Here is a 144,179-nt window from a genome sequence, read left to right as displayed (position 1 = left end):
AGTTGTAAACAATCGCTAAAAACCTTATCCTAGAAGAAATTTTCCAGTAATAAGATCATAAATGTTAAAATTACGACTCGATTCCGAAATCAGCAAATTCGCTATGTATGCATGTCAGTTTTAACAATATGGCTACAAGAAACTTTACCTTAAATGAACCAGCACGGGGAATCACAGACAAGAAGTGATCGACAACGATCAGTTCCGCCTAAATGGCCAGCACAGACTGGCGTTTAGTTCGTGATGGAAAAGGGTCTAATACAGGGAAAAGGAAGACTAGAGGATAATTATCTCCTCTTATCCGCTAAATAGCCATTGCAAAGTTAGGAATTTCTTTCTAATTTATTCACCAACAACGGCGTAACTGCAGTGCAATGAGCTCTAATAAATGGTTTATAACGGTATAAAGCGGAAGAGAACGACTTTAAAATCGTTCCGAAATACATTAAAGTTTACTTATTCTCCTGACATCGAAGCAATTTGTTACAAACGACCGAACCGTGTTTTCAGAGCTTTGGCTTGGCGCGCGAGCCTTACTTGAAATGGCAGGCGTCAGTTATCCCTGCACACAAAATAATTTATAAGAAATGTATCAAAACATTGTAGAGAACGATTTGCGGGAAATGATGTGATCGATAACAGAATAGATTAAATATGTTCGTAATTGCGAATAAGGGCAACCATCAGTTGTAGAACGGAATGACGACAGTGAAAATCTGTGCCGGATCGAGACTAGAACCCGGATTTCCTGCTTTTCACGAGCGGTCGCCTTGCCATTTTTGTCATTTTTTTTTTGTGCTAGCCACTATTTTACGCGTATCGCGAGCAGTCGCCTTACTATTTTTTTCGCCTTACCATTTCTTTGACTAGCGTTGAAAAAAAATTAAATCAAAAAAGAAAGTGGACAAGAAGGGCGCGTGAATGGCTCGCCAAACACGCATGCAGTCAACACGGGGTGTTGTCGTAGAATGTCGTTAGCCGGTTTCGAGGCGGATATGAGATACTGTGGGCGATACAAATGTCCAATAGGTACCGGTGAACACAGCTTGTCTGCTATCAGGATGCCATGAAAATTGTCTGTTGGTCAAAGCCGAAGTCTCCGCATTGAGCGAAGGTACTGTGCTTCACCTGAGTGAGTCAAACATCATCTTTGTGGAAGGGTAAAGTAAGAGTAGCAAAACAGATCTTAAAAATTGCACCAGCATTCACCATATGTGCGAACACTGCCTGTATCCTGGAAGCTGTCGTGTCTGTTATCGGTAATATCTGGGCGTAATGGTTAAATTGAGAAGCCATGTACACCTTGGCGTACTGAGCTCGCTGTAGAATGTCTAACGATCAAAACTGGTTGAGGTGAGGTTGCGTCCGGAATCGTTGTAAGACCTTGCGCACTGGGACCTGTGTCAGGACTACATCCAGTTCTGGAGGCATGCCTCGTCCCACCTCCATGTGCGTGATTTCCATAAGTTGATCACACTGCCTGCCACCACCCCACACTGCCAGGAAAGCGCCGTACGTACTTCATCACCAGTTCGTGCTAAGAACATCACATCATAGGCGTATGCGCCATATCGAAAGGTCACGGAGCGCTGAGTAAGTCCTTCCAAGCGTCGCCGCAGTTCATGAAGAATGGGTTCGAGGGCCATGGCGGATAACATGGCGGAAATAGGACATTTCTGTCTGATGGACCTGTTGACACAAGCAGGGACGGACCGATAGCCGTTTACTGCGACCTGGATCAACCAAAGCACAATAGATGTCGTCACGCGCGGGACACCAATGTGTTCCATAACTGCACGCAGGAGGCCATGTTCGGCCCGATCGAAAGCATGGTCAAAATCCAGCGAAACAACAGTGCCGTAGAGACGGCATGTTTGCATCAGCACCACCACGTCTCTACAGGTGCTCAAAGTCGTAAACACATTAGTATTGCCTCCGAGGGAGGTCTGATCTATATGAAAGATCGCCATTACCGTAGATTTGAGCCTCTCACGGAGGATGCGTGTCAAAAGTTGGTAGTCGATGTTTACAATGTCGATGGGCGAAAATCAAGCAGGTGGCAGCCTCCGCCGGGTTTGGGCATTGGAACCAAGAGGCCCTCAGTGGATTCACATGGTACTTGAAAATCGGGGTTCAGGAGTTCTCTGTACATCCTGACCTACGTTTGGCCCATGAGGTCAAAAAGTCTTTTGTAAAATTGAAGAGGGAGTCCGTCAGGGCCCCGCGTTTTGTTGGAAGCACTGCGCAACTTAGCCTCCGACAGAAGCATCATCTTGTGGATTCCGAGAGGCGAGTGGATCGGGTAGGACTTCCCTAACTCCTACATCCATGTTGTACACTCGCTCGGAGAGAAGTGTATGTGACTTTGAGAACGCTTGGATGATATCCATTTGCCTTTCGGCTCTCGTCCATCCTCTATCTCGACCTCTGTAATGAGCCGCCTCTTGCGTCTTCTCCTGTCTTGAATGATATGGTGGTGGAAAGATCGTTCTCCACTATCATCACCAGCTGTCCTCTACAGCACCCGCACATCCGCGAGACGTATTGAGGTGATACGTGGCAGTTGTGCCTTTAGGTGGTGTTCTGCCGATTGTCGTTCTGGAGACAGCGGTTGTACAGCCAATTCACGGAGGGCAGTTTGGTAGAATTCATTGTTCGCAGTATATCAGCGCTCTCTAGCTGGCTAATGTTCGTTACAAGGCGGGATTGACACACCATAAGCACCATTAACGTGTGGAACTCTATGGGGGTTGTTGGCATCTGCTCCACGTGGACTCAACCGGGCGTCTGAAATTTACCTCATCAAAAACAGTCGCTTCGCCGGACGCTTTGGTGATGGGAGGCGAGAGTACTCACATAAGCTAGGTGCCCTGTGAGTGCTGCTGATCACATCTCAGCGTCGTCAACTGCCAACTCAGGCTGCGTGTGACGCAAACTTGATCCGAACGGCTCGCGGAATGGCTAGTAAAGTCGATCGTCGTGTTGTATGACCAATGTGTTCAACAAAGTCAGTTCCTTTGCAAGCACCTGAAATGGCGGTCAGGTGGTATAGTGGTCGGTTGGCCTGGACATACAACTGAAATCTCCACATAATACCGAGTGGTCGCCATTGCCCTGTAAGAACAGTGCTATGTCTTCGGCATAAAAGGTGCGACGTTCTCTTTTTGTGTCTGTTCCGCGATGGACGTGCAGGTTCGCCAGACGAATTGTACAAATCGTGAGTGCGACCCCACGAGCCGACGGTAAATAGAATACATCAGTTGCCACAATCTCTTCCCTGAGCAGGATAGCTGTCTCTCCTCCACCCACATCTGAAGGCAAGGCATAGGCCTCATGTCCATAGGTATAGAGACAGAGTTCTTGTTGGATTTTTTGAACGAAAATAACATTCTCATCCGCAGCTCTCTTGCAGTAGACGGGTTTTGAGAGCGGAAGTAATGCCGTTGACATTGGTCATGGCGAATGGTATGCCTGTTCCATCAAGTCGCGGAGGCTGCCCTTGGTTTTACAGGTGAGCAGATGCCGGCCTACGCGTCTGTAGCCGCCAACGTACACTCGGCCAACGTCGTCAGTGTATCGCCAGGGACCTGAAACGCATCCTACATCTCCATCTCTTGCTCTCAGTCTCACTGGGCTACGACAACAATTGATCCCGAGAGGCAGACGTAGTGGTGGGTGCATCCCCAGGGGCGCGGTTTCAGTGATCTCCCGTATCCCCAAAGTGCTCGGTCCCACCGGTAGCGGGGGAAGACATCGAACCACTTGGTATGTTAGGACTGGCAGTGTTGGATCGGTGTATCAGTTGACTCACCGTTTCTTATGTCGCGTCGACGATTTCTGTTTGCGCCGTCTCGCCTCTGCGTGCGGCGCAGGGCAGAGATGGACGCGGCATACTGTTCTTCAACTTGCATCGCAAATTCGTCTTGTCGTTGTAGCATTGCATGCGTTCCTCCTGGGCTCGACGTCAGGGCAACAGAGGCATGGGCGCTAGAAGACGCAGGGGGCTCCTCAGGAACTGTGGCAGGGGCCTCCAAGGCTTGCACCAACATCGTCATACAGAGCTGGCGTATCCCGTCTCGCCGCCGCAACATACACTACTGGCCATTAAAATTGCTACACCACGAAGATGACGTGCTACACATGTGAAATTTAACCGACAGGAAGAAGATGCTGTGATGTGCAAACACGAGGTTTGTCTGGAAAATACGTAGAAAAGTTTAATAATGTCTTTATATTACAAGTTGCAGTCACCGCCAGGTGGGACTACTGCTGTAATCAATCCCATCAACGCTCAGTTCGAGTCAGAGCACTCTGCGTGAAGGTGGGAGTGTGTGGCAGCTTGTTGACAGTTACCCCTTTTCACCTGCCGTCGGCATGGAGCTCTCTCTGATTGAGGAACAGCACGTCAACATCAAGTTTCTTGCAAAGCTAGGCAAGAATGGCCGTGAGATTTTTGAGAGTTTGGAACAGGTTTACGGAGACAATTCTCTGAAGGAACCAACCGTGAACAAGTGGTTAAAAAGGTTCCGGAATGGCCGAGAAGTGAACGATGACCCTCGCCCAGGACGCTCGTCGACATCGAGTTCCGATGCAAATGTTGAACGAATTCGGGCTTGTGTTCTTAAAGACCGTAGACTGACAGTCACAATGATTGCTGACGAGCTGTCAATCCCCAAAACAATCGTTCACGAAATCCTGACACAAAAACTTGAAATGAAGAAATTGTGTGCGAAAATCGTACCGAAGCTCTTGACGCCAGAACAGAAAGCAAAGAGGGTTGAGTGCTGTGAGGACTGGTTGGAAGCAGAGGAAAGAGGGGACTTTCTCAACTGAGTCATCACTGGAGACGAATCCTGGATTTAAGAATTCGACGTGGAGCTCAAATCTCAGCGCAAGGAATGGAAACTAGCAGGAGAACCGAGAACAAAGAAATCGCGAAAATCAAGGTCCAATGTGAAGACAATGTTGATTGTTTTCTTTGATTCTAGGGGCATTGTTCCCAAGGAATTTGTCGCTCCCGGCCAGAGAGTGAACGGAAATTTTTACGTTGAAGTTCTGACACGTCTCAGAGCTCGTGTGGCCCGAGTTCGACCGGAGTTGGCAAAAGGGGGCAGGTGAATCCTTCATCATGCGCCCGCTCACACGTCGCTCGTTGTGCGCGAGTTTTTGGTCCGAAGTTCAATCACCGTGACAGACCACTTTCCTTATTCACCCGATTTAGCCCCGTGTGACTTCTTCATGTTCCCGAAATGCAAAATGGTGCTTCGGGGCCGGCACTTGGGAGATGTGCAAGCCATCAAGGCGGAAACGACACGGCAACTAAACAACATCACAACTGAAGACTTTCAACAGTGTTATCAACGGTGCAAACGGCGTTGGCAGAAGTGTATCGCATCTCGGGGCGAGTACTTTGAAGGAGACCATATTGTAATACCTGAATAATTGTAAAATAAAGTTATTATTCAACTTTTATACGTATTTTCCGGACAAACCTCGTAATTAGCTTTTCTGAGCATTCACACAAGGTTGGCGCCGGTGGTGACACCTACAACGTGCTGACATGAGGAAAGTTTCCAACCGATTTCTCATACACAAACAGCAGTTGACCGGCGTTGCCTGGTGAAACGTTGTTGTGATGCCTCGTGTAAGGAGGAGAATTGCGTACCATTACGTTTCCGACTTTGATGAAGGTCGGATTGTAGCCTATCGGTATTGCGGTTTATCGTATCGCGACATTGCAGCTCGCGTTGGTCGAGATCCAATTACTGTTAGCAGAATATGGAATCGGTGGGTTCAGGAAGATAATACGGATCACCGTGCTGGATCCCAACGGCCTCGTATCACTAGCAGTCGAGATGACAGGCATCTTATCCGCGTGGCTGTAAAGGATCGTGCAGCCACGTCTCGATCCCTGAGTCAACAGCTGGGGACGTTTGCAAGACAACAACCATCTGTACGAACAGTTCGACGACGTTTGCAGCAGCATCGACTGTCAGCTCGGAGACCATGGCTGCGGTTACCCTTGACGCTCCATCACAGACAGGAGCGCCTGCTATGGCGTACTCAACGACGAACCTGGGTGCACGAAAGACAAAACCTCATTTTTTCGGATGAATCCAGGTTCTGTTTACAGCATCATGATGGTCGCATCGGTGTTTGGCGACATTGCGATGAACGCACATTGGAAGCGTGTATCCGTCATCGCCATACTGGTGTATCACCCGGCGTGATGGTATGGGGTGCCATTGGTTACACGTCTCGGTCACCTCTTGTTCGCATTGATGGCACTCTGAACAGTGGACGTTACATTTCAGATGTGTTACGACCCGTGGCTCTACCCTTCATTCTATCCCTAGGAAACCCTACATTTCAGCAGGTTAATGCATGACCGCATGTTGCAGGTCCTGTACGGGCCATTCTGGATACGGAAAATGTTCGACTGCTGCCCTGGCCAGCACATTCTCCAGATCTCTCATCAATTGAAAACGTCTGGTCAATGGTGGCCGAGTAACTGGCTCGTCACAATACGGCAGTCACTACTCTTGATGAGCTGTGGTATCGTGTTGAGGCTGCATCGGCAGCTGTAACTGTACCCGCCATCCAAGCTCTGTTTGACTCAATGCCGAGGTGTATCAAGGCCGTTATTTCGGCCAGAGGTGGTTGTTCTGGGTACTGATTCCTCAGGATCTATGCACCCAAATTGCGTGAAAATGTAATCACATCTCAGTTCTAGTATAATGTATTACTCCAATGAATACCCGTTTATCATCTGCATTTCTTCTTGGTGTAGCATTTTAATGGCCAGTAGTGTACGTAATCAGTATAAATGTCGCTATCAACAGTCGAATATGATCGCCTGAGGGCGTCTGCACGAGATGGTGTTTCAGGCATTCTGTACGTACGTAGCCTAGCTGTTCACATTCGGACCAGGTCCTCGGTTAACCATCGAAAATAACTATCACCCGGCAACCAGTTATCGTGAGATTCGAAAGTATCTGGTGGTGCGGTTCAATATGGACGTGTCGCACCCCGTTGAGGACGGGTTAAGTTTCGAAGGTATTCCATTTTTCAGCCGTATAGCGGAGGATTGTGCCATAGGGTGAGTAAATCCACTTTAACTTCAAATGGTAGCTCAACACCCGCACATTCTGTGTTCCCAGTCCAGTACGTTCGAGTGTTACCACATCCAAGTTTCAGTCAGAGTGGCAGAATCAGCTAAGCGTGAACGACCCACGGCCAAGCCCAACCATGCATCTAGAACGTGTAGTCGTACACCCATTATATATATTTCCGTACAGGTGAGACATTTTACTTGAATGTCGCTTGCTCAGTGTCGTCGAATAAATACGATATTGCAGTTCCAGTGTTATTCCCAATTACGATACAAAGTTCTTTATACGTACATGTCCAAAGAAACTTTACATTGTAATTTAGAATAACACAGGCACTACAATACCGTAGATAACATAAGAGTACATCAAAGTGTACCAGTAGGAGTAAAATGAAACCAGTGTGTTGGTTCACCTTTGGAATTTAGCACAGTAGCGATTCTACGTGTATGGATTCGACAAATTTTTGGTGGGTTTCCGAAGTTTATGTGGCACTAAACGTCTATGAACAGGACAGGCAATTCCGTACGGTGGTCAGTGTGCAGCAAGCTGAGCCTAATAGCGTTCCTAATGAGTAGGATCAAGAGGAGCGTGTGGTCGAGACATCAACGTGAACTCACCATCATGCTCATCAGACCACTATAGGGTGATTCTCACCTTATGATACAGACGGCTATCCTGCTGGAAGATGCCTCCGCTGACGGGGAAGACATCAGACATGAATGGATGTAGCTGGCGCGTAGTAATGTCCACGTAGTCCTCATTCCCAGGCGGAGGCCGGATCCAATTGACCCCTTTCCTTTTACGCGAGTGGACTGCCCCCCCCTGCGCTCCGTTTCATCGATAGAGTGAATTCCCCTCTTTTCCGCTTACATACTTTCCCTACAGCATCAAGTGTTCGCAACGCCACCACCCAACTTTCATTATCGCTGTGGTCATTGGTCACAATGTTTTGAAGCGTCAGTGTGTTTCAAAACGCGGTACAACACTGAAGGCAAGCAGAAGCACTCTTTACGCTCATGTTGAGACAATAAGTGCAGCACGTTTGCTTTGTTACTGAAGACGCCTGCCCAGTGCTCCACAGCTCATCCAGACAAATTGGCCTGAATGGAACTCGCAGTGTCACTCCCACTGATAAACTGAATTACACTTCTACGATTTCTCCAGTGCTTCATTAAAAGAAAAGCTGGGGTAAAATTAGTTTGACGTAGTTGCATTCTTGCAACCGTGTTTCCCGAGTACCGAGTAAACTGATTATAATCTTCAGCGCTTGGAAAACTTTGCACCAATAACTACGTAAGCTTCATACCGTCACACTGAAAGCGGGCAGATAAAACAATCTGCACTTCACGTTACTTTCAAGAACTCGCCTTAGCTCTGAGAAGAGTTTCCACAGTAGCATCGAAGATATAATCGTTTACAAGTTTTAACAACGAATATTGATTTGTGGCGCCTGACATTGTCAGAAAGGAGATAATGGTCGTAAAGTAATTTATTATATAAAATTTTTTAATGTAAAAAGCTTTTAATGCCTGGACCGCAAATGTAACTATACAATTAAAGCACGATAACTAGTTTCGGTTGCTTTCTATATGCTTTATCAGATCGTTCAAATTGTAAACAAGCATTGTAAAACATCGCCATTTGCTACAATCATGCAACGATATGGTTTCGTATAAAGGGCCAACAAGACTAGGACAGTAAGCAGTTAAAAGTTTCATCGAGAGCGAACCAGGTTGTAAACCATGTCGCAAGATGCAGGTAATGAAGAAGGAAAATGAACAGTTGCGTTAGTAAAAATTGCATCAAATGTCCATTATTTGCAATTCCACAGCAGTTATTATAGTGATAAAAGTATATGCAAGAATAAAAATTGTCAGCTGTCCGTAACCTGGCTTACAAAGGAGTGATTGATCATGGGGCATAAAATATCCTGATTAAATGTGCACAGGTTGAAGAGTAAAACTAAAATCCTACATCCCCAAGTAGCCTCGCAAGACACCTCAACACTTACTCAAATTGTCACTAATTCGATTGGCCATTTTCCTTCTTCGTAACCTGGCTCGCTGTCTATCTAGCTTTTAACTACATACTGTCCTACTCTTCTTGGCTCATAGCAATAAATCATGATAGAGCATGACTGCAGCTAATGATGATGAATTCGTTACATATTCAACTCGTTTTCACTGTTTGGAAGCTCTGAAAGTGGATGCAGAAAGCAACCGAAACTAGTTATAGTGCTCTAATTGTATAATTATATTCACATTTCAGGCATTAAAAGGTTTTTTACGTCATAAAATTTTTATTCAATAGAATATTTATTTGTTGAAACCTACCTTATTAGCAACTTCATTGCTTTATTGCAAAATATTAGCGTGTGAAAGACATCGTTGTTCCGAAAGCAATCGAAGTGAAGGAACTTGCAAAATCAAAATAACTTAAGCATTGAAACCTTGAGTAATTTTATTAAACTTCAGCTGACCAGCGACTAGAAAATCAACGAAGTCCTAGACATATTAAGCGACCCGTGGCACGACAAAAAAGTAAATTCTAGCACAGAATGGGGTTTGTCAGGAAAGAGGAGGAGTTAGCCTGTCTCCAACTCTGGTTTAACTTTCATTCCTTATTTTCACGTAGGAGATTCCGGCATGCACTTCCAGCTGTTGGGATAGTGTTACTAATGAAGCAGCTCAGACTGAATTAGCAAGTGACCTTGCGAACAGAGATGGAGTTTTCGCTTAAATTCTGCTTGGAAACGTGATCTCTTCTTGGTGAAACAATAGAGGGACAGAGTTAATCCTACCTCACCCGTCAATAGTTGATATTAACCATCATAAACTTCCAAGGCCAGTCATCTTTGGTAGTGTGGTAGCGCTAGTGTTTGCAATATACTTTTGTGTGTGTGTGTGTGTGTGTGTGTGTGTGTGTGTGTGCGTGTGTGTGTTGTCTTTCGGCATGAACTGGGATTGAATGTACATCTAAGAACAGCAACAAATACAGATGATGTTGATGAAGAGTTGCAAAATAAAGGAACTTCTGCAGAAAATGCACCAAAAGAAGCAAGAGGCAAATCAATGAACACACAAAACAAGACAAAATTAAGAATGTTGAATGATAAATAACAGGAAGAGAGAATTGTGAAGAACACGCAAAAAAAAGTTATTTTAGACACCTTACTCGGTAGGTCCATGAATACTCTTGGGACAAATTCGTCTTCCTCATGAGAAACAATACAAACAATATACACAGAAAGCAAACTTGACCATACAAGACAGTAAAACACTTTAAACTATCAGAAAAACCGACAACCAAACTGAATTAAAGAAGGTCAATATATTAGCCCTACGATAAGTTATAGTACACATTAGATGATGACTGGAATAATATGTGTTCTGATGAGGTATCAGACTTTGCAGTTATTGAAAATATAAAAATGGACGAGCTACAAAACGAGAAAACAAGTAGGAAAAAATTTAAAGCTACAAGCAGAGATGGAACCAGCAGAATTGTTCGAGTACGCTGGCACTCAGATTCTTACTTTAGTATGGGCAGGAGTACAAATCCAAGTTCATGGAAAACCGCAGAAGTTGTCTTTTCGTTCGAACAGAGCAATTTAAGGGAACGCGAAAATTACAGCGGCATTAGTTTGTTTAATGATAAGTATAATATCTTCATAAATATCTTGGACTATACAAAATAGTTCGAGCTGAGATATTGCTCTAAAAAGAAGAAAGTGAACTTAGAAAAGGATGTTCGTGTAACGACTACGTTTTTGCAAAGGAATAACTTGCATAAAAATGAAGAGAATTTAAACTTGACATTTCATCTGATTTTCTAGGTTTTAAGGAAAATTTCGATCGAATTGATCAAAATAAAAATATTTTCATTAATGAGTGACAGCGGCTACCCAAAACATCTCATTCGGACAAGCAAAAACTAATAATGTAAAACAAAAATGATGAGGACAGATGAGGTAAAAATCAATAAATAAGGGAGAGGTGTTCCATTTCAGCACCTATTTTCAACATTTGCATCGAGAATTTATGTAAATCTGAGTACATCATCAGCACACAAATACATGTTAAATGATAATATAAGAAAATAGGGAAGAGATCCAGAAAGCAGTAAATCAGTTCTGCCGAATACGAAAGGAAGACTATTTCATTACTTTAAATAAAAGGTAAATACTCAGTACGTTCCTAAATAATACTGATGCACAGTGAAGAAACACGTTTGTCGCAGTTTCAGACGTCTGTGTTCTGAGACCAGTTACGATTACGCAAAAACTTCATGCAATTTGTTAAACAATAAACAGAACATGTTGCTAAAAAAATTACAGAAATAAATTTTATAAAACTATTGCGATACAATTAATGCTGTATAAAAATGTGAATTACATGACCAACGAGAAAGATAACATCAAAATACAAGCAGCAGAGATGAAATTACTGAGTAAACTCTGTGACTTCTGAAGAAAAGACATACTGAGTTCATTCTGAGTTGAATTCAGGTTCTATTGATGAGAAAATAACTGACTACAGAGAAATGTGGATAAATGTTTAAAGAGCTTAGAGCTTTGACCTAAAATTCGGAGAGGGACAGCCATAAATCGATCAAGTAAACGGTGTGCGTAAAATTTGTGGAGTCAGAGCAATTAGACGGTAAAACCCTGCATGAAAGATGATGACGTTGAAGACGATTTCTAGAGAAATGTTACATGTTCAACCCTATTGAATGCAGCAGTCCATGAACTGTGACAGCTTTAACTAAACATTGTATAATATACGGACGCATTCGATAAATATTCACAGGGAGGAAGACCACATTCATCTAACGAATTAGATTTAACAAATTGCAATTAACATAACGCGCAAACGTCAATTAGTACCACCAAGAAAATTAACAACTTTTTTCTGTTAAGTTGAGGTATGCTTAAATCTGTTAAACGAGTGGCTGAAGCTTTGAACTTCTGATTGAAGCGCTGCTGCAGGCTTCTGCGATGAGCGATACCTAGCGGCGAGAAGGTGAACTCGACTACAGGTTCTGACAGTTCCAAGAGCCGTTCAGAGATGGCAGGCGTCGCTATCGGCCACTTTACTTACTGAGGTAGCAACACCAAGTTACGTTGACGTTGACGCGTTATAAAAAAAATTCGAAAGACTTTTAAGGTACTTCTGTGACTCCATATGTATGCTGAAGTCTTATTTAACATTTACACGTAAACAAGGAAAGTGTGATATCTGAGTGTCAGGAAAGTGCAGAGAGTGTGCAGACAGTCTTCAGATTTCGTCTGCAAGTCTTATACATAAGAAACCTTTGTGGCATATAAGTAATACATTTATAATTCCTTGAAAAATTAAGAATGCTACAAGGAGAGCTACAGTTTTCCAATATTGATGGAATCATAAACCTGAAAGTACGTTGTAAGTAAGTACAGTTCCATTTCTGAAATATATAGCATGAGCCTGCTGTAAAAGACAAAAATATTGCTTCTTCGAAAATACGGGAAATACACTCACAATCAATTCTTCACTATAGACAGAATACACGTGGAGTCTTGTATGTGTGAACATTTCTGCTGCTATCGATAGCGGTTTTGGTCCATGTAAGTCAATGTGAACGAGATAGAGAAGAGGAATAGCGACAGTAAAGGATCTATCTTTTCACGCATAAAAATACAAGATCCAACGGTGACTACCCCATCGGCTGTTGAAGGTTGCTTGGAATGCTTGTTCTCACGAAGAAAAAGACTGCTCACTAAGCAACTGGTCGACATAGTTGGGCCAGGAATACGAGTGGGATCGACATGGGATGGAAACAAGCCAGAGGTTACAAATACACTTCAAGTTTGATCTATGTCACAAAAGCTTCAACATTTTTCAGTCGGTTCAGGATACTGAAAAGAGTATTTTTGCAACTGCAGTTTGCAGTCTGGACAGTAACAATCTGAAATGGTTTGAAACGTAGGCTAACGATGCAAACAAAAAAATTAAGTGCAAGAAATTAAGACACGAAATTAAAACGCTCTAAATTAATAGGCGAGTGTCATAGACGTAGTCATGATATGATTTCAGGAGGGGTTTCAACTAAAAATGGGCATCGTAAGAAAGTGGACTTGTAATAAAACTAATAAAACACAAAAGGCACTCATATGTATATATCCATGCCTGTCCAAAGAGTGGTTTAGCTTCAGGCAATAATGAGTTAGTAAGCGGGGGAAGCAGCACAATGCCGATCGCGAAGAGAGGAGAAGGACGTGGAAAAGAATTTCCATCTTGCTCAATGCGGACAACACGCGCACGTTTCCACTTTGTTGACCCATCTGTCGTCTGCTACGGTAAAAGTGAAGAAGTCAAGGTAGTATTTCAGATATGTTCGACAGCTAAGGATATTAGAAACGGAGCTTTTCTCGGATTTTTTTATATTTGGATGGGAAGGAAGTAGTGTGGACTTTGCAAGGAACAGCCCTAGCATTCGCCTAGAGTGAACTGGGAAAACCTACACTAAATCTAAATCTTGGTGGGTAGGTCTGGGGTTAAACTAGGAAGTTCGGAATGCTAGGACACTGAGCACTGCGCCATTCCACAGTGCTATGGTAGAAATGACAGATGTAAATTGCAAGGTTTGGCGAAAGCGCAGAATAGGGACGTTTATGTTCAATTGTGGTACTTACTAACCCTTGGATGCATAACAGTGGTCTTTCGAACCTAGCAACCTCCCGTTTTATCAATAAAATATCTTAAAGCCGTTTATTTTAATTTAAAATCTGGGCAATCACTGGAAATGCAATTGTATTTCTTTAGATAAAACGTTAATTGGTGCAAATTAAATGAACTATTTCTATATGAAATTTTAATGGAGCACTTGTAATGCATGGCAGGTTCCTTCAGACCCCTAGTGAACAAGCCGTCTTTGAAATAGCTTATTTATCTTCGGTTTTAATTGCACGTTATCTTGGCAAGATTAATGACGACTAGACAAGTTGACACTCGTTGGAAAGCCAGAAGAGCTGCAGAAGCTACAAGTGAAGATTATTTTGCAAGGTAAGTGTATTTCTTCACACCAAAATTGTTTCAGGTGTGCATTACTTTAGTTTCATGAACTGAATAATTACACAAGACACCTTTATCCTTTACTTACAGCATAGATTCCATTATATCTCTTAGGCGCAAAAGAAAACAAGTGACCAGAATTTTAATTAACAGCTTCTAAATGGCTTGAAGATGAAGCTCCCTTTGATCAGGGAGATAACAGTGATTAGTCACTGATGGTGCCCAAGATAATGAATCCGCATCTTCCAGCACTTAGAGTGAACACTGACTACGGAAGTGTTCATCCTTTATTGGTCGTGTTGGAATCCAATGGATTAACACACCGCCACCATGCAGCAGATTTAGACTACACAATATCATGAAAACCACCTGAATCAGTAATCGCTAGTATTAGTCACTGTAACTCCTGGGACTATTTTGTATTAGAGGAGGTCATACACTGCACAAATTTAGAAGGTGGACACATTGTGCCGTGCGTTCATACAGCGCGGTCGCCGCATGTGAGACGCGGCCACCGCCTTCTCGAGCACATTGTGCCAACGCTCCAGTGGCATCAGCGTGGAATACTTCAAAGTGCTCACAGTAATGGCGCCACAAGAGATGCATCAGTCGTACTGCTAGAGTCCAAGGAGCCAATCAGGATCCAGCCCCACGTGAGTAACTCGCGGCGGCCCGGATGGGGAGTCGTCTGGTGGGCCTCCAGAAGTACGGACCAGGTCTCGTCTCAGACGCGACGCTGTTACTGGGATAGTGTTTACGGGAGATCAACTATGCCTACGGACCTGGAAACGAGTGATTACGCTGTGTTTCAACTTGTTTTCGGAATAAATCTTCTGAGTTGTATTTAATGCCGACTTTCCATTTGGTAGTTTGTATCTCGGACATAATAGCTAGTATCAAGGAGAAAAATAATGCAAGATGTTACATCTAAGGAGACGATACCACTTTTTGGGTCCTGGTCAGGCAAAATTAAGCACTGTTACTTCTGCTCTAGTAAGGTACTTAAAAAGAGTTTGGGAGGAACCTCAACAGATGCTACAAAGGATATTTTTTTTTCAAAGAAATTCCTCTATTTGAAGAACTATCGCAGGAATTGATTATAGGTGTGGGAAGATTGAAGGAAAAAACCATGGAAATTGCAACAGAAATATGGACTCCCATATGCAGAGATGTTTTGTCGTCATCACATGCCTTTGAAGACAATTTGAAACATTTAGGTTACGTGCCCAAAGATAACAAAAGAATTATACTGCTAAGGTCTCTGTACCACAGTGCCGCAGCAGAAAAGGCCGTAAAATGGAACCATAGTTCAATAATACAATTAAATCTTCAGCTGATTTCCTTGATCAGAACCATGTTCATACAAATGCAAAAGACAGCTAAGAAGATAGCCTTTTGACTTATGGACAAACATAATTGAGGTAGCAACCATAAATACTCTATGTTTATTTTCACAGCAACATCCAAATTTAAAGAAAAGCAAATCTGCTACAATACGACTTTTCCTCAACGAATTGGCACAACAAATGAGACGAGCCCGCATGGAGAAGAGAGTCAACAAGGCATGTCTCCAGAAGAAAGTTCCACAAGCCATAAATAGATATTGTGACGTTACTCACCACCTGTGGAAGATGGAACATAGTGAAAGATAACAAAAAAGAAGAAGTTCTATGTGCCCATATCGATTAAGCACAAGAAAATGATCAAATACGCACCAAATGTGCAACATGTATTTGCAAAAACCTAGTTTAACTATTTGCAAAACTGAGTACATTTACTGAGCAAAACCTCTGATAAAACTCGAGAAAAATTTAAATTTTTTTGCGTAGTCTCAGAAAAATTATAAAGCAGTTTATGATATTATATTTCATGTTTTCGAGTGAAGATCACAATATTATAATAAACACCTGCTTATTCATTCAGTGTCTCCAAAACCACAAAACTGTGATACTGCTGTCACATACAGGTGTTTCGTGCTTGTTCTGAGGTACGTGTCTTGCAGATCCCTTTCATGCATTTTTGCGAGTCCAGCGACTCACGCAACCACGGGTTAGTGGGAATGAATATGAAGCTAAATTAAGCATGTTGTAGCAATGTTACATCGCTAAGGATGGTAATGGTCGGCTACTGCCTACACATAAGCCTACAGATTTCAAACATACACTCCTGGAAATGGAAAAAAGAACACATTGACACCGGTGTGTCAGACCCACCATACTTGCTCCGGACACTGCGATAGGGCCGTACAAGCAATGATCACACGCACGGCACAGCGGACACACCAGGAACCGCGGTGTTGGCCGTCGAATGGCGCTAGCTGCGCAGCATTTGTGCACCGCCACCGTCAGTGTCAGCCAGTTTGCCGTGGCATACGGAGCTCCATCGCAGTCTTTAACACTGGTAGCATGCCGCGACAGCGTGGACGTGAACCGTATGTGCAGTTGACGGACTTTGAGCGAGGGCGTATAGTGGGCATGCGGGAGGCCGGGTGGACGTACCGCCGAATTGCTCAACACGTGGGGCGTGAGGTCTCCACAGTACATCGATGTTGTCGCCAGTGGTCGGCGGAAGGTGTACGTGCCCGTCGACCTGGGACCGGACCGCAGCGACGCACGGATGCACGCCAAGACCGTAGGATCCTACGCAGTGCCGTAGGGGACCGCACCGCCACTTCCCAGCAAATTAGGGACACTGTTGCTCCTGGGGTATCGGCGAGGACCATTCGCAACCGTCTCCATGAAGCTGGGCTACGGTCCCGCACACCGTTAGGCCGTCTTCCGCTCACGCCCCAACATCGTGCAGCCCGCCTCCAGTGGTGTCGCGACAGGCGTGAATGGAGGGACGAATGGAGACGTGTCGTCTTCAGCGATGAGAGTCGCTTCTGCCTTGGTGCCAATGATGGTCGTATGCGTGTTTGGCGCCGTGCAGGTGAGCGCCACAATCAGGACTGCATACGACCGAGGCACACAGGGCCAACACCCGGCATCATGGTGTGGGGAGCGATCTCCTACACTGGCCGTACACCACTGGTGATCGTCGAGGGGACACTGAATAGTGCACGGTACATCCAAACCGTCATCGAACCCATCGTTCTACCATTTCTAGACCGGCAAGGGAACTTGCTGTTCCAACAGGACAATGCACGTCCGCATGTATCCCGTGCCACCCAACGTGCTCTAGAAGGTGTAAGTCAACTACCCTGGCCAGCAAGATCTCCGGATCTGTCCCCCATTGAGCATGTTTGGGACTGGATGAAGCGTCGTCTCACGCGGTCTGCACGTCCAGCACGAACGCTGGTCCCACTGAGGCGCCAGGTGGAAATGGCATGGCAAGCCATTCCACAGGACTACATCCAGCATCTCTACGATCGTCTCCATGGGAGAATAGCAGCCTGCATTGCTGCGAAAGGTGGATATACACTGTACTAGTGCCGACATTGTGCATGCTCTGTTGCCTGTGTCTATGTGCCTGTGGTTCTGTCAGTGTGATCATGTGATGTATCTGACCCCTGGAATGTGTCAATAAAGTTTCCCCTTCCTGGGACAATGAATTCACGGTGTTCTTATTTCAATTTCCAGGAGTGTAGCTTCTAAAACTTTTCTTGGCAGTTTCGACCCCTCTTTCTGATACGTGCTTCTCGGCGGAAGTCTGAAGTCGTCGTGCCGTTTGTATTCTGTTTGAGGTTACTGCCAAACTTGACAATCAAATAAATAATTCTGTTGCAACAGGATTAATTTAATTTCGTCCATATTACTATAAATAAGCACCACATTTGAATGTGCACGTAGGCTATCTATAACGCACTTTTATGAAGCATTATTATTACCACGCTACATCAGAAAGCGTTAGTTTTTCTCCTTTAGATAAACGCTTGTTTCGTCGCCATAAAACGCACAGTACCCGAGAGTTCGCCAACTTTAAGAAAAAATTTCTAGAAGAAAAGTTGTAGAGCAATAAAGTGTGTTTGCAATAAGTCAAAGAAACTGTTGAAAAACATAGTTGGCTAGAAAATATTACCGTTTGTCAGTTTTATGGACATCGCTTGGCCACGGGCATCAATTTTTTAATTTAAATTCACCAGTTTTTTTTAAATATTCGCTCTGTATGTTTCGTTTATCAGTAGAGTTATTCCTGTACTTTGCTGTCCCACTATAGGAAAGAGTGTGCTTCACGTCGAGCCTTTTATCGACCAATGCTATATTTCGCAGTGGCAGAGGCATCAGTCAACAAGTAATCATTGTTCAGTTATGTTCGTTAGTGGAAGTCAGGGCGAGGTGTGAATGTTTTGTTTGTAGTTAAAATGTTGTGGACGGTGTAGGTCTTCCACGGTGAAGAAAAAGACATAAAAACTTTTATCGAGATGGTTAAGACGAGAAAGCGCGGTAAACATGTTGTTTTGGTGAACTGCACTGCCGTTTTTCATGAAAAGTGCAGGAAATTTTATTAGAAGGATGATTATGCTAGAACGAATACAATGGAAATGAATCACACATTTAACGACCGTCAGTTCAAAAATTCGACGCTAAAACAAACTGTTTGTTTTGTGGGGAGGATGCATCACAGGATTACGTGAAAAACGAAGTAAAGAAACCGATTTAAAACAAGTTTTCCGTGACATTACAAACACATTTTCAAAATCGATAAGGGAAATCTTGACAAAACGAAATAGTGACTAGGAAACTCAAGTAAAATATCGAGTAGGTCACATTGAAGACCTTCCTGTTGTTGATGGTAAATGCCAAGTTTTGTAATCCGATATTGCGATTCACAGTAGCGTTGAAGGGCCAAAAGATGATGAGGTATATGCTTGGATCAATTTCTTTTATGTCCGCCCCTGGTAGCTGAGTGGTCAGCGCGACGGAATGTCATACCTAACGGCCCGGGTTCGATTCCCGGCTGGGTCGGAGATTTTCTCCGCTCAGGGACTGGGTGCTGCGCTGTCCTTATCATCATCATTTCATCCCCATCGACATGCAAGTCGCCGAAGTCCTAGCCACACCGCATTTCCAATTTCATTTACGAGCGTTTGTAGCAAATTACATTCTAAGACTTTGTGAAAAACTACACAGTCCACTCACAGCAGTGTGAGCGCTACCAATGCTCGGCGGCAACGTGTCATAACCTCTCAGACGGCAGTTGGCAACACTGGCAGTGGAGGATATATAAAGAGCTTCGGGGCGCGACGGAAACAGTGCAGACGTAATAATTTGGGAACGAAGCGATTTATATGACGTCCAAAAGGGCATGATCATTGGCTTTCGGGGTGAGGGTGATTCATTTCCGAAACGGCTGTTTTTATAATCTGCTCGCGTGTCATCGTGGTTAAAGTATAAAGTGGATGGAAAAATGGCGCAATCCAAAACCGGCGCAGAGGCAACTTTGGTGAACCACGGGCCATAGGTAATAGGTGTAAAGAACAGTCGCGCAGATGAAACAATGGGCTACCGGCAGTGTCTCCTCAATGATTGTTCAGTGTGAATGTTGCTCTTATGGGCCTCCTTGTTTTTCGTCGACTCGATCGCATCTACCTGCAGGGCAATGCAACGAGTCACACAGCTCGTAATGTACCTGCGTGGTTCGAAGACCACCTGGTTGAGTGTGCCACACTCCCCCGATTTAAACCCTATCGAGAATCTGTAGCACCATCTCGATCGGTAGTTTGCGCTATGGACTTTCATCCGTGAATGGCCACGGCACTGGGGCCAGCATGGTTCCACATCCATCTCGATTCCTTCCAGAACCTCACTGACTCTCTTCCATGCTCGTCTCGAAGCGGTCCGCGCTGAAAAAGTGTTTACTCAGGCTTTTGACAAGTGGTCACATTAATGTGACTGGACAGTGTATTATATATGACACCACTTTCTGATACAAAGTATGAATTGCTGTTGTTGTTGTCTTCAGTCTGGAGACTGGTTTGATGCAGCTTTCCTTGCTACTCTATCCTGGGGAAGCTTCTTCATCTCTTAATAACAACTGCTACCTACATCGTTCTGAATCTGCTTAGTGTATCCATCTCTTAGTCTCCCTCTACGATTTTTACCCTCCACACTTCCATCGAATGCTAAATTGGTGATCCGTTGATGCTGGAGAACGTGTCCTGGCAACCGATCCCTTGTTTTAGTGTTTTGCCACAAATCCCTCTTCTCCCCAATGACATTCAATGCCTCCTCATTAGTTACGTGATCTACTCATCTAATCTTCAGCATTTTTCTGCAGCACCACATTTCTTGTCGAAAATATTTTCCGTCCGTGTTTCACTTCCATACTTGACTACACTCCATAGAAATACTTTCAGGAAAGACTTCTTGACATTTAAATCTATACTTGATGTTAAAAAATTTCTCTTCTTCAGAAACACTTTCCTTGCTATAGCCAGTCGATATTTTATATAATCTCTTCTTCGACCACCATCAGTTATTTTGCTCCCCAAATAGCAAAACTCATCTACTACTTTAAGTGTCTCATTTCCTAATCTGATTCCCTCAGCATCACCTGATTTAATTCGACTACATTCCATCCATCCTTTCAAGACACTGTCCATCCCTTTCAACTGCTCTTCCAGGTCCTTTGCTGTCTCTGACAGAATTACAATTTCATCGGCGAACCTCAAAGTTGTTATTTCTTCTTCTTGGATTTTAATTCCTACTCTAAATTTTCCTTTTGTTTCGTTTACTGCTTGCTCGATATAAAGATTGAATAACATCGGGGATAGGCTTTAACCCTGACTCACTCCCTTCCAAACCACTGCTTCTCTTTCACGCCCCTCGACTCTTCTAATTGCCATCTTGTTTCTGTACAAATTGCAGATAGCCTTTTTATCCCTGTATTTTACGCTTGCCACCCTCATAATCTGAAAGAGAGTGTTCCAGTCAACACTGTCAAAAGCTTAAGTCTACAAATGCTAGAAACGTACGTTTGCCTATTCTTATTCTATCTTCTAAAATAGCGGAAATTACAGCTTTTTGTCAATTTTCAAAAGTTTTCTATGTGATACTCGTCTGTCGGTTAATCTGACCAGCTTCACATACTGTACAGCTGCTCCGACACAGAGAGAAGATGATGTCAAGAACATAACCGTGCACATGATTCGCAAGTTTCTCGGGGTATGTGATTATACGGTAGGTATGCAGGTGGATATCACCCATGAAGGAGTGATACGCTCTCCCAGGTAGATATGTATCTGTTGTGCCTTCCAAGTGACGCGATCACCCAGCGAGAGCCCTCCGGCCAGGACCTTTCCGACGATTGTTGCATGGTGTTCGCTTTCAGACGTTTCACGCAGTGGACGCCAACAGCCATCTGTCCGATAGAGCATAGAGTATGATTCATCTCGAAAGCCTGCCTGTCGCCGTTCAGTGTCTTTGGTCAGGGGCATTTTCCAGTGTCTGTTGTAAGCATGTCATAGACACATAAAATTTTCTGACAAAAGGAATGTTGGGAAAGAATGGTACAATACAAACAGTACATTCAGTGCATATACCTCTGTGTGACAAAATATTATTCATAAATATCACATTTTGATGTAAGTCCACTTATTAAAAAGTTATAAGTATTGGTTGTATTATATCACAATCTTACGAAAATTCTGCTGAATCGATGACGTGAGTAAAACATATATTTGAAAATAGTGTTTACCGAAACCTGTCGAACAATAAAGTATAAATTGTACAGAAAATTCACGTGTTACATTTTGTCAGTTCTTCATGGTGTTTGGCGCATAATGCCTCGTTTAGCGAATTGATATTTATCTGCTAATTGATATTCAGGATTTTTCACGACAAATTTCTTATTTCTGTATAGCACACACTGACTCTTTCATAACATTCAGTTGTCCTCTCATAAAAATCCTGCAGGTTATTCACAGCAATGTTAGAATTTTCATGTTTCTCAGATTTCTGGTTGTTTGAGTTTGGTATTCAAGAGGAATGTGACGTGATCTCTATATTTTCATTCGACGTGTCATACTTCAATTTCGTTCACTGGACATTTTTCAAACAGTAGTCTTCAGTAGTCGTTGCTGTAGCATACTGTGAGACGTAAATTGGGTGTTGATCGCACTAGATTGCAAATGAAATGTAGAATCAAATGTGTCGGTTCTTAATTGCAAGACGGGCACACTTCATATTTATTGATCACAGCGCCACATAGCACGAATGGGAGACAGTGGTTTCAAAAAACAGTTTGTATTTTTTTGGCGTTGAATCCGAATATGTAATAAAAATGGGAAAGCTCATTTGAAAATACAAAGTTGATCCGCCCACGCAGGTGGTTTACTTATGAAATGGCCAGTTGAAGAACAGACAGATGTTCCTTTCACTAATATACACTTTTCGCCTAGAACTGTTTTTTAGTGCGATGCATCCTTTTCGAAATATTAGGTCTCTGAAGTTAAAGCAAACAGCAAGAGGGTAAGCAGCATTACACAACTTTGCCTTTTTTAAACTACATAACTTCCCACTATCAACGAAATAAGCATATCACTTTGAAGACGTACTCGACAAAATCCACACTACGACCCTTATCTATCAGTTGAGGTCATCACTTGGAATGGTTGCTGTGAATATTGTCGCTAAAAGTTGTAAGTCTGTTGTTGTTGTTGTTGTTGTGCTCTTCAGTCCGAAGACTGGTTTGATTCAGCTCTCCGTGCTACTCTATACTCCTTCGTTTCCGAATAAATACTGCAACCCACACCCTTCTGAATCTGCTTATAGTATTCATCTCTTAGTCTCCCTCTACGATTTTTACCCCACACACTTACCTCCAATACTGAATTGGTGATTCCTTGATGTCTTACGATGTGTCCTATTAACCGATCCCTTCTTTTGGCCAAGTTGTACCACAAATTTCTTGTCTCCCCAATTCTCTCCAGTATTTTCTCATTAGTTACGTGGTCTACCCATTTAATCTTCAGCATTCTGCTGTAGCACGACGTTTCAAAAGCTTCTATTATCTTCTTGTCTAAACTGTTTATCGTCCATGTTTCACTTCCATACATGGCTACACTCCAGAAAAATAATTTCAGGAAAGAATTCCTAACACTTAATCCATATTCGATGTTAAAAATTTCTATTCTTCAGAAATGCTTTCCTTACCGTTGCCAGTTTACATTTTATATCCTCTCTACTCCGGCCGTCGTCAGTTATTTGACTGCCCAAACAGAAATTGTCATGTACTACTGTCTCGTTTCCTAATCTAGCCCCCTGCCCGCATCTCGTGGTCGTGCGGTAGCGTTCTCGCTTCCCACGCCCGGGTTCCCGGGTTCGATTCCCGGCGGGGTCAGGAATTTTCTCTGCCTCGTGATGGCTGGGTGTTGTGTGATGTCCTTAGGTTAGTTAGGTTTAAGTAGTTCTAAGGGACTGATGACCATAGCTGTTAAGTCCCATAGTGCTCAGAGCCATAATCTAGCCCCCAAGCATGATTTTATTTCATTCTCCTACATTCCATTATTCTTGTTTTGATTTTATTGGTGTTCTTCTTATATCCTCCTTTCGAGACAATGTCCATTCCGTTAAACTTTTCTTCAAAGCCTTTTTCCGTCTCTGGCAAAATTACAATGTCATCGGCAAATCTCAAAGATTTTATTTCTTTTCCTTGAATTTTAACTGCTACTCCAAATTTTTGTTTAGTTTTCTTTATAAGAATATACGCCTAGAGCACAGCATTGTGTGATACTGAAACATGGACTGTGGGAAAACCGGAACAGAAGATAATCGAAGCATTTGAGATGAGGTGCTATAGACAATTGTTGAAAATCAGGCGGACTGATTGGGTAAGGATTGAGAAGCTTTTGCACAGAATCGGAGAAGAAAGGATTATGTTGAAAACACTGAGAGGGAGAAAAGGACAGGAAGACTGGACCTCTATTAAGATATCAGGGAATGACTTCCGCGGTACTATAGGGAGCTGTAGAGGGCAAAAACTGTAGAGGAAGACAGAGATTGGAATGCATCCAGCAAATAGTGGAGGACGTAGGCTTCAGGTGCTACTGAGAGATGCAGAGGTTGGCACAGGAGGAGAATTCGTAGCGCGCCATATCAAAATCGGAAGACTAAAAAAAATAAAAAATAAAAAATAAAAAAACGCTTGTTTTATCTACAGACTGAATATTATCAGGGATAAGTTATAACACAGTCTCACTCCCTTCTCAACCACTGCTTCCCTTTCATGCCGTCTCATAACTGCAGTATCTGGTTGCTGTATAAGCTGTAAATAGCTTTTAGCTCCCTGTATTTTACCCCTGCTATCTTTAGAATTTCAAGGAGAGTATTCCAGTCAACATTCTCAAACGCCTTCGCTAAGCCTACAAATGCTACTAACTTACTTTGCCTTTCTTTAACCTATCTTCTCCGATAAGCCGGAGGATCTGTATTTCCCCACGTGTTCCGTTATTTCTCTAGAATCCAAACTGATCTTTCGCGAGGTTTGCTTCTACCAATTTTTCCATTCTTCTCTAAAGAATTCGGGCTAGTATTTTGGAACCATGACGTATTAAACTGATAGTCAGATAATTATCGCACCTGTCAGCAACTCCTTTCTTTGGAATTGCAATTATTACATTCTTCTTCAAGTCTGAGGGTATTTCGCTTGTTTCATACATCTTGCATATCAGATGGGGACTTTTGTCATGGCTGGCTCTCCCAAGGCTATCAGTAGTTCTGACCTTCTGACCGAATACCGTCTATTCCTGGGGTCTTGCTTCGACTTAGGTCTTTGAGAACTCTGTCAAATTCTTTTTGCAGTATCATTTCTCCCTCTCATCTTCATCTACGTCCACATCCCTTTCTACTACATTGCCCTTATGTTTACCCTCTATATACTTTTCCACCTTTCAGCTTTCCCTTGTTTGCTTAGGATTTGTTTCCCATCTGAGTCCTTGGTATTCGTAGAGCTGCTCCTCTTTTTCCCAAATCCTTCAATTTTCCTGTAGGTGGTATCTATCTGTACTCTATTGAAATATGCTTCCAAATCCTTACATTTGTCCTTTAGTCATTCCTGATTAGCCATTTTGGACTTCCTGTCAATCTGATTTTTTAAACGTTTGTGTTCCCTTTCGCTATTCCCTTTCGCCTGCTTCATTTGCTGCATTTTGATATTGCATCCTTTCATCAGGTAAGTTCAGTATCTCTCGCGTTATCCAAGGATTTCTACTAGGCCCTGTATTTTTACCTAATTGATACTCTGCTGCCTTCATTTTTTTAGCTATTGAGGCTACCATTTTCTGCTGTATTTTTTCACCTGTTGTAGTCATCCGTTGCCTAATGCACCCTCTGAACCTCACAGCAACCTCTTGTTCTTTCATCTTATCCAGGTCCCATCTCCTTAATTTCCTCGCCTTTTCCAATTTCCTCAGTTTTAATCTACACTTCATAACCGATAAATTTGCTGTCAGGCTTAATGCTCCCTCTAAAACTCTAAACAACGTCTTGTTCTTCTAGCTCATCCGGTTCCAGTCTCCTTAATTTCCTACTCTTTTCCAATTCCTTAACATATAATCTACAATTCACAACCAGTAAATTGTGGTCAGGGTACACATCTGCCCCGGAAATGTTTTACAACTTAAAACCTCGTTTCTAAGTCTGTCTTACCATTATATAATCAATTCCATGTCTCTTCTACGTGACTCTTAAACCAAATGTAAGAGATGATTAAATTATGGTCTGTGCAAAACTCTACCAGGCGGTTTCCTCTTTCATTCCTTTCCACCATTTCATGTTCACCTACTATTTTACCTTCTCTTCCTTTTCCTGCTATCGAATTTCAGTCGCACATCACTATTAAATTTTCATCTCCCTTAGCTATCTGTATAATTTATTTTATTTCTTTGAAGATTTCTTCAAGTTCTTCATCATCTGGTGAGGTAGTTGGCATGTAAACTTGTACTGCTGTGGTGGGTGTGAAGAACTTCTTGTCTGTCTTGGCTACAATAACAATAATGCGTTCACTATGCTGTTCATAACAGCTGCAGCGCAGGGTAGCCCTGCACGGTCCGTGCGGTCCCCCCCCCCCCCCCCCCCCCCCGTCGGAGTTTGAGTCCTTCCTCGGGCATGGGTGTGTGTGTTGTCCATAGCGTAAATTAGATTAAGGAGTGTGTGGGTTTAGCGACCGATCACCTCAGCAGTTTGGTCCCATAAGACCTTACCACTAATTTCCAAATTTTCATAACAGCTTATCTGCCGTCCTATTTCACAGTTCACACTATATCTAACTTCAACCGACCATTTCCATCTTTATTTTCTAAGCTATCTGCCGACTAAGGGAGCTAACATACAACGCTCCGATATGTAGAATGTCAGATTATTTTCCTCCTGATGACGACGACCTCGTGAGTGGTCCCCGCCCGGAGATTCGATTGAGGTACTATCTTACCTCCAGCGTATTTTACTCAAGAGGACTCCATTATCATTTACCCATACAGTAGAGCTGCATGCCCTCAGTAAAAATTACGGCTGTGGTTTCCCCTTGCTTTCAGCCGTTCTCGGTATCGACACAGCAAGGCCCTTTTCGATAGTGTTACAAGGCCAGATCAGTCAATCATCAAGGCTGTTGCTCCTGCACTTACTGAATACGGTGTTGCAACTCTGTAGGAATCACATTTGTCTGGCCCCTCGGCAGATACGACACGGGACGACTATCTGTATCGCTGAGAGACGCAAGCCTCCCCGCCGACGGTAACGTCCATGGTTCATTGGGAGGGAGGGGGGTTGAGGGGGGCTGAGGGTTGGTTTAGTTAATGAAGTAGGTTATTTTAATAAAATTGGTTATGATAACAAAAAAAGTCCCTCTGTCCTTCAAGTAAAAGTATCTGCTATGATTAGAATTCTCTTGCATCTGTATAACTGAATATCTTGTATGTGGATATAGCCTTGGGAGAACCAGCCATGACCAAACTCTTCCATGTGGTGGGCAAGATGTACGAGACAGGCAAAATACCCACAGACATCACAAAGTATATAACAATTCCAAAGTATGAATTTTAAAATTTTCCCGGCGAATTGACTGTTCAAACAAATTTCAGGCTTGCAGCCGGTCGTCGTTCAATACTTCGCACGATATTTCAACTGGGCACTGGGACGACTATCTGTATCGCTGAGAGACACAAGCCTCCAAAAATTTCAAATAATAGTGGTTTTCCGCCCACCATCAAAGATTGCGGACCTTGTGGGATCAGTTAAGGACAATCTGTTACTACGAAAGGCCGGAATTTACGAGATACCGTGCCAATGTGGTATGGCTTACATAGGTCAACCCACACGCACCGTGAAAGAACACTGCACTGAACATCAAGTTTACACCCGCCTTTTGCAGCCAAGCAAGTCCGCTATTGCTGAACATTGCATTTCTACTGGACATTCAATGGAGTATGAGAAAACAATGATTTTGTCCACAGCAACGTCTTTCTGGGACTCCATTATTAAAGAATCCGTAGAAATACGACTGACGGAAAATCTGTTAAACCGTGACAGCGGCTACCAGCTGAACAGTGCATGGAATCCCATCATCTCTACGATTTGCTCTAATCGAAGACGACAGAGTACGTCGACGGCTGTGGCAAATAGCAAAGCAGAGGGCGACTGAGTTCTGCTATTCCACCAGCGAGGACGCTGCCGGCGGGCAGTGTGGTTCATCTATCAAGTTTTCGACGCATGCGCAGAATAGTTACAGTACGCTATATATTGCGGAACGGAGGACGTTTTCGCCAGTCTGCGATGGCTCACCTGAAGATGACTGGCAGGTGCCCAGTTGAAATATCGTGCGAAGTATTGAACGACGACCGGCTCCAAGCCCGAAATTTGTTTGAACAATTCCAAAGTAGTTGTTGACACGTATGAAAATTACCGAACTATCAGTTTAATAAGTCATGGTTGCAATACTAACACGAATTCTTTACAGACGATGGAAAAACTAGTAGAAGCCGACATTGGGGGAGTTCAGTAAGGATTCCGTAGAAATGTAGGAACATGCGAGACAATACTGTCGCTACGACTTATCTTAGAAGCTGTGCTAAGAAAAAGAAAATCTACGTATGTAGACAGAATTTGTAGACATAGAGAAAGCTTTTGACAGTGTTGACTGGAATATTCTCTTTCAAATTCTGAAAGTGGCAGGGGTAAAATACAGGGAGCGAATAGCTATTTACAATTTGTACAGAAACCAGAAAGCAGATTTAAGAGTCTAGGGGCACGAAAGGGAAGCAGTGGTTGAGAAAAAAGTGAGACAGGGTTGTAGCCTATCCCCCATGTTATTCAATCTGTACACTGAACAAACAATAAAGAGAACCAAAGAAAAATTTGGAGTAGGAATGAAAATTCAGGAAGAGGAAATTAAAACCTTGAGGTTTGCCGATAACATTGTAATTCTATCAGAGACAGCAGAGGACTTGGAAGAACAATTGTATCCGGCCACTTTGGCCGAGCGGTTCTAGGCGCTTCAGTCCGGAACCGCGCGGCCGCTACGGTCGCATGTTCGAATCCTGCCTCGGGAGTGGAGGTGTGTTATGTCCTCAGGTTAGTGAGGTTTAAGTATTTCTAAGTTCTAGGGGACTGATGACCTCAGATGTTAAGTCCCATAGTGCTCAGACCCATTTGAACCATTAGAAGAACAATTGAACGGAATGGCCAGTGTCTTGAAAAGAGGATACAAAATGAACATCAACAAAAGTAAAACGAGGATCATGGAATGTGATCGAATTAAATCAGGTGATGCCGAGGGAATTAGATTAGGAAATTGAGACACAGTAGCAGATGAGTTTTGCTATTTGGACAGAAAAATAACTGAAGTTGGTCGAATTACAGGATATAAAATGTAGAGTGGCGATGGCAAGGAAAGTGTTCCTGGAAAGAGAAATTTGTTAACATCGAGTATAGATTTAAGTGTCAGCAAATCTTTTCTGAAAGTATTTGTATGGAGCGTAGCCGTGTACGGATGTGAATCATGGACGATAAACAGTTTACACAAGGAAAGAATAGAAGCTTTTGAAATGTGGTGTTACAGAGTAATGCTGAAGATCAGATAGGTAGATCACGTAACTAATGGGGAGGTACAACGTGACTAGAAGAGACGGCTGATAGGATTCATTCTGAGGCAGCGAGGGATTACCGATTTAGTACTGTAGGGAAGCGTTGGAGTAAAAATGGTAGAGGGAGACCGAGAGTCAATACAGTAAGCAGACTTAGAGGGATGTCTTAGAGGGATGTAGGTTGCAGTAGTTACTCGGAGATGAAGAGGCTTGCACAAGATAGAGTAACACAGAGTTGCACCAAACCCGTCTTTGGACTGAAGACCACAATAACAACATAGATAGCACTGTTTTATAAAGATCCTATTATATATTTTGTCCTTCTCGTCTATTGGCAAGGCCGTATCAGGTCTTATACATTTCCCTATAAAGTTTTATTAGAAATTAATTTCAAAAATTAGTGTCAAATTCTAGTTTTCACTACTTCCACATAACATATAATGTGACTTTTGGATCACGTTTCTCAAAATTTTCATATTTGTGCTTCTTTTCCTGCTGGTATGTTAGGTTCCTTTCTTGGAAGAGCATTTATTTATAAATTACAAATTTTCCCAAGAACACACCTGGTTAGTCCATTCGACGTAGTCTCGACATCTGGTGTTCACCTCTCTAGCAGTCTTAGGAAACAATGGTGAATCTGGTTCACCGTGGGTTCTTGATATCATCTTCTTTGTGTATCGGAGCAGAGGTACATTACATGAGGCAACGCGAGTTTCCAGGTTAAACGGCAGGCCAACCTCACGTGGAAAGCTTTTGAAAACTAACAAAAACCTGTAATTTCCGCAGTTAAAAATTCATAATTTATAGCACAAAGTAGCGTCGTCTATAATACACTGTCCAATCACATTAATGTGATCACTTGTCAAAAGCCGAAGTAATGACAATTTGCAGCGCGGGCCGCTGCGAAACGTGCATGTAGAGAGTCAGTGAGGCTCTGGAAGGCACACACAGTGATGTGGAGCCATGCCGACAGCAGTTGTGTGGCCAGCTGCGCCAGGTTTCACGGATGAGAATCCTAAGCCCAAACAAGCCGATCGAGGTGGTGCTACAGAGTCTCGATATGGTTTAAGTGGGGGGAGTGTAGTACATTCATCCAGGTGCTATTCAAACCACGCACGTACACTCCAGGCTGTTTGACACGTTGCTTTACCTTGTTGCTAGATGCCATAGTGCCGAGGAAAAACAAACTGCATCTAGGGGTGGAAATGGTCCCTACGGACTGATGTATGCTCGTGTTGAACTAGAGTGCTTTCCAGTACGACGAAAACACCTAAGGAATGCCACGAAAACATTCCCTAGACCTTAAAGCTCCCTCCGCCGGCCCGGACACTTTCGTTTCAGGCGTTTCACACCGTACAAGCTAACAGCCATTTGGTCGTTCGAGCATAAAACGTGATTCACCAGGGAAGGTTACCTGTCGCCACACAGTAGACGTCCAGTTGCAGTACTGCAATGCAAATTTCAGCCTTCGTCGCCGATGAGCAGCAGTCACCACGGATGTGTGAATAAGGCACCTGCTGCGAAGGCCGTATGCAGCAACGTTCGCTGAACGGTCGTTGAGGAAAGACTGTTGGTAGCCCCTTGGTTCGTCTGAGAGGGCAGTTGTGCAACAATTGCGCATCTATTAGCCTGTACACATATCCGCAGCTGTCGTTTTCCACTGTCATCTATTAGCTGTGATACACAACAGTTGCCTAGGCGCCAGTTGTGGATAGCGCCATTTTGGCATGCACGGCACACTTTAACCACGCAAACAGTTTACAATCTTAGCCATTCCAGAAATGCTTCCTTCCTTGGTCTGAAAGCCAAAGACCATGCCGTTTTGGATATCAGATGAATCGCTACATTTACGCATTACGCTAACGTCTGCACTTTTTTCCGATTCCCCCCCCCCCCTTCCCCTCACGAGAACGACTTGCTTTATATACCCTCTAACGCTAGTGCTGCTATTTGTCGCCTGTGAGGCGTCATCACACGTTGACGTTGAACATAGGCGGTGGTCACATCATGTACATTTTATGTAAAATTAAAGGAAGGGAGAAATTGTTTAACGTTCCATTGCCATCGAGGTCATTACAAGGGGTTTACGTAAAGTAAATAAACGCTTCTGTTTTAAAAATTGCTTGTATTTTCGCCATGAAAGTCCCAATATGGATTTCTTTATTAATTTACTTATTCTGACGAGCCACATCTAGCCATGGATTCTTTATGGTTGGTTGTTGTTTTTTTTATTTTTTTCTAGGTTTATAAATTTGCTTCCGCCTTTTTTTCTCGACGTTCGGGGCTTTATTGTGAAAAAATTACATAAAAATTATGATTCATAGTATAGCCCATCCCTGGCCACCACATTCGCCCATTTTTCAGATATCATAAGAATCCCGTGGCAGAATAACTGGGCGCCTTTTGTGGGGATCCATGAATCCAGACAGTATGACACTGATCGAAAAAGGTGGTAGTCAGAGAGAGGAACGTATGGAGAACACGGTGGGAGGTATAGGACCTCTCATTTCAACGTTTCCACGTATATTTTGACGGGTTTTGTTTGTGACATGGGGTCGAGCACTGACCTGCTGCAAACTTACCTTTACGTGTCTATCGCTGTATTGCGGCCGTTTGTGTTTCAGTGCTGGGCTCGAACGCATCAGTTGCTTTCGATAATGATGTCCTGTGACTGTCTTCGTCTGTTTTAGTAGCTATGAAAACGTTCTGTCTTCCACCGCCTTGCCGGTCTTCGACATCAAGATCTTCTACTAATAGTTCCATTGGTCTTACTCTGCAGCTGCAGATTCCTTCATGTTAAATGAAAAAATTAAAACTTCCCGCAAATGCCGAGCAATGGGTACGTAAGTTGACGTACTTAATCGAGACTAACCTTATGATGCAATCACAAATCGACTAATATTTTATGGCATTATGTTTACAGATGCCTAAGCTTATTGTGTTACACCTACGACCATCCACCCGAACCCCACGTGCCGCTACTGCCGTCTATTGCAAAATGGTGGAAGCAAAGTTGTGGACCTAATATTTACACATCAACTTCCGTAGGATCAAATTAAGAAGCAAATCTGCAAGGTCTTCAGTTCAAAGACTGGTTTGATGCAGCTCTCCATGCTACTCTATCCTCCTTCATCTCCGAGACATTACTGCCAACTACATCCCCCTGAATCTGCTTACTGTATTCGTCTCTTGATCTCCATCTACGATTTTTCCTCCCCGCTATTCGCTACAGTACTAAATTGGTGATTCCTTGACACCTTAGAATTTGTCCTATCAACCGATCCCTTCTTCTCGTCAGGTTGTACCACAAATTTCTCTTCTCCCCAATTCTATTCAGTACCTCTTCGTTAGTTACGTGATCTTCCCATATAATCTTCAGCATTCTTCTGTAGCACCACATTCCAAAAGCTTCTACTCTTTTCTTATCTAAACTGTTTATCGTCCATGTTTCACTTCCATAGACGGCAACATTCCGTACAAATAGTTTCAGAAAATATTTTCTGACACTTAAATCTATACTCGACATTAACAAATTTCTCTTCTTCAAAAATGATTTTCTTCCCATTTCTGGTTTTTATTTTATATCTTTCTTTCTTCGATTATCATCAGTTATTTTGCTTCCCAGATAGCCACCCCACTTACTACTTTAAGTGTCTCATTTCATAATATAATTCCCTCAGCATCACCTGATTTAATGTGACTACATTCCATTATCTACACTGTTCATGTTCACCTTATACCCTCCCTTCAAGATACTGTCCGTTCGGGTCAATTGTTCTTCCAAGTCCTTTCCTGTTTCTGACGGTATTACAATGTCATCAGCAAAACCTCAAGGTTGTTGTTTCTTCTCCTTGGACTTTAACTCCTACTCCAAATTTTCTTATGTTTCCTGTACAGCTTGCTCAATACACAGATTGAATAACAGCCGGGATCGGTTAGAACCCTGTCTCACTACCTTCGTAACGACTGCTTCCCGTACGTACCCCTCGACACTTATAACGGCCATCTGGTTTTTCTGCAAGTCGTAAACAGCCTTTTACTCCCTGTATTTTATGTCTGCCATCCTTAGAATTCGAAGTAGAGTGTTCCTGGGCCGGCCGAAGTGGCCGAGCGTTTCTAGGCGCTACAGTCTGGAACCACGCGACTACTACGGTCGCAGATTCAATCCTGCCTCGGGCATGGATGTATGTGATGTCCTTAGGTTAGTTAGGTTTAAGTAGTTCTAAGTTCTAGAGGACTGATGACCTCAGATGTTAAGTCCCATAGTGCTCAGAGCCATTTGAATCATTTTTTTGTTCCTGTCAACATTTTCAAAAGTTTTCTCTAGGTCTACAGACGTAGGTTTGTCTTTCCCTATCTCCTATGAGAAGTCGTAGGATCAGTATTGCCTCGCGTGTTCCTACATTTCTACGGAAACCAAATTGAAATTCCCCGAGACCGTCTCCTACCAGTTTTTCCATTCGTCTGTGAAGAATTCGTGTTAGTATTTTGCAGCCGTTACTTACTAAACTGATAATTCAGTAATTTTCAAACCAGTAAGCACCTGCTTTCTTTGGAATTGGAATTATTATATTCTTCTTGACGTCTGAGGGTATTTCGCCTGTCTTATAGATATTGCTCATCAGGCGGATGAGTTTTGTCATGGCTGGCTCTCTCAAGGCTATCAGTAACTCTAACAGAGTGCTGTCTACTCCCAGCGCCTTGTTTCGGCTTAAGTATGTCAGTGCTTTGTAAAATTCTTCACACTGTATCATATCTCCTTCTCATTGCCAGCCGGAGCGGCCGAGCGGTTCTAGGCGCTTCAGTCTGGAACCGCGCGACCGCTACGGTCGCAGGTTCGAATCCTGCCTCGGGCATGGATGTATGTGATGTCCTTAGGTTAGTTAGGTTTAAGTAGTTCTAAGTTCTAGGGGACTGATGACCTTAGAAGTTAAGTCCCATAGTGCTCAGAGCCATTTGAACCCTTCTCATCTTCCTGTACATCCTCTTTCGTTTCTATAATATTGCCCTCACGTACATCTCATTTGTATAGACCCTCTATATAGTCCTTTCACCTTTCTACTTTCCCTTCTTTTCTTAGGATTGGTTTTCCATCTGAGCTCTTGGTATTCATACAGGTGGTTCTGTTTACTCTTATCTCATCATACATTTTTTTCAACCTCTTCTTCATCTGTGGAACTATTGGCATATTAACTGGTACTACTGTGTTGGCTGTGGGCTTTGTGTATATCTTAGCTACAAGAATTAGTTCACTATGCTGTTCATAGTAGCTTATCCGCATTCCTATAATTTTAATCATTTTTAAACCTACTACTTCATTACCCCTATTTGGTTTTGTATTTATAGCCCACTGTTCACCTGACCAGAAGTCCCGTTCCTTCTGCCACCGAAATTCACTAATTTCCACTGTATCTAACTTTAACCTATCCATTTCCCTTTTTAATTTTCTAACCTACCTACCCGATTAAGAGATCCGACATTCCACGCTCCGATCCATAGAGCGCCAGTTTTGTTTCTCCTGATAATGACATTCTTCTGAGCAGTCCCCACTTGAAGATTCGAATGGAGGATTATTCTACCTTTGGAATATTTTACTCAAGAAGATGGCATCTAAATCATTCAGAAGAGGTGCACGCCCTCGAGAAAATTTACGGCTGTAGTTTCCCCTTGCTTTCAGCCGTTCGCAGTACCAGCGCAGCACGGCCGTTTTGGTTAGTGTTACAAGGCCAGATCAGTTAATCATCCAGACTGTTGCGCCTGCAACTACTGAAAAGGCTGCTGCCCCTCTTCAGGAACCACACGTTTGTCAGGCCTCTCAACAGATACCCCTCCGTTTTGGTTGGACTACGGTACGGCTATCTGTATCGCTGAGGCTCGCAAGCCTCCCCACCAACGGGATCATCCATGGCTCGTGGAGTGAGGGGGCATTCTTTTTATCGCAGTTATTTTCACTGTGACACTCTTGTTAGAATATTGTATGATATCTGAAACTATGAGGTAGTTACGATAGAAATAGTAAAACCAGTGGTTGCTGTTGCAGAGAAGAACGGACAATTTGTATGTCTCTGTGAAGATAAATGAAGATACTTCGCAGCTACCGTAGGTTTACGTAAGCTATGGGCCGTAGAAGCTCTACGTACCTTTCAGAAAAGATGCCGGATGAGCAGGCTGGAACACAGGCAATGAAGCGAGGAGAAAAACTTAAGTGGCTGAATGAAAAAGAAATAGCGTAACCGAGAGATGTAATGATAACTCGACTTAGTTGTTTGAAAGAGATATAGTGCCACACATTTATGTTTTATAGAGATGAGTAATGAGGATGACTAAAGGAAATGCTTCAAACTTTTATTAAAAGCCACAGGTTGTTGACCTGCGCTTAGTGCATAGGGTTGTTTATTGCAGAGGTGGTTAACAACAGTAGGGAAAAAGTTTGGTTCTGCTTTATCGATGGGCACAGCTGGGATACGAGGTGTTGCGATTATGATGGCATGTTGACGTGTGAGTTTAATGTACTGTGGAGTGTGCATATTGAGGAGTCGATGAAGCCGACATAGTGTATGGTATTAACGTATGTTGCCTTGCAGCGAACACCCTAATTGGGAGTATGAGGTACTGACGTGGTCAAACAGTTAGACGTTGTAGACGTAACGCAAACAGGCCTCCATAATTACTTTAGTTAGTCTATAGCTTTCACATCCAGTGCCGTGTGAGGTTACATCTCTGTTGTGAAGGTTCGCCAATAGTTCTCGTTTAACATCCTTTGTACAGAAAGCTCTTGAGGTCAGCATGCACAGCCACGAAATGTACAGCCATGAGACGGGGTGTGGATGCTGTATGTTACTTTGTCAATCTTTATCAGCGCATCAGTTAGTCTAAGGAGTGTTTTAAAGAATGAGACAGTTTGGTAGTACACCACTGATACTCTACTGGACATAAGTAAATGTATAAACTAAATTTTAAAGAAACAGGTGATAATCTATGTGATTTTTGATCTTATAAGGTCTTCCTTTCAAACAGGAGCTACTGTTCTGTATCTGATAACTTCATCGTCGATGGATTTATAAAAACGTGATCTTCATTTGTGAAACAGTACAGCAGTTCAGAGGACGGAAATAACATGCGTAAGCATCAATTAGCTGGCTTTCAAGCGCAGTGGCACGTAATCGGAAATAGATGTGTTTATAAAGAATATAATGGAAAACAAGACTGCTTCGAGAGTTATTAATCATTTTTATTTGTAATTTTTGTACAGTTGTTCAGGAGATCTGCTGAAGTTCCTCATTACAGCAGCAGTTCCTCATTACAGAAAACCTCGCCTGATGTTTTGGCTTGAAAGTTCACGTACAGTTCCGTACACTATCGTCCGTCTCCGTTGGACGTTGGAAGCGTAGGGCGTGCCCGGGCTTCGAGCCAGAGCTTCCGGGTTCGCAGCCCGGCGCGCTTTGCACTCTCCCTTTCCCATAACCCCGCTCTCCCAGAGTCTCGTATTTTTTGTCTGTTAACAACTGTGTCATTTATAGCTCATCTTTCAAACACACCATTTATTTGACTGGGCTGGGACTAAAAACCTAATTGAAGCATATCAACTGAGCAAATTTTCTGTCCTTTGTAATGTCCGCAGTCGATAAAGTGGTTATTCTCTTATCGTAAGTCCCACTGCCAAAGGAAACACGTGGGCAAAAGGAGAAGCCACGTCAGGGTATCGGAGTAAAATTTTGATGATACAACATCACATCTTTTTTAAGCACAAAGCGCTTTTTGCCAAACTGACGTCAGATACCGAAGGAATCATAGCTCCAATAAATACCTGTTCGACCTCGAAGATTTAGATTTTTCGTCGTAAATGATTGCCTGCAATGATGGTAACCATGTGTCAACGAACTGCTTGTTCTTCCCTACACTGCCTCATTTAAAAATCATTGTCGACGGAAATTTACTAAATGTCTACGAATACTTCTCTACCACGAAGAAACTGTCCCGAATGCTGGAACGGCAATTGTGAAATACAAAATTTTTACAGTAAACGTCGAATATGATTTCCCTTAAAAAATAATTTTATGCTGTTTATACCCTTAGAGAAAGCTTTTAACAATGTCGACTGGTATCCACTCTCTGAGACTCTAAATGTAGCAGGAATAAAATACAGGGAGCGAAAGCTTATTTACAACTTGCACAGGAACCAAACCACGGTCGCAAGAGCCGTAGGGCGTGAAAGTGAGGTAGTAATTGAGGATGGAGTAAGACAGTTTTGTAGCCTCTTCTTGATGTTATTCAGTCTGTACAATGAGCAAACAGTAAAGGAAATTTAGAATTTAGAAAGACAATTAGAGTTCAGGCAGAACATGAAGAACTGTGGTTTACCGATGTAATTTCCGTGGTGTCGAAAGACGAAACGCAACTTGGAACAGGAGTTGAAAGTAACAGACATGGTCTTGAAAAGAAGTTGTAAGGTAAAGTAAGAGTGAAGGAAAGCAGTCGAATTAAATCGTCTGATGCTGACAGAATCAGATTACGAAATGGGGCACTAAAAGTAGCAGATGAGTTTAGCTAGTTGAGTAGCAAATCAAAGATAATGGCCAAATCAGAGAACGTATTAAATGCAGAGTGCCAGTATCAAGAGATGCGTTTCTGAAAACGAAAAATCTGTGGAAATCGAAAATAAGTTTAAATTTAAGAAGTGCTTTTCTCAGGTATTTGTATGGAATGCACCCTCATACGCAAGTTAAAGGTAGATGATAAGCAGTTCATTCAATAATAGAATAGAGGCTTTCGAAATACGGTGCTACGGAAAAAAGTTGAAAATTAGATAAGTGGATAAATTAACTAATAAATAGATTCGAAATTGAATTGGGAAAAAAAACAAATTTGTGGTACAACTTGAGGAAAAAGGAAAATAGTTTCATAGAAAATATTCTAGGGCATCAAGGAATAGTCAGTTTTATTTTTTATGGAAGTGTAGAGATAAAAATTGTAGCGGGAGACCAAGGCTAGAATACAGTAAGCAGGTTCAGATGTATGTAGGTCGTAGTTGCTATGCAAGATGAAGAGGCTGGCACGGGATGGACTAGCGTGGAGATCTGCATCAAACCAGTCTTCGGACTGAGTACCACAACAACAACAACAACTTTCTAATGTAAAACTCGATCACTGGTCCATCGCAGAATTTGTATCTGTCACTTATCAGTTCTTTCACCGGCGAAAATTTTTTGAAACGTGGAAACTGGTCGGCTGTATCGAAGGAAGACAAGGCTATACGATCTCCAGTGGGACCATACCTGTAAAGCACTGTGGAGTTCAAATCAACTTTCGGGTTGATGACAGATTTAATGTTCTGTAGTGAGTATGGTGATTGATGTTGAGAAATGGATGAACGTTGTAGGACTATATTTCTATATCAGCAAAACATATAAACAAAACAGATTTGTGCAATAGAACTAAAACAAACGATTTTACTCTTTTTTCAACATCAGTAGTCTGGTTTGATGCTGCCCGCCACGAATTTCTGTCCTGTGCCAAGCTCTTCATCTCGGAGTAGCTATTGCAACTTACGTAGACAATTATTTGTCTTCGTCTTTACCGTCTCCAATTCCGTCCAGTACCATGGAAGTTACTCCCTGATGTCTCAATAGGTGATCTATCATATTTTTCCTTCTTCTCGTCAGTGTTTTCCATACATTCATTTCCTCGTGATTTAGTGGAGAAGTTCCTCATTGGTTGCCTTATCATTCCACCCAATTTTCCACATTTCTCTGTAGCACCACATCACAAATATTTCAGTTCTCTTCTGCTTTGGTTTTTCCACAGTCCATGTCTCACTACCATATAATGCTGTGCTCCAAATGTACATTCTCCGAATTTTTTTTTCCTAAAAGGAAGACCTATGTTTGATACTAGCAGACTTCCCTCGGGCAGGAATGCTCTTTTTGCCAGCGCTGTCTGCAACTTCTCAGTAATTTCGTCTCACTCCGTATTCTCTACTCAATAGACTGCTCATTCCATTCAGCACGTCCTGTAATTCTTCTTCACTTTCACTGAGGCTAATAATGTCATCTGTGAATCTTATCATTGGTATCCTTTCACGCTGACTTTTAATCCCTCGTTTGAACCTTTCTTTTATTTCCGTCCTTGCTCCTTCAATATATAGATTGAACAGAAGGGGCGAAATATTACACTCCTGCAATATACCGTTTTTAAACTAAGCACTTCGTTCTTGGTATTCTAATCTAATTGTCCCCTCTTGGTTCCTGTACAAATTGTATATTACCAGTCTATCCCTGTAGATTACCTCCATTTGTCTCAGAATTACAAACATCTTGCACCACTTTACATTGTCGAACGCTTTTTCCGGTCGATAAATCCAATGAATGTTTCTTGATTTTTCGTCAGTCTTGCTTCCATTATCAACCACAATATCAGAACCGCCTCTCTGGTGTCTTTATCTTTCCTAAAGACAAACTGAAGGTCACCTAACAGATACTCATTTTTCTTTTCAACTCTTCTGTATATTATTCTTGTCAGTACTTGAGTGCATAAGAAGTTAAGCTGATAGTGCGATAATTCTCGCTCCTGTCGGCTCTTGCAATCTTCTGAATTGTGTGGATGATATTTTTCCGAAAGTTAGATGGTATATCGCCAGTCTCAGACATTCTACACACCAACGTGAATAGTTATTTTGTTGCAACTTCCCCACTTTTTAGAAATTCCGATGGAATGTTGTCCATCCCTCCTGCCTTATTTGATATTAAGTCGTCCAAACCTCTTTTAAATTCTGGTTGTGAAACTTGTTCCTCTATCTCTTCCCTGTCGACTACTGTTTCTTCTTCTATCAAATCACATAACAAGTCTTCCTCCTCACAGAGACCTTCAACGTATTCTTTCTACATATCTGCTCTCTCCTCTGCACTTAACAGTGTAATTCACATTGAATCTTAATGTTGTTTTAATTTCGCTGGAGGTTGTTTTGACTTTTTTATGCGCTGAGTCCGTCCTTCGGCTAATCATTTATTTTTCGACCTCACACTCTTCATACAGCCATGTCGCTTTAGCTTCCCTACACTTCCTGTTTATTTCGTTCCTAAGTGGCTTGCATTACTATATTCCCGAATGTCTCTGAACATCGTTGCCTTTCCATCTTTCGTCGAACAACTGACGTATTTCTTCCGGTATCCTGATTCCTTCACAGTTATCTTCCTTGTTCCTTCGGTTTTCTTTCCATCTTATGTGACTGCCCTTTTCTGAATGACCATTCCTCTTCAACTGAACTGCCTACTGAGCTGTTCACTATCGTAATTACCTGTGGCTTCAAAGAACTTCAAGTGTGTCTCTTCGTTCCTTAGTATTACCATGTCCCATTTCCTTGCGCATTTTGAACATAATTGGCTTGTATTCCGGAGGATGAAGGCTCTAATCCTAGTTTAGCCACCCTGATTTTTATTGCCCGTGATTTCAATAAACTAGTTCGAACACGTGACTAAATAGTTCCCTCTATCATGTGACCACCTGCTACAACTCCCATTCATATAAAACTGGTCCTCTAAGTGTATAAGTGACTGTATGTATGACTTAAATTTACTGTTCTTGAATTGTATTACCACCATATGTCCAATATTTATAACTACTACCACTAGTTTTTCGATGTAGGGGATCTGTGATACGAGCATTTTAATTCAAAAGCGCTGTATATCGATTCACAACTCTGCCTTCGCATCTTTCGGACTCGATGATCAAGGATGAAAGTTGCTTTCCAGGCGAATAAGTTTAAGTTAAATTAGTATCGATTACACTAGTTAGTGATCAAGGTTTCAAAAGACATGACCTGACATCCTCACTCCTGTGTCCAAACTCACAGAGTTATGAGACGCCAAATGACAAAGCTCAAAAGATGTAGATTTCTGCCTCCTTAGGTCGAAGGGCAATACATGCAACTGCTTTACAGAGGGATGTATTACGAGTTCCCACGGGTATGCCGTTCTCCCGGTCTGGCGACAAGGGCAGTGAGGAAGACAACTCGCGGCGCGTACGTCACAGTATCCGACACTTCAAGTCTTATGAGTGCCAGCAACAATCTCCAGCGGGGAGCAAGTAACTATTTGAGACAAGTTTAATAATACTTAGCTGCGCGTTTAAATGCCTGCACGCTCTCGATAGTACACGACAAAATTATGATCTATAGGTGGTACCTTTTCATTGACACATTGATTTCTTATGAGCGCTGCACGGAGACAATCGTTCGCATAGTTCGGCGACTAGTGTGACGTCACAAGTTCTGGGGGGGGGGGGGGCACCTGACCAGACGTGACGTAACTGGGCAACAATTACTTTGTGTCTAGGGGACTCGAGTCGTTGTTTGTAGTTCTGTGTTCTCGCTTGTTTTGAGTGAAGCTAGTAACGTGTGGCGTATTGCAGTACGATATTTTTATCTTGTTATTTACGTTATTTTATGAGTTAAATGAGCAAATTAACGTCGTTTTGTGCCGTTGGTAAGTACAGTGGCTCTAGGAATAGAACAGAGGATGTTCTTTACCTTCGGTTTCCGAAATACTTAGAATTCCAACGCGAATGGTTATCTTTCCTCTCGAGAGAACAAGATCAATATAAAAATTACAAGGATATGTTCGAAACATTTTTGCCCTTCGGTTACAAATGGGATATGCAAAATGAGTGCCTGCCGTTGTAGCCGAGCGGTTCTAGGTGCTTCAGTCCGGAACCGCGGGACCGCTACGGTCGCAGGTTAGAATCCTGCCTGGGGCATCGATATGTGTCACGTCCTTAGGTTAGTTAGGTTTAAGTAGTTCTACGATCTAGGGGACTGATGACCCCAGATGTTATGTCCCATAGTGCTCAGAGCCATTTGAGCCATTTTTTGCAAAATGAGTTGTTGAGTTTATCTACAACAATGTAGTTGAAGTCAGATGAAATTCCTTCCCAGGAAATGCTAACTGGCCTGGAAATACACGTCATGCTGCAGATTCCGACCAAACGTAGGACAAATTTACAGAAAGAGAACTCTGCAGTAACGTCAGAGCAGTGCAGAAGGCATCTCTCAAGATATTAGAAGTTTTGTCTGCCAAGAAAACAAAGCTGGAAAAGTCTGTTGACGTAGACATTCCTTCTGGTCTGTTCGTTTCAAGCAAAGAGGAAGAAATTAAGGACTCGATGAAAGATTTGGCTCTTGTAAAGAACAGAAATGCTTTACTGAAGCAAGAAGCTGCAGCTATGAAGAAACGTAAGAAACAAGGAATACCTGTCAAGACATCAGTTGATAGTAAGACTAACGAGTTTACAACAATACTGTCTGTTTCGCTCGAGGACATCTTCGATTCCAAATAAAAAAATAAAACAAAAATAAAAATAAAAGAAAACGTGTAAAGCGGAGTTCGCAGGACATTGAAAGTGCCCTTACTTTTGAGAGTTTGTCTTCAACAGCATATGCTTACCAAAGGTGGAAGAACTTTCTTCTGTCCAGTCGATCAATGCTGCCAAAGTTAGACAAAGCATTTTAAGTATCAGCCAGGCATTTTAAAAGAAGTACTATGTTTAATGAAGACTAGTTCGATAATGTTTACACCATTTGAGGCCACAGCCGTTCTAAGGTTTGATAAAACAAACATTGATCATCGTACGAGCTACGATTCATCTGATTTCATACTAGGACCAACCAAGAACGTTCAAATATCCCATATGTTACGATTTTGACATGACTGTGACAAGCAGTTTGTTAGGGTTCTTTTTGAAGCGGTTACATGCGATAAGGGAACGAAAATTTCAGAAGTGCTTGGTGTGTCAACAACTGAGATGTATTTTGGATGACATTAAACTGTGACAAGCTGCGGCGACTTGAATTCTCGTTCGTCCCTCTCCCGGTCTCGCTACAGCACGGCGCTCCGGGCAACGCGCGTGGCCGCACCGCTCAGTTGCAGCTGCTTGTTACAGGACGCATGGAGTGGAATGGTCTTTTGGATTCAGCCTCCGGCATGGAGGTGTCGGCTATTCGGCTCGCTCTTTCTGCGGGACGCCGACTCGTCGTACCCCTACAGAGTCGTCTACTTGGTATGTATTAGTGACAGTGACGGTTACCATCAAACATTAGTGTTATTTATGTACTACAGATGTTTAAGAAAGCTTGTGTGTTGTTGAAACTAGCCACGTATTTGCCATCGTGGGACTCTGTTCTGATACGCAAGTTGGCGGACAGAATCACTATGTTATGCCGACGTGGGTTTGTATTGAATCTCCACAAGGTACATAACGCATTCTTATAATGGCCCTGATATAAATCCTACGTGGGGTGGCTAGCTTCTCATGTAATTTGTTCATGAAATTAATTGGTCAAAGTTCCGTCCGAAAATGGGAAAGGATTGTGATGAGTGTTACTATTGGACAGATAAATGCCACCCGAAAAATTGATAAATACATTTATTTCCTTGAAATGGAACACAAAATTGATCATGAATTTGTGCAAGGAACAGTCGTGCGTGCTACCGTAAACCAACCACGTAAATAGTCCTCATCTGATAGCGGTGTTAGCAAGAAACTATTATAAACGATAGCGCGTGGAATCTAGCGAGCTTTTTACTACGAGAAGGTGGACCTAAGAGACCGATAGACAAGTGGGTAATCGACGCAGCTCCACGATATCACCTTAGGAAGCAATTTGGTTCTATGGATGAAACCGCTGAGAAACCTCAATTCAAATTCTGAAAAATCAACCTGAGCTTCGTATACTACCGACACTACGTTGCAAGGTGGTGTGCTGATGACGGCTGCTACCCGTGGTCGCTACATGGAGATGGGATCCTCCTTGGGGACCGATAAGAGCGCTAGCGCGAAAAAAACTCTAGGTATGTGTCCGGGTGCCCGGACAAGTAAAACTACGAATGAAACCGGTCTGCAGCAAGGGCCGAAAAATACGCGACCTACCCCTCTGGTAGTCGGGAACCAATCACCTCAAAATTTCCTTGCACCCCGCGCCCATAGAGCGACCGCTCTGCAATGCCAGAACTCGGCCAATCGTCTCCGATAAACGAAGTTTTCGCCAATTGTAGCCTTGTAGCCTTGCAGCAAATTGGTCCATACTCTGTCAATCTAGGCGCCAATACTAAACCTTCCCACCAATTCTCGATGCTGACTGCAAACATGTGCTGATGTGATGGTCAAGCAGGCTGTCACAGCCTCCTCCAGCAAGTAGATTTCTAGCGACAGGCGCCAACGGTGCAACGCATGGCGCCATTCTGTCAGCTATGCTGTGTGCGGCCACAATTTCTCCAAAACGTCCCAAACAGTAGCAGAACCGTGAGGCGGGCTGGTCCATTCCTGGCCAAAACATGATGCTTTCGAGAGAAAAGTTCCCCAGCCACTGTAAAAGTAGCGTGCGTCCGTCGCTCTCGCTCCTGAGGCCCGTCATCAAAACAGAAAGCCCCCAACCATGAACCGGACGAGACTCCGTCCGTCATTTCCAGTGACTGACCGTTCGCTTCCATTGTGAGCAGTTGGCCTCCTCAGAGCCCAAAAGTTGTCACTCGAACGTGAATGAACGGAACTGGATATGTATGCATCCTAATGCCGATAACGTACAAGTCACTATATGACATTCGATTATCTACTTTGCATGGCAGTGTGATAGGGTATCGAAATGACATTAATTTGCATGTATACAAATTCAGATTTTAGAAATGCAAGATAGTCTTGTTTAGGGCCCTTAATAAATGTATTATGGGAGAGATGAGTGAAGAGACCTCTGCTTGAAGTCGGGATAGCTGTTGGGAAGCTGTGAAGTGCCAATGACGCCAGTAAGACATTATTAGGATTCAGTTATTTATTCACAATGTTTACATGTTGTCGTTGTTCTGCAGCAGCCTCGGCTGTTGCTAATTCAGTTGCCAGTTGGATTCTAGCTGATGGTCATCGAGTCAGCACAGTGTTTGCGCCTCCCAGGAGGTGGTGCCAACGACAAAGGCGGCACGGCGGCTGCCGGTGGGCGTGTGTGGGCTGCCCAGCGCGAAATGGTTCTTGCGCCGGATGCGGATTGTACTCGGACCCACACCGAACTCTGTGATGATCCTTGATGATCCACGGGCGATATACCTGGTATCGGTAGTCATTTGAGCGGTTAATTTTCATCCTACCCCTTGTGGGTTTCCGCACCCAAAGGCGCGTGAATGTGCAGCAGGAACGCGGACCCCAAGAGGCCCTGCTGCTGGCTTCCATGTTGAAGTCCGGTATTGGCAGCACTCAGCTACGTGGTGTTGTCGAAAGACAGTCATTTTCTCCATCAGTAGGCAGTAGGCGGCGAACAGCATGAATTTCAGCCGATGAAGGCCATCATCTTGAGTACAGCATCGGCTAGCTCATAGACTATGCTGGAGCATATAGCACACAGATTCGCTACAGTTTCGTAATTATGGAATCGAGTGCTATTACTGCGGATGCCATCGACAGCAAGGGAGACAGCGTTAGGCTCCGATGCAAAGCTCGGTTCGTAATGACCAAATTTGTCCTCCTTATTCTCTTATAATCATTTAATAGACTGTGTCGTTCCGTCGCTATTTGCTCTTTTGAAATAGATACCGTCTCTGGCAACATCCCTTAGAAGCTGACAGATCTATTTGTCTCACTTCCTTTGGTTTCCATCCTCTTTCCTGTTGAATGTTTATTTCTTACTGAGAAGAAGTGTCGCCGACCTGACTCAATTGCCACAACATAATGGCTCGCTTCGAGCTTCGCCTCTGCCTCTGGCGTGACTAGTCTTTGCTTCAGGCCATGTGACAGAGGTTTAGTAAAATTTTGTCTAATTTCTCCTCCTTACTATTCCGTGCCGTAACAGTACGAAGAGGTCAGAGAGCCTGCCGTCTTACTGTAGATGTCCGAATTTGTTGGGAGTCGCTGAATGGCTTGGCTGATGTTTCCGTTCGGCCTCCATGGCTGGTTAATGTAATTAAACAGAGGTCAGTGGAATCTTAGTGCAAGAAATTTTGACTGGGTTGTATCTGCCCGAAGTTTCTGGGGAGTAACCCATTTGAAAACTACACTGAAGTGCCAAAGAAACTGGTATAGTCCTGCGTATTCATAAATGTGTGTGTGAATTCCTAATGGACCAAACAGCTGAGGTCACCGGTTTCTAGACTTACGCACTACTTAAACTAACTTACGCTAAGGACAACCAACACACAGACCCATGCCTGAGGGAGGACTCGAACCTCCGGCAGGAGGGGCCGCGCATTCCGTGACATGGTGCATCAAACGGCGCGGCCACTTCGCGCGGCCCTGCGTATTCAAATATAGAAATACGTAAACAGGCAGAATACGGCGCTGCGGTCGGTAACGCCTGTATGAGACAATAAGTGTCTGGCACAGTTACTAGCTCGGTTACTGCTGCTACAAGGGCAAGTTATCAAAATTTAAGTGATGTGTTGTAATTGGCGCATTAGTGATGGTGCACAGCATCTTCGAGGTAGCGATGAAGAGGTGGTTTTCCCGTACGACCATTTCACAGGTATACGGCGAATATCAGGAATCCGGTATAATATCAAATTTCCGACATCGCTGCGGCCGGGAAAAGATCCTGCAAAAACGAGACCAACGACGACTGAAGAGAACCGTTCAACGTGACAGAAATCCAACTCCTCCGCAAATTGCAGCAGATTTCAATGCTGCGCCATCAACAAATGTCAGAGTGCGAACCATTCAATGAAATAGGGCTTTCGGAGCAGAAGGCCCTATCATGTACCCTTGACGACTGCACGACACAAAGCTTTACGCCTCGCCTGGACCAATCAACACCGACATTGGACTGTTGATAACTGGAAAAGTGTTGCCTGGTCGGACGAGTCACGTTTCACATTGTATCGAGAGGATGGACTTGTACGAATATGAAGACAAACTCTTGAATCCATGGACCCTGCATGTCAGCAGAGGACTGTTCAAGCTGGTGGAAGCTCTATAATGGTGTGGGTCGTGTGCAGTTTGAGTGATATGGGATCCCTCATATGTCTAGATGCGAGTCTGACAGGTGAGTCGTATGTAAGCATTCTGTCTGATCACCTGCATCCATTGATGTTCATTGTGCATTCTGATAGACTTGAGTTATTCCAGCAGGACAATGAGACACCCCACGCTTGCAGAATTGCTACAGCATGGCACCAGGAACTTTCTTTGAGTTTAAACACTTCTGTTGGCCATCAAACTCCGAAGACATGAACATTATTGAGCATGACTGGGATGTCTTGCAACGTGCTGTTCAGAAGAGATCTCCACCGCCTCGTACTCTGCAGGATTCCCTCCAGCACTGTTTCCGACCTTAGTCGAGTCCAAGCCACGTCGTGCTGCGGCACTTCTCCGTACTCGCGCTGGCCCTACACGATATTAGGCAGGTGTACCAATTTCTCTGGCTACTCAGTGTAGAGCTGTGCCGAATGGTAATATTGATACAAGTTATGATATCTGTGTTGCTGGCAAAACTAGTTATTCCAGACATGAATAATATTTCGTTAGTTGAATGTGTTGCAACATGCTGAGCAATTAAAACATTTCATAGTTAAAAATGCGCATCCTCTTAAATTGTTGCTGTTGTGTTTCTAGCTTGGATAACCAAGTCACAAGGTTATAACAGAGCCATCAATTACAATTAAGTGTTCTAAAATTTTATCTTATCATAAGTGTGTGAGAGATCATTGTAATCAACATTCACTGCGTTTCAGGACTTGAAACCGGTAGTAGGGACTTTAAAATAATTTGAAAGAAATTTGTTTGCTTGATGTTCAAATATCAATAAAGGCAATGAGTTTTAAAGGAATATCTCACATTCACTTCGACCTAGCCCTTCCATTCACTAGGACTGATACGATATTTTCGAACGTTGTGAACAAGAGAAGTGAAATATGGCTTTCTACAGCGTACCGCATTTTCTAAGATTATTAAGAAATCACTTCACTGCCGATGGAATGATCTTAGCTGACGGTAAGAATGCCAGGTATCAAAGCTTCCATGGCTACCGCGATCACGTGACAAGTGACTCTTCTAACGTGGCTAGAATACAGATGTTGGATAGCTTCGTTTTCGTATGTATTCGTATACAAAATGCTGAAACGTAACCAGTCCTCTTTTAAGAGCACTGCACAACGTCGAAGTTTTCTGATTTCAATAGAATATTATTTTCACTAAAGCAAACTCTTAAAATTAGAGGTGACGAACAGTTTTGTAACAGGACATCTTTCCCTATTGTAGTGTGCCCAACCTTTGATATGTAGCTATGTCAGTCAAACGTATCGTTATTTATATTGCAGTGTTCATAAATAATCCTTTGTATTTTAGAGTTGTCGAGTGCAAACGAATTAGAACATACTCGACCGTTCCAGAAGCGAGAACATCTGGACAACTTCATCATGTTCCCACACCACGAAACAGACTGTATAGTACACACGACAAAAGTAAATACAGGAGTTATGGGGATAGGGACTGAGATAAACGGGGTTGAGTGAGTGGTGGACATGAGGGGTCAGGGTTGGGGTGAGGAGGAGGTTGTCTGTTAATCTACAGGCTGTGAGATTTCAATGAAGCTCGCAGTACACATTTTAGTTCTTGTAGTTCCTATTATGACCGTGGTTTTCACTTTTTTTGAGCACATACATAAGATCTCTTTGTAGTGGTTCTGGAATCACTTGATTTAGACTTCCTACAAGTGCTTGAAGAAACCGAATCTTACAAGGTATTCAGCCACATATAGGAGCGGAGTCACACAGCGGCAAGCGGCAATACAGTTGACTACGAGTATTAAGTCATACTTGGGAGCTGAATTACACAGCGAAAAGACCGTGGCCTAATAATACTGTGATCTGTTATTCTGGTAGCAGAAATATTTATGACCCTGTGACTGTCATGTGAATTTTGAATCAGTGTACGGGATGAGGCAAATATAAGTGGCCAGGAGAGTTCTAGCATGCAAAGAAACACAGCAGAGGAAAGGAAATTCAGTACTAACCTGCCTATAGCAGATCTTGAAAGTGACCACCATTCATCTCTTGGCACTTTTGGACACTGGTCAGCATGTTACTAAAGGTGGATCGAAACTGGACAGCTGGAATTTCTGCAGTCTCATCCGCAATGATCTGCTGTAGTTCTTGAAGACGATGTTACGATACACCTTATACTTGAGGGATCCCAACTATAGTCTGGACCCGTGTGGATCACTGGCGGGCGTACACGTGGTGTAAGCGTCACTCGGTGTGGTGGTAAGCCAACATTCACATCCAATCGCATTCACTCGTCCGGGCCATTTTTATTTGTTCTACCATATATTTGGGTCATAGCACGAGGCAGCATCTGAGTGGCCATACACGGGAGGAGAGATGGGTTATTCATTCGGGCCTGCAATCTCGTGCTGAATCGTCTCTTACCTTGAGTAAGGAAACTGGCTTGTTTGCAACAAGATGAGTAGCTGGAGCACCAAGAATGCCAGGACAGCTACAACTGTTGTTTCTTTCCCTGCTGTTCAGGAGAGAGAGGTTCACCAACGGTGTTGAGCCCAACAACGTCTGTAGACGGATCTTGTATACACTGTTACGAAGGATGTATCCGTGTGTGTAAGCTCAGAAGAACGAAAGTTGCCAGACTTTATTCATCATCGTCCTACTGGTCCAGCAACTGGCGTGATGAAACGAGGTTCTGGGTACACGACACGATTACCTCTTGTTCGCGCAGCCGGTAACTCGAACAGCTGCCGTTACATTTCTAACTAATTGAGCCTGCATCTGAGAAGTCTTCCCGATGTTATCTTTTAACAAGAGAGCGCAAGACTGTATGTAGTATTTGCTGCCCTGTCCTAGATTGATACAGAGGGCGTTTGATTGTTTCGCTGTCAGCAACTTTTCCATATATCTCAGCCACTGAAAACAACTACTTATGCGGTGCCGACATTGGCATGCTCCCACTTGCCAGCCACTACGACTGAAGAACTCTGGCACATAGATGGAGCAGCGTGAATCGACATAGCCGTATCTGTCATCCAAGCAGGGTTAGCTGCAGCTATGACGTGTACTAAATTTCACACTCTAAATATCCTCATTTACTTAAAAAATTAACGATGTATTGTTCCTAATGAAAGATATATTCATAGGATTTTACGACATGGAAAAAGACGTAGACAATGTAAAATGGAGCAAGATATTTATAATTCTGAAAAGGAAGGAGTGCGCTATAGTCGAAGACGGGAGATACACATCATCCAAGAGGGAAAAGCAAGAGTCGAAGGCCATGAACGAGGTGCTCGGATTCAAAAGGGTGCAATACAGGAGTGTAATCTTCCGTCCCTACTGTTCAAAGATGGAAATAAAATAAAGGTTCAAGAGTGGGTTTAAATTTCAGGGTGAAAGGATATCAACGATAACATTCGCTGATAACATTGCTACCCTCTGTCAAAGTGAAGAAGAACTGCAGAACTTGTTGAATGGAATGATAGTCTAATGAGTACAGGATGTGGATTGAGAGTAAATCGAAGAAAGACGAAGTAATTGGAAGTGCCAGAAATGAGAACAATGAGAAACTTATCATCAGAACAGGGGCTCACAAAAGGGACTAAGTTAAGGAATTCTTTTACCTAAGCAGAAAATAACCCACCCCGGACGGAGTAAGGAGGACATAACAAAGCAGACTAGCAAAGGCAGAAGAGGCAATCCTGGCGAAGAGAAGTCTAATAGAATCAAACATACTCCCTCATCCTAAGAAGAAATTTCTGAGAACTTACGTTTGGAGCACAGCAGTGAGACTTGGACTGTGGGAAAACCGGTACAGAAAAGAGTCGAAGTCTTTGAGATGTCGTGCTACACAAGAATGTAGAAAGCAGGAGGAGTGATAAGGTAAGGAACGAGCAGGTCCTCCGCAGAATCTGCGAAGAAGGTAACATATGCAAAATAAGAAGAGGCAGGATAATAGGACATCTGTTTCATGAGGGAGTAACGTCCATGATACTAGAAGGAGCTGTAGAAGGTAAAAACTGTAGAAGACAGAGATTGTCGAACAAATCCAGTAAATAATTAATAACGTAGGTTGGCAGTGCTACTCTGAGATTAGAGAGAGAGAGATCCGTGGCGGACCGCATCAAACCAGACAGAAGACTGATGACTCAAAAAAGTTCCAACTGCACACTACGCAATATTTATTTCGATCCTAAATGTTCCAAGATGTGTTTCACTCGTCATGTAAGTGTAAACACTGGCAGAAATGTGCACCGTTACTAAATCTTGTAGATTTCAGCAACTGACAACCATCAAAGGAATGCTACATGTGAAGACATGCTGAATTCAACATCGTGCATTTTAGCTGCACACATTTTTACTTGTGACTAATCTGTCTGTAATTTGATTTTTAACAAACCTGTGCGGAATGTGCAATACACTCTCCAATTAAATGCTAAAGTTAAGGTTAAGTACACTTACGGTGTACTCAACTAATGTAAGAAAAGATCGTAAGATTTTACCACTGAACTTTTACTAATACTTACGCCTGGCAAGAGGGTGAATAGAGCACTTATTTGGCGCGGCGGACACAAGAAATAATCATGAAAATATGTGGGACCCGAAACTATACTTTCGTGAAGTAGTTCTCTGAACGCTGACTATTCAACAGCGTGCGACTCACCGCCTTGTTAATATAGGATTGCATGAAGCGCTTTTAGAATTAGTTTAAACAGAAGTCTACGTGAAGCTTTCATACTGCCAAAAAACGTAAACCTAATCTCAGGGATGGTGTTTCGTGTTATCACATTAAAATATTACTGCAGGATATTTTTACTGCAGTGAAATTTAATTAAATGGAACCTTGTACTGAAAGAAAGTATTTCCCTTTGCTTCAACGTAATAATCTTCGTCTTGCCGAGAAGCGGCCAATATCTGAACTAAATGGAATGTTCGTAGTTTTTATTTTCACACAACATAAAATAGCATATTCGCTTTCTTTTCCTTAATAATTATGGTGCAAGTCTTTTAAAGCGTCCGTTGATGACGGAACGCAATGAAATTTATATTGAAATTTTTCCTACACAAAATGTCTGCCAAGAATGGTCGATTGTTCGACCGTTTTTGTTGTTTATACAGCGTGCTAAATATCTTACAAATAATATTTATTTCTTCATGAAGGTCACTCGGCATATGAATGAAAAAATACACAATCAGCATAAATTATCATATATCATTTAAAATTTACAACTTACAATGCGTATTGGCCGCCGTAGCGTGTGTTAGCTTCGAGACTAGAACAAAGAGTGAGTAATAACGCTGGTCTTTTTCGTTTCTTTCGTCAGCGAGTAAAAGAATAATTAATACAGAGATCCTATACTGTTATCTTATAGGGTCTGTCTGTACCATTATTATTTCATTTTATTATAAATTACGGTACCGTTATGAGAGCTAATAGCAGGCGAATTTTCAGCGTTTTTTACTATTTTCATTTTACTTTGTTTTGTGTCTGACTTTTCGGCACACGTTTTAATATTTTATACAGTATATCTGCACAGTGGCATGAGTAACGAACGCATAATGGAACATGACGTCTAACCAAAACAGTTTTTGAAGATCTCAAGATGACAGACAGTCCTACCTGTGGAAACCGGCCAATAAAAATACCTTTGAACGCAATCTGGGACATAAAAAAAAGTCTCCTTATGAGCAACTGCAACCGAGTTAAAGAAACTGCTGCACCCTGAAAACTACATTATGGGCGCGGTGGAGGGTGCGTACTATTGTCAGTTCCCTCCTTTCTTGTTGCAGTCGGGCGGTCGCGAAAGCTCCGTGAGGAGAACGCTTGTCACTAAGCCTCCTTGGGAGCTCGAATCTCTCCAATTTTATCTTGATAGTCTTTTCGCTTGAGGCGCACACGCTCTCTTAGTTTTCATTGTAACCACACTGTGGCGCAAGACGCCTCTGTTGTAGCGTCCCATCTGGAGTTGTCTCATAATGTCGGTCACTTTCTCGAGCTTACTAAATCAGCCTACAAAGCTGATTTTCTTTGGGTCTTCTCCATTTTCCTTGTCAGTCCCATCTGGTAGCGATCCTGTACTGACGAGCAATGTTTCAGTATTGGTCGAACTCAGGTTTTGTATGCTACCTCATTTGTAGGCGGCCTACACTTCCTGAAGATTCTTCCAATGAATTTTAGCCTAGCATTTGCCTTATACACGATTGGTTTTGTGTGGTCGTTTCACGATAAATCGCCCTGTACGCATACTCCTAGATATTTTCCGGATGTGATTGTTTCTCAGTGATGGATCTTCTATCGTATAATCATAATCGATCTTTCTGCCTATTTATGTACAATTCGTTACACTTGTTTGTGTTGATGTTCAACTGCCTATCACTGCAATGCGTTGATCCTCTGCAGGTCTTCCCCGCACGTCGCTTCAATTTTCTAGTTTTGCAGCGGCTCTAGATATACCTATCACATTTGTGACTCTTGTCACGATTGCAGCAGTTAAATGGACTTGGAGGATTTGCCTCGCTAGAAATACCTGATATACTATCTGATGGAAGATCAAGACGAAAACAAAGCTACAGCAGAGGTAATTGTGGCTCCAGAAACACAACAATGAAGTTAGAGTACCAGATGATAGAAGGCAGAAGGACTGGTTGCCTGGAGGGTAAGGGACTAAACAGCCCTTTCTGGGCAGAAGGTAAGTAGGCGAGCAGGAATTATGGCGAGCTGTACATTTTCACAGCTGATTTTCAATAAAAGATGATTAAAGCAATTATGCTGATCGGCTTTATTTTCTCCAAACTGAGAATTCAATATGTGAACAAACTATAATATGTAACACTGTGGATGTCATAAACTTCATTCACTATTAATAAATTCTATGCCACTGAAACCGTTCTGAGATTCAAAATTAACTTTATAAGATTTAAAATAAATATACGGAGTGCAATATTACATCACTGCCTTACAAAATGAGAATTAGTTTTCATGACTGCAACATAACCTCATGCAGACGATTAGCTAGGGCAATAGCTTCATTCCGGACTTTATAAAAATGTCACCTAACACTTGGAGATCCGCAGTGTCATATCAGTCTGTGCCCCCTGGATCACGCTGGCTTGCCGGTTTGCTGTCCAGTAGAAATCGAGTGGTAGGCTTTCCACAGAAGCAGCGGTACTTCGGCCAAGGCGGCGATAACACACAGAGCCCAGTTGCCTCCCTCGGTAGCGCCACCAGGAATTTCAAATCGAATCGTGACGTGCCCATCACTGAAGAAATTAAACGGTTCCGTGACCATCAGGGCACAAAGACAAAAAAATTCAGTGAGGAAGGAGAAAGCTACGAAGCCAGCTCTGCAAATTTGCGCTGTTTACTTTTGCTTTCTGCCTTTGCCCCTTGATAGCCTTAATTATCTTTCTGGAATCTTAGGCCCATTTATAGCTTGTGTTCATGGACATTTTTCATCGAACATTTGCATTCAATGGTTCAACTACGTAAATTTTATTTCCGATGTCAGCTCCACATCTTCTTTGCTAATCCATTTTTTTTTTCTTTTGCGTTGCATTTAATTTCTCAATTTTTTTGTTACTTTGCTCACATATTTGTCCTCTATCATCACATATGTTGTTTGCAGAAACATTGAAAATACGTCAGATTTGTTTTATGGGTACTAGGACTTAGTCGGAGGCATTATTGTATATATGAAGTGATCAGAGCTTTAGTTTAAGTTTTAGTTTTGCTGCACATGTCTGTAACAGAGTATCCAAGTGTTTGCAGTCCAATAAGTCGGAGAGTCAATAGTGCTAACATCGGATTTTAATGGAATAGCAGGTTTTTCAATTTTTAGTAAGCCATACATGTTGGTGACAAACCTTTTTATTTGATGAGACACCTGTTGTTAATGGGAGAAATCGAAAGAGGCTTATATTACCTTGTCCGTCACCCTAATGACGTAATCCGTGGTCTCTTTCTTAACTTATCTTTCTCTTCCTGGTTTTAGCATGTAATGAATTTTTCTGCGGTAAACTTCTTTCCTCACTACCACTCTATCACTGTCCTTTATCAGAATTTAAATCTCGAAGACCTTTCATCTCCCCATTCCTTAAGCTGTTTCTAGGTGGTCTGGTGCTAAGCAGTATTCCGGGTGATTCCTTGCGTATTTGATCTGCAGCTGGTTTAGGTAAAAGGGGATTACAGCTACGATACTAGCCGCAATGTCGTCTGTTGATATTCTAGAATGCGCAGTTGTAAGGTTTCCCCTGTTGACAAGCACACCTATATCATTCTTAGACTGAACTCACTTCTGGTATCTATTAATAACAATAAGCAGCTAAGAAAAAAATTTTAAATGTGCGGATGTCAGTTTTGGGCGGAAGTCCGCTTTAGGAGAGTTCTTCGGCGACTCGCGAGTCGTTGATGATGGAATGATGATGAGGACAACAGACAGACAGATACACAGACACACACGCACACACACACACACACACACACACACACACACACACACACACATACACACACACACACACACACACGAGTGGAGAAAATCCCCGAACCGGCTGGTAATCAAACTTGGGGCCCCGTGATCAAGTCAACAACGCTAACCACATAACCACGAGCTCCTGACGAAGCTAAGAAAGTGACTCTCTTCTTAGGTAAACTGTCGAATGTCTCCCTCTTTTATCAACTGATGCCGTAGAATCTACTTTCATTGTTCGGTACCTTAAACAATCGATCTTTTTCCAAGTATCAGAGACACATTGATGAGGTAAATACCTTGGTCTACGGCCTTGACACAGCAGCCATAAAAAAATTCACCACGGATGCAAATACCAGTGTATGTGCATTGTATGATCTTAAGCAGGGTTTTATAGTCGTACAAGCGTATCTGTAAAAGTGTATGTTTAGAATTCCATCAGCTGTAGACTTTGATACTGTCTATGCAACCTCTACAGACCCCAAGTCCTCTTGTTGTAATTGTGGCACAGAGCTTTCAGAACATCTATAATGAGACTAGTTAAAATATAGTGGTTTCTTTGCGCAACGCGAGTTCAGTGTCATGAGGTTTCCTGGCTCAACCGTATCCAAATGAGCTCCTATTACATCTCTAGTGACCTCTGTGTTAACGGAAGGATAATTAAATCGCCGTGCATTTCTGGTGAAGCCACTAGTAAGGCCTCCAGCTACAACTAATAGGTATCTGGTCCATTTTTCTCTTTTTTTGGCAACTTGTAAATCTGTACGCTATGCGTACATAAAGTCCTGATGTGTTACCTTCTTGCTATGCTACGAGGCAAATATTTTGTTTGTCGTTCGTGTGTACCGGCTTCTTTGAGGTGTAAGTGTCACTAGTCTTATCTCTGGTGGCACGTTTCCTGCTGGTGCTTTGCCATTCGTCTTCTGGGCCTGGTTGAATCCCCATTGACCTACGAACAGAAATGCAAACTGGGATCGAATTGCAAGTGCCTGATTCTGTATAATAAACAACTCCCATTCTTATCCTTCTTTAGTCTTAACTACAGGCGCGATGATGACAGCAATTGAAACGACGTTAAAAATTTAGAAACTGATATCTGTCTTAATGTAATTGTTTTCAATCGGTCAAACAGACAGTAACGTCTATTCAGCCATTTTTTTTAATCTGTTTCATCGAACGAGGAGACGCCACATGTATGATAACTTGAGAATGATCAGGAGCAAAATTATTAACTTGAGAACGATCAGGGGCACACACAGCAAGAAAGGAAGAAATCCACACTTTACTGACGGTGTATGACTCACGACGAGGTTATACCGGCGCTTCACGTAAATTTTGTATTTTTTATTCTCCATGCTGGATTCTTTCTAGGTTCTAATTCTAATTAGTATTGTGAAACCAGGATAGCATTAATAGGGTCATAGATTTGAAGAAACGACTAGTAAATTGTTTTGTATGGAGTGCCCTTCTGTATGATGCTGAAAATTGGAGAATAAAGAAAACTAAGACAAGGCTGGACGTGGCAGAGCACGGGAAAAAGTAAGTTAGATACAAAGAATGGAAAATGAGGATGTACTGAGATGAGTGGCAGAGCCAAGCAATTAGCTATGCAGTTACTGAAAATAAAAAGTGGGATAAGAAAATGGACAGGACATACATTAAGAGAGAAGGAGGAGCTTATAAAACCATTTTAGAAGAGTATATAATAGGAGAGGTGAGGGAGGAAGAGAATACAGATCCTGGACAATGTTATGGAATGTAGGACATACTGCAGCATTGCAGCATTAAGCAGGAAGCGATGGACTATCAGAAATGGAGACGCTAAAGGCCTTCTAACATAGGAGACAACTGATGTGTGTATCTGTAATATTCTGTAGTGGATCTGTGCTACGTGAAATTCTATCTTTTCTTCCGTCGCTAGCACACCGATCGCAGATTTAGCTTAGCGACATCAAACGCACATTAACGGATGGTGGGTTCTGCCTTTAGCAATCACAAATTGGAAGTCAGAACCCTGTTTCTATAATTATATATCTGAAAGTAAATATGTACAAAAGTGAGCTTCATCCACAAGATAAATAGGGCAACAGTTGTTTTTTCTTGTGTACTGGGTACTTTGGTTTTCTCTAACCTGATATGCCTCACATAGTTTCCGACTACCCCACCACTTACTTACTACTCATTCCCTCATCCATCTTCCCAGCTCTTCATGTGCTTCAGCTCGTCCCCCTATCCTTGAGGCTAGGAAAATGTTGAGAAGTACACTGTATAAGGCAATATACTTCGCAAACCTGCAATAACTTTGCATGTAGAGTCTGTAGTACACCAACTCAAAAAAAAGAAGAAGAATAAGAAGAAGTGGGGTACCCGGAAAGAGAGTCAGTGAAAAACTGGATTTTTAGGAGGTGAAAGGGTATGTGATGTTATTTCAGGGATTACATTATCGACTCTAATTTACAAAGAACTTGGCAATGAGAGCCCACTTATCAGTACGGCGTTGCGCTCCCTTTAGCTTGGATGCATGCACTGTTTCAACTGGGCAGGATGTCATAAAGTCGTTGCATTCAGTTCTAAACATAGCTGGCCTACAGCTATTTTAACTGGTCCTCGTTTTCCTGGATACTGTCAATGGGGTGGAGTTGACATCCGAGCAGACCACACAAACGCTCTACCGGAAACAGGCCTGGAGGTTTTGTTGGCCACGGGAGTTCAACATCAAGCACACACTTCAGACAGACACATCTAATATATGAACGAGTATTATTCTGTTGAAAAATTGCACCATGATGCTGTTGCTTTAGAGGTTGAGGAAGCAGAATGTCCGTGACGTGCCATTGTGCCGTCAGAGCTCCGTCGATCACTACCAGTTGTGACCTTAAGTCACAATCGATTCTTCCCCACAGCATTACGCCAGAAATAAACCATTGTGACTTTGTAAAGTGCTGGAAGAATGGACTTCTGCCCAGGTCGCCTCCAAATTCGCGGACGACTGTCATCTGGCGCAGCGCTAAACCACGATTCGTCGCTGAACACAATGAGACACCACCCAACAGTAGGATATACTTCCTAGTCACATGGTACCACTCCAAACGCAGATTTTTGTATTGGAATGTTAACTGCAACTTGCACACGGAACGCAAAATTTCTTAGTTTGGCTGCAATTAGTCACTAGCTGGAGGATGACACAGAACGTTGAAAAGAATCCATTACATATTCTCGGATAGCAGCTGCAGTTGTGAAGGGGTTACGATGTACCTGATGTACAATACGGTGTACCCGTTGTGGTGGTCCGACGTGGCTGACCGAAACCTTAACCACGATTACGCCTGCAGTACAACATCCGAATGCTCCACAAATTTTGATATTGCGGGATTCGACCAGCTAGGCAACTGGAGACCCACAATAAGGCCCCTTTCGGATTCCACCAGGTACTGATAACGCTGTCTCAGACGGATGCGTGGCATCTCTGTGTCGTACACAGTGTCACTCAACATCTGACGTCGTTCATGCCCCTTATATACCATACTAGGCGTCATAACAACACCAGACACGAACAACATTAGTGCATTTTGATGACGGTTCCGTCTCTCGCAGAGGATTGCAACTCAAATCATTTACCAGCCCGACGACGGTGTGTACGGGTACGAAGTTAAACTTACATGCTACCATGTGATCCGGGGCCTTCACTTTTTTTTCACGCACGGTAACTGCAGAGTGAACCGCCCGTCTTACTTTCAAACCGTGGCGAGGGAAGTGTGTACTCCAGAAACACCTGCATTCAGTCTAGGCGCGCTGTTACGTAAGGGGACGTATCGGTTGGGAGGCAGAGCAGCCACCGGTCGTTAGCGAACATTACGCGGCACTTGCTGGCGGCTCTCCACATAACACCGCCTACAAGTAGGGGCACAGGCATGCGGCCGGCGAGAAAGCGTGGGTGTGGCGGCGCGCCGAATGGACGGAGGCTGCGGCCGTTCCGACAGAGAGACCGGTTAAGCTGCGCCACTGGCCCGTGTTCCCGGTACCGTCCTCCACTGGGAGCAAGCCTCCACAGTCTTCACCACTTTGTCAATACTTTTACTTGCTGGTTGTAACTTATCGTGGCAGAGTTAGGACGTCGTACTCCTAGCTGGCAGCATTTCCGTTTATGTTTTTCCAACTCCTGTGATTTATGAGTCCTGATGTTTTATCAGGTGTACTCTTATTCAACAATATTTTAGCCATTTGACCACTCATAAAATTGCAGAAAATGGTAAAACAAAAATAACTACACTACTAGCTGTTAAAATTAAAACGTCAGGAAGGTCGCTGGCGGGAAGCGTTCGATTACTATGAAGTGTACTGCTCACATATGCAAATGGTTTGTATCTCAAAGCAGCCCCTACAAAATAGGTAAGAGCAGTTCATCTAGATCAGGGCCGGCCAAACGCTGCACAGTGTGCAGATGTGTGGAATTACTGCACATGTGCGCACGTATGTGACAGCGAGCGACAGCGACATCTGTTATTAGACATGTGTCCTAAATGAACGGCGGCGGCTCTACCTCCCTATTTATGTGGTACAAGCAAGAGCGCAACATACCCAGTCTCGTTTTCCCCTGCTGACCGTAACCTTAACAGAGACGTACTGAGAAATGGCAGGGACTGTGAAAAAGCAAAGGACGGGAGATGTATGTTCTCAGTTATTTAAAAATGACTGGGAACTGCAACTCTTTTTTGTAGCCGTTGGCGAAAACTCACAGTGTTTGCTGTGCCGCCGAATAATAGGCGGCCAGCGTAAGTCGTCAATTGAAAGACACTACAATACGTATCACAAAGACGAGTGTAGTGTACTCAACAGTGAAGAACGGCAAGCAAAATTAAATGTCCTTAAGAAAATGGATGAGACACATCAACTCGATTTTACTGTACGTCAAAGTAACCGATACTTCTTGAACTGCCGGCCGCGGTGGTCTAGCGGTTCTAGGTGCTCAGTCCGGAGCCGCGTGACTGCTACGGCCGCAGGTTCGAATCCTGCCTCGGGCATGGATGTGTGTGATGTCCTTAGGTTAGTTAGGTTTAAGTAGTTATAAGTTCTTGGGGACTGATGACCATAGATGTTAAGTCCCATAGTGCTCAGAGCCATTTGAACCTTCTTGAACTCTTAGTTTCTTGTGTTACATTTATGTCTATTTTACTGTACACTGTACAATGTATGTTTTCAATTTTCCTGAATGACAACCACACTAAATCTTCACTGCGAGCAAGTTTTAAAATCGCATTAAAAACTTCACAATCTGGAAAACCCTTTTCCGAAGGGTGTCTGATTGATGCTGCAGGACTTATGTGTCCCACGAACGTTAGTAGGTTTCAAGAAATCATCCTATCCAAACAAACAGTGAAAAGATGACTGTATCAATGCTATCGCCGACGATGTGCACAGGCTGCTAATAAATAAGGCTAAAGACTTTGTTGCTTTCTCTGTTGCGCTCGATGAAGCAACAAATCTTACAGATTCAGCCTCGTCCATAACATTCATCTAATTGTCGGTTATTATGCAGATTTCAGACGGAACTCATGAGAGATATAGCAATAATGGTATAGAAATAACAGGTGATCATCGAGAGGTCTGCGGTTATCATTCTGTTCAGAGGTCAGTGAGACAGAAATTATGTGGGTGTAACTGAGGGCGCTGAGAATTAGTTATAGGAAACCTTTCATTAGTTTAATGTTATTTGAAATTATAAATAAGGTTCGTTGGAAGTCGCTAATTTTTTTTTCTTTATTGTCATTTTGAAATCTGTACACAGGCAGACCTGCAGCAGCATACTACGCCGCTCTTTGGCCGCAGAGAAACACAAAGATACAATGAAGACGATTAGAGAAATAAGATGGTGGACATATAAACGGAGACAAACACTTTTTAAAATACAAGGTGCAGTTCACGGGCGTAGAGTCCAAGATAAAATTGTTCAGACACTTGGACACAGACAGAAACGAAAATTGTCACACGTGAACGTAGGTGCACAAAACGAATAACACTGAACCACTTAAGCACAAAACGACGGCACACACAGAACACGAGGCGTTGATCTCCGGCGCGCGAATGTTCACTAACTGTGTACGAGTCCGGGGACCTGCCAAGAGAGGAGGAGTGGGGGTGAGAGGGAGACGGGAGAGCAGACGTCATGGGCAGGGGAGACAGGGGGAAGGGAGGAAGGGGGAGGGGAAGCCCGGGGGAAGAGCGGTGGATGGAGGGGACGGGGGAAAAGGAAAAGGAAGGGAGGGAGGGTGCCTAAAGGAAAGGACACAGGAAGTGGGGGGGCGGAGGATCAAAGTTGATAGGAGGGGTAGATGGAGGGGAGGAGGACATCATCAGGGAGGAGGAGCTGGTGTAAGCCACCTTGGGAGAGGGTAAGGAGGGTGGAGAGATGGAGACCGGGTGTGACATGGGAATTCAGGAGCGGCAGCGGGCGGGGGTGGGAGAGGATGGGTGAGACAAGCGGATGAGGAGGATCGAGTTTGGTGGAGGTGTACAGGATCCGTATCCTTTCAAGGAAAAGGAGGGGGTGGGGGAAGGAGAATGAGTTCGTACAGGTTCCATGTGGGGGAGGTGAGACGGATGTGATAGGCGAGGCAGAGAGCATGGCGTTAAGGGATTTGGAGGGATTTATAGAAGGTAGGGGGGGCGGAGATCCAGGCCGGATGGGCGTAATAAAGGATAGGGCGGATAAGGGATTTATAGGTGTGGAGGATGGTGGAGGGGTCCAGACCCCACGAACGGCTGGAAAGGAACTTGAGGAGACAGAGTCGGGAGCGTGTCTTGGCTTGGATTGTCTGGATATGGGGAGTCCAGGAGAGTCGACGGTCGAGGGTGACGCCAAGGTACTTACGGGTGGGAGTGAGGGCGATAGGACGGCCATAGATGGTGAGATAGAAATCAAGGAGGCGGAAGGAAGGGGTGGTTTTGCCTACAATGATCGCCTGGGTATTGGAGGGATTGACCTTGAGCAACCACTGGTTGCACCAAGCGGTGAACCGGTCAAGATGGGATTGGAGAAGGTGTTGGGAGCGCTGCAGGGTGGGGGCAAGGGCAAGGAAGGCGGTGTCATCGGCAAACTGGAGAAGGTGGACGGGGGGTGACGGCGGCGGCATGTCCGCCGTGTACAAAAGGTACAGAAGGGGGGAGAGGACGGAGCCTTGGGGCACACCGGCGGAGGGGAAAAAGGTGTAGGAATCTGTGTGATGGATGGTGACATAGGAAGGGCGGCGGGAGAGAAAGGAGCTGATCAGACACGTTGTTAATGGGAAGGGCGAAGGTTTGGAGCTTGAAGAGGAGACCGGAATGCCATACGCGGTCATAAGCTCGTTCGAGGTCCAGGGAGAGGAAGATTGCGGAGCGACGGGAATTAAGCTGGTCAGAAAGGAGATGAGTGAGGTGAAGGAGAAGGTCATCGGAAGAGAAGGACGGCCGAAAGCCACACTGGGTAATAGGAATGAGGCAGTGCTGGTGGAGATGCTGGTGGATGTGTTGGGTGAGGATAGATTCCAGGACCTTGCTGAAGACCGAGTTAAGGCTGATGGGACGGTAGGAGGAGATGGTGGATGGTTCAAATGGTTCAAATGGCTCTGAGCACTATGGGACTTAACATCTGAGATCATCAGTCTCCTAGAACTTAGAACTACTTAAACCTAACTAACCTAAGGACATCACACATACCCATGCCCGAGGCAGGATTCGAACCTGCGACCATAGCGGTTGCGCGGTTCCAGACTGAAGACTAGAAACGCTCGGCCACACTGGCCGGTGGAGACGGTGGACGGCGGTTTGCCAGGTTTAAGGAACATTAGGATACGGGAGGTTTTCCACAGGTCGGGGTAGTAACCGGTGGACAGGACTACATTGTAGAGCCTGGCCAGGGTGGAGAGGAAAGAGACAGGAGCTTCATGAAGGTGACAGTAGGTGACATGATCATGACCAGGAGCGGTGTTCCATTTCGTGCGGAGTGTAGCAATGAGATCCTGTGTAGTGATAAGGGCATTGAGTTCCGTGCGTGCAATGTTGTCCAAGTACTGGAAACCAGGGGTGAGGGGAGGGACAGAGGTATCAGTTCGATCGTGGACATCCGGGAAGAGGGAGTAATCGAACTGGGGATCATCGGGGATGGAAAAGACATCGGAGAGGTAAGACGCAAAGTGATTGGCCTTACTAAGGGAGTCAGGGAAGGGGTGATCATCATGGAGAAGAGGATAATAGGGGGAGGGTTTAGTTCCGGTAAGGTGATGGAAGGCTGACCAGAACTTGGACGAGTTGATAGGTAGGGTAGCATTTAAACAGATGCATGTCTGTTGCTAGTCCCGGTGTTTCTTAGCCGTGAGCAAATTATGAATGTGATGCTGGAGTTGCCGGTGGCGTCGTAGTGTGTCCGGGTCACACGTGCGGAGGATGGCATGGTAGAGACGGCGGGATTCACAGAGGAGGATGACGGCCTGTGGGGGTAAGGTAGGCTGGTGGGGGTGGATGGTGACAGTAGGGACATGGGCCTCCACGGCCTCAGACAAGGTCTGCTGGAGAAAGGATGCGGCATGGGTTACATCATCAGGGTGGTGGTAGGTGAAGGGGTGGCTATCGACCTGGGTGGAAAGGGTATCCTGGTAGGCATTCCAGTTGGCATGGGAATAGTCATGGATGTACTTAGGGGAAGGGTCATTACGAGGGTCAGGGCGGGGGCGACGACCGTCTGAAATGGTGAGGAGGACAAGGAGATGGTCACTACCAATGGGCTCCAGGACATCCACCGTTATGCGGCCAAGGAGGTTGGGGGAGGAAAGGATAACATTGGGAGTGGAGTTGGATTCGGGATGGGTGTGCTGGGGGATGGGGATGAGGTCGCCTTGAAGGGAGGAGAGGAACCGATGCCACCGCCGTAACTGGGCGGCGGAACGACTATGGATGTTGAAGTCGGCGGCGATCACATTGGAGGAGAGGTACGGTCAATGTGGGAGAGGAAGTCAAAGGGAATAGGGGCGTTAGGGCGGACATAGATGGTGGGGCAGGTAACGGTAAGGCCGGGGAAGAAGAGACTAAGGATCAGGAGTTCGGTGGGGTTGGGAAGGAGAGGTTGGAGCCGAACGGGGATCTGGCGGTGGTGACCAATGGCAACTCGCAATCGGGAGGGGATTATCGGAGCAGTGGAGGAGGTAGGGCGAAGTGTGGATGGTGTGGTGGGGTAGGAGGAAGGTTTCATTGAGGAGGAAGGCATCCACACGGTGGGTGGCAAGGGTGTGCAGGAAGAGGTTCTTGTTGGCGGGAATGGAGCGAATGTTGTTGAAAAGGATACGGTGCTGTCGCGCCATGACAGGAAGTTAAACGAGGGTGTCAAGACGCGAGAAGGTGAAATGGGCCTGGATGTTGAAGTAGGTTGAACATTCTGAAGGACGATGGTGAGGAATCTGATGATGTCCTCAGCGGTAGGGGGTGGGCGAATGGAATTGCCGGGAGGGGTGGGGGCGTCCAGAGGGCGGACAGGAACGGTGAGTTCAGGAGTGGTAGGAGGGGGTCGGGCCTTACATTTCTGGGAGTAGGTAGGATGAGGGAGCTTACAGGTATTACAGGAGGGGGGGGGGACTAGAGATTGGGGCACTGCCGTAAAAAGTGGGCTTGCCTACAGTGCGGGCAGGTGGGGGCCTCGCAGCACTCAGATGTCAGGTGTGCATTATACCGCAAGCACCTTTGGCAGCGGAGGGATTGAGGAGGGGCACGGGAGGGGTCAACTTTATAACGTTGGTTAAAAAGGAGGGCACCCTCCTTCAGGAGACGGTCTATGGAGGGGGCGTGCTCGGAAAAGACCCGCATAAGGTGGGTGGGGCCGGCAGCTTGTGTATGTGATCTGCACGCACCTCCAGATGGGGATGTGCCTAAAGCTCCGCCAACACCTCCTCCTCCGTGATCGTCAGACTAGGCTGAGTGATCACGGCGGTGAGGGTCGGCGAGTGTTGGGGTTGGCGGGAGAGAGGCGGGGAAGGAGCAGGGGTGAGGGAGGCATTACGGCCAAAGTGGGTGACAGGGATGCGGGAAAGGAGGTCTGTGTGGAGGGTAGGGCTGGGGGAGGAGATGAGCACCGAATCACGGCGAGGAGTGAGGAGGGAGATGGAGGTACCAGGAAAATTCTGGCGAAGGAAGAGGGTGAGGTTCTGGGCTTCAAGAAGGGACGATCAGGACGGGAGAGGAGGTATCGGTAGGAGGAGGGGGTAGGGGAGGACGAGGAGGGGGCAGAGACAGGCGGGAAGACATCCATGGCATCAAGGGTGGGGGAAGGGGGACGAGGCGGATCCTTTTTGGGAGCAGAGGAGGCAGGGTGCCACTGGGGCGCTTGACGGCGACGGAGGTGTGGGGGATGGGAGCGACTGGAAGGTGGCGGGGAGTGGCAGGTCCCGATGCTGGAGGCGGCTCCGGAGATGGAGAGTGGAGCGTGGGCCGTAGCCCTCCGGGCGATCACCCGAGTGGGGGGGGCAGAAATGGAGGAGCAGAGGGAGGGAGTGGAGGGAAGGGATCAGAGGAGGCGTGGGAGGGAGGAACCGGGGATGGCGCGACAAATAGTGAGGGAGATGGGAGAGTGAGGAGTGGGGGGATGGACTGCGGGGGGAGTGATGCAGCACACCACGTGATGGTGGTGGCCGCGGCGGAGGGGGACGTGTAAATGATGGCAGTGGTGGTGGCAGTAGTGGCGGTGGTGGGGGTCGACATTACGAGAAGGGGAAAAGCACAGGACAGGACAAAGAAGGCGAGGAGAAACACAGAGTAGAAGGGATCGAGAAACTATGAAGGAGACTGGGGCCGAAGCCCCACTCTGCTGCTGCTGGCGGGGGCGGCGACGCTATAGCTGCTGCTACTGCTGCTGCTGCTGGACGCTGGCTGGGACCGCAGCTGGACGCTGGCTGCTGGGAGGGACCGCTTCTGGACGCTGGCTGCTGGCAGGAACCGCTGCTGGACGCTGGCTGCAGGCTGCTGGCAGGAACCGCTGCTCGCTGCTGGACGCTGGCTGGGACCGATGCTGGCTGGACTGCTGCACGTTGACGAGCTGGCGGGCACCTGTAACACCTATCGCCTCGATTGGTACCGTAATAGCACAATCGAAGGGCGGTATTCAAACGATTTACCGCCGGAGATGGAAGTCGTTAAGTGCTCTCTTTCTTAAATACTAGATCAAAAACATTACGCGTATTCACGTGCCGTCAGTCAAGCTGCCTTAGTAAAAACCCACGGTTGTTAACTGCATTACTTGTCTTACTGTGTTAAACTGTTAACATAAAAGTAGACGTCTGAATGAGTAGACTGTGACAGTATTTTAAATGTTTAACACGCGAAAGACCTTTCCATGGTTGGCTTGCAAGCTGTGGAAAGAGCACTAGAATGCGCCGGTACAGAGTATCCCAACAAGTGAATAAAGCGACAACTGTGCGTAGAAACATGCACTACATGAACGCTGACGGCTGCGGCGTGCACGCTGTGACCCGGAAGTCGCACATGTGCAGGAGCACAGCACGCGTGCAGAATTTCTGGCCGGCCCTGATCTAGATTATACACGTCCTCAAGAGTTCAGTGGCACCAGAGTATAATACACTACCGGCCATTAAAATTGCTATACCAAGAAGAAATGCAGATGATAAACGAGAATACATTGAACAAATATTTTATACTACAACTGAGATGTGATTACATTTTCACGCAATTTAGGTGCATAGATTTTAGGTGCATAGATCCTGAGAAATCAGTACCCAGAACAACCATCTCTGGCCGTAATAACGCCCTTGACACGCCTGGGCATTGAGTCAAATAGAGCTTGGATGGCGTGTACAGGTACAGCTGCCCATGCAGCTTCAACACGATACCACAGTTCATCAAGAGCAGTGACTGATGTATTGTGACGAGCCAGTTGCTCGGCCACCATAGACCAGACGTTGTCAATTCGTGAGAGATCTGGATAATGTGCTGGCCAGGGCACCAGTTGAACATTTTCTGTATCCAGAAAGGCCCGTACAGGACCTGCAGCATGCGCTCGTGCATTATCCTGCTGAAATGCAGGGTTTCGCAGGGATTGAATGAAGAGTAGAGCCACGGGTCGTAACACATCTGAAATGTAACGTCCACTGTTTAAAGTGCCGTCAGTGCAAACAAGAGGTGACCGAGACGTGTAAGCAATGGCACCCCATACCATCACGCTGGGTGATACGCCAGTATGGCGATGAAGAATACACGCTTCCAATGTGCATTCACCGCGATGTCGCCAAACACGAATGCGACCATCATGATGCTGTAAACAGAACCTGGATTCGTCCGAAAAAATGACGTTTTGCCATTCGTGCACCCAGGTTCGTCGTTGAGTACACCATCGCAGGCGCTCCTGTCTGTGATGCAGCGTCAAGGGTAACCGCAGCCATGGTCTCCGAGCTGATAGTCCATGTTGCTGCAAACGTCGTCTAACTGTTCGTGCATATGGTTGTTGTCTTGCAAACGTCCCCATCTGTTGGCTCAGGGATCGAGACGTGGCTGCACGATACGTTACAGCCATGCGGATAACATGCCTATCATCTCGACTGCTAGTGATACGAGGCCGCTGGGATCCAGCACGGCGTTCCGTATTACCCTCCAGAACCCACCGATTCCATATTCTGCTAACAGTCATTAGATCTCGACCAACGCGAGCAGCAATGTCGCGATACGATAAACCGCAATCGCGATAGGCTACAATCCGACCTCTATAAGTCGGAAACGTGATGGTACGCATTTCTCCTCCTTACTCGAGGCGTCACAACAACTTTTCACCAAACAACGCCGGTCAACTGCTGTTTGTGTATGAGAAATCGGTTGGAAACTATCCTCATGTCAGCACGTTGTAGGTGTCGCCACCGGCGCCAATCTCTTGTGAATGCTCTGAAAAGCTAATCATTTGCATATCACAGCATCTTCTTCCTGTCGGTTAAATTTCGCGTCTGTAGCACATCATCTTCGTGGTGTAGCAATTTTAATGGCCAGTAGTGTATGTGCATACTGAGGTGCTGTCGTGTTAGTGATTCATTCGTGACGTTCTCGGCGGTCAGATGGCGCTCTGGTGCCCTCTGTTTTGACTCTGATGGTAGTAATTGTGCTGAGTTTGGAGGTGAATAATGTGGACAACCCTGCCCCACCGATGAGTACGCACTCCTTATGAACCATTTGAAAAAGGTCGAATTATAGGTTCTCGGGAACCCGGATGGACGTTTCGACGGGTGGTTGCACATGTTGAGCACAAAATATCGGTGGTGACTTGCTGCTTTAAGCAGTGGCCCGTGGAACATTCTCACACCTGCAGACCAGGTTCTGGAAGTCGACATATTACAGACGTTCATCAAGATCGGCGCACTGTGAGATCAGTAGTGGCCGACCGAACATCATCCAGGGAATAAATTCAGGCACTGCTTGCAGCAGGACTAAGATCACATCTGCTTCTGGCCGTGCTACCACTACCATGGCTTCTGTGGTATTGTGGAGTCGACTGGAGGGTGGAATGACAATGTTGTCTTCAATGATAAGAGTCGGTTCTGTCTAAATGTGAATGATGGATGTTCATAGTGTACAGAGTAGACCTGGTGAGCAGCCAGTCCGAAGAGTATTTGTCATAGCATACGAAAGTCCCACTGTATGCCTTTTGGTACAGAGGTGCTCAGTTACAACATTTGGTGTTTCTGCGGTGTAAAGCAACCAGTGCCGCTACATTGCATAGAGCGCTATCCCCATGCTACTGCCACTTCTTCGACAGGAAGCCGATGCGCTGTTTCATCAGGACAGTGCCGAATACAGCTGATGCGACCCAGCGTAAAGATTTTTGGGATATGGTCAAGTGGAACTTACTCATTCTCCATTGCCTGCAAGAACGACTACCGAACAAAAGCTGCAAGGAGCTTGGGCCAGTTTATCGCAAGATGCCACTGGACAGCTTTATGATCGTTTCATGCTAGACTACGGGCCTGTGTTCTCACCAGCGTGAGGTATACTTTACACTGATGCCTCTGTTTGGGTATTCTTTACTGATATATACGTTTTCCTTTTGGTTTGTATCTGTTATTATATACTCCTACTATGATGAACTACATGGCTCAAAACACTTGTTAGTAAAATGGCCATGCTCTTGAGTGTGGTGCATTTGTTTCGGAAGTGGATATACAGGGTGGTCAGAAAATGTCTGAAACGCTTGTCGTGATGTTGTAGGGCAGATTGCACTGAGACACAAATGTTAAGAAAAAAATGCGATACGTTGCGACGAGTGCTTTGTCTCGTTAGCTGAAACTTGAATTTACGCGCGGGACGATCTGATTGGCTAACTTCAATGCTAAATAACTCGGAAACGGCGCAACGTATCTAATTTTTTTCTTAACATTTATGTCTCAGTGCAACTTCCCCTACAATATCACTACAAGCGTTTCAGACATTTTCTGACCACCCTGTATGTAGCACAGTTCTAGTGGTGGTCTGATGCACTAGAGCAGGTGACACCGTGGTATGGCACCTCGTCAGTTAGCCTATCGTCCCAGCAAGTCACAGTTGAGTGCATGTACTGCGAACAGAACTATGCTTGTTGTTTTGACGATGGTCTGACCACACACTTCGGAACTCAAGCTTGTCGCAGTCGGTACAACGGACAAACGTCAAGTTCTGTCATAAGTTAGGAAAAACCGCTACCGAAACGTTTAAAATGATACAGAAAGTTTACGGTGACGACTCAACGACCCTCATTGTTGAGTTTAGGTCGCAAAGACGTATTTCGCAAGGGAGAGACAGCATGGAGCGTTATGCGCGTGGTGGTCGCCAACAAACGGTTCTAAATGAACAAAAAATTGAAGAGTTTGCAGTGTTGGAGCATGCCAGTCGCTGCGAAACGGTAAATGATCTCACGGAAAAACCAGCGGTGAGGCAATATACGTGCTACAAAATTCTGACTGATGACTTGAACATGTCACCTGTTACCCAGCAAGCTGTGGCATGCGTACTGACGCAAGACCAACGTGATTTTCGCATGACAGTTTGTGGGGACCTGATCAGTAGTGTCGACGACGATCCGTCATTTCTCAACCGGATCATAACTGGAGACGGAACATGGTGTTTCCTATACTATCCGCAAATAAAGCGACAATCCGTTACGAGGAAAACGATAATATCGCAACCACAGGAAAACGGCGATAAGGCGAATAAAAATTTGTGTTCCTTTTTATTCAAATGGAGTTGTTCACTTGAAACTCATCCCAGATGGTGCTGCGGTAAACCACACCCGATAAAAGACATCTTTGCCCGTTTACGAGTTCTCCGTAAACGTCCTGAGCTTTGGCACAGGCGGAATTGGCTGCTGCTATACGACAACGCCCCTGAACATCGCTCTCTCCTCGTGCAGGAGGAACTTGCAAAGCAACAGGTCACCGTTTTGCCACACCCTCCTAGCTCACCTGCTCCCACACCTTGCGATTTCTCTCTCTTTCCTCGTATGAAAGCACTTCTGCGTGGCCATACATTTTAATAGGCCGAGGAGGTCATGACTGCCGGAACGGAAGCCATACCGGACTTTCCTGCCAGTATCAGCGTTGCTTCCAGCAGCTATACGGATATTGTCAGACGTGCATGGAGGCCAATCTCGAACAATTTGAGAAGGAATGTCGATCTGTTTAAGAGTACGCCGTTGCCTTATGGCCTTCAGACCAAAAGTCGATTAGAAATTTGAAAAGAAACAAAAACGTAGCCGTATTGTGGCGGCATCTTGTGAGACATTCAGGTTCTCTAGGGTCCCTACTATTCAGGCATCAGTCTCAAAACTTAATTACTGCAATAGTGTAAAGAAAGATAATGCACTGGCTTTCGGATTCATAAATAACGTTTGAATGTTCGTTGCTTAAGAGAAGATCGTCTAATACCTGCTCTACCAGCATGTGTCGGAATTAGATAGCGTCAGGATCGTAGTCTATCGAAATTGTGGTTAATCGATGCGCAGTAGTGCTGCTCACGTTGATTGTAGTCCCACGCCATTCGAATATGGAACCGGTATGTTCAGCAGAGAATTAGCCCAACGCAGCTACCGCACGATATAGACATATTTTTCGCCCGGCCGTGCAGGATCGTAAAACGTCACATATCTAAAATCATGGGATAGGCTAGCTTGCACCAAGACAATATCCAAACTGATAGTGTGAATGCCCTGGAGACCACAGACCATCAGCAAAGCAACTAAAACAGCGTACAGCATCACGATGGCTATAAGCGTGTGTAGAGGCTTCGAGGAGAACGAACATTGCCAGGGTACATTCCTCGTTAAGTGTGCACATCCCCTAACGTAATGGTATAAAGTGCTGTTGGGTACTAAAAGCGAAACAGTTCACATAGGTGATAATTCTGACGCCTGCTACTACATTTCTGACATGTTAAACCCGGTGCCTGTGCCCTGCAGTCGAGATCACCGTGACGTTATCTTCTAAGGACGTAATGTGAGGTCGCGTGATACCCGTGCTTTTCTGACCTATGTCAGTACAGAGAGTGTTAGAATTTTGCCGTTGCCAGCTAATTCTGCAGCTCTCTCCTACTGGAAACATGTGACTATGGGCTGTCGCCACTACTCGCCAGCCACTACAACCAGCTCCGGTACAGAGTTGAAGCCGCATGGAATGACGCAGCTGTATCTGTAATCGAAGGTAAGACGCGAGGCCCAGCCGGTTACAGCCAGCGTTTCTGCCAGAGGTGGCCAGCTCTGTGAACTAAATCTCACTCCCTGCGTACGCTCAGATCTCGTACAAAGTTTATCATGATGTCTTCCTACAGTACTGTTTACTCACAAGATGCATAATTTCATGTCTTACTAGGTTTATCGCCACCTTAATGAGTATCACTGTAACATAGGCGGGGACATTACAGAAAACATTTCTAGGGGTATGTGATTTTATCCACGAATCTGTTTTGCACATCACGAAAAACATTAGTGTGCGGGTCACAATTACTTCCACACATAAAATGAGAAACGATCCAGCTTGGGCTTACATTTCCCAAGCATAAACAAACGACGAACAGTGTTTCCTCCAGTGGATTAAAACTACAAGTAATTTGTCCAAGAAGCTGAAACAGACAAATAAAGATTGACTTCATAAATAATACATATTACACAAACATAGTTGTCTTAGAGAACACGGAGATGGCACCAATAAAAAATAACAACCAGAACACATCTTTCAAGTAATATTCTGAGAATGGAGCATAATTTGCATGTGAATGGACTCGCTAGCTTGCAAGACAGGAAACTGAGCCAGACCAGGATCGAATATACACAGCGAGCTAACGGCTGTGGCTGGTGCACTGACCGGATTGTGGTTCTTAGATGGTTCCCCATGCTCGTTTATGCAAATTCTGGGCTGTTCCTCAATTTCCGCCTCAGAGTATAAGACACACAAGCTGTTAAAAGACAAGTCCCCGAAATATAAAGATTATACGTTGCAATAGTCTTGATCACGATGAATTTCAAAATGGTTCAAATGGCTCTGAGCACTATGGGACTTAACATCTGAGGTCATCAGTCCCCTAGACTTAGAACTGCTTAAACCTAACTAACCTACGGACATCACACACATCCATGCCCGAGGCAAGATTCGTACCTGCGATCGTAGCAGCATCGCGGTTCCGGACTGAAGCGCCTAAAACCGCTCGGCCACAACGGCCGGCTCACGATGAATTTAATCGCAACTTGGTGATTGTCGGCTTTGGTTCACTGGCAGTAGTTCTCATATTTTAAAAAATAAACAAAACAGTCGCCTTTCAGTAATCTAACAACATTTTTAAAAATATTACATTTCTATACAGGTATAAACAAAAAATAGTAAAAAACCTACCATGCGTTTACCACAGTGTTGACCACAACAACATCGTTACTAAGTTTACCCTGTCAGTCTCAAAAGGTTAGCCACAGCAGCACAATGCATGACATCAGCAGCAGCCTAATCACCGGAAGTGCCTGGCTGCGTTCACCAGTTATAACTCACAGGTGGCACACAAGAACGCACAGTTACAACTTCGGAACTTTTAAAAAATTAATGGTAAGCCCAATGTAATTATGAAATTCACAAAAACTGCTGAAGAACAGAAATCAATAATCGAATGGTGGCTATTAAAAGTAAGGCTGAAACCAAGAAATACATTGATAGAACACTAGATTTTCTGAATGACAACATCAAATTTACCAGTGATCCAATAGAAAGATACAAGAAAAACATTCAACAATCACTGAAAAACATCAAAAATATATTCTCAGAAGGTCAAATAAAAAGAATTACAGACGAATCCAAAGACGCCCACTCTAAATTTCCTACCATTCCTGCACATAGAAAATCTTTCATTAATACCAGTCATTAATTTCAAAACACACACAAAAATCACTAATGAACTCTTCTGAAACCAACAGTCACGTGAAAAACTCAAAGGAATTAATAGAATCAAGCACATAGCCATACGAGACACAGCTAGTCTTATAGCGTTTGATGTCTCTGTTATTTCTATCTTTAAAAAAGCCAGTAGTAAAGACACAGGAAATTTACGGGGCGTTCAAAAAGTCTCTCCGCAGTGCCGTATGATTGTTTGCCGCGCGTGCCGTATGCCGCAGTGAACATACCGAAATGAAACTCAGTGAAATACTAGTTATTAATTTATTGAACATTAATTTTTACTGACGCTGACTGAGATAAAGTAAACAGTGGAACGTTGGGAGAGTCCACTTGAAGGGAATTAACCCAGACAGGCGAACAATCGTACGGCACAAGCGGCTAACGATCATACGGCACTGCGGAGAGGCTTTTTGAACAGTCCATATAAATGAATAAGTTTACTAGATGCAGCATATAAAACTTATGGAAAAATTCTTAGTCAAAGATTACAAATGGATAAAATAAGGATAAAACAATAATCTCAGAAGAACAGTCAGCCTTCAGAAAGGGACGTTTGTGGAATAAAACGGCAAATTATTGAAATACATCGGCAACTGGGCTTAGAAATGCATTTAGCATTTATTGACTATGAGAAGGCCTTTGATAAAAAAAGACCCCATTTGTGGAAAATCGTGAATATTAAAGGTTCTTCTAAACCCCTTATTAATACCGTAAAGCGCCTATTGGTAATCACAGAAACAGTTACATGTTCAAGTTTCAAAATGTGAGACGAAATTTTTATAAATCAAGATGTTCAACAAGAGTGAAGTCAGTCACCCACTTTACTTAATTTGTATATTGACGACCCAGTTATGAAGTTAGGAATTAAAATAGGATCTAACGTACCACTAAATACTGTGTTATATGTTGGTGACCACATAATTATAGAGGAAACAGAGGATAATTTACAAAGAGCATTATATAGATCGAGCCAAAATGCGATATATCACAACTTAACTATATCTGCAAAGAATACAAAGGAAAGAATCCTTCAAAGGAAAAAATCTAGTCAGACAGAAAATAATAAAAAATGAGAAAATCTTAGAACAAGTATCCAACTTCAGTTATCTAGATGTGATTAGTTTCAACTATGACAAGGACGTTGAGAAGAACGTTAATATGTTTCAAGCCATTTGCGGAAAAATTGGAAGAACTTTGAGAATAAAAGCAAGTAAAGAAACAGAAACTAAATTCTATAAATTAATGGCTCTACCTACTCTTGTACCTGGTTCCGAATCATGGACAGTAACAAAACAAATCATGAATACAAGTAACAGAGATGAAGTTCATGAGATATGTAAGAGGCTATTATAGAATAGATAAAATAAGAATGAAACAATAAGGCCAAATGCACAGATCTTTTTACTTAACGATAAGATAGAAGAGAATGATACTGAACATACAGCTACAAAAGATAATGAATTATCTGCCGAGTGGAAAGAGAGAACTAGGCAGACCTGAAAGAGATGGAAAGATGGACGTTGGAGATCGGTAAATGTGACGACAACACCTATTCCTCGTAGTGAGATGATGATCAATGCACAGTTGCATTCCAATAAATGAAACAATCAACATCTTCATACAAGAACTAAAACAGCAAGGAAACATACGAGACACATACATTGAGGAAATGGCAATCATACACAAGGTCATAAAAGCACAAAATTACTTTATGTTCAACAAAGAAGTTTGTTCCCAACATGTAGGACTGCCATTAGCATCGTGATTAGCGGCCTCCTAAACAACATATTCATGAACAACGTAGATAATGGGACCTTCAGACACATAATAAAAACAAAGATATACAGCGATGTATACTGGTACTGCTATGTCGATGACAAAACATGCCTGATCGACGAATTGCATGCACAAATAGAACAGCTAAATAGTAAAATAAATAGCTTAATCGCAAATATGCAGTTCATATTAAAAACAGAAACAAAAAATACTCTAAATTTTCTGTATCTCACCATAGAAAAAATAAAGAACAACCATGACTTCATAATATTCAGCAAACGGACAACCACCCGTCGGCACACAAGCAAGCAAGCTACAGATTCATGCTCCACAGATTAAACAAAAAGCTAATAAGCATAACTAGCGCAGGGGCTAAACACAATAAAACAAATAGCAGTGCAAAATGGTTAAGATAACCATATGATAGATAAACTAAACCAAAAAATAAGTAAGTGAAGAATGAATGAATAGGCCACATACACGCAACACTTTACACAACAGAATACACAAATAATGACTACGTACAAGGCACAACAGAGCAACAACACACACACACACACACACACACACACACACACAACTAAATGGCACATACTAATTTATAACAATCAAATATTTCACAGAATAGGCAACATATTACAGAAACAGGAATTTCAGATAGGTTACTGGACACACAACATAACATAGATAAAGCTCAGAACACAGAAAATAGCCACAGATATATTCAACAAATCAGGAATATATAAGATCACTTGCAGCAATTGTCATTCGGTATGCATAGGAGAAACATGCAGGAACTTAAAAACAAGATATTCAGAACAGACTCTAAAAAGTAACTGCTCACACAACACATTAACTGACCACCTAATAGCCCACAACCACTACCCAACTATAAGGGTCAATCAAATGTACAAGGGACAGATGGAAAAAAGTAAGTAAACTGTTTACTGTTTCAAAAACAATCATATAACTGTTGATACACTTATACCACTGTGGTACAAGGTAGTCAATGCTTTCATGGGAAAATTTTTGTGGATGTGAACGCAACCATGACTGTACCCAGGTGTACACCTCTTCGCCCGAAGGAAAATGACGACCAGTAATGTCTCTCTCTAGTAATCCAAAAATACGGAAATCGCACCGGAAAATATCTGGACTGTGTGGAGGAAGTGTAAGGGCTTGCCAGCGAAACTCCTGCAGCGTGGCCGATACAAGAGGCACGCCGGTTCCTGGAAAGTCATGATGAGATTTTCCTTTCCTTGGAGCTGCTCATTGACTTCATGAAACAGGGTGCTACAATTAACGCACATCTGTACATGAACAGTGTGCTAATATTTAAGCGCGCCATCAAGTACAAACGCACAGGAATGTTAACGGACGCAGGATAACAACCGCCCCCATATTGCCAATGTTATTTCAACTACTGTGAGGAGCCATTACACATCCTCCATATAATCCCGATCTCTCCCTACGTGATTTCTGTGTTGTTAGAGTCCTGAATTAAGATATTGGTGGCCGTCGATATGCTTTAGACGTAGAGGTACATGCCTGGTATAATCGTGATTTCGCAGGCAATCGCAAACATTTTTACACGAAGACACTGACCGTCTTGTCTCAAAGTGGGATAAATGTATTAACAGTTACGGCTATTAATTTTGAAACAAAAGAAGATTTAATTACTTTTCTCACCTGTTCCATTTTAGTTGACTGTCTCTTATACAACAGAAATGTGTTTCAAAATACTAAAATCCAGCCCCAACCTATATCGTAAACTAGCAACAGAAGAATACTTCCACATGCAGGAAACAATACTCACCTGAGAACAAGTGAACGCCGACTGGATTGCGGCGTACTATAAAATTCTTGCTCCTTATTTTGGTGAAGTGGGAAACGTCCGTTACAAACAAAATTCTGCGAAACATTTGCGGTTTTTGTGTGTTGTTCTCAGAAACTCACCAGAACGCAAAAGAAAAAGAGCCTGTCACAGAAAAACTAAGTAATAGCAAATACATATGCGAAATATCTCGACACAACAAAATTACATTTAAACATAAAGTGATGTGTTAACTCGCCAAAAAAATTCACATTAACGTTCTTGGTTGCAGATGGCAATCTATCGCTAAAGGGCAATTTACAAATGGACCTGAAAAAACATGAAACGTAAAATTGAGGTGATAACAAAACAAATTAGAATTGTCCCTAGGTCTAATTTTCGTAAGTTACCTATCGCTTAAATTATTTTCCCATTACTCAGGTTTTAATAAAGAAAACTTAGTGGAACATGTTTGTGTCACATAGAACGAACAGAGTTTTACGTAACAGGCGGACTTCATATCCACTAATTTTTAACTGGAAACAGGGTAAATGTAAGAGCAGCAAGTCCAAATGATGAACAATAGTTTCCATATTTTGAATAAATATTAAAGTTGCTATTCGTCGCCTATGATCATCCTCCGTGACTGAGGCGCCATCCAGCAGGCGTGTTTAGCAGAGTTGTCTAAGCACGAACATAGTGAGCCGTGGGCAAGGCAGCGAGTCTGTGTTGGCAGTTTTCCGTGTAGAACACATAAAAGATTTGTCAGTTGGCTATCAGTTATATTAAAACACTAAATTAGCATTGTTTAAAATAGTTCATCGAGAATATTAAAATAATAGTTCTGACTTAACTCGTGTTGCTCATTGAGGCCGGCCGTGGTGGCCAAGCGGTTATAGGGGCTACAGTCTGGAACCGCGCGACCGCTACGGTAGCAGGTTCGAATCCTGCCTCGGTCATGGATGTGTGTGATGTCCTTAGGTTAGTCAGGTTTAAGTAGTTCTAAGTTATAGGGGACTGATGACCTCAGAAGTTAAGTCCCATGGTGCTCAGAGCCATTTTGAATCATTTGCTCATTGAGTGTTAGTTCCAGAGAATTTTTCTTTTTATTATAAATTTCTGTTTCTTGTCACTATGTTGAACAATCTTCCATTGGGTGCGGTGTGCAACGCTTCCACAATGTGTTTAATATCTATGTAGTAATGTGCTCACCGAAGACAGTCTTATTCTGGAAGTATATACGCTCCCTAGCACACGATTCAAACGAACGATCTGTCTGGCCAATGCTGGTTCCAGTCATTACATTTAACTCTGTATACTTCTAAACCAATAAATTTGTTCCGTTTGGGACCAGTTTTATGGTGAGGTCGTGATTTTAAAGTATTCGTAGTTTCGAAGTCACGTAAATCATAATGGCAAGAAGAAGGTTGCAAAGACTTTGGAGAGATCAATTTACTGCTGAACGTAAAGCATTAAAGCATTAACTCCAGATTGTGACAGTAGGGAGATCGTGGTGCAGCGTCTACGAAAGTCCTTTTAACCAAAATCATATTCAGTCGTCAGTGCACGACTGATTTTTTTTGACGAAACGAGTATACGCCACAGCTGTTGAACAATAGCTATGAACAAAAGTGTTCTGATGTGTTGCTCCTTTATAGACACGACAGGGTGCTGACGCAGCCACATAGAACTACAGATGGTTGGATGCAAAATAACTAATCGTACAATAAAAATGTGCAACTGAGATGGAAAAATAAACGACTTTTTTGTCGTCAGTCTTCTGACTGGTTTGATGCGGCCTGCCACGGATTCCTCTCCTGTGCCAACCTCTTCAACTCAGCGTAGCACTCGCAACGTATGTCCTCAATTATTTGCTGGATGTATTCTAATCTCTGTCTTTCTTTACAGTTTTTGCCCTCTACAGCTCCCTCTAGTGCCTGATGTCTTGAAAGACATATAAAGAAATTTAAGTCCAGCATAGTTGCTGAATTCGCTCACGTTGAATATTTCGTCTACAGGGATATTTTATGATTTGTGCGTATACAGTTTACTAAGACGCGCGTCGAAGGGGGTTGGCGGGGGACATCATGGTGGTCATGTAGTCATGCCACCCGTCTCTTATTCACAAAATAGAAACACATTTCAGTAAAAGAAATCATATTTTTACATAAATTAATTTCCAAATTTCGCAGCTCAGTTTTGGAGAATAAATTAGCGTGATAACTAAATTCAAATTGATAATGAATTCCATAAATTACGTTTGACGCAGGATGCTTTTCAGTTGTTTGTGTGTGCGCCTACCCACTTAGATGTTGTTACGACCTGACTGGTAACATTTTTGTCCGACAGCCGATTACTTCCAATCATTCCATCAGGAAGGAGGTACACGGCTCGTGTTGTCTGTAGTTCAACCATCTCTAGACGGTCAATACAGCGGTTCGATCGCGTCCGCATTATTACTTTGTGCCAGGAATGGCTCTTAATAAGGGAAGTGTCCAGGCGTCTCGGAGTGAACCGAAGCAATGTTGTTCGGACATGGAGGAGATACAGAGAGACAGGAACTGTCGATGACTTGCCTCGCTCAGGCCACCCAAGGGCACCTACTGCAGTGGTTGACCGCTACCTACGGACTATGACTCGGAGGAACCCTGACAGCAACGCCACCATGTACAATAATGCTTTTCGTACAGCCGCAGGATGTCTTGCTATGACTCAAATTGTCCGCAATAAGCTGCATGGTGCGCAACTTCACTCTCGACGTCCATGACGAGGTCCATCTTGTCAACCACGACACCGTGCAGTGCGGTAAAGATAGGCCCATCAATATGCCTAATTACCGATGAGTGCCGCATATGCCTTCAACCAGACAATCGACGGAGACGTGTTTGGAGGCAACCCGGTCAGGCTGAACGCCCTAGACACGCTGTCCAGCGATTGCAGTAGGGTGGAAGTTACCTGCTGTTTTGGGGCGGCATTATGTGGGGCCGACGTGTACCGCTGGTGCTCATGGAAGGCTCCGTAGCGGCTGTACTATACGTGAATGCCATCCTCCGACCGATAGTGCAACCATACCGGCAGCATATAGGCGAGGTATTCGTCTTCATGGACGACAATTCACGTCCCCATCGTGCACATCTTGTGAATGACTTCCTTCAGGATAACGACATTGCTCGACTAGAGTGGCCAGTATGTTCTCCAGACATGAACCCTATCGAACATACCTGGGTTAGATTGAAAAGCGCTGTTTATGGACAACGTGACGCACCAACAACTCTGAAGGATCTACGCCGAATCGCTGTTGAGGAATGGGACAATCTGGATCAACAGTACCCTGCTGAACTAGTGGATATTATGCCACGACGAATACAGGCATGCATCAATGCAAGAGGACGTGCTACTGTGTATTAGACGTATCGGTGTGTACAGCAATTTGGTTCACCGCCATTAAAGGTCTCGCTGTATAGTGGTACAAAATGCCATGTGTGGTTTTCATGAGCAAATGGAATGATGTTCCATTTTCTGTACAAGTTCCGGAACTTTCGGAACCGAGGTGATGAAAAACTATTTTTGATGTGTGTACATCTGAGCACTGAGAAGAGGCAGTGTTTCAGACCTACCCGATTGACGTTACAAAAACGTCACATGACTCTGAAGAGGGAGCAGAACCATTGATGTACTAAAGTCTCTCATGAAACACACACTATTAAGACGATTAAGACGATGGTGAACACGTACGAGACATATTGGTCGAAATAGATGATGAGTGAGAATCATTAAGCGGCCGTTGCTTGCGACAGCAGGTAACAACTTGGGAAACCTGAATTTCATTTGTAAAACTTAGTAGATACCCTCGGAGTAGTGAAGCAACTTAAATCACGTAATAAAACAAGTCTTCCGGTCCAGGTTGATACCAAATAGGTTCCTTTCAGAGTATGCTGATGCAGTAGCTCCATGCTTAATAAACATGTACAACAATTCGCTCGACGAAAGATCCGTACTCAAAGACTGGAAAGTTGCATAGGTCACACCAATATTCAAGAAGGGCTATAGGAGTAATCTACTAAATTACAGGGCCATATCAGTAAAGTCGATAGGCAGCAGAACATACATTGTGTTCGGACATTGTGAATTGTCTCGAACAGAACAGTCTAAGGACACTCAGTCAACACAGACTTAGAAAACATTGTTCTTGTGAAACACAACTAGGTCTTTACTCACACGAAGTGTTGAGTGCTATTCACAACGGATTTCGTATTTCTAGATTTCCAAAAGGCTTTTGACATGGTACCTCACAAGCGGCTTTTAACCAAATTGCATGTTTATGGAATATCGTTTCAATTACGCGACTGAACCCGATGCAGCCATATATTTTGATCCCATAACTTGTAATTTCATGCTTTTGGCTGTAGTTTATAATTCTGAATGGACAGTTAACACTTTCAATTAATAATCTGAGTATTTTGTTTCACTCTGAAATTAAATACCGTAATTGGCGAAACTAATACTATTTTATAGTAATATACAAATGGCGAGTACTTCATTGTTCCAAGTTATGTCTTATACAGAAATAATGGTAATTATACAAGGCAGAGCATGTCCAATTACATGTAAAGAATGTGGCCAGTGAAGGAATTTCAACGGGCGTAAGAAATTCCATTCGCATGCCATGTGAACTGGATCGCATATGCCACTTTTACAAAGGAACCGAAATTTGGATGAAAATATTAAGTCATTTGTCACTAGAAATCTGTTGTAACGTTTTAGTAAGATAAAACTAATTGTAACAACAATTTTTAACAAAGTAAGTGCCGTTGTCGTAATCTCACGGCAGTTTCCGGCGGAGATACATTGTGGAAGGTGACCTGTGCGCTTAATGGAGATATTAAATTCGGTCGCCTCATGGCTGTTAATGCAGAGGAAAACTCTGTGTGCTGACACTGAGTTTTCACCATTCGATTCGCTTATAATGACACAGACACAACACCACACTAGACAGTACAAGCACCAGCGCTTAGCACATCGTGACTGTAGAAGGCAGTGAATATTTCTTCGACTATTTGGGCAGACTTGTTTCTTAAGCGCATGACGAGCGCAACTTACCGTCCACTGATTTTTCCAAAGAATCTGCAAGATTCTGGCCGGCTGTGGCAAAATGTCGGATCAGATGTGTTACATTTTCGTCTTGCGAGAGCCAGTCATAAGTTTTGCCACCAACTTCACCTAGAGAAAAGCGTGGCTTGGTGGAATGCCTTAGTTTGCGATATGTCTGTCGAATGTAGTACAAGAAAAATACCGAGATGTACAATAAAAATGAAGTTAATGTGTGGCATCAAAAGAAAATGGGCTTCTCCGGTTGGCCTTAGTTGGAACACAATAATAGAAAAATAGGACATTTCTTGAACATTAAACAGCAGCATGAATTCTGAAGCGTCATAGTGCACTGGAAGTTCAACAGTCGTATGTTCTAGCAATAATCGTGCCACAATCACGGTCCGGAAGGGACTCGAAGTTAAAGTTCCGAGAACACCACTACAAATTTAAGTTATGCGTTTATCCGATGAGAAGAATGAAAACAAATGTTACGAAGTCCAATTGCTGGTCGCCACACCTCTGGTATAGAGGCCAAGCTGGCAGCTTCTGGATGGGAAAGTTGACGTGGACGGCGACGACGTCGTAGTGTTGGCTCCAAAGTGAAATCCTGATTGTAAGAAGGCTTTCACAATCAGCGAAAGGTCCAAGGAGCTCACTTGGAGTGAAAAGGGTCATCGTGGCATGGATACTGGCTTAAATATGCCCAATTGCCGGGATATTGCATGTACTGTTTTCGGTCATTTGGTCTATGGTGGAGAAAAGGTCCATTGGGATAGTGACCTCTCGTGGCGTTCACGTTAACGTCTGCTGGCAGGTTGGTGTACAGACCTATCGTGTCTATCGAATGCAGAGGGGTCCATTGCCAAGACAACCATTCTCACTGTATCCCCCCACCCCCAAGATTGGACGGGCTCACTGCTAGTGACTGGGTTGACTGGGAGGTTAAGGTCCACCTCCATCAGCATTGGTGCTGGTATGCCATATGGAGAAGAGAGTTGTAGGCTGGAGTTGAGTTAGGTCAGCAGTCTCTGGGACAAGAAAAAGGTAGAATAACAGACCCAGGAAGGTAGCACAGCAGACCCAGGAAGAGATTTTGAAGAGAGAAACGGTAGTGGTTGGACTGCAGCGAAAAGGGATGGTCCGTGGTGGGATGGATGATAAATGATAGATAATGAGATCGACTTTGGACGGTTTCTGCGGGGAGTGACCCATCCAGCAGAGTGGAAGAAGAAGAAACCTGAGCTGTGTAGAGCGGTCGTACGGTTTGTGGCGCCATGTCACGCGGCCCCTGACGTCGGAGTTTCGACTCGTCCCTCGTTCATGAGTGTGTATGTTGTTCTTAGCATAAGTTAGTTTAAATAGTGGGTAAGACTAGAGACAGATGACCTCAGCAGTTTGGTCCCTTAGGAACTCACACACACATAAGAAACCAGAGAGAGCATAAGGTCTGGCTGTGGGGCTTGGCCAGCTGGAATTTATTAGTATGAACGAAACGTCGAGCTAGACGTCTCGCCACAGTCTGCCATGACAGCCTTGTTTGGTACTAATGGTCTTTAAACATCTGATTACGGAGACGTTCATGATGAGGATGAATTCTACCCGAAACACCTCAAGTCAAGTCATTGTTTTATCAGTTGGTGCCTTCTTATTTAGAGATCAGCAGTTTGGACCTAATGTGGCCTAATTTTTGGACATTGCCCTGCAGTTTCATCATGTTGCTGCACGTATTTCGGTGAGTTCGCTACATGCTCTTGGTTTAAGCCGGGCCCGCATGCGGTTTATTTACATTTCTTGTAGGACATATTGTTTTTTTTGCGTTATGTTAACTCAGATTAAACTCTCGCATTCCGTGTTTGCTTAAATTTTAATGTAAGACTGCATTGTTTTGCACTAGGTATGGTAAGATAGACCCACGTGGATAATAATATCAAAATGCGTTACACACATTCGTATTTCTTGGCGGCGTTCAAGCTGTCTTTAATAGGAGTAATGGGTCTGAGCACTATGGGGCTTAACGTCTACGGTCATCAGTCCCCTAGAACTTAGAACTACTTAAACCTAACTAACCTAAGGACATCACTCAACACCCAGTCATCACGAGGCAGAGAAAATCCCTGACCCCGCCGGGAATCGAACCCGGGAACCCGGGCGCGGAAGCGAGAACGCTACCGCACGACCACGAGCTGCGGACTCAAGCTGTCTTTCTTTCAACTATTAGAAAGAAAATTGCTTTGGTTACGTTATTTCTTGCCTGTGTTGTAAAATTTGAGATATTGTGGCTGTTACGCTGCCTGTCCTGTAATTAAAGTGCTTGAGTGTTGATCAACTCTACAACATAGAATCAGCATTTGTCTATTGTGTATGTCGATGTAAATATATAGCTTTGTATTACCTGACCAGTACTGACCACTTGGTCTACATTAACAGCTTTGATACAACTAGGAATGCTCTTGCTTTGTATCACCCCGCATTATTCTTATGTCTTGGCTAATTATGTCAGCTACACTGAAAATTAGCTGTTGCTATTTATTGACGCACACAGTTCCACTGGCAGCAAAGCCAATAGATCAGTCTTCTACGTAGTTTCGTTGATAATCATCAGAGTTCTAAAGTACACTTTCCTATATACTTAGCTTCAGGAATTACAGATGGCAAATGCACTGGTGTGCAAAACTTAAGCCCGAAAGTAACTTTCGCATGTCGCTGTCAAGTCACATAGCTCATTTAAATTTGGACCGTGCATAGAAAGAAACGTTACAGTATAGTGCAGAAGGTGACCGGAAAAAAATACGAAAAGAGAGCAGGAATGGCACTTTTATTCAAAGACATTAATTAAATCGCGATTTACGATTGTGCCCTGGACAGTGCAAAAAAACTGGACGTGGTTGTTAATTGCGTTTGTGATCACGACTGTCAACAATGCATGCTCTACAACGTGCTCACCGAGCGAGGTGGCGCAGTGGCTAGCACACTGGACTCGCATTGGGGAGAACGACGGTTCAAACACGAGTCCGGCCATCCTGACTTAGGTTTTCCGTGATTTCCTTAAATCGCTTCAGGCAAATTCCGGAATGGTTCCTTCGAAAGGGCACGGCCGACTTCCTTCCCCATCCTTCCGTAACCTGATTGGACCGATGACCTCGCTGTTCGGTTCCCTCCCCCACAACAATTAATCAACCAACCAACAACCTGCTCCCGTGCTGGCCACAAGGTTGATACTGAGTTCTTATGGTTCGGCTTTCCGTTACTCCGTGAGCGCCGTTGATAACTGCTGGATGTCGCTTGTGCATGTGGACGTGCTTCAGTAATTCTCACAACACATCCCACACGTGCTCGATGGGATTTAAATCGGGATAACGGGCAGGCCAGTCCATTCGTCGAATTTCGAATTGTTGCAAGAGCTTACCATCTACGCTGTTCGGTGCGGTCGTGCATTGACATCTATAAAAATGAAGTCAGAGCCGAATTCACTCCTGAAAAGTACAGTGTCACAATACCGTTGTTTGGTGAGTATACCGCGTTCAAAGATTTGGAGGGCAGTAAACCCACGAAATAATATCCCCCCCCCCCCCCACCATAGCACTTGGGCCACCAAAACGATCATGTTTAACAACATCCTCGGGCGTACTAGGTTTTCCCACTTCTTACCACATGAGGACGTGAGGGTACGCCCAGAATCACTATTCAGACTAAATCTTCTTTCATTCGAGAAGAGCACGCAACCCTACTCCTCGTTGCTCTAGTACTCTTGGCACCATCGAAAATGGTGCCACAGATGCTCACGTGTCAAAAGAACGTAAAGTTCTTGTCGTCGGGCAAAGAGGCAACCCGCAGTCGCCGTAACATTGTGAAGAGTGCGAGTGCCTGGCTTCCAGTTCTGTAAAATCTGATGATAACTGTAGCCAATGTATGACGTTGTACCCCTCTTGCCTACTACACAATGTAGCCGTCGTCTGCTGTTGCAGCTGACCATGGTCGACCACCTTTCCTTGGGGCAACAGTGGCTGTGCTTTGAAACGCTCGCCATGCAACAATGCTGGGCTATATTCGTCACATTTCGTCCTTCTTCCAGTTTCGCGATGCTGCTTCTTTGTGTGAAGTCATAGAAATGTTGTCTCCGAACCGTGTTGTAATGCAGAAAATCAGCATAGTTCACCGTACTTGCTCGCTGATTGTCACATCGTGTCTTCTTCCCTCCCTTCAACAGCACTGCGTTGCGAGGCCAGCCCCATTTATCGCTGTAGTCACGCTGATCTCATACCATGTGACTTCCATCCATCCGCGCACGGCTGGGAGATACCTAGCAACACGATCCCACAGTTTCAATCATTTTCACCAACTGGTTGTCCGCCCCTGGTAGCTGAGTGGTCAACGTGACGGAATGTCATATCTAACAGCCCGTATTCGATTCCCGGCTGGGTCGGAGATTTTCTCCGCTCAGGATCTGGGTCTTGTGTTGTCCTTATCATCATCATTTCATCCCCATCTACAGGCAAGTCAACGCGAAAGACTTGCACCATGTGACCAGTCTACCCAACGGGAAGCCCTAGCCACCCGGAATTTCCATTTTAGCGACTGGTTGCTGTGCTATGATACTTTGCCTAGCGCGTCCCTGAAGTTTTGCAGAGCAGTGTAGATTTAGACTACAAGAGCCCTTGTCTATCAGAGGGAGTCATTAGACGAACAATTCATAAACTTTTTAGAATTCCTTGCTAGTATTAACTAACGTGTTTCCTTCAGGGACACATCGGAGAAATTTACATTCCGTTTAGGAAAGTTTAACTATTGTCACTGAATATTTCTAATCACATAGCGATATCACAGACTCTCGGCTGGAAAAAAGTAAATCAGTTCAAAAGACAAGTCGTTTTCAAAATCTTAGTTAAATATTCAAGTAAAATTGAAAAACACGGTTAGGTTTCAGCTTCTCTGTTTCTTCTTTAATTGTAGAAACGCTTATGTGAACTACCTTGAATGTCTGGTGCTGTGGAAAGTATAGGGTATACCCAAATTAAACGGACAAACTTCGAAAGGATGTAGAGAGTGTCTTGAGAAATAAATTGACGATAGGACTACATGTCCGGGAACGAGATGAACGACGTTACAGAGCGTTGAAGTTACGGAAGAGAACGCCTACTACAAGTCCACCCTTTTTGTAGAAAACCTGAGCTGTAACTCGGGCGGATTACAGAGTGAACTCCTCGGTAGAGGGCTGACAGTATTCAAAACGTCAGAGACCGTGTATGGCGTCCACGCATACATCAACACTATAGGGACACCAAACGCAATGATGGCAGAGGCGTCTGCGTCATGCTCACTGACAGAATAGTGGCCAAGCGCTAAGAATTTACCCCATCACTTGAACGCACTGTAACGTCATTGGATAACCTTTCGGAGCATAGATTCCAATTCTCAACTTATTGCCCAGAACACCCTCCACAACCCCTCGAAGTCTGTCTTTCGTTACACCAGGTATGAACTGATGTTGCCCAATGATGTCTCTTTCAATAGACTGTCTTCTTCAATGACTCTTATCAGCCATAACATTATGACAAATCATCTAATGGTGATATATTCATCTTTGACACAGCTAGCAGCGGCGACGCATTGTGGCATGGAAACAATGAGTCCTTGGTAGATCGCTGAAGGGAGGTGCATCACATCTACACACACAAGTTATAACATTATTTGTTTAGGGTTCATTTAAATTTTTATATTTTTTGGATTTAAAATTTTCGCGTATTGGTACTGTATTTACTGTACATGTAAAGCAAAGTGTACTATACTGGAGGTTGAAGTTCTTTAAGTTATGTATGTAAAATACTACGTAAATTGTTTATTACTTTCAGTAATTTTCTGATGACCGTTTGTATTTAAAAATATTTGAGAGTATAAATTGTTCATGTTGATGTAAATTTGACAATTTAATAAATGGTCACGCTTAGGAACAATTTAAGAAATATGTGTTATATAGGTGTTATGTAAAAGCCAGTATGCTTTTATTTGAAACAGAAGTGGCTATGGGGAGTGGGAAATGTGGCAAGGACGAATTGGCGCGCTACCTAGAGCAAGCGTGACAAGGGCCACACACTCTATAGGCAGCAGTAATTGAGACAACACCTTTGTGGAGCAGGAGAAAATTTGCCTGTAACTTTGCACAAAATCGCCTCGGATGAAGACCGCAAACGGCTTACGGCATACCTGCGAGTTGAGTTGTTAAGCTACTGTACGTAAAACTGAACGTCGCCAAGAAGACAAATTGAGCCCATACAGCGAGATACTTGCAGGCCGTACTGTGGGTGGTGTAGCCGTTACAACTGTTCGCCACACCCAAGTATACAGCCATCAGATAAGATTTATTTCTGCATTTTTACTTTTGTACAGCGTGAACCATTAATTTGAACTGTGTTTTAATAATTGTTCTTGAACGTTAAAGAAACTGATTCACCCTGTTATTTCATGCTACTCATACACCTATACGGGATTCCTTTTTGGTATTTGATTGCCGGCCGGTGTGGCCGTGCGGTTCTAGGCGCTTCAGTCTGGAACCGCGTGACCGCTGCGGTCGCAAGTTCGAATCCTGCCTCGGGCATGGATGTGTGTGATGTTCTTAGTCAGGTTTAAGTAGTTTCTAAGTCTAGGGGACTGATGACCACAGATGTTAAGTCCCATAGTGCTCAGAGCCATTTTTTTTTTTTTGGTATTTGATTAATCCGAGTATCCTACTTTACACCAATATGAAGTGCCAAGTTAATATAAAGATGCACCATTTAAATTGTTTTTATGTTTTATTAACTACTGCAAAGTGTTATAGTAAGAGTTTGCTTACGTAAAATTCAATCATAGTACAGCCAAGTTACTAGAATCTGTTAAATGACTATATAGAGTCAGTTCAAAAAATAACATCTTCTTAAAGTACATTCCAGTAAAAAAAAGGTTTTCTTGAAGTGAAATGTTCAGTAGAAAAAGTATGTGCTTTAGTATCTAAGTATTTTAGTATTTAAGTTAGTTGTTTATGGAAAGTGCTTTTCTAAAGGTCCCCAACTGGCCAAATTTTTTAGCTCCCTTGAAGTTATCTACTGGGTTTTTTCTCTTTTAAAAAAGTAATTTATAAGGGTGTAGTCCAACATTGTTTAAGTGGAGTAATATTAATTTGAAGAACCAAATTAAATAGTAGCAAGAAAGTAGGTAAAATTCATAATTCTGCCTTTCAAATACGTCACGGTTTCATTGCCTGGATAGGCTGTCGACCATTACTACATGTTTTAGTATTTTAAATGAACTTGGAACTGAGTTGTCCCAGCTTCAGTATAGTATTATTCGTACTGCGTTTCTATCTAACTGCTGGGTAAGATCTTAGGGGAAGAAGTGAATAGTCTGATTTACTTATCGATTAGACACATCACACGGTCAAATCCTGTGGTAAGGGTAACTCTATTGATTTGCTTTCCCTATAACCAGGAGTATCCTCCCATTGAGCACTTTGTTTGAAAACTAAACTAAATTTTAGTAAGAGCAACATAGAGACTGGCTTTCTGTCATTTAGGTAAAAGTATAGTAAATTACAAAAGTAATGGTAGGATTAAAAGTCCTGTAAATTCGGGGGACAGGGGGATGAGTCCTGACGCCACGTTCAATCACATCCTAGATGTGTCCGATCGGGTTGAGATCTGACGAGTTAGGAGGCCAGTGCGTCAATTGGATGTTCCCACTGTGTTCCTCGAACCATTCCATCACATTCCTGACCTTGTGACACTGCGCATTATCTTGTTGGAAAACGCCACAGCCGTTGAGAAAAATGATCGTCATGAAGGTGTGTACGTGGTCTACAATGAGTATACGATACACCTTGGCCGTCATTGTGTCTTTCACGAGCTCCACTGGGCCTGTGGATGCCTGTGTGAATGTTCCAGGGAGCATAATGGAGCCGTCGGCAGCTTGTCTCCGTCCCGAAGTACATTTCTGAAGGAGCTATTCCCCTGCATGACGACGGATTCGCGCACTCCCGTTAACATGATGAAGAAAGTATCGGGATTCATCGGACCATAAAACGCTCTGCCACTGCACCAACGTCCACTGCCGGTTCTCCAGTGCCCATTTCAACCGTAGTTGCCGGGGTCTTGGTGTTACTATTGGCACTTGTAAGGGTCGTCGGCTGTGGAGCTCCATCATTAGGAGTCTTCGATGCACTGTGTGTTGAGACACAGTTGTAGTCTGTCCAGCAGTGAAGTCTGATGTTAGTTCCGTTATAGTACGCCGCCTGTCGTATTTTACCAGTCTGGCTAGCCTACAACGTCCGAAGTCTGTTATGAGAGGTGGCGGCCAACCCGACGATGTCTGGTCTCGCCACGTGTTGAAGACGCTCACCATGGCTCTCCTCAAACACCCAACACGCCTTGCACGTTCCGAAATGCTCGTGCCGAGCATACGGGCCATAGGTCGAACTCAGGTGCATCGCACAACTTCCCAATTCTTCACACGGACAGCACACTCACTGATAGTACATGCACGGTGCGTATGTGTGACTAGCAGTCATCCCTCGCCAGGTGACGCTACTAACGCCTGCACGTGTAAATATCGATAGTAGATCGCTGGTCATAATGCTCTGGCTGATCATTATACATTACACTGTCGCTTGTAGCTGCTGTGACTGACAACAAGAACCTTTGAAATAACTGTTATGATTCACGTTCAAATTTATACAGTTCTGTTGATAAAGGTTTCTTTGTCGTACGGCTACAGCTGTTAAATGCGGAAGAGATGATTGAAACATTTTTATGTATTTACTACGATTATTATATGCAAGAAAAAATTAGAAATAGTTAATGTGTTGACTATCTAGCTTGAGTATCTAGCTTGTCCCCACATTTTGTGGCGTAAGAAAATTTTTAATCCCTACGTTGTACGCATTGCACGCCATTTCTGGAAGTGATAGTTTATCTGAAGCTTTTCTATATTTTTGAACCAGTGTCCAGTACTTTTTTGTGTGTTTCGATGATTGATTTTGTGAGTTGATTGTGTACGGAACAGTGTATATGTTCTGTGTACGTTCTGTGAACATTTCCGCTGATACAAATTAAGTGCTATCGTGCCGTGTATACGAGGCAGTGTAGAAAACTAGATTGTATGTACAAGTAGTTAACAGTTACACAGATATCTTTTTTAAAGCCACATTATTTCAATATCATGTTGGTATAACTAACTGCAGTTGCCCCAGATCTGTTGGAGCAGTTCAGATGTCATAATTACTTATAGATAATGGAAATAAAATAATAAAGTAATCTTTTGATAATAACTTTATTTTACATTTGAAAAATAGACGTATAAAAATGAATAGCCATGCTGTTTATGAAAACATGAATTGTAATTAACACCTCCACATGAGTATGTCGCCTATGAGCGAAAGCTAATGTACAAACAACACCAACATGCATGCAGTATGAGTGGATGGGGCGAGCGACTGTTGGAGTAGCTAGGGCTGGCGGCGCCGTAGAAGGCTGATAGGGAATGGTTGAGGAAACGGAGGGCGCAGACTCCAAGCGGACACGCGACTCAGACACCTTCGACAGTTCTTGTCGCTCTGTTACAACACTGTGTACCGTTGTAAGTTATATTGGAGGTTAGATTGCGTTCGTTGCCCAGTATGAGACTATAAAGTGTTACTGTGCGCATTACCTAATCGAGATTAAAATACAAGAGGAAATGAGATGGTCTTAAGGATTGTCGGAGTGTTAATTGATATGCAAATAGGAGAACAGACTTCACTCCAGAAATAGACATGAAAGCAATGCAGAGTGTGTCATAACCTGTTACGCTATGGTTCAGAGTGGCATCCTATAAAAGGCTGACGCCTTGAAGATATTTTCTCGGTGCCATCATTCTGTTGAAAACTGGATCGACAGTAAGTAGTATTGCAAGAATGTTAGTGTCTGAAACGAGCCAAGGTTTAGCTATAAGGTAGTAGCGACCGTTACAATGGCTGGCCATAATTCGTACTATCCGTTTGCCCATCAAACACTGGCTATGATAAACGAATCACCTCTTGCTCGACTTCCATCTTATTAGAGTACGCTCAGCTACAGTCATCGTATGTGAATGAATAGAGACGCAAAGAGAAGAAAGAAGTAAAATTAACAGAAAGGTAAAGGCATTAAAATAAATGTATGAAGAAAATTGGTCGAACTTGCTGTAGAGACTAATGAAAGTGTGAAAGCAATACCATAGTGGTATTGTATGAAAACTGTCCTCTCCATGGGTCTGCGTGAAGTTCAACTCGCGTCTATGACTAGAATACACGTAGTGTAGCCGATATGTTCCTCCAAGCGACTCATGTCTCAGTGTATCTTATAGATATCATACGAATCGGAGGACTGAACACATCTGTTCCATGAAAATTAAGAGAACTGAAGTGTTTGAAAATTGTCATTGACGTAGTTGTTCCCTAGAGGTTGGAGAAAATGTGACAGCAGATTCTTGATTTTCACACCAGACAGTCACAACGGTTGATTTTACTTTCTGTTGTGCACTTCGCATATACATGAGTTCTAACTTTTGTTCGTCCTCGGATGCGAATAGTAGGGCTTAGAATAGCTTAGGGGTGAATAGGTAGAGGTTAGATAAGGATCATCCAGCGACTGTATTACTGTCAACAAACTGCAGAAAATTTGGTTAGGGAGAGGCCGTGTGACTGCGGAGCCTGCGCACTCCGGCGTGAGGTGAGCGACTAGGCAGAGGCGGCGCCGCCTGGCGGACGTGGCTTAGTGGTAGCCAATAGGCGCGTGCGCCACGGCGACCGGCGCATGCGCAACGGCGACGGCGGGCGCCACGGCCACCGGGTGCGCGCCGGGCGTGCGGTGCACGACCGCGTTGAAGCCGTTGTGGTCGTCCGCCTGGTACTCGACCGTGCGGGTGGAGCCGTCGGGCTCGACCAGCGAGTAGCTGCCCTTCACCACGTCGCCGTCGCGCGCCTCAGACTGCTGCTTGATGTCGCCGGTGTGCGCGTCGTGCACGCCGTAGTTGAACTCGTACTTCGGGTACGCCTGAAAGCAGAAGAACCCAGGGATGTATTCACGTTGGAAAGATTATTCAGTAAGCTTCTGTCTAACATGAAACAAGAAATCTGAATGCCTAACAGTTCGAAGGAAAATTGAAAAAAAAACCTTATTACTCTGCAAATTACGAGGGCTATTCGGAAAGTGAGGAACGATCGCTCGCGAAATGGAAACCGCTGTGAAAATCCGACGAGGCAGTGTCTCTAGAATGCCAGTCATCGCATCAAGACGCTCTTTTCAGTTGTGAGCGCGCTGTCAGCGAGTAAAGGTGCCTAGAACGACAATGTCTCCCGCCAAGTAGGGGGGCCCGCTGAGAGGCATCGCCTTAATGAATGCAACCCACCTAACACAACTGCCACGCACTTCCTTCTTCGTGGCAATTCTCTGGCGCACTCTGCAGGGGCAGTGAAGACGCTCCTGCAGCCTTTTCGATGGGAAGCGTTCGATCACCCACAACACAGCCCTAATTGGCTAGTCCTGAGTATCATCTCTGTTCACATGAAGCACTGGATACGAAGACAACACTTGGATGCAGGCTACGCGCTATAGACCAGCGTAGAGAATTACCAGAAAGCACAGGCGACTGCCTTCTATGACGATGGTGTTGGAAACTTGTTGCAACGCTCCGGTAAATGTCTAAGTCGGAGCAGCGACTATGTAGAGAAGTACCAGGAAGGTATAGCTAAATCTGCTAAGAAAAAGGTTTTGATTTCCACTGTGGTTTTTTCGCGACCAGACCGTTCCTCACTTTCCGAACAACCCTAGTACATAAATATCTATTAGGTTGATGCATAAGTTTGTAGCGTTTTTGTTTTGCATGTTGGTATTTCAGTTCCTGTGGGTTTATTTATCGAGTGTTCAATTTTTTGGTAGTTCACCGTTACTGTTTGAGTCTAATCTTGTCATTTCTAGATAGTGAGTGGAGCTGGGCCGCTAGAAAACATTTCCGACATATTCTTCTGTTTGAGCTCAGTGGAGGGGTGACAGCAGCCAGAAACACTTGCGCCGTGTCTGGGGATAATGCCGCTCGACAGGGCACGGAATCAAAGTGGCTTTCTCGTTTTAAGGAGGATCGTTTTGACATTTGCGACCCTTTACGTTCACAAGGCTTTCGGGGTTTGATGAACATCGATTAAACGCATTAACCCACAAATGATTCGCGTTAGTGTGCTCGAGCACTGGCAAATGTCATGAACTGTGATCATTCTACCAAGCGGCTGCTACGGTCACAGGTTCGAATCCTGCCTCGGACATGACTGTGTGTGGTGTCCTTAGGTTAGTTAGGTTTAGGTAATTCTAAGTCTACGTGACTGATGACCTCAGATGTTAAGTCCCATAGTGCTCAGAGCCTTTTGTATCAGTTTTTGATCATTCTAGTATCATGCGGCATTTGCGTGCAATGGAGAAGGTTCAAAGCTATTGCTCTAAGCCAAAATTATAAAAATCTGCGGGTGGCCGTACGTGCATCTCTGCTTGACTCTTAAAGAGCTCCGAGCAGTCCTGTCCTGTATTCTTACTGGTGACGCGAAATTGTGTCTTCATGCTAACGTAAAGGAAAGGAGGGAATGACTGAGCTCAAATAGAGCAAGAACTCTCCATACAAAGACCTGCACTCATCCACAAAAGATATTGTTATGCATCTGGTGTAACAGTGACGGCGTGGTGTGCTACGAATTGCTTTCCTGGACTGTAACCATCACTGCTGACATTTCTTGTCTTGCAGACGCAACTCAAGGACAACGACCAGGAAAACTGCGTGAAACGATGCTACTCCACGATTAACGCCAGCCCGCATTCTAATAGACTGACTAAAAGCACTATACAGGAGTTGGGTTTTCCGCAACCACCTTATTCGCCTGATCTTGCGCCCTCAGATTTTCACACTCTCTATGGAACAACCTTCAAGGAACTTCCTTTCCGAATGAAAATACGCTCCGAACAGAGTTCTACGAGTTCTTCGCCTCAAAATTACTTGATTTTTACAGTCACCGATTCCAAAATCCCAGCGTTGACAGACTGCTGTCAATAGTTAATGACTAAAGCCTCTGTTGTGTTTTTTAAACTCATGGGAAAACGCTACGAACTACGCACCAACCCAATAGATTCAGGGACTTAAAAGTTCTAATCACATGGCAAATAGTAATGTTTGTTTAAGACTATTTTGTTGCTATTGTGGTCTTCAGTTCGAAGCTTGGTTTGACACTACCATGCTACTCAATCAAGTGCAAGCCTCTCCATCTCCGAACAACTGCTATATCCTTCCGAATCCGCTTACTGTATTCACCTGTTGGCCTCCCTCTCTGATTTTTACACCCGCACTTGTCCCCCATGATTCCTTCATGTCTCATAATGTGTCCTATCTACCGAACCCTTCTTTTACTCGATTTTTGCCACAAATTTCTTTCCTCCCTAATTCTGTTCTGTACCTCCTCATTAGTTACACGATCTACCCATGTAATCTTCAGCGTTCTTCTGTAGCACCACGTTTCAGAATCCTTATTCTCTTCATGCCTAAACTGTCCTTGTCCACGTTTCACTTCCATTCATAGCTACAATGAAGACAAATACCTTTAGAGAAGACTTCCTAACACTTAAATCTGTATTGGATGTTAACAAATTTCTTCAGAAACGCTTTTCTTGCCATTAACAGTCTACATTTTATCTCCTCTCCATCATCATTTATTTTGCTAAGATAAAGTCTACTACTTTTAGCTTCTCCTTCCTAATTTAATTCCATGAGCATCATCTGGTTTAATTCGACTACATTCCATTATCCCTGTTTTGCTTTTGTTGATGTTCATCTTATATCCTCCTTTCAAGATGCTGTCCGTTCGATTCTATTGCTCTTCCAAGTCCTTTGCTATTTCTGACAGAATTACAATGTCATCTGTAAACCTCAATATTTTGTATTTCTTCTCACTGAACTTTAACTCCAACTCTAGATTTTCCCTTGGTTTCCTTTACTGCTTGCTTAATGTACAAAACGAATAACATGATAGACCCTGTCTCACTCTCTTCTCAAGTGTATGAGGTGTACTAATGTATTATAAGTGAAACTAAGTATGTACAAATATCAGACATAAGTTCTTTGAAAAATACGTTTGTAATCGAGTAAATATTAAGCAATTATTAATTGAAACGCAGCAGGGAAAACTGAGGAGGCAGCAGCTTTCTTTTTTTAAGTACGGCTTACTTATTAATTTACTTGATTAGCATTACATGGTATAAATGTGAGTAGCACCAAGCAATATTGGTGAAGATATCAACACACAATCTTTTGTTTGCGATTGTCGTGTAGAAGAATTTATAAACACAGGCATTCTATTTTAAACAGCATATAGTTCTGTGGAGATGAATCAAAATATTTGTGTCTCTGAAAACTGAGAGAGTTACAAGTTTATAGTTGAAAACGCCCTTTGAGTTAAATGCAAGGAACAGCTGGAAGAATTACTAAAGCTGTCTAGCATGGAATCCATCTAAAACATAAAAGAAATTACTATTTCAAAACAGCGAAGACCTGTTGATAAAAGAATTCTCTATTCGTTATAGTTCTGACCACGTCCACACATAAAGATAGAAACTAATTGACATTATACGAATATTATTTATTTATGTGAGCAGATTTTACTGTTGACTGTCAATGAATTTTCCTGCTGGCGACAGTAGCGCAGGATGGCTTGTATTTTATCTGACATGACAGTAAGAAAGTTGTGCTGTTGGCTGTTGTAAATAATTGCATAACACCTGAAGATAGGAACTTAGGAACTGTTAGTACGTGGATAATTATTATATCAGCAGGTCTTGGTCTTTTCGAAGTACCACATTTTCGAATACTTGCTGGCTATGGGGTACCACTTTCATCTAAACTAGGAGCGTCTCATCACAGGCTTGGCATTAGCATAAGCAATTTGTTTGCAGTAGGTTACGGTGATTACCAGTGCAACCTTGTGGGACCTTGCGCTCAGATCGGCTGAAACGTCATTGGTTAGAATTTAATCCCCTGTCGACATTAAGGTCATCAGAGAGTATATAGCCCAAATGATTTAAGGTAACAAATACATCCTAAATCTGGATCTTTGGACTTGTTTACTCAGGGTACCCCTCGTAGCTACGACGGCATTCGCTTAAATAAAAACTTTATAACTTCGTTCGATAACATCATTAGGTTCACTTTAATTCCCTAATAGTGTTTACGCAACGACTGAACAAACTATGGACATAAAATTTGCGGAATAAGGGGAGAAACATCAGAGTTGAAGAAGAAAACAAGGTATTCGACAAAACACAAAAGTCGCGGATTAATATGCCAGGAGAAGCTAAAATTAATTTGTCGTATGGAAGGAAGTATCACCTTTGCCATTCTTTGTCCTCCAACGAGCGGTTAACACTTGCAGTACTTCAAACATTCTTCCAGTCGTAAATTGGGACAAACATAAAATTCACTTGCTCTCTCTCTCTCTCTCTCTCTCTCTCTCTCTCTCTCTTTGTGTGTTACACTCCAGCAGTCGGCATCATTGTTAATGTAGAACTGGCTATTTATAACTTACGTTATTGTTACTGTGTAACTTTAAATAGAGTCCTAATTCTCTAATAATCCTGGCGAGGAGAATGACACTGTCCGTGGGATGGCGACATCACGCAGAGTTGCCCCTTCATGCTACGCGGAGAGAGTAAGCTATATGTAGAAACCATGCTTCGCTCTCACCCTTTCATTTCCATGTCTGATGTTAATACAGCACAGACACTATCCTGCATAAGATACCACTTTTATAGTGACTACTTGCACGGAAGGAAGAAAAAGTACCTCAGTCTCATTCAAATTAAACTACATGATACCAGAGACCTTTTTAAATCTCAAACATGAGGTCGGAGAGGTAGGTCAGACGTCGAATGACATCAGCCGATCCAACTTAACCACCTCCCACCGTGACTAAACTGTTCCATACTTACCTATCGAACATGTTTTCAATCTGCTGTAGCACGGAAACGGTACGTTTTTGGACAGGGCTTCCAATTCAAAATATTGTCTACTCACTCCTATCTACAAATCCTAGAAGTTTGTAACGGGAACATCCTGATTATGCAAACTGAAGCGATGAATGAAAAATTGTACCAAGGCTAGGATTCGAATATGTGTCTCCTGCTCATTAGGCAGATGCGCTTCAAGTTTAGGGGGGAATACCAAGTGGGCTGATACGTGAATTGGAATTTGGATTAGACAGAGAGTCGTGCTAGGGTAGTCCGTGTATATGTGCAAAGCCGCCGTGGCTAAGTGGTTAGCGCATGTACCTCGTGAACAGGAGACCGAGGTTCGAATTCTGGCCGTGGTACAAATTTCCATTCGTCGCTTCATTCTGCGTACATACGCCCAGTCTCATTATTTCACTGTGTCCACTGGAGAGGATTCTGAGTGAGTGGTCATTCGTAACAGTAGCCCTGTGTTGTGTAATACTCTTCCTAGTTCTAGCAACCGGTTGTAAGCGTAAAGTGCCAGGTGTTCAGCTCGAGCTGTTCAGAGAAGCGAATAGCGTGACACGTTATGCGGTTCTCAGCGCCTGCGAGGACTGTGTCGTAGCACAGATGTCTCGGGAAGGAGCGGCGGCGCGGCATGCAGCAGACGCTCGCTGCGTGCCTGAGCCCCCGGCGACTTCTCGGTCGCAGAGTACTTTCACAGCCGCGGATGGCTGGACGTGTCGGCAAATATGGAGGAGGACGGGACGCACGGCAGGCAACCTGCTGCTACACGTCGGCTCGGGAGGCGCTCCTGTTGCAGCCAGCACACTTCGCAGGAGCCGGCCGAAATGGGAAGGGGGCCATTTTCTCTCTCTCTCTCTTTCTCTCTCCCTTTCTTCATTTTGTTCCTCCTGCCGCGAGATAGCATCTTCATTTGCCTGAATTTCCGCGTCACCACAATTCTAACGGCTAGTTTACACGACGACATTAAGTTGCGAAACTCATTTCGTGAAACCAGTTTAACGAAACTGATTTCGTGTACAACAGTAGACACAGCGACACCAGCGTTTCGTCGTCTTTTGAACGCCAGAGTTGTCTTTGGAATAAAGTTTTGCCAGTTGCACGAGGAGCAGTGGATTTTTAATGCTTGTCTGCATGAAATGTGTACTAAAAAAAGAATAAGATACTTGAGAAAACTCCATTGGGTTTCCAGCCACATCAATATGAGTGTGAAATGTTATGGGACTTAACTGCTAAGGTCATCAGTCCTTAAGCTTACACACTACTTAACCTAAATTATCTTAAGGACAAACACACGCACACATCCATGCCCAGGGAGGACTCGAACCTCCGCCGGGACCAGCCGCACAGTCCATGACTGCAGCGCCCTAGGCCGCTCGGCTAATCCCGCGAGGCGTTTTGTGTTGTAAGCAACTTGACACGGCTCGAAACCCGAAAGAATTTTATCAGTAAATACCGTGCTTTCGGATAAGTTATGTGTTTAGATTCCCGACAGGATCAAAAAGATGTCACCTCGGTTGTCCAGAGACATTACTGCAAGAAATTATTTTAAATGGTCAAACAAATTGTTTCAGCCATCTGAAAATGACACCACAACAGTTCGCGTGCCTTCTTTATTGATGTGACAATGTGACAAGGAAGAAAAGTACTATAATGTGAAAGCATTGTTGGCACAATTGAAACTACACATTACGTCGTGTATTTTTTTTTTTTTTTTTTTTTTTTTTTTTTTTTTTTTTTTTTTTTTTTTGCAAGTGGGGATTCATATCCATCTCTGCAATAGATGTGCTTCTAAGGGAATGAATCATCAAGTTACTTATCGTCAGATCGTCCATGTTCAAGTTTAGCAGGGCGGCCTCAAGTGCAGCTATATGTCGTTGCTTGTTTCTGTAGCCAAAACCGTTGGAATCCAACAATTACCTATGTACAGAATAGATACCCATGAAACGAACAATGTACTGCATTCCTCCCTTCATAGTTACTCGTAACTTTGGTACGTGTTACGGACGCAACACCTAACCTCAAACCACGGGCAACTACTAGTTTCATGTCGCCAAAGCTAGAACAACGCGAAACTGTGTAGTTTCGTCAGCGATTTAGGCAGCCGCGTAATGGCCAGTAGTGCAGTTTCGATTCTTGGTTTCGCAACCTTTAAATCATTGAACGCAGTCCCTATCGGTCCACTCTTACAAATTCTAATCCTTTATTATTAATCGCTACTGATTTCTTCTCCCTCCTCCGTTACTCTGAACACCCACATAATGCGAACGTGTATTAGATTGGTTCAAATGGATCTGAGCACTATGGGACTCAACTGCTGTGGTCATAAGTCCCCTAGAACTTAGAACTACTTAAACCTAACTAACCTAAGGACATCACACACATCCATGCCCGAGGCAGGATTCGAACCTGCGCCCGTAGCGGTCGTGCGGTTCCAGACTGTAGCGCCTTTAACCGCTCGGCCACTCCGGCCGGCGTGTATTAGCTAATTGTTCCTGCAACTGACAGTATACGTAATATCTCTGAACATATAGAGATAGAGTGAGTTCTCTCTGATGACGCGTCCTAACTTCATAAAAGATGGAAAAATGAAAATATTGTGAATTTCAGAATTTACTTCAGGTTGAATCGTGATAGGTGAACTGTATTTAGGTACGTGAACGAAACAGCCAGGAAGATGTGAGATTTCAAATAAACATTCTTTCGTCTTTATTTGAAACCGTGATCATAATTCACATTTCACCCAAATTAATAAGCCCTCATAACCCAACATTCGTTTTCAGTTAGGTTGCTTCTTACCGCTTTTTTGAGAAGCGGTATTAGTGCATTTCAGTACGTCAGGATATAGAAGATACAGTGAATCACTTAACACTCATATACATACAATTAAGGTGAAAATAACCATTTGAGGATAACAGTGTTGGTGTCATCGCAAGTAAAGTTTAAATCACGAGGGACTATCTGGTCTCCAACAGTACTCCACCAGCGACCTGACGGTAGACTTGTGGTACCAAATGTTTTACCCCCTTTCCTATTCCAGTCACGAATGGCTTGCAGAAGAATGATTGTCAGCAAAACTTCGTATCGGCTCTAAGTCGTCCGATTTTCTCGTTGTCACCTTTTCGCGATAAGTATGTAGGAGGCAATTATATGTTGCCACACACTTTTTGGAAAGTATTCTCTCGGAACTTGAATAGAAAACATCGTCGTGGTGCACAACGCCTCTCTTGTGGCATCTGACGCTGGAGATTGTTGAGCATTCCATAACGCTCCAGCGTCGAGAAAACGATTTCGTGACGAAACGTGCAGCTTTTCGTTGGATCTTTCCTATCTCCGATATAAGTCCTACCTGGTAAAGATCTCAAAATGATGAACAACACTTGCTAATCGTTCAAATGGTTTTTTGTAAGCCACTTATTTAGCAGATGAATGATATTTCCTTAAGATTTTCTCAATAAGAGATTATTTGTTTTATGTAGTCATTCCACCTTAGGTCGCTCCAAGTGGTTACTCTAGGGAAGCCAACATTTGATCATGGTTTTAAGAAAGATTACCACGACCTGACCACGATTTAAGGGAGGTCCCAGGGAGATCTGGTCGCAATAAATTTCAACTGCACAACTACGTCGTATTATCTTAGACAGGTTGACAACAGAGATGTAAATATAAACATCTGGCATATACTGCTTAGTTTTGCTCTATTATGTCATATGGTATCATATTTTGTGGCAACAGCACAAACAGAGAAAGTTTTCAGAGTGCAAAAGCATGTATTATGACATTTGTGGTGTAAATCCAAAAATGAATATTACACTCAAGCGTTCTAAATGTGTTTGTTGTATTAAGATTTTTGCCATTTTCCACACGTAGAAGAATCCTCTCACTTTTGGGTCTATGGAATGAAAAGTAAATATAATGTAATCTAAGCAAAAGTGATCTGTTCGTCGCATATAATATGCATATATAATCATAAAAAAATTCAAGAAATTTGCGCTCGCACACACACACACACACACACACACACACACACACACACACACACACACACACACACACACGCACGTACACACACACACACACACAATATATATATATACTCTATATTATAATAAAAATTGATTTCAGCCATCAACTCTGTCTTAATCAATTCTAAGCTGCTGATGTTTCTATGATCCGTCCAGTTATTGCTCGTAAGACACAAAAATCTTTCTAAGTGTTGCGGAATGTTACTGTGAAATGTAGATCAATTGAGAATAACGAAACGAGTGTGTTTGAACATCAACATCTCTCATCGTCTTTACCGAGTCCTTGTTACTTCCATGTGTCATTTCTGCCACAGTTGCTGACTAGTATGAGGCGAGAGCATCCGTGGACTGCCAGTGCTGACCGAGAAACAGCTGAACATCCCCCTCTCACGACCGCTCTAGATACGTTTTGACTATGTCATTCGTTCCGCCTCCTCGCATTTCCTTATGCCAAACCTTCTTCTTCCCACAGAAGTACGAACACAAAACAGCGATCTGTCGGTCAAGAAACTTGAACTATAGAAAGTACTCCGTGGAATTACTGTTTGCGAAAGAGATCACTGACGGAATATTCGGTAGAAACAGGCGGTCAATAAGCGAGCCGTGAGGATTATAGAAATACTGCTGTAATACGCGAGATCCTGGGAAAAGCGGGAGATTTGTCCACTCTAGGTTACTCCAACATATTTTCCAGTACCATAGTAGTTGTCACCAGTAATTTGTCGCCTATAGTGTAATCGAACCAACAGTGACTCTCTTCGTTTAGTAATCCGCAGTGCGTTACATTTATTTACGTCCTGGAAAAAACCGCAGGTCATTCCCGTTTTTAAGAAAGGCCGTAAGACAGATCCACAAAATTATAGACCTATATCGTTGACGTCAATCTGTTGTAGAATTACGAAACATGTTTTATGCTCAAGAATTATGACGTTTTTGGAAAATGAGCTTCTCCTCTATAAATATCAACATGGATTGCGCCAACAGAGATCCTGTGAAACTCAGCTCGCTCTGTTCCTCCATGAGATCCACAGCGCACTGAACAACGGCGCTCAGGTTGATGCCACGTTCCTTGATTTCAGGAAGGCGTTTGACGCCGTCCCGCATTACCGTTTAATGAAAAAAATACGAGCTTACGGGGTGTCGGAGCAGACCTGCGATTGGATTCAAGACTTTCTTGCAGATAGAACTCCACACCTCGCTCGTAACAGAACAAAATCGACAGATGTTAAGGTAATTTTCGGAGTACCATAGGGAAGTGTGATAGGATCCCTGCTGTTTACACTGTATATGAATGATCTAGTAGAAAGAGTCGGATGCACTCCAAGGTTATTCGCAGATGAAACAGTTATATATACCGAAGTAGCAATGCCAGAAGATTGTAAGAATTTGCAGAACGACCTTCAGAGAATTGATGAACGGTGCAGATTCTGGCAGTTGATCCTGAACTTAAATAAATGTAACACATTGCGCAAACATAGGAAAAGAAATACACTACTGTACAGCTACACTACTGATGACATACGGCTGGAGACAGCGTCTACCGTAAAATATCTAGGCGTAATTGTCCAGAGCGACCTTAAGTAAGCGTAACTATCCAGAGCGACATTAAGTAGAATGGCCACATAAAACAGATGGTGGGAGAAGTAGACACCAGACTCGGATTCATCGGAAGCATCTTAAGGAAATGTGACTCATCCACGAAAGAAGTGGCTTATAAGGCGCTTGTTGGCCTGATTCTTGAGTATTGTTCATTTATCTGGGATCCCTATCAGGTAGGACTGATAGAGGAGTGGCAAGTTTCATCACTGGGTCGTTTAGCTGGCGTCAGAGCGTTACGGAGATGCTAACTCCACTGGCAGGCGTTACAAGAGAGGCGTTGTGGGCCACGGAGAGATTTAATATTGAAATTTCGGGACAGCACTTTTCGGGAGGAGTCGGACAACATATTACTACCCCCCACATACATCAGAAGAGTAGGGTGCTTGAGATTTGCTGATGACATGGTCCTTCTAGCCACAGGGGAAAAAGAATTACAAGATTTGGTGGACACCATTGCAACTAACGGAAAAAAATATGGAATGAAAATTAACACAAATAAAACAAAAGTATTGGCAATAGGAGGAAATAAGGAAATAAAAATTGTGCTGAATGGAGAAACACTAGAACAGGTGCAAAATTTTAAGTATCTTGGAAGCAGGATAGACACCGACTGGAAGTGCACCACAGAAATTAAAACAAGGATAGCAATGGCAAAAGAGGCGTTTTATAAGAAAAGGAGAATCTTCTGCAGCGGTATGGACAGAGAACTCAGAAAGAGACTCATAAAATGTCTTGTATGGAGTGTTCTTCTATATGGCGCTGAAACATGGGCTATGAGGAAAAAAGACAGAGAAAGGCTGGAGGCTTTTGAGATCTGGACATGGCGGAAGATGGAAAGAATAAGTTGGATGGACAGAGTAAAAAATGAAGAGGTACTGAGAAGAGTGGGAGAGAAAAGGCAGTTACTAGATGTAATAAAGAGAAGAAAAAGAAATTGGATTGGGCATATATTAAGAAAGAATGACGGACTGATAAAAACAGTTTTAGAAGGTTATGTAGAAGGGAAAAGGAAGCGAGGAAGGAAGAGATTCCAGATACTGGATGACATGATGGACGGTACAACATACAGCAGCCTTAAGAAGGAAGCAATGGATCGCAGAAAATGGAGAGGCAAAGGACCTGCTAACATAGCAGATAACTGATGATGATGACATACATCTCTCGTATTGACCACGAGGAGAAAATTCGAGAAATTAGAGCCAATACAAAGGCTTACCGACAGTCATTCTGGCCACGCACTATTCGCGAATGGTTCAAATGGCTCTGAGCACTATGGGACTTAACATCTGAGGTCATCAGTCTCCTAGAACTTACAACTACTTAAACCTAACCAACCTAAGGACATCACACACATCCATGCTCGAGGCAGGATTCGAACCTGCGACCGTAGCGGCCGCGCGGTTCCAGACTGAAGTGCCTAGAACCGCTCGGCCACACCGGCCGGCTATTCGCAAATGGAGCAGAGTTGGAGGGATCAGATAGTGATACCGAAAGTACCCTCCGTCACACACCATTAGTTGGCTTGCTGACTATGATGTAGACGTAGATGTATATCAAATGCCAGTCCCTGCACCAGGCGCCGATCTTCCGCAGCTCTTCCTGCACTTAGTGCCATTCTCCCGACGTTGTAACCTCCCTACAGGCGACAGCAGCATTTGCGAATGGATTCGTGGAGCCTCTCACGTAATCCACTAGATGGATCTTTAGTATAAGTTATAAAAGCGTACTTCACCAAAAAGAGTGAAATTTATCACCCTGGCTTTAACGATTCTAAATGAAGTGACAGAGTTGTAGGTAGGTGAGGAGAAAAGTACAGTGTGGATGCCGGGAGAGATCCTTGTTGATTACCGAGTGGGGGGGCAAAGCACTGTGTGTGTGTGTGTGTGTGTGTGTGTGTGTGTGTGTGAATCAGCGGCGAGCATCGCGACAGGTCCGAGAAGCGCCCTCGCCCGCCCTGGCGAAAGTGACGGCCGGCCAGCAGCGGCTGCCACTGAGCTACAAACCTTGAGCCGCTGCTCGACTTTCTCACCGCTATCGAGCGCCGACCGCTCGCCTCACTTTAATTACGCCCTGGCCGGCGTACGCTCGCTTGCAAATCCCAAATGGAGCACAGCTCTTCCCGCTCTGAAGATCAGCATTTAAAGGCAGCCGTCTCGGGTAGTTTCAGTTGCTCTCATACAAGCCTACGCTATTGATGTTCTTTATTTTGGATCCTCTTCTGTTCCAAGTTCACCTGAACACATTTCGCCACTACTGTGGAATCATGTGTAGATGGTTTCTATTTGTTCTTCTACATCGCTGTGCGAACTTATTTCACATTATTTTTGCAGTGGACATTTGATGGCGCGGGCACATAGATGCCGTTCCCACTGACCGTTTTTCCAGTGCCATCTTTGTCTTTCCATGCTGTCTAAAACTTTCAGATGGTGCAACTCTACCTGTTTACGAATATTTAATGCACCAATGATCTGACTCGAAAATTAAGGTGCTGCCACACTAGATAACGATCCGCTATTATGAAACAATGTACTTTGCGGATGTACAGTACGTCGATAGTCACCACATGTGCCTTATTATGAAGGCTTGAGCGCTCGGCAATCTACAGCTATTAATGAACAACATTAAATACAGCTGTGTGAAGTGGATGTAATAAGAGAATACCACAATAATGAGAACAGTAGTTCACTATTCTCCGCAACAAGCTAAAAATTTCAAATATTTCTATCATTCGTGTCGTGGCACTCACAGGATCATGAATGAATAAATAAAAAGTATACAAAGCGCCATGTTTGCGTCAAAGTCTCTCGATGTGATTTCATTGAATGAAAATATTTCCACTGTCGCTCATGGATGGAATTACAAATATCTTTTTAATCCCAAGCCAGAATTCAGCCATAATACGTCACGTCGTAATAAATGATATACTAGAAATACGCTGTCGGTGACATAAGAGACGAAAAGTGGCCAAAGGGATTGTCATCAGTCATGCGGAGCAAAAAACTCGAACATCGTTACAAGACGTATTCTTCTGTTTCGGAAAACTACTTGATCACTGTGATAACACTCACTGTCGGGTGGATGAGGTGGTCCTCACTGAAACCTCAGGCCACGTTTCACGGTTCGCAGCTGGAATTACGGCTGAAAATCGTGTCTACCAGTCGCGCATCACTGTAGTAGCACTGCGACATTTATAGCCTTAATTACATGAAGTGATCTAACACGTTGATTACACAGTCATTGGATGCCCTCTGGCCTCTAGCAGGGTAACTGATCTCTCTTTTAACGCTTTCTGCTGTCAAATACCGACAGATTTCCATAGTAGTGGCCGGCCGAAGTGGCCGTGCGGTTAAAGGCGCTGCAGTCTGGAACCGCAAGACCGCTACGGTCGCAGGTTCGAATCCTGCCTCGGGCATGGATGTTTGTGATGTCCTTAGGTTAGTTAGGTTTAACTAGTTCTAAGTTCTAGGGGACTAATGACCTCAGCAGTTGAGTCCCATAGTGCTCAGAGCCATTTGAACCATCCATAGTAGTAATAGACGTACATCTAACGCACCTTTTCTGCGAGAGCAGCCCAGCAAACATGCCTGTTATCGCTCTGAAACTTTAATCATTTACACTTCACATCCGCTTACCTACTCCCCGTTACTTTCATAATACATGCATTCTTCCTTCAAGGCCTTGCGGGTTAAACAAACAATATTCTTTGCATTTGGAGACATTCGTAACTCGCAAACAAAAACTTGATTCTGACGTGTAGCTGGAATCGTCAAGGATAGAAAATTCAGAAGTCCTCCAATATGTGAGGAGACACTGTGAGAATTTTTCAGTGCCAAAAATTGTGAACTTTTTCTGGCAAAAAACAGCGTTTTGCTATATGTAACTGAGTTAGGAATTCTATGAATCAATCTGGTTGTCGTCATTTACAGTTCTAGCCCCTGCGGCCAGTAGCTAGCGTAAAGTTCAATATCAGTAAAATTTAGTTGTATTTATTTGAAAAAAATGTTAATATTAATTTTAATTCAAATTTTCTTACTTCTTTAACAGTAATCACAGTTAGCATGTGTCAACAGGAAAGATGGAATGAACAAAAGCGTTCAACGACAGATGGAGCGCATGCTCGCAGTGGAGCAAGCATGACGAGGGAAATCGGCTGCGGCCTTTGGCAGGAAGCATCCCGGCGTTTGCCCTAAACGATTTGGGAAATTATGGACAACACCTTCCCAAACTACTTCGCCGCCTCTCTCCGTCTGCCAGCACAACAACCAAACGAGGGAGTATTTTACCTACTGGGGGCCCGAATTCGACAAGAGCAGGTCTTAAATCACTGTCGATCTCATTTATTTTCGTTTTGCGTGACTTTCGTTAATGTCATTCCCGTGGTGGTTTCTATAAAAGAACGCCACCGAGTTCGTTCCCACATGTTCCTTCATCAGAGTTTGTGTCCTGTCATTAACCACTACTTTGTCAAGGGGTGATTAACCGCTAATCATCTTGCCGCCACTCAAAATTAGTCTTTTCCTTGTTAATTAGTCTCATCCTAGAAAAAAGTCTAGGCTAGCTCTGAGACGCTGACACTTTTCCACCAGTATCGATTTACAGTAGTCTGAGATGACCACTTTCTCCGCATATTCACTTGTGAGAGAGGTATTTCTCTCCCCAACATATTTGAACAGCACTATTGTGCTCTTAACAACTCTTTTGTTGAATCACAATAGTTAACCCGTTGGAAGTCTATTTGTATCATTTGGAAAAGTCTGCACAAATCTCGAAACAGATTCACTTTGCCAACTGATCCGTTGTTTGCAAGCACAGACTGTACCGGAGACACTTGTGCAGAGGTTGGGACGGCGGTTCGCACCTCTTCGCTGCTCTGCGCACCTCTCACCGTGCCTCAGGGTGAATGTGGGCCGGCACCGAGCTGAAAGACCAGTTGTACACTTCTTGTCCACCAACCACACCCGTAGGATGTTTTGAACTCCCGATGCCCGCACGTGGGAGAACAAGAATTTCTTCTAATCTAAGCGAGGCTTTCCCCAACACTTGCACACCAACAGACATGTAGTAACAACATCTATCACGTCCATTCTGCAGTGATTTTTTTGTAAAATATGCAACACATTAGATTCGTCTAACTGATTTGCGAGATGATACTCACAAAAATTACACATACGTCTCCCAGGGCTTCGTAGAGTTTCGTATGTGTATTTCACAGACTTCATATTCTTTATCATGTTCCTATATTCGTTCATAGACAGGAGTTTATACATGACCAGGTCCGCTGCTAACAACAGTGCGAAGCAGGAATATCAGATCCAGTCGTCACTATGGTAGACCTATACGGCCATCTGATTCTGAAAATACGATACGATATATACGACACATGCATGCATGTGCAAAGGAACTTTGCATCATAATTAGAATAACACAGGCACTGCAATATCATACTTATTTGCCGCCGATACTGGGAAAGAGACTTTCAAGTACAACGCATGACCTGTACGTACATATACATAATGGATGTACTAGTACAGGTCGTATACGCATGGTTGACGACATATGGAACTTTGGGGCTGGCCGTGAGTCGTGCACGGATAGCCAATGGTAAGACGACGTCACGCTATGAGCGGGAAATCCGGATTCGAGTTTAGGTCCAGCACAAATTTTCATTGTCTTCATTCCATACTGCAGCTGATGGTTGTCCTTATTCGTAATTGCGAATGCATTAAATGATTCCGAAGACGTCAGGTATCGCGGTCAGTCACTCCAGACGATAACCGTTGTCACTCAGTTACAGTTGCGACTGCCGGATTGCCACTTCTCCCGGTACTCAATTTGAGCATTAGTTTCGGTGGATAGTTAAGGAACCAGTTATTACAGACAAAACTACTATTTTCACACAGTAGTGGCATTTTGGTATCTAAACTTTTCTGTAAGGGTCACTGCATCGTTGGTTTTAAGAAAATCAGATCGACTCTTCAGAGTTGGCCGCTCAAAGGTGGGACTTGCTTCTGACTGAAAATTGTTCAAATGAAGAAGAGCGTCACATCACGTTCTGGTAAGTTCTCTGTAAAACTCAACCAAAGAGTATTGTCCATGCTTCAGGAGAAATGGAGACAAATCGCGCTTTACATCCATCGTCAGGAGATGATCGTAACACTAGCAGAAGAAAGTCCTAGTTGTTACACATTGTATATAGCGCAAAAATCTTTTCTTTTCTCATTCCCCCACCCCCCACCTTCACCCCCATTCCCTCCTCCACCTGCTCTCCATCACAATAAAATTAACATAACGAGCTCAGTATAAGGGTCGAATCAGAGTATCCCTGCTGAATCTGATCCCAGGAGAGAAGTCGAAGCGTGGGCTAGAAGAAAAAGAAGACAAAAGCGATGTGATCTAATCGGCCAGAACATTTTACTTTCGTTAGGTCAAAGTGAAACTGTGGCAACAAGTATGAAGATGCGCAATATAGGTGACGGTGAACTACGCATCATGGTCTCAGTCCTTTATTCTGCAGAAAATGGTATAAATCTGAAGATAAGACCGGCAACATCTGGACGTATCGTTCTTGACGGTTAATTTGTGTAGTCCAGTTGTGATCCTACGCGCTTGCTCTTGGGTTCCCGCAAGGCCGCGTTCGCAACAGTTCTTGCATCCTCAAGTTGCCTCTGGCACTAACTGGAGCCTCCAGAGGCCTCACGTTGGAGTCAGTGGCCGGCAGGGTTTCACTGGCGGCGTGTTCCGGGCGCCTGTCCAGCTCGCTCGGGCTGGAACACTTTTGCCACGCAGCGGAGAAACCTGTCCCTGTGCCGGCGCTTCCTCCGCCAAGAAAGCGATCGCCGCGCGTTCTTCCTCTGCCCCTGGCTACGTTCTCGCTTTCTTCGGTCCCACTCCTGCCCCCTACTATTCCAGGAAAGCGGCTGCTGGTCAGGAGTATCCTTAGGTTCACCTCTGGAGCATCCAACAGGCGATACGCAGTCATATTTACATCTGGGCATACATCATAAGTAGACAGGATCTAAACGAATGAGGAGCTGGACTTAATGTCTAGCAACGATGAGATAGTGACAGTCGATGCACAACCTCAAATAGGAGAACGATGGAGATGGAAACTGGCCGCGGTATTTTCAGTACCACCCTCCTGGAATTCACCTCAGATCATGAGAGGAATTTATAGAAAATCTACACGTAGATGTCTTCATAAATGGGAGTATAGTAACTGAACGATTGAACCGCCACATGTGATCAAACATGATGCGGCGATAAAAGACGACTGAAGAAACAGACAATTAGGCAACTGGTACTTCGAATGCATAATAACTAACGTTTTAGAGTTCGCGGGCAACGGCCTTGCCGCAGTGGATACACCGGTTCCCGTGAGATCACCGAAGTTAACCGTTGTCGGGCGTGGTCGGCACTTGCATGGGTGACCATCCAGGCCGCCATGCACTGTCACCATTTTTCGGGGTGCACTCAGCCTCGTGATGCCAATTGAGGAGCTACTCAACCGAATAGTAGCGGCTTCGGTCAAGAATACCATCATAACGAGCGGGAGAGCAGTGTGCTGACCCCACGCCCCTCCTATCCGCATCCTCCACTCAGGATGACACGGCGGTCGCATGGTCCAGGTAGGCCATTCGTGGCCTGAAGACGGAGTGCTTTTAGAGTTCGCAGTACGTCGCCAATGCACAGTAATCAAATATGGCACAGTCTGAAATTCGTATAGTCTACGCATCCGTGGTTGTTTCTGTATGCACCATGCACTTCAGTACGTAAGTCTACCATCTCATGACCGATGAAATTTGTCCTGACAGAAGCTAGAAATTATGTTACAGTGTCTGAAATAGAAATCAGGACCTTGCGAGATATTTCGAGTACCTTCTGTAGTTGACAGAACGGCCTTTATTTCAAAATTACTCTAACTTTTGAGTTTTCTTTATGAACCTCTTTGTTATCTGAAATGGTACAGCAAGAGTAGACTACTCTAACCACTAGGATGAGGAACTATAGGTCGTATGCTGCATATAGATAACTCTGGTGAAGACTACCTACATAGTTGTCAGACTTCACAAGTCTCTAAACTAACATCGGAAAAACAACACAGTATCGAAATGTGTTCAATGCTTGAACACAATACCTCTACGCTTGATGTATTCAAATGGCCTCCACAGGATTTGCCGCAAGCCACTATAAGCACGGGGGTAGTGGTGACTGTTCCTGTTGCCCACTTTATAGTTTTCTACGTTTTATTAGTTCCCTGCAGCCTCCGCTCAATGTGATTCAAGGGCGCTGCTCTAATAAATAGGCAGCTAAATAGGCGACAAATTCAAAGGCTTGCACCACCCTATTAACAATATTATATTCTGAGTTATCGTACCGGTTAAATAACTTCTACATTTGATGGCTGGTAGGGGTGGAGGGGAGGGCGTTAATGTAGTTGAGGGTAGCTTGTTGGTTTTCAGATATCTCTACGAATTTGGCACGCGTTGCGGCGTATCTGACTCAGTAAAGCAGCTGACACAAGATGCGTTCTGCGGTCATTGTACTGGTGTTTTCTAATTACCGTCGAAAGGCTGACAACGCTGCTGCTGGAGGGAGGAGAAAATCTTGGCTGTGAAGTTGTTTTCTAGCCGAAGTGTAGCTAAATTACATGGAGATCATATATACAAAGGAAAACTAACGAAAGATGTCGTTTACCACAAGGAAATAAGTGGGGAAAGAAATAGAGGAAACAGCTGGAGAAATATATACCCACCAAAGCATATCGATGCGACAACAAATCAGGAATGGGCTATAAAAGCCTGAAACTTCATGAACATAATATTGACCACTGTCTGTACATATTAAAGTAATAAAACCATAGACATATATGATACTTATATTTCCTTTCGAAATGACAAACGGAATACAGAGGTTCTTAGGATATAATTATGGACGCTACTATAGAGGCAAATGAATAAAAATATCTAAAAACGAAAGCGCTTGTCGCTTCAAAGTGATATGAAATGGAACGAGCCTGTAAGGTCAGTTTCTTGGGAGACCTCTAGAAAAGCGTATAAAAGAGACGGCGCACAAGACTCTGTCTTGAGTACTGTTCGAGTGCTTAGAATCCGCCTCAGTAAGACGTCGAAGCAATTCTGGGACGGGCTGCTGGATTTGTTACCGATAGGTTCGATTACTACGCGAGTATTGCGGAAATGTGACATGAACTCGAATTTGTATCTTTAGAAGGAAGTCGAAATCAAGGTTCATACGGAAGCATATAGACACTCGTTTTCTCATCGCTGTATTTGTGAGTGGAACAAGAAGAGATATGACTAGCAGTGGCACAAGGTTCCCTTCGCCATTCACCATATGGTGGCTCGAGAAATATGTATGTAGACGTAACGTATTTGAACTGGGTCATCAGTGTACTAGTGACAGACACACCACTGGCCTCAGGCTTTCATTTTAGAGCGCGAGAAGATATCAACAGAGCCAGGAGATAAGCGTAAGAGAACAACGTAGCGTTTTGTGATCTTCAATATTCAAGTTGACCAGCGGCAAGGGAATTTCATATCACCTGTGTGGCAGCATCGTAAACAGTTAATAAATGCACTTTAACTTCACGAACGCCGACGTACAGCTATTTTGAAAATTACCGATATGCTTTGGTCAAACTTGGCGGCAACGACCGACTGTCACGACTAGGAAGGTGTGCAGTAACTGTGATCTCTGATCGGTAGAGCGAATGTTACACTAATACTTGCGTCGAGTATGTAAGTAACTGATACATATGGATTAGTAATCGAAAGTAATGCGAATGCACGTTATTTATAAGGTTCCTTCTCTTGTCATTCTTAGTCACATTAAGCTGCAATAAACACAACGGTGACTATTATGGACAGTCCTGCTGTCGCCACCGCTGCAGACACACCAGACGTTCAGCGCAACTGTTACCGAGCAGTTATGAGTCAGTTATCGACCATAGAGCGCGCCAGCACAAACGACTTGGCTGTTACGGAGCTCCGCCGCCAGCAGTAAAGATGCTGAGTGGTCGTCCCGCTGCACACGCTAATACTCCACCGTGCGTTGTTATCCTATCACCATTCCTCTGCTTCTCTCTTTGTGTCTTCATTCCAGTGGTGCCCCGTCAATCACTCTCTCTCCGTTACTCACACACCTACCTCACTTTCGAACGTTAACAGCAGCCATGACGCTTCCAGTCGGTGGCCGAACGTGACGGCGCGATAGCAACACAATCAGCGCGCTTTCAGCAGGACGGCGTTTCAAACTCCCGTCCGCTCATCCCGGTGAAGGTTTCCCGTGATTTCACGAAATCGCTTCGGCAAATAGTGATTTGATTTAAAAAGAACAAGGTCCATTACTGTCAATACCAATTAAATTCACCAACAGCCGTGCATATTAAGATGTTATTTTATTTTATTTTGAAGACTACCAGTTTAAGCATTTCACTATGCCACCTTCAGGCCCCATATGCGTCTTTCCAATCAAGTCTTCTAATGAAGCACTAGTGTAACGATTAAACTCACGACGTCCAGTGATTAATGGCTCTACATGACTTTTCTATTTTTTTAATTTGGAGAGATACATATTAGACCTGAAGGTGGCACAGTGAAATGATGACACTGGTAGAATTCAAAATAAAATAAAATAACATCTTAATATACACGCCTGTTGGTCAGTTTCATTGATATTGACAGTTACTTAACCATCCGAGGTCCCGTGTCCATGACGGACCAACAGCAGCCGATATCTGTCCGCAGTCCGAGAGTACAGTCTTTCTTTAATTACACAGTTGTCGACGAAACGTTGAAGCATAATATTCCTTTCTTCTGTAACACCTGTCTACTGCAGAGGGAAAGAGACGTCTAGACAGTCAAAGTTAGCCCACTAAAGCGATACGCTTCTAACAACCGGCATCGATTTGCAAATGTATTTTCCCGAATGTGTTTCTTTGAGTTTCTGTTTGGCGTTCACAGATGTATTTACAACCAGTACATAGGACATAAGTACTCTAGTATAGTTTAAAATTACGAAAAAAACATAATTGCTTGTGATGTACAAATTTTTCCAAGTCATCAACCTGCACAGTGGTGGGAGATGACGACAGTGTTTAGAAGGCATTACTTCGGTTACAACAAAGAATCAGATTAACTTGAAAACTGTTTTACTGAAATTGAAACATTAGATTTAAAACATATCTCCTGCTGTCTACGATAAGTAATAAAACACAGAAGAGATATGTTCTTGTAATTAAATTCATTTCAGTTTAGTTGCAATGGAAAGACATATTTGGCAAGGAAGCTATGTGAAATTCATGTGCGAGAAAGAGAGAAGTAACACTAAACAGAACGGATGGAACAGAAAGTGTTGTGTGACGTTATGAAAACATGTCAGAAGCTCAGTAGCAAAAGCAATGAGACCTGGGAAATGGACTTACGTGCTGAAATTAGAGAACAATTTTTTGAAATGAAGAGGGGAAAAATAGGAAATTTTAACATCTCTTTACCAACTGGGCAAGGATGCAGGAGGAAATCTTGGCTGTGCATTTGTTTTCTGGCCGAACTACAGTTACAATACGTGGGTCATGTGTACGGGGTACAGATTCTCTAATCACAAGAAAATAAGTTCAGAAAGGAACAGAGGTAACACCTGGAGAAATATGTACCGGCCAAAGCGCATTGATCTGGCAAAGAATCAGCAATGGGCGATAAAAGCCTGAAAATTCGAGAAAGTAGTGCTAAGCATTGTCTGTAAATATTAAAGTAATAAAATAACGTACATATGTAATACTTCTATACTTGTGTTTCCTTTCAAAATGAGAAACGAAATATAAAGGCAACTGAATTATCGCACATTATTAGGTACGGAAACGAATGAATAACTAGAAACAAAAGAACTTAATACAAGCTAGCAACGAAGAAATGTAACAATATCGATGAGAATGGGAAACTCATTTGGAGACAATGGACAATTACTCATGAAATAAAAATGCGATATAGTTCGAAATAAAGCACAGTTAAATAGATGAGGGGAATGGAGGTGGATCACGATGGCGTTGGATCCGAGTGGACAGCAGAAACAGTCATCTGGCTGATTTCCGACGTGTAGTAAGAGGAGGAGAAAAGAAAACGCGTTACGGTGAGTCTGCTGGTGGAAGCCTTGCTTTCCAGAGTATCCTTCCAATAATGTGACGCAAGAAGAGGCCGAGACTCATCAGATCATGACTCATACAGCCACAGAATTATTCTACAAACTTTCAAGTGTAACATATTTAGTCATCAAGTGGAATTCTAGCTACTCGAGGTATAGGGAGCTCCTGCAATCACTGCGAAGTGTGCTTCACTGTGAACGATACTCTACTTAAGAATCACCGAAAGTAACAATGACATCTACATCTACATCTACATCTATACTCCGCGAGCCACCTTACGGTGTGTGGCGGAGGGTACTTATTGTACCACTATCTGATCCCCCCTTCCCTGTTCCATTCACGAATTGTGCGTGGGAAGAACGACTGCTTGTAAGTCTCCGTATTTGCTCTAATTTCTCGGATCTTTTCGTTGTGATCATTACGCGAGATATATGTGGGCGGTAGTAATATGTTGCCCATCTCTTCCCGGAATGTGCTCTCTCGTAATTTCGATAATAAACCTCTCCGTATTGCGTAACGCCTTTCTTGAAGTGTCCGCCACTGGAGCTTGTTCAGCATCTCCGTAACGCTCTCGCGCTGACTAAATGTCCCCATGACGAATCGCGCTGCTTTTCGCTGGATCATGTCTATCTCTTCTATTAATCCAACCTGGTAAGGGTCCCATACTGATGAGCAATACTCAAGAATCGGACGAACAAGCGTTTTGTAAGCTACTTCTTTCGTCGATGAGTCACATTTTCTTAGAATTCTTCCTATGAATCTCAACCTGGCGCCTGCTTTTCCCACTATTTGTTTTATGTGATCATTCCACTTCAGATCGCTCCGGATAGTAACTCCTAAGTATTTTACGGTCGTTACCGCTTCCAATGATTTACCACCTATGGCATAATCGTACTGGAATGGATTTCTGCCCCTATGTATGCGCATTATATTACATTTATCTACGTTTAGGGAAAGCTGCCAGCTGTCGCACCATGCATTAATCCTCTGCAGGTCCTCCTGGAGTACGTACGAGTCTTCTGATGTTGCTACTTTCTTGTAGACAACCGTGTCATCTGCAAATAGCCTCACGGAGCTACCGATGTTGTCAACTAAGTCATTTATGTATATTGTAAACAATAAAGGTCCTATCACGCTTCCCTGCGGTACTCCCGAAATTACCTCTACATCTGCAGATTTTGAACCGTTAAGAATGACATGTTGTCTTCTTTCTTCTAGGAAATCCTGAATCCAATCACAAACCTGGTCCGATATTCCGTAAGCTCGTATTTTTTTCACTAAACGTAAGTGCGGAACCGTGCTGAGGGCCTCAGGTATTGCGCATGAAGGCGTTCTTAGAGGTCTGATAAGTTCATTAACTTAGGATACTACAGCAGGAAGATCTGATGCTGTCCATACTAAAATCACGAAGACATTAAAGTACTACGCAGTCAAACACTGAGAGGCTTTCTGCCACTTCATCACTTCCCCTTCTGCAGGATTCGACGTTGTCAGAGCACTGGAGCTAAGGAGCGAAGCTTCACTACTCCTTGCGCCAATAGTTGACATGTTCGCAACATTCCTCGAAATGAAGAAATGAAACAGTACGGACACAGATGTGGAGAAGAGCCTTATGACCTACGAATACTTAGACAAGATAAGCAAGACAGTCTTAGGAGACACCGCCTGCACTTTTGATAATGGCTTCATTTCTACAGGGAAGAGGACCCACAAGTTTCTTCAGGTATGCTGAATCCTTGTCAATTCACTCACAGATGATTCCGCGGAGCTTCCCAAAGGCGAGGATGCTGACTGCTTCCGATCTTCCAAATACTCCGGAAAATCTTCTTTTGGATTAAGATCGGATGACGCAACAGCCCAGTTGAGGGAGGATGGCGCGCCTGATTGTTCGTCATACCTGGGATGTTTACATGCAGCTCTATAAACACAACCGTTCTCATCTTGCAAGACTGAAGCATCCGGATAATCATCAGGAAGTTATAGAAAAAAGACAACAGCAGGTCACTGCGATTGTTGAAACATACAACCTGGTACATGTTCACGTTAACCTAAATGACTAAACCCACGTCATGGCAAGACAAAAACACGCTAAACATCACAGAACCACCTCTGACATCAGCTTCATCCTCGACAGACTGCGGGCTAAATGCCTCGTGGGCCACTGAAGCTCCGCACCCCTTGTATCATCTGAGAAATGGCGAAGTCGCGACTCGCCAGACCAGACCACGTGCTTCCAGCCAGACAGTTTCGATGTTTTGGCCTGATGAAGACGTTCAGCTTCATCTGCTACTGAGATCAGCTGCATTTTCCGAAATACCCGGCTGTAAACGTACAGCGCATGCAGTCCCCTTCGCAATGTTAGCTCGGAAACTAGATGAAATGGATCTGCATTCACTGACAGCGACAGTTCCTATCGGCTTTTGTCAACACGCCACGCCTGCCGCTCTCTGTTACAAACATTTTATGACTACGAGTGGATCTTCGTAACGATCGAATCATAATGGGTTGCCAAAAAATGTAGCTAATTATGAATATTAGTTGTAAGCCTTGTAACTTAGGTGGAGGTATACGTACAGTACAAACCTCTTTCATCAGCCCATTCAATCTGTAAGCAATCAGCCCTCAAACACCAAACAAGGCTGAGTTCAAAAGTCCAGTGACCAGAACGGTGAGCATTATCCTTAGTCAGGCTTTTACACAGAGAACGACTTGCAGAGCGTGCCTGTACCTACTTCTGGACGACGGTTATCTGTCTTTGACGTACATTTTTATGCATGTCACTCTCACTGTGACGAGTACTTGAACTTAAGGTTTCGATTAGAGCAACAGTATCTGCCGCTTCCATGGTTCGTTGTCTGCATTACCATACGTTACTGTGCTTACCCGAATCTTAATAAAGTTATAGGCTGGAGTGGCCTCCTTTTCTGGGAATTTACTGAAAATCTAGTAGGCTTCATTTATGTTTTACACTTGCTGTAAATATAAACTAGTGTCTATGCTCTTCTGTATATTCATTGAAAATACTTGAAGAAGCAATAAAAAGCAGACCTCTAAGCCAATCCAGAGTCTCATCTCCTTATCATCCCAATTTCTACGTCCGTAGTTTAACATCCAAGTCTTTCTGTACTGTCTCCGCCCACAGTGACCAAAAAAAGTCTCAGCTTGACCCCATCGACGTTTCACTCCTGTACGCAGCCGAAAACTCTCAGTGCGACCCCATCGCTGTTTCGCTCCCGTGCGCAGCTACTCGTGCGCGAAGAAACGTATGATCTTGAATCACGAATCATCTGTGATCTGAGCGTGAGTTTCCAAATAAGTATGTCCCGTCCCTCGCCAGTTTACGACATCTCGTAGACTCGTTGACATTCCATTTTGATACACCAAGAAATCGAGCTACACCATTCACCATGTGATCGCAGGCACATCCAGTTACGAAAGACCTAAGCACTCCACTGTCTCGTCTCCAGTTCGACCAATCTTCCTGCGCTGATTCTATACAACTGACTCGCAGTTACATACCCTCACCGTAATGAGTCAAATGAGAGGTGGAGGTCACGTGACCGTTTGATACCTGTCCTGTGCCATCTAAAGCGCTCCAAAGGGACAGTGTGCTCTTTTAAGGTGGTGACTTATTTTTTCGTGTGAATTGTATTCGGGAAGCCCTGAACTACATCACAGATGATGCATCGGATATGAATGATGTGACTGGTACGGTGTCTTACCACAGGCTCCGCCACGACTGCCTTAGCGACGGGGGCGGCGTAGGCGACTGCGGGCGCGGCGACTACGGCTTTGGCGATGGGCGCCGCGTACGCGACGGCGGGGGCGGCGTAGGCGGCGGGGGCGGCGTAGCCACCGGGCGCGTGCAGCACGTTGCCGTATTCGTCCTCCAGCGGCAGCGCCCCGGCCAGCATCGCCGTCGCCAACAGCACCACCACCTGCCGCAGAAAGCACCACCTCACGTCGTACTCGCCTCCGAAAAGCAAAGCTGGTAAACGGTCTCGAAATAAAGAGGATAATTTGTACAGTGGTCTGGCTACAGGTAAGGGCTTTCCCGGTATTGGGTTTGTCGAGTCTTCAGACTCATAGAACGCACGGTGGGTTGTTGAAATCTCTTTTAATTGTACAGTCTCACACGTCTCATTTCAGTCGAACAGTACTCATATCGCCGGCCGGGGTGGCCGAGCGGTTCTAGGCGCTACAGTCTAGAACCGCGCGACCGCTCCGGTCGCAGGTTCGAATCCTGCTTCGGGCATGGATGTGTGTGATGTCCTTAGGTTAGTTAGATTTAAGTAGTTCTAAGTTCTAGGGGACTGATGACCTCAGAAGTTAAGTCCCATACTGCTCAGAGCATTTGAACCATTTAGTACTCATATCGTGCACGAACAAAATATTTTACTCGAGGTGTGATGTGCAATCAACATACGAAGTTGAAGGAAGTTCGTGGGGATCTTCCACTACTCCTGAAGAGAGTCTGCTACTTAAGTAATGAGATTAAATGTGCCGTTTTGGACTTTTATTGTCTTGTTCTGGATGCCCTATTAAGATATTTGCTAAAGGAAGATTTTGGAATTCCATTTTGTATACGAAAATTTGCTGCATAACACGAGAGTACATAAAGTTAAACTCACAAAGAAACGTACCAAACATTTACAGTACGAAGAAAAATTTGACATCCGTCTAAGCACGAAATGCATAAAAGCAGCTCAAATTCCATAATCCCATCTTTGAAATAAATTTAGTTTCAAACAGAAAAAGAGAGACACTGAATACGACACACGGCTGCTTTTGGCAGAAGATGAAGTCTTAAAAACCAACATATCCTTGAGAAGAAGTGATAAAATAAGTTCCATCGTGTTTAAATCTGCACTAAGGTCTGTGTAACCAATGAAATGGTAGGCATTTCGGGAGTAAATAATATTTGAATTTGTGAATGTGAAACACTTCTGCACGTGATGGGTTCTTCTTTTATTAATTCCAAAAACGCCTGGGGCATGACATTTCAAAACGGTGTTTTCAGTCGTTGAAACATACAATCTATAGGACCTGTGGTACTGCTATCCCACCTTAGACGTAAGGTGAATCCTCGTCTACACTCCAAAGACAAAACTGCCCTGGAAACGGTGGGTGAAGAAAGTGAAAGATATCGGGAGAGAGAGAGAAAGAGAGAAAGACAGTGTCTGAGAGAGAGAGAGCTACAATTAAATAATTTCTTGAAGACAGATTGCGTAACAGTCCACATCACTACAAGTGCATCGTATTACTCTATCACTGTATGCCGTCAATGACTGTGACGTACGCTCCACTATGGGCTATACGTACAAAAAATTATAATATGCGAAGAAGGTCAACAAGTGTGTCATAAAAAAATACAAATCACAGTTTCAGGTAGGGTGCAAATTCTTTCTAGTGTTCCACGCAAATGACAAAAAAATAATGAAAAATCTATGGTATAATGAATTCTTATCAAATGCGATTTGTTTAATTCTGTTTCTCATGAACGTATAACAACTTTAAGTTGCCCTTTTTTCATTTCGTAAGTTTTTATTTTATGTAATAGAAATTTTATTCAGTTGGTTAAGTGTAAAGAACTTTTACATAATCGACACGAAAATTTCATAAACAATGAAAAAGTTAAAAGCAGGTTAGCTACTGGTTTCATTTAGAAGAATAATTAATTCCAAAGCCAACTTTTAACGTCTGTAAGTAATACGTAGTACACACAACCGCAACAACGTAAGTATGCAACATCTAATATGTGTAAAAATGTTTCGATAAATAGCGCTCCAGTGAATGACAATTCTATTCGATAGCTGACGCCTTTGTCCCGCAATTTACGCAGTGTTGACGTACTTACTTACGGATCTGGCAATGTTAGTTTTAATGGGTGGCCGGATGCCCTTCCTGACGCCAACTCTTACCTCCCTGGGACGGAATCAGTGTACCCCAGCTGATTGCACCTTGTGTAGGTCATGAAATAGAGCGAACGGGTTTCAAATGTCTTCGAATCGTGTAACTGAGGCGGAACGTGGGGACCAGCCCGGTATTCACCTAGCAAGATGTGGAAAACCGCCTAAAAACCACATCCAGGCTGGCTGGCACTCCGGCCCTTGTCGGTAATCCGCCTGGCGGATTCGATCCGGGGGTGGCGCGCCTACCCGAGTCCAGGAAGCAGCGCATTAGCGCTCTTGGCTAACCTGGCGAGTGTCCACTGAATGATAATATGGAAATCTTTTATGTGTCACGACTGGGAACTGTATGTCGAAATATATTCTTTAGTGAAAGAAATATAAAGCTTACAATAATCAAAAAATCACATTTCTCACTATCATTCTGTATTGTATGTAGGTTGCAGAGACTTTCCTAACACAAATAAATTCTTTGTTGTATTTTTTTATCATTATGCTGTCTCGACGTTCCTTGACGATACTACTAACATTGAACAGGTTTGTCTCAGACATTGTGGGATACTGGAGATCTGGTTCGACCTGGAGGCGTACACGTATAGCCCGATGGCTAAGGCGACCGCTCGCGAAAAGCAGGATATCCTGGTTCGTGTCCCACTCCAGCAGAAATTTCCATTTGGGTAAGGTTACATACATAGTCACTCCTTGAGTATCGAAATCTGTAGCGCAGCAGAAGTGTCGCCAGGAACTCCCCAGTGATCGAATAGCGCGGTTTGGCGCCAACCGCCACGGGTGGCGCGGAAGGCAAGTGCTAGTGGGGAGTCGTAGCTGGATGTTGTACGTGCCTGGACGATACATGGACGATACATGGTCACGTGGTGTCAGAAATGGACGGTGTAGAGAATTCATAAATATTAGAAGCGAGTCGTTAGCAAAGACTGGTAGAAGTAATGGTTACCTCAGGAAAGTAATAACAAGCCGAAATACGAGTGAACGTCAGTGCGTGTGCGCAGAAACGTTAGGAACTTGTACTGTGCCTTGTGCTAGAGACAATAAATCTTCCAGTTTGATGAAACCAGTGTCTCCTTTTGAATCCTTTTCATGCGTATTAGATTGAGTGTGAAGGTATTTTTATGGCAAGTGTGGTGACTTTGATGGTGTATGTACCGGCAGACACACTGTTCCATTTTTAGTCTTCAGGTGTGTGTTCCTCGCGAGTAAAAGGAGATTAGAGTTTAACGTCCCGTCGACAACAAGTTCATTTGAGACGAAGCATAAGCTCGAACTAAGGGAGTATGGAGAAGGAAATCGGCCGTGCTCTTTCAAAGGAACCACCCCGGAATTTGCCTGAAGCGATTTAGGGAAATCACGAAAACCTAAATCAGGATGGCCGGACGCCGGTTTGAACCGTCGTCCTCCAGAATGCGAGTCCAGTGTGCTAAGCACTGCGCAACCTCGCTCAGTGGGGAGTTAGACGCCCACTCTAAGCTGTGCAGCATAAACGTTGACCCGATTGCCTTGATTATATCAACGCAGATGGATTTAGAGAGAAACTTTGCCGCGATATGTACGAATAAGCGAGTAGGCATCTTACACGTGTCACCAACAGGTATTCCTTCAATACCTAATGCAGCTGGTGTCAAAATTATTCGCAATTGTGGCTAATATTTGGGAATGTGTGTTCCCAGCAGCGGGCCGTGCACAGGTTTCGGTGTTGACACAGAAAGTTGTGCGCGCGGCTGTCAGTTGGCCTGTCATGTCACCGAGGCACGTCCCGGTAGCCGCAGAAGCGTGCGCAGAATGCGTCAAGCGAGCATGCTACCCGAAACGCTAGCAGCTCTCTAGTCACGTGTCGCTGCACCTGCGTGCTCCGAAACTTTCACAGTTATTTAGAAAATTAACTCTCGGTCGCAATCCGTGCACGCATTTCCTTTAGAGTTCCCACGTGTAATTGCGCACGCAATGAAACCCGTTTCTCCTTCCAGTTTACCAATTTTTCTCGTGTTCACATGTTGTCTAACTTGGTAAACTTCTCATCTGCTGCCTTTTATTGTCTGAAAAATGATAACAGCGAGGAATAAATGAAATTTAGCAGTACATCGACATCATTACCATTTGGGAATTTGGTATCAGCTTTTATCGGGAAGCAGTTCGCCAGTGCGATTGTTAACGAACAGTTCCTATATTCTCAAGCACTTTTGCAAGATCATAGATTATGTAAACCATAGATAACCTCAACCTGGGTGGAGATTTGAACCTTGGTTCTCCCAGTTTGTTAGCCATTGTGACCCCTCTGAGGCTGTCCCATCGGACAAGGGTTTAGCGCACCTGCACGAGCAAATTTTCGACGAAAACTCTTCAGTTACTCTTTCCTGAGTGACTCTTTAATTTTACGCTACTAACAACTGTAACACATTTTGTGTCCGTTCTCTTCCTTCCACATCCGTTCTTTTCAACTAGTCACTGCCACAGATTGCTCTGAGTCATTAAGCTCTTGTCTTTAATAGCACCACAAATTGCTCTGACATTCTTGCTTGTTGAACTCTTGGAGGTAGCAATGTTCATTCAATGAAGACATGTCATTTTTTTCAGTGCATGCATTTTGCTTTGTTCACTTTTTAATGACTTCGTTCATATGTATTAGTTCACAAACACATATATATCTTTTACTGTTCACTGTATAAATTGTTTGTCACAGACAATTTATTTAAATTTTTTCTTGATTAATTCTCATGCAGATTTACGGCCCCCAAATTCCTGTGTCCCATACATTATATTCTCAATACATTTGTCACTGTCTCGGTTGCTGTAATAGCCTTCGCTAATCAAATCGTATTGAAAAATGTATTGTGTATTTCCATGTTTATTGAAATCTGTAATTCTGCTTAAAATGTAATATTATTAAGAAATCATATTGAGGCCAGTTCTTTAATTCCAGAGCAGAGCGCCGTGAATTCTCCGCGGATAACTTCATTTGCCTTTCAAATCCATCGGCGCTGATGGTAATGACCCATCTGTTAGTTAGCCTCCAACATATGGACGGCGCGCGTAATCATCGTGCTTTTATGGCTCGGCAATTTTCTAATTAGCCCTCACACTGACGCCGTAAAGAAAAGATAAGAGACTCTATAGCGGAAGGCTGCATCTGAGCGAAACAGCCGGGAACGATCGCCATACTCGTCCCAGTTAATAAGGATTTTCTCTAGCTAAATGTTCAGAAAAATGGTGAAGCACATGTGCCAGAACCGAGTTGAATTCAAATCGAAGCCTTTATCGGCCCAGTTTTAAACATTTTGTTGACCATCCCTTGTCGTTGGGTCTGTCTGAGAAAACTTAATTGATATCACAATCAGAAATTTTCCTCATAAATTTTCCTCTTTCATCGATTGCACCTCGCGTTTTGACTCCAATATACTTAAAGTACGAGTTTGATCATTTAACGAACAAAGCATACACGCCACTGTTGCTAGCTCTGAATCTCCAAATCACATCATATTCCCAGTTGGTATATTTTCCTATATCTGCAGAGTAGCTGAATCTATCGTCGAGATGACGCATTCAGTACAGTATGAAATGCTGCTGAACATGAAAAGGATGTGCCTCACGGGGTGCTGGGTTCACTTCCCGACGGGTTCAGGGATTTTCACGTGCCTCTAGATGAATGGGTGTTTGTGTTGTCCTCATCATTTCATCGTCATTCATTAAAGTGGCGAGATTGGACTGAGGGAAGGTTGGGAATTTGTACGGCAGTTGAGCGTCCAACAAGCCAAACATATCATCATAAATTATTGATTTTTGTAGCCGATTCATATTAACTGCTGAAATACAAGCAGCGTAGCAAAGACTAAGCCATCGAGTGAGGTAGCGGATTCGCATTCAAGAGGAGGGCGTTTCGACTCCCAGTCCAGTCATCAAGACGCAGGTTTTCCATTCTTCCCCCAAATCGCTTTAGGTACATGGTGGGATGGTTCCTTTGAAACGGCCACGGTCTGTATCCTATTCCTTCCAGATTTTCCACTCCGATGACCTGAAACGTTAGACCTCATTATTTGGCTTTGAGTGGGTTTATCAATACGGAGCAAAGCCGCTTTCCAATGGACCAGTGCTGATTTCACTCGAGGTAACTCGAGCTTATGCTCCATCTAAAATGACCGCTCTTTCGACGGGACGTAAAACACTTAGTCTCCCTTCTTACATGTTCGATTCACAGAAGTTACTGAATTTTTAGTTTCGTACGTTGATAATTTTCCGTGAGTCCTTGTCAGTTGCGAATATCAGCTGTGCATCTAAGTGGTAATAGTCTGTGCTAGTGGATGTGATCTGCACAGTCTCCACGCCACATCAGTCAAAGTCTTTGTGACTTCTGTCCTTTACGTACCAGACACCCGGAATATATTTCCGCCGGACGGACTGCTGTAAGCTTGTGTTAGTGTCGTATTACTGCACGGCACTACCATCAGCTCCTCAGCACCAACTTAACGAGCGCAGGACAGCTGTAATGGCTCACGAGCAAGTACGCTATACAAACTCAATTGCTGCCGTCTACTGTGAGACGTAAGCTCTCGCTGATGCGTTACACAGAACGTAAACGTTCTCGTAGTTTAGAAATGAAGCGTTCACGTGTTGCCTGTCAGTATTGTTACTATTGCAGTATATTCCTGTACCTTACTCGCAAATTCCGTAATTACTGGCTTTAAAAAAATACTTTTTTGCATTTGTACGTAATAAGATCGACTATGAAAGAAACTCGGATAAATAAGATGCTCAGGAGATCAGCAAAAGAGGCCAATGTTTAGGCAGAATCCCAGATCTCGTATTTCTTTCCGGAGCCTCACATATTTTAAAAATCCACAAGCTACAAACGGAGCATCGCCAAGGATAACGTTCGTTCGAAGATACGTGCTCCTCCGTAACCGAAGTCTTAAATGGATGCTGGGAGTAATCAGTGGACAAAGTTTACTTTTTAAGCTGTTGCATTAGTAACGTTAGTGGCTTGTTTTTATGCCAGATCGTTCGACGCCGGGCGACTCATTTTCTTAAGCGGAGGTTCGTGCCCGGACAAGATGAACTTCTGCAGCTTTCCCAACAATTATGTTGATGCAGGCGATAGTGCAGCCAACAAGCGCAGATTATCCCGCAGGTATGGCCTGGGGAGAAAGCAAACCGCCATTTGCATTAACACCTGCTCCAACCAGGAAGTAGAGATTCATCGCGATCCGTTGGAAAACTGAACGTTCTTTCGTTCTGCACTTAGATTTCTCTATAAACAGCAATTCCCAAGGGACTTTGGAAGGAAAAATGTCTCTACAAGTTTTTCTTCGTGTACTCGGACTAGAGACTGCATTTTTGCACGTTTCAACAGGTCCTGGTTCATTTCTTGTACAGTGTACATTCTTTCGTCATTCACGTCGGTGCCCTATTCTTGTAGCAATGAGACCATAACTGACAGCACTCAAGAAGTTGTCTAGAACAGACCTCGAGATGTGTGAAAGACTCGATAGACAGAAATTCTTATCATTACATCGGGGTACTAATGACATTACAGTGCCACTGCCACTGGTATTCGAAAATTCCTACCTTTTTTTTCCTTCCTTCTTCAAGCATTTGGTATGTTGTACCGAGGGAGAAGCGCTCACTTCACAGCAGGAAATATACAACTATGGCAGTCTTTGCTACGCTTTGATAAGTAAAAGATTTGTTTCTTTCTTGTAGTATCCTTAAGGCACTTAAGATGATTGCCAGACTGGCTTCTGTCGATTACTCCCCAACCTTCCTTCTTCAATAGCTTGCCCTACTTCTCTGGAGTCCGAGTAAAAAAGCCGGCATTTGACAGCTGGCGAGCGATACTAGTCCCGCTGCAGTACTCTAATGAAGAGTCTAGAAGTATCAGCCACGGCTGTTGTTGACACTTCCGCTGCGCAAAGCATTGTACGTGCCAGTTCTTAGTAAATAATTTTTTCTGTGTGCGAAAATTTGAAGGATTTCAAGAAAAAAACTTAACACTAACACTAATTACAACTAAGAACAGCTTTTGCATGCTTAGAGACGCTTTAGAGTTCTACGTAATTTGTGAATTTCAGAATTTTTGCGTGACTTTTCTATAGGAGTGGCTTTAAAGCGATATATTATCGCGGCCTATAGCGGAAGTCGGAGCGTAGTGGTGGGTATTTGCGGACAGTACTTGTTGCGGTAACGTCCCATCTCTGGACCTCAAACGTCCGCTGCTGATGTAAACTGAATCGGACTGTAATGGCCTCTACACCGACAACAACACACTAACCTCCCTTATAACTTACAGCAGTCCTCACACATTTGCGCGCAGGACATTTGGGGAAAAAGGGTGCAATTACGAAATACTTGACTCAAATATGTGAAACAATTTGGCGAAAGTAGTACTGAGAGACCAGACTTTCATCTGTTTCAGACGTCCAGTGTGCTTAATTGTCTTAGGGTAGTGTAGTGGGCAGAAAGAAAGAAAAGTTTGTAGGCGGTCCTCAACCGATAGAGAAAGATCGCGGAGCGGTGTGCTAGAGTGGTGGGAAACTAGATCAGAGGCGGAGGCGGAGGCAGAGAGCGAGTTACTGACCTGCGCGTTGAGAGCCATGTCGCTTCTTGGAGGCTGGCGAGGAGAGCGGTGCCTGGATGAGGCGGCCGGCGTCTTTTATAGGCGGAGGGGCGGCGGTGGCCCCGGGGGTGGGGGTGGGGAGGGGGCGGCGCCGGACACTTTTACCGGCCCCACCCTTCACCAACCACCGTGCAGCGCCGGACCGCGCCGCCTCGCGCCACACGCGTCTTTACGTAACTTCCGACGGCCGTCGAAGTTTGGCCCTTTGGGACTAAATACATATCGAACACTCTCTTCTAGCCTCACTTCTAATTCCTTCACATATTTTGTTCCCGGTAATCACAGGAACTGGTCCCACAATGGCTATTGTAGCTAGGATCCTTCCCGAGAATGTGACAGAAATGTACATTATGTATTGCGGAATCATTTGACCACTGTGTCGAAAGGGGGAGCCGGCAGTTTAATAGGGGGCGAAGAGCGTTCTCCCTAAAGAAGCAGTCACGTAAGAATGGCTTAGTCAGGAGAGTTCAGTCACTTCTAACTTGGATTAGTCTCAAAATTTCATAAACGGAGACCAGGAAGACCTCATGTACGACGGGCAGCGACTGTCAAGCATTGCGGAGGATGATAGGAAAAAATCGTGTGGAATCATTGATAAGAATTGTGAATTCTAAGAAACTACCAGTACTCCAACTACACTACTGGCCATTAAAATTGCTACACCAAGAAGAAATGCAAATGATAAACGAGTATTCATTGTACAAATATATTATAATAGAACTGACACGTGATTACATTTTCACGCAATTTGGGTGCATAGATCCTGAGAAATCAGTACCCAGAACAACCACCTCTGGCCGTAGTAACGGCCTTGATACGCCTTGGCATTGAGTCAAACAGAGCTTGGATGGCGTGTACAGGTACAGCTCCCCATGCAGCTTCAACAATATACCACAGTTCATCAAGAGTAGTGACTGTCGTAAAGTGACGAGCCAGTTGCTCGGCCACCATTGACCAGACGTTTTCAATTGGTGAGAGATCTGGAGAGTGTGCTAGCCAGGGCAGCAGTAGAACATTTTCTGTATCCAGAAAGGCCCGTACAGAACCTGCAACAGGAGCTCGTGCATTATCCTGCTGAAATGTAGGGTTTTGCAGGGATCGAATGAAGGGTAGAGTCACGGGGCGTACCACATTTGAAATGTAACGTCCACTGTTCAAAGTGCCGTCCATGCGAACAAGAAGTGACCGAGATGTGTAACCAATGGCACCCCATACCATTACGCTGGGTGATACGCCAGTATTGCGATGACGAATACACGCTTCCAATGTGCGTTCAACGCGATGTCGCCAAACACGGATGCGATCATCGTGATGCTGTAGACAGAACCTGGATTCATCCGAAAAAATGACGTTTTGCCATTCGTGCACCCGGGTTCGTCGTTGAGTACACCATCGCAGGCGCTCCTGTCTGTGATGCAGCGTCAAGGGTAACCGCAGCCATGGTCTCCGAGCTGAAAGTCCATGCTGCTGCAAACGTCGTCGAACTGTTCGTGCAGATGGTTGTTGTCTTGCAAACGTCCCCATCTGTTGCCTCAGGGATCGAGACGTGGCTGCACGATCCGTTACAGCCATGCGGATAAGATGCCTGTCATATCGACTGCTAGTTATACGAGGCCATTGGGATCCAGCACAGCGTTCCGTATTACCCTCGTGAAACCACTGATTCCATATTCTGCTAACAGTCATTGGATCTCGACCAACGCGAGTAGCAGTGTCGCGATACGATAAACCGCAATCGCGATAGGCTACAATCTGACCTTTATCAATGTCGGTAACGTGATGGTACGCATTTCTCCTCCTTACACGAGGCATCACAACAACGTTTCACCAGGCAACGCCGGTCAACTGCTGTTTGTGTATGAGAAATCGGTTGGAAACTATCCTCATGTCAGCACGTTGTAGATGTCGCCACCTTCGCCAACGTTGTGTGAAAGCCCTGAAAAGTTAATCATTTGTATATCACAGCATCTTTTTCCTGTCGGTTAAATTTCACGTCTATAGCACGTCCTCTTCGTCACGTATCAATTTTAATGGCCAGTAGTGTACCATTGTGCATACGGAGGTGAAATGAATGGTGTACAATGGTTCAGCAGCTCCTCATACATCAAACATTTCTGTACTCAGTGCTGGTGTAAAGTGCTGCGCCACCGGACAGTGGATGACTGGAAACGAACGATTTGGAGCGATGAATCATGCTGTACCCTACTACAATTAGATTTGAGGGTTAGGTTTTGGCGAAAGCCGGGGGAATGTTACCTGCCCGTCATAGAAGTGCCAACAGTCAAGTACTGAGGAGGTTGTGTCACCGTATCTCGGTGTGTTTCGTGGTTAGGGTGTGGTCCCTATTAATTGCATTTAATAAAATGCTAAATTCTGAAGGATATGTTTACACAGTTGAGTACAGCGTACAGTAGAGGAACAGTGCTCAGGCGATGAGTATTTCAGCATGACAACGGAACTTCTTATAATCCAGTATCTGAGGTGGAGTGGTTTGTGGACAATAACTATCCTGAAATCGACTAGCCTGCCCAGAGTCCCGATCTGAAGGTAACGGAACAGGTTGGGGACGAGTTTCTTCCAATATCATTAATTTTTGTGTCTTCGGCTCTTGAGGAAGAAATGGGCTGCTGTTTCTCGACGGACTTTTAGGCACCTTATTGGAAGAATCCGCTGCAGAGTTCAGCCCGTCATAAACGCGCAGACGGACACATCAAATGTTTATGTACACTAACAGGTGCACCGATACTTTTGATCAGATAATGTATTATATTATTGCCTGCAAGATGTCAATAGGTGACTGAATAGGGAAGCATACACCCAAAGAGTCACGGATTTTGCTCTTCTTTCGTGCTGCAGCAATACATACTAAAATGTAGCAAATATTGCCCTGGTACGATGCATTTCCAAAGTGTTCTATAAAAATCGAGGTTTAAGGTTTTACGAGGCTCGTGGAAATTTTACAACAGCGCAACACGTCGCTGGATATCGTTAGGGCAACCAGCTAAGGCGCACACTGCATTTGAGTATCGCCATTTTTCTTCAGCATTGCATTGCTTCAACGAACCGCGTTTGTTAGGAAAGGAATACTTTATTCGTGGTAAGGTATAATTGAACCACAATAACGAATCGAGATAAAATGACGTTTATTTATGGATACAATGATTTGCGTGTTAAAATGGTTTTGCAGTTAAGTCATTACAATTACATTTGTTCTTTGTTATCGTCCGGCGACAGTATTTTGGGTAATATCGATCATAAAATCACAGATCAGAGAGGTTTCCCGATGACACTGTAACTCCGTCAGAGATTACAAAGCACGTATTATCAGTTTACCACTATGAAGAGTGTCTTCAAAACATTGCAAGATGATGATTAGCAAACGAAAAACAAGGCTAATGCAATGTAGTCGAATCAATTCATGCGATACTGAAGGAGGAACATTGCTGAATGTGTCACTAAAACTAGTATATGAGTTTTGCTGTCTGACAAGCACAATAACTAATGATTGCAGAATTAGAGTGGCAATTAAAGGCAGACTGGTAACAGCAATATAAGAATTTCTGAAAAAGAGAAATTATTTAACATAGACTATAAATCTACGTATTATGAGGTTTTTTGAAGGTGGTTGTCTTCTGGAGTGTAGTATTGAAGGAAAGTGAAACAGACGATAAACCAGAGAAGACAATGGATCTTTTGAAATGTGGTGCTACATAATAACGCTGGAGTTTAAATGGGTAAATCTTAATAAGTAATGGGAGAGGGGGAGTGAGGTGCTGAATATGGCTGGGGAAATATAAATTATGGCTCAGCTTGGGTGGGGGGGGGGGGGGGGGGAAGTACTGAATGTGACTGGGGAAATATAAATTATGGCTCAGCTTGACCAAAAGAAGATATAAATTTCAGGATACGTCCTGAGGCGTCAAGGAATTATCAGTTTTGTAACGAGGGCAAATTTGAGATGTAAAGTTTGCAGTAAGAGGCCAAGGCACGAATGCAGTAATAAGTTCAAATGGATGTGGGTTGCAGTAATTACGCAGAAATCAATGGAGCTACAAGGGATAGACTACTATTCAGAACTTTAGAAAACCAACATAACAGATAATGTAAAAGCATGAAAAACAAAGTTACAGATTTGCAACAAGAACACATACTGAACGACAGTTGCTGGCACGTACACTTAGCTGAAACACACACAAATGCAGTGCGGGCAGATTTCTGCTCCGCCGCCTCAGCCACAGCCGCTAAGCTCTTGCTCGGCGGCTGCTGCTCTCATGTGGCGTTCAACAGGCGCCAGACACTTTCAAAATCGATTTCTTGAGAAATTTTTCACAAGCACCAAAAAACAACAAATATTCGAAACAATTAAGTAAGTACGACATTCGCGTGGGGACGACCAAAGTTCTTGAGCCGATGGGCGTATCATTCCTTTGTGTGATACGAATAACAGTAATGAATTTCTCCCATCACTCACACTATCGCCTTTCTTTTCATCCTATGAAACTGACATCTGATGTGTACGGTTCACTGATTCCACTGTGATGACTGTGCAAGGTGTGGCATTGGAAGAAGTTAATATCCAGGCCAGTCGTAATTATTTATGTTTGCCTGCGTCACTTCAAAGTTGTTAAATGCAGATGAGAAACGGGACTGGTGGTAAGACTGCACTGAAGGCTTCTAGGGGGCTGAGGAACTGTCTGCTGATATGACAGAAAGAGAAATGAGAGTCGATATGGAAGACATAAGGGAACCAACATTAGGTTCATAATTTAACACGGCTTTAGAAGACATCCGATCAAATAAGGCGAAGGAAATATATAACATTCCCTTGGAGTTTCTAAAATCGTCGGAGGAAGAGATACATACATAACTATGCAAGTTGATGAGCAGAATCTATGAATAAGAAGACACATCATCAGACTTCGGGAAAAATATCATTCACACGATTCCAAAGATAGCAAGGGAAGGTAAGTGCGAGAACTATCGTACAATCAGTGGAATAGCTAATGAAACCATGTTACTAACAAGAATAACACACAGAAGAGTGGAACTGAAATTTGAATATCTGTTAGCTTATCAGATTGGCTTTGGGGAAGGTATTACATACATTACTCTAAATAATGGTAGTAAAGCTTAAATAACAACAAGGCAATTTCACAGGGTCTTCGAATTATAAAAAGCGTTCTACAGTGTGAAACGGTACAGGAAGTTGGATATTCTCAGTGAAATAGTTGTAAGCTTCAGGCAATCGCGCATAATGTACAAATGTACAAGTACCAAGACGGTAAAATCATGAGGAATACCACGAAGATAGTACTCGAATTAAAAAGTGAATTATACAGGAATGCGGTCTTCCTCTTCCAGCTTTCAGTCTATACAGGGTGTTACAAAAAGGTACGGCCAAACTTTCAGTAAACATGCCTCACACACAAATAAAGAAAAGATGTTATGTGGACATGTGTCCTGAAACGCTTAATTTCCATGTTAGAGCTCATTTTAGTTTCGTTAGTATGTTCTTCCACCTACGCTCAATGGAGCACGTTATAATGATTTTATGCGGGATACTCTACCTGTGCTGCTAGAACATGTGCCTTTACAAGTACGACACAACGTGTGGTTCATGCACGATGGAGCTCCTGCACATTTCAGTTGAAGTGTTCGTACGCTTCTCAACAACAGATTCGGTGACCGATGGATTGGTAGAGGCGGACCAATTCCACGGCCTCCACGCTCTCCTGACCTAAACCCTCTTGACTTTCATTTATGGGGGCATTTAAAAGCTCTTGTCTACGCAACCCCGGTACCAAATGTAGACTCTTCGTGCTCGTATTGTGGACGGCTGTGATACAATACGCCATTCTCCAGGGCTGCATCAGCGCATCACGGATTCCTTGCGACGGAGGGTGGATGCATGTATCCTCGCTAACGGAGGACATTTTGAACATTTCCTGTAACAAGGTATTTGGAGTCACGCTGGTACGTTCTGTTGCTGTGTGTTTCCATTCCATGATTAATGTGATTTGAAGAGACGTAATAAAATGAGCTCTAACATGGAAAGTAAGCGTTTCCGGACTCATGTCCAGATAACATATTTTCTTTCTTTGTGTGTGAGGAATGTTTCCTGAAAGTTTGGTCGTACCTTTTTGTAACACCCTGTATATGCGAGAAGCATTGACGAAATAGAGGGAATGGTCAGGAGCGAAATTAAAATGGCTTGCGAAAGGATGTCAATGATAGGCTGGTGACATTACTATCCTCAACGAGAGACAGGAAGAACTGCAGAACGTGCTGAATGGAATTAACAGTCTATAGTGTACAGAAAATGGACAGAGAGTACACCAAAGATAATAATTAATAAGGAATTGCAGAAATGTAAATCAAACACAAAGGAATTGAAACTTCCTGGCAGATTAAAACTGTGTGCCCGACCGAGACTCGAACTCGGGACCTTTGCCTTTCGCGGGCAAGTGCTCTACCATCTGAGCTACCGAAGCACGACTCACGCCCGCTACTCACAGCTTTACTTCTGCCAGTATCTCGTCTCCTACCTTCCAAACTTTACAGAAGCTCTCCTGCGAACCTTGCAGAACTAGCACTCCTGAAAGAAAGGATATAGCGGAGACATGGCTTAGCCACAGCCTGGGGGATGTTTCCAGAATGAGATTTTCACTCTGCAGCGGAGTGTGCGCTGATATGAAACTTCCTGGCAGATTAAAACTGTGTGCCCGACCGAGACTCGAACTCGGGACCTTTGCCTTTCGCGGGCAAGTGCTCTACCATCTGAGCTACCGAAGCACGACTCACGCCCGGTACTCACAGCTTTACTTCTGCCAGTATCTCGTCTCCTACCTTCCAAACTTTACAGGAGAGCTTCTGTAAAGTTTGGAAGGTAGGAGACGAGATACTGGCAGAAGTAAAGCTGTGAGTACCGGGCGTGAGTCGTGCTTCGGTAGCTCAGATGGTAGAGCACTTGCCCGCGAAAGGCAAAGGTCCCGAGTTCGAGTCTCGGTCGGGCACACAGTTTTAATCTGCCAGGAAGTTTCATATCAGCGCACACTCCGCTGCAGAGTGAAAATCTCATTCTGGAAACATCCCCCAGGCTGTGGCTAAGCCATGTCTCCGCTATATCCTTTCTTTCAGGAGTGCTAGTTCTGCAAGGTTCGCAGGAGAGCTTCTGTAAAGTTTGGAAGGTAGGAGACGAGATACTGGCAGAAGTAAAGCTGTGAGTACCGGGCGTGAGTCGTGCTTCGGTAGCTCAGATGGTAGAGCACTTGCCCGCGAAAGGCAAAGGTCCCGAGTTCGAGTCTCGGTCGGGCACACAGTTTTAATCTGCCAGGAAGTTTCATATCAGCGCACACTCCGCTGCAGAGTGAAAATCTCATTCTGGACAAAGGAATTAACTACATTAGCTTCCAGTCGGCATCGATTTAAGTCAACGGCGAAAATTGAACATTTGCGTGGGATCGGTATTCTAACCCGGGTCTCTGCTTACTACGCTGATGCGCTGCCTACTACCCCTCTGGGCACAGTGGTCATGGCAACTGCATAAACTACCACCAGCGCGCCTCCCATCAGAACCACACTTTCAACTTGTCCACACTAATGACGTAGTGCCGCTTGCACATTATCCACAGTACTCGCGGCATTTCGCCGATTCCCTTGAGGGTCTGAGCGTGGTGTGCAAAAGCACTGAAGTGATCAATTGGCCGTCTTCACCTTAATTATATGGGCAAAGGGCATTACATCAATAGTACGTGGACAGGTTGTGAAATTGGGAGTAGCGTGATTTGCTAGGATAGTCCGTGTAATTGGCTCATTTGCGATGGCGACTGTGTCTGGATGACGCATTGGTCAGCACATCTGCCTAATAAGCAGGAGACCAGGATTCTAATCCCAGTCCAACACAAATGTTTAACTTTCCCTATAGACTTAAATCAATGCCCTCTTACAGCTAATGTCGTTAATTCATAGTGACTGCGGGATTAAAATTGTGTGTTCTTTCAGACATATCCGAAAGAAGACGCTTCACATTCTGAGGTGTGGGGTTCATATGTTATTCTGCTATTCTGCGCAACGGATTAATCTGAGATGTAACCTTTACCCTGTGACTCCAGCAAGATGCGATTTCCACCCCCACACTACTACAGAAGTCAGTCATTCTAAAAAGAAATGCCTGAAAAACTTTCAGCAATAAATATCTTCTGGAGTCGTCCACTGTAAGGAAATGACACAAAAATTTACAAAATTTCTTACGTAACTAGTGGGATACTTGGGTACTAGAGTAGTGCTAGTTAGTGTAAGAATACATGAAACTAGCGAAAGTTAGTATTTATTTTTGCAAAATTCTGAGAAATCACAATGGCACTTTTAGTTATGAATTGAACAAGTTATATCCTGGTTCTTTTCGCAATGTGAAGTTACCTCTCAAGGATAGGATTCGCTAATGTAATTTCTATACAAAGTTTAAGATGCTTGTTGCCTTGGCAGAATGGCAAGGCAACTTAAATAATTTAGAATGTTGTTAGGTACGGTCGAGGCTGTCGCGTGTGAAATGCAGTGAAGTGTACTGTTGTGGAGGAAACATGGGGCTCGCAATAGCTGTAGCGCACAATACTGTAAGCTACGATGACTGCTGTCTGCGCCGCTCGCTGCTGACAAATAACATAACACTCGTTCTATCTGGATTGACCTTCGCCAATCAAACTCTATGCCTTGATGAAGTCAAGGATTCCTATTCGCCCCTATTCTAACTATTGGCGTGGTACACCAGTCAGATAACCAGTCCACTGCGATGCCACTCAAAATTCGCTCGCAGGCATTTAACTATAACTCTGTCCGTTCACACCACACAATAAGTGTGTCGGCCAACACAGAGAACAATGCTTAATCGCAAGGACCCAATATAGAGTAGCCCTTTGATTCGCTCTCAACAGAGGTGCTCTCCCAGTGAAGTACTGAGGAGAGACTTGTTCCTCGCTCTTTCGAGCACACGTACGAGCGCGCACGCTCTCGTTACGTGTTCTCGCTCCAAGAGCGACAACGGAACCGCGCCTCTCCACGCCAGACGTGAAGGGATATATCTTTCAGTCTCTTCCATTATTCCTTCAGCTCAAGGCGTCAGAAATATCGTCTGCCAATCAGCATTTCTCTTTTAAAACGGGAGAATGACGTTTCGTTTAAGGTGACCAATCCGGAAACTTGTGGCTTTGGCGTTTGGCGTTTGCTGTCTCCGTGTGAAAATCTCTGAAATGTATAAAGAATGTGCTATGTATAAAGAATGTTTAGGCTGGCCGCTCCCACACAATGTAGCGGAATTTGCTTTTAAGCCAAACACGGGGTTGTTCCCCCCTTTCCACTCGGGCCCACGCTGTCCGCTACAGGCGGTCACTGGCCGACATGGGCTGGGTCGTACTCTGAAGGGCCTGGCATCCCGTTGTGCGGCCTCTCTCCCGAACTAAAAGCCTCTGTGACCGTCGTGTCTGGAATGTATGTGTGCACGCCAGCCTCGAGTATTTCAACCACGGTGCGCTCACTTGTCAATTGCGTATCGTTTACATGAATTCATACAACATTGACTTTGTCTTATCGAGTTTGTGTTCGAATGATGCGTCTTGATGTGCGGAACATGATTGTGAGGGCGGAACATGTAAGTAATGAAGGTCAGGAGACTGCGACGTCTAACAACATATACAATTTAGGTGAGGGCGACCAACTGATCTCTTCAGTGCAGATACACACCATACTCAAACTCTTAGGACACTCGGCAAAATGCCGCAAGTAATAAGCTTAATGGGCAAGAGGCACTACATCTGTAGTGTGTGGATAAGTTGAGAATTTGGGTCTGGCAGGATGCGTGCAAGGGTAGTTAAGTAGTTAATTAGTTACCCATTCCATGAACCATTATAACGATAGATCGTAATGACGTGGAAGGAGGCATTTTAAATTCACATCGCAAATTAATTTGAACACATGGTTACATTGTGAACATTTCGAAGTGCTTCTTTTTCAAGAAAAAAGCAGCACACAGAGGTGAGATAGTAATTCCTACCCACCACCTGTTACTCATGACAGTAATTGTTCGGAGCAGAAGGAGTTATCAAGGAGATACTTTCTCAGTCAGTGGTCTGTGCAGTTGCAATGACACTGCGTCCATGTGGTGCAACAGTCAGGGCATCTGCTGCCTAGTAAGCAGGAGACACGTGTTTGAATCCCTGTCCTGCACAAATTTTCTACTTTCCCCGTTCATTTAAGTCAATGTCCACTGACAGCTCACGTCATGAATTACTTTGTGTCTTGATTCGTAGTGACTACGGGATCAAAACTGTCTCTGTTTTAGTGGACGATGTGCAGGACACCTGCTACCTTGGAAGCAAAATAATTTATGGTGAACGAAGTAAGGAGTACATGAAAAGGGGTTACCACAGGGAAGAGGGTATTCCTGAAAAGAAAACCTATTAGTATCAAGCATTTTCCATAATATAACGATGTAATTTATGAGAAAGTGCTTTTGGAGCACAGCGTTGTATGGAAGTCATGTACAGTGTGAAAACCAGAAGCGTTTGTAATTTGAAGTTATAGAAAACTGTTGAAAACTAGAATGTCTGATCAGACAAGAAATTGGGAGGTTCTCCGTTGATTCGAAGAAGAGAGAAACATATATAATACATTGTCAAGAAGATGATAGAATATACGTTAAGATATCAAAGTATAGCTTTCAGGGTTCTTGAAAGAGCTTCAAAGGCTAAAAACTGTGAGGGAAGGCAGAGATGGAAATATATGCAACAAAGAATTGAGGTCGTTTGGTTCAAGTGCTATTTTGAGATGTTGGCACAGGAGACGAATTCGTGGTGGACCGCATAAAACCAGTCATAAGACAGCTCGAGTTGCTTCCGATTAAATCTGGGATCTCTGTTAAGAACACGGCCCAGTCCAGCTCTGTTCTTCTACAACATCAATGACATCGCTGTCGACGATGCATTAAACACTAACCTTTCTTACCGTACGCTGCTGAGAAGAGCGACAAGAATTCGGCAGCTGGTGAAGTCCTCATTTTGATGGCGTCTAGAGCGCATAGTATGTGCTGTTCTGGAAATATTTTCATGGGTGCAGTTACGTTGATATTATAAGTACACGGCCTGAAAAAACAGTGAAGGGTCCAGGAAGGGAAGAGGAAATGAAACTTTACAAGTTGAAAGGTATGTGATGTCATTTCAGTTGTTGAAGGATCGAGTCAAATTTATAAACAAATTGGCACTATGAGCCCAGTTATGCAAGCACGGATTCATTTAGGAATGATGTCATAAAGCTGTTGTATCCTCACCGGAGTCAAACTGGCGTTGAACTGTGGTCGTTGATGTCCTGGATACTGGCGGTAATAAGGAGTTGAAGACCGAATAGATCCCACAGTTGTTGTATCGGAGCTGATCTGAGGAGCTTGCGGATTTTGTCGGCTACAGGAGCACTTGGTACTGGCGGAAGTAAAGCCGTGAGGACGGGGCGTGAGTTGTGTTTGGGTAACTCAGACGGTAGAGCACTTGCCCGCGAAAGGCAAAGGTCCCGAGTTCGAGTCTCGGTCCGACAAACAGTTTTAATCCGCCAGGAAGTTTCATATCAGCGCACACTCCGCTGCAGAGTGAATATATCATTCTGGATACAGGAGCACACCATGTACACAGTTCAGAGACACAAGTATGGCCCTTTGAAATATGGCTACATGATATTGTCCCTTAAGTAGTGACACGTGAGAACGCAGATGATCGTGACGCATCGCTGTGCCGTCATATTTCCCTCAGTCACTACCAGTCGTGGCCTCAGATCACACCCGATGGCTCCCCACACCATGACACCACGAGTAACCCCCTTTGCTTCTCTAAAACACTGGAAGAAGGGGACCTCTCCCCTGCTCGCGCCATACTTACCGGCGACAGTAATCTTGAGTAGTCCAGAATTGCCATTCATCGCTGAACACAGTGCCTCACAATTCATCAGCAGTGCCTGCTCCCAGGTCACAGCACCACTCCAAACTCAAGCGTTTGTGTTGTGGTGTTATCTGCATACTACGCGAGGGAAGTAATCCCCTAGTCCGCCTGCTGCTAGTCTGCTGGTGTGCGACGACACAGAATGTTCTAAGGAGACCATTGCTTATTTTTGGATGACAGACGCAAATGCAAAGGGGTGACGAAGTGTTTGATGCACAAGACGGAGACCGTCACGGCTGTCAGACGCGGTCAGAAGGAACCTTGACGACGAGCCTGCTTGCACTCACGTTCGCACCAGGCCACTGTCACATTTGATTGTCCCATAAATCTGGACACGGCACGATTCGGCCAGCTGGGCAAATGAAGATCCACAATGAGGCTACTTTCAAACTCCGTGAGGCTGTGATAACGCTTCATGAGAGTATTTTTGATCTGTCGTTGCAACTACAAAAATTCGTGATTTTTTCACCAGACTCGTTTCGCTTAATTGAGGTAAAGCATCATCAGTGATCTGTAATTAAGTTGTAAACAAACTTTGATCTGATTTTTAGATCGAAAAACAGTTCGTTAAGAATAGGTTGGTTTGTACTTACGGTGATTTCTCGGTTGCTTTCTCTCTTACAACGGGAAATGCCGTCTGCTAGCACACCTTTGTTTTTCTGTGTTAGACACTGATAATTTTCATCTACTTTCTAGATGTTCTGCAGCACTATGCGTTTCTCACGACACGCTTTTATGCACACTACTGTACTCTGTTTGTCTTCGTACTTCAGGTTTGTGTTGATGTATGTGTTTTGTAGTGTTGCCAACATAACCTTTCCGCTACTTTGTCTTTTACCTACAATTATTCTTTTTGAAATTAGATTATTGTATGGGTGTAATTCTATTTAAGTATGTTTCTGTGTATTTATACGTTGTGTAGAGAAGCGCTTCGTCGCAGCACGAGCAGCTTGCAGGGTCCACTTAGCACGGAGAAGTGCCGTTGATGGAGGAGGCAGAGCGACGAAAGTCCCCGCCAGCCGATGGTGTGCTCCATCAGTAATCCTGGGTGTCAACAGCGCCCGAGGCAGCTAAATCCCTTGGACAAGTTGCCGCCATTCTGGGCTGCAGCAAGATGAAATAGTCTAACAAGGAGCTCTTGAGTTTTGCAGACTATTTCCCTGCCGGCCATCTAACCACATCCAGCTACCAACACCACAGGGTGACGTCCAAAAAGTACATGAACGTCATAGCCTAGTAATTAAGCAAGTTAATCGATTAGATAACTATCCTTATTTGCACCACTTTCCACAGCAGGAACATGTGAATGTCCAGTGCATAGTCCACGTCGTATTACGGCTTGCTTTCACCGATAGTTTTCACGTTGTTGGATTGGGCGAAGAGGAATTGTATCTTTGATAGTCCATTCAACACACTCGAATTCCTTACAGTTTTTATCTCTGGGCAGATCTAACGGGCACTAATGTCTTAGTTTACATCTCCATCTTCAGCAGCAGCTATTGTACACCAATTGTAACTTAATTTTTCCAGATGAGGCTAACTGCACGAAATAAATCGATAATTTCAGTTAGCATAAAATGAAAAAATCATAATAACTGCGCCGGCCAGTGTGGCCGAGCAGTTCTAGGCACTTCAGTATGGAGCCGCGCGACCGCTACGGTCGCAGGTTCGTATCCTGTCTCGGGCATGGATGTGTGTGAAGTCCTTAGGTTAGTTAGGTTTAAGTAGTTCTAGGTTCTAGGGGACTGATGACCTCAGATGTTAAGTCCCATAGTGCTCAGAGCCATTTTGAATAATAACTGCACTAAACGACACTGTTTGAACGGAGATAGCAGCTTCACCAGATGATATGCAACTATGTGTTACTGCTGCATGCTTTGAAAATACTATAACGTGTGCATAAATCTTTACATGACGGACTAGAGGTATGTATTGAAGGTAGTGATCAGCATAATGAATGCTACATTTGAAGGCTAGTGCTCTTCCGTCTTCAGAATCCAGAACGTTTCTTTATTCAGATTATTTTCTCTTAAGTTAGTGCCGACACATCGAGCAAAAAAGGGACGGTATTTTCGTACTGTAAGTGTTCGTGGAATACTTGTACTAGAATCCGGAAAAAACAACAACGAACATTTCAGACAAGTTTACGGTGCAAGTTTTAGATATTTCGCCCTGTAAAGTTGTCTTTTATCCATTTCAGTATATACCTTCAACAGAGCCAAGGGACTCGTGCCAACTGTGCAATTGACATACACACACACATACAAGATCACATGTATTTCAAGAAAAAAAGAAATTACAGTCGAAAGTTGGCATCCGACAGTCGGCGACACAAACCATAACATGGCTTCAAAACGAGTGTTCAGTTCCTATTGCTGTGGAGTGTGGAAAACAAGAACCCAAATGGCAATTATAAGAAGAAGAACGGCGTCAAAAACGGAACTAAAACACAACATGTAGAAAATCATCTACGGAACCTGTAAGTAGTATACAAAATATTACTACGCCATAGAAAAACCAACCACCAGAATTGTTTATAATCTATATACACATTATCCGAGAATGTAAACCAAATAGTAAAAATATGTACATATCGCAGGTGACTGAAGATACCTTGTAGAGAATAAAGGCGAAACGCTTATGGCACGAAAATTGTGTTTCACTCAGTTGTAGTTAGAAGGTCAGCAAGTAAAAATTAACAATACACCGTAATATTCACTCTATTCTTCATTACTGAATTGTGATCTGAGTCTATATCTGCTCCTCGTATAGTTTCTCTATCGCTTCATTTTCAGCTTTGCGACGTAGGCAAGTACATATGAACCATTGCTGTTGACGTTGGTTTGATGTCAAATGTGATGACAACAACGTTATCTCTGTAGTAGTCGATGGTGTTAGTGAACGTAAAATTTTGGTGAAAAGTACAGACTCCAAGCTAAACAGAGTGGAGATTTTAGGGTGTTGTAGAGTGACAGACGGCATGTAAGTACGTACGCAGAAATTACGGGAAATCAATTTACTACAAAATATGTTACACAAAACAATCACAAGCTTATGAAAATTAAATAAAAATAACTTAAGTCTGCTAGATGAGTACTTAATGTAGAGAGAACTATTGTGTGACCGAGGATAACATAGTCCAAGTTTATAGAAACCAAAT

At 43.8% G+C, this 144,179-nt stretch overlaps 1 protein-coding gene across 1 annotated transcript; it reads right to left on the bottom strand.

The window, feature by feature from the left end:
* Positions 1–91,988: 91,988 nt before the first annotated feature.
* LOC124711496 (cuticle protein 8) lies at positions 91,989–129,040 on the bottom strand. Its single transcript, XM_047241609.1, has 3 exons — positions 129,006–129,040; positions 120,236–120,451; positions 91,989–93,749 (listed from the first exon to the last, which is right to left on the bottom strand). Exons 1-3 carry the CDS (start codon positions 129,021–129,023, stop codon positions 93,468–93,470), a joined length of 516 nt encoding a protein of 171 aa, XP_047097565.1. The 5' UTR covers positions 129,024–129,040; the 3' UTR covers positions 91,989–93,467.
* Positions 129,041–144,179: the final 15,139 nt, after the last annotated feature.

Source organism: Schistocerca piceifrons, chromosome 8 (genome assembly GCF_021461385.2).
Source record: "Schistocerca piceifrons isolate TAMUIC-IGC-003096 chromosome 8, iqSchPice1.1, whole genome shotgun sequence".
NCBI classification, from domain to species: Eukaryota; Metazoa; Arthropoda; class Insecta; order Orthoptera; family Acrididae; genus Schistocerca; species Schistocerca piceifrons.
Note: the sequence above shows the minus strand (reverse complement) of the source record. Positions and strands in the feature narration are given on the sequence as shown.

Coding starts and splice junctions, on each gene's coding strand:
- LOC124711496 (XM_047241609.1), bottom strand. Junction 93,750..120,235: donor CAGTCGTGGCGGAGCCTGTG/GTAAGACACCGT, acceptor TTCTGCTTTCAG/GCGTACCCGAAGTACGAGTT.